The sequence below is a fragment of the Lithobates pipiens genome, unplaced genomic scaffold (assembly GCF_037356315.1).
Source record: "Lithobates pipiens isolate NorthernLeopardFrog02 unplaced genomic scaffold, aLitPip1_a1.2 Scaffold_8, whole genome shotgun sequence".
NCBI classification, from domain to species: Eukaryota; Metazoa; Chordata; class Amphibia; order Anura; family Ranidae; genus Lithobates; species Lithobates pipiens.
Genome location: NW_027507903.1, coordinates 136,655,615 through 136,799,793, shown reverse-complemented (window position 1 = coordinate 136,799,793; position 144,179 = coordinate 136,655,615). Strand labels below are relative to the sequence as shown.

Sequence of the window (144,179 nt, the reverse complement as noted above, 5' to 3'; positions counted from 1 at the left end):
CTGAGTCCGGCGGACTATCCGCTCGTGTGTGGGCTGCAACGGACTTTAGCGAAGCTAAAGTCTGACGGACTTTAGAAATGAAGCATGCTTTAAATTTTCCCGACGGAACTCCGCCGGACCCGGTCCCCTTCGAAAAATCCGCTCGTGTGTGTGCTACTCCGACGGACTAAAACCGACGCTAGGGCAGCTATTGGCTACTGTCTAGGAACTTCCTACGTCGAATCCAGTCGTACGTCATCACGTTCGACTCCGTCGGAGTTTGGTGTGATGGTGTGTGGTCAAGTCCGTTCGGTCGAAAAGTCCGCCAGAACTCCGTCGGAACTCCGTCGGAACTCCGGCGGAACTCCTTTGGAGGTCTGTCAGACTTAATCCCTCTCGTGTGTACGGGGCATAAGTCTACATTTTGAGAGCCTCCATATTAGAGGTAGTTGCATTATAATGGATAGGCTGAGGGACCATTACTGAGTGTTATATTACAGTTGTATAAACCTGCAACACTATTGTAGCGCTGGCTCCTGACGAGCATGCGCTATGGTTTTTTGAAAAGTTAATTTTCCTGAAATCACAGTTGGGTTTCAGGACTATTTTTCTAAATTTCTGGTTTCAGTACCAGTCCAGCTGGGTTGCACTGGGTTCTCCTTGACCGCAGATGTCACTGTCACCGCTGGCAAGAGTAGAAACGCACAGGGGCGAACTGACCATTGGGCCACTAGGGCACTGCCCGAGGGCCCCATGCCACTAGGGGGCCCCATCAGGGTTGCCAGCCTCAGTAAAACCAGGGACAGTATGTAAAAATCTGTGTTTTTTTTTTACATCTGTCTCTGAAATGTCCCTTACCGACATCCTTTTGGTCTAAAAATCCTGAGATTATAGCTGTCCCACCTCTCCAGTACCTTCTCAGCCAATAGAAACATGTCTGTGTATACTGTGTGATTGTATACTGTGTGTGTGTGTGTGTTTGTGTCTACTGTGTGGCCCCATAATCTCTGTTTGCCCGGGGGCCCCATAATCTCCTATTGCCCGGGGGCCCCATGAGTTGTCAGTCCGCCCCTGGAAACGCAGTCTAGCTGGGTGCATTGAATGCCACTAGTTCTCTCGGAACCACCCCAGTGGGAGTGTTTTCCTGTTGTGCATTCTGGGGGGTGGTATTTAAGGTACCGACGCCATGTGAAGGGAGAGCTTTTTATTTTCTGTCTGTTCGGTTCTGGTGGTCCTCCTGACTCAGCCCCATGGCCCTTCTGGTCTGGGGTGCGGAACCATGCATCCTGAGTTTTAACGCGACGCAACTGTAGGGACAGGCCTGACTGGATTTCGGGGCCTACTGATCCAAGGGTGGTCTGGTGCTATCTCATTTGAAGGGAGAGGCCCAGCAACTAAAGAACCCCAGGGGAGGACTCTTCAGGAGAAGGCCGTGCACAAGGCTGGCTTCTCTGAAGGAGCCTGGAGGCTTAGTTGAAGGACGCAACCTGGATCAACACACATATGGTATCGCCAGATCGGCTGAGAGAACCTGGTACCGTATGTTAGCTCTTTAAATTTATCTACGTCCCTCAATCAAGTGTACATCACAAGTCTGTGGCAGAGACTTTGTCGAGCACCATACTGGCTGCTAGGCTTAGTGAGAGAAGGTCTATCCGGTGGTTGTTAAATCCAGTTGTGAAACGGTCTTTATGCCCTGGATTTTCTCTAAGGACTTCCATTATTTTTGCAATCTAAGTACCTGAACTCACTCCTAACCCTCTACACTTTATTGAAAGCCTCTGTTTCTGTTACAAATAAATAACCCAAAAGAAGATTCAGTGTCAGTTTCCACATTCTTTGGGCCATCTACCACGGGAACCCCTAGACGGAGAAGTAAACAAGAAGGTAACGGTAAGCCCGATAAAACCAGCAGCTCCTTCGGGGGTCAGTGCTACACTATAGTACTTGAATACCAGTGCCTGAAGCAACTATATGCATTACCTCTGTTAACCTTACTATATTATACAGGATATGATACAGCATTCCGGACTATGTGTGTTTTCACTCTTTCAGTTAGGTTATCTCAGCCCCAGGCCCAGCCTACACTCCATTGGTTCCAGCTGTGTCATTTAACACTCCTCATTAGTCTTTGATTTTGTTTCTCTTACTAGGTGATCCTAGGAGTTTTATGGCTTCCAGTCCTAGGGTGACAACCTTCCCTGCGTGGCTTCCTCAGTAGGAGCAAATATGTCACCCCAACATACAGCAGGGCAGGATATCTGCATGAAGAGCAAGGCATCATGGGATGTCCACATCATCAAGGGGCTAAGAGGATTGAGGCGGATGGATACAATGCTTGGGCTTCTAAAGCCACAAATCAAATTGGTGTATATTGGAGAAACAAAAATCCACAGGCCTACTAGGGACATTGACTATTAGAAAAAGGAATGTCTATGCAAGGGTTTATTTCTACGTAAACATGAGCCCTATAGAAACAACCTAGCCTCAATTAAAGAAGAATTCCAGATATGAATATTTCATACATAGTTACATTGGTCCAGCTTGGACCAATATAACTATGTAGGTACTATGCCTGGCTGATGCCCGTGGAAGTTAGAGACCACTGAAGTAGACACCGCAGCTCCAGTGATTTCCACTATCTTCCAGGTCCCATGCCAAGCAGCTGTCTGACTGCATTCTGAACACAGGAGTTTGGCTGCTCAGCACAGGTGTTATACATGAAATAGGAAGGGAGGGGAAGAAAGCGCCAAACCAGCATTGTGTAGCACAATTTATTAAGTAAAATACTATATAAAACAAATATAACTCAATAGAAGTGGATTGTGATGAGCTGAGAGCCGTGTGGTAGTCCTTGGTGAAAAAGAAAGTTGGCTGTGGTGGGGAGCAAGATGAGCCTGGAGTCAGTGCAGGGAGACTGGCATTAGGCTGCCCTGTGTGACCGTGATGGTATATCCAGAAATCAGCTGTCCGCCCAAAGACGATGTGTTCAACTGTAGTAGTGAGAGGAGCTCTCAGTCCAACCACTGTGTAAGCCAATTGGGATGCATCCTGCTAGATCACCTCAATCTGGCCCCTTTTGCAGGTATAGCTATGTAAAACATTAAAAATAGGTGTCTATACTGTTTAAAATCCAGTAATGTGTGGTCTCAACCTGCTCTGCACATTCTCAGTTGCTCTCTATTTTTAGGCACTGTGCCAAATTTGTAAAGGATGAGCTGCTGACAGCCTAAATATTTACTGCTGTTCGGGGGGTCTGTGCTTCAGCAAAATGGCAACCTTCAGCAAGAAGGAACAGGAGCAATGCTGGAGGCAATTTTACAGCACACATACATTTTTGTGGCATAAATATTAATGTGGAATGTATGTTCCTTGCTAAAGAACATTATTTTTATCAAGCTGTTATGAGTAAAGTTCCAATTGAATCCTTATCTTTCCTCCATGATAGAGGGCAAAGATCAGCCACACTTAAAGAGAGATTTCTCAAAAAAAGTATAACACTATCAGTCATGTGCAATAACTTTCTAGGAGGTCAGAAACAGCAAGAACCTTGACCCTTATCATCTGATACACAACACGTTTTTTTCAGTTCTGAGCACTGCATGTGATGACCGGCCAATGTAGTTGACAAACCAGAAATAATATTTGTTACTGACAGAAATCTTTGCTGATGGAATCAGAACATTCCCACGAGCTGGAAAGTTTTTCAGGAGTAAAATCATCTTGACAATATAACATTTGGCTAAGTAAAGTAAATTATCCTATGTATGAATTTGATTTCAAATAAAATGTAAAATAAGAACTCCTTTCTATGACCCTCCCTAGGAGGTAATAAATGCTTGTGACCATTAAAATCATTTGTGAGTATTTCACTGCACATGCGTTAAGCTGGCTGTATACACTTGTAGATTCTCTAAGGAATGGTTCTAGGCAGGGCTTTTTTCAGTGGGAACGTGGGGGAACGCAGTTCCGGCACCTCCAGCACTGAATGTATATAATAACATGGGGTGCGCTGGAGGGTCTATTGATGTGGGCTGCTGGAGGATCTATTGATGCTGGCTGCTGGGAAATCTGTTGTTGCTGCTTGGGGGGGGGGGGGGGGGGGTCTAATGTTGCTTGGGTGGATATTTTGTTACTCGGTGTGATATTTGTTGTGGGTAGTTCACTGTTGCTGCAGGGAATCTATTGTTATTGGGGTGGAGTCCATTGTTGCTGGGGGAGTCTATTGTTGTGTGTTGATCTATTTCTGGGATTCTATTGTCGCTGGCTGCAGGGGATCTAATTTACTTTTTTTGTCATAAACATGTTCCATGCAAATGATTTAGCACCACAAAATGATACTTGGTTCTGTATTCTCTAAACCGGGCAGTACTGATAGGTGGGTAGGGGGTGGAATCAAGGGACGGTGGTCAGAGGTGGGTATTGGGCAGAGACAAGGGGTGACTCAGACGGGGGGAGTTCCTATTCTCTGAGAACAAAAGCCCTGATTCTAGGAGTATTCGTATGAACATTCATATGAAAATTCTTTGTGCATTCGATGACTGGACAAATGTTGTTTAAAAGTACTTCAAAATTCTGTTTGATTTTAATATTTGATTTTGGAATGAATGTCATTTCCCAAATGAAAACCACATTCCGTGTCAGAAAATCGTTCACTCAAATTTCCATCCCGATGATCAGCCAGTAACACAACTTCTATCTTAGGGTGGCTACAATCACATCTACACTGTATCTGTGGAGGAACAATATAGCCACTATTGGAGAGCAGCATTGTCAATCGGTGGAGAGGGTGGTGTTAGATGGAGTAGTAGGTTTCGATGGGCTTTAAATAAGTTACCAACAATTCAAAGCCAAACTACAGCTAACACTAATTTAAGCGGAGTTCCACCCAAAAGTGGAGGTTCCACTTTAAGCACTCCTTACGTGCTACATTTTGCATGTAATTTTTTTTTGGGGGGGGGGGGGGAGCAGGTACCTAGTTTTGACAGGTACCTGCTCCCACTTCCGCTCGGGCTACCCAGGCGACTCAAGTGGAAGTTCTCTTCTCCTCCGCGCTCCCTGCAATATTCTGGGACACGTCACAGGTCCCAGAAGATTGCCCGGCCATTGAGGAGGTGCAGTGCACACCCGTCTGTGGAGCCGTAAGCTGTCAGAGGGTGGGGTGCCCACGCAATACTGGCACCAGTGAGAGGAGAGGGAGAGAGCTGCATCGCTGGACCATGGGACAGGTGAGTGTGTGTTTATTAAAAGTCAGCAGCTACACTTTTTGTAGCTGCCGACTTTTATTAAACACAAAAATGTCTGGAACTCCGCTTTAAGATGTTACAGCAACAGTTTTTTTCTTTTGAGATAATCTTTTTGCCATCAATTAATAAAAGATGACCATTGTAAGTACCATTGTCAGTGTAAAATGGTTTGTCTGAACCCTCTATTTTTTTCTGAACAGCTCAATCTGTTAAAGTAAGTTGAAAAACAACAGACTTACTAGCTGAATTGTCAGGTACTAAGCTAGAGTATGTTACAGGGGGCCTGCTGTGTTAAAGCTAGTGTACTTTTTTTCATTTGGCCCTAGGTATACTTTAAGGCTGCTATACATGACATGGGTCGAATGTCAGCCGGTTTCTATTGAACCAGCCGATGACGATTTTGACTCATAGCTTAGTAATACATCTAAAGTGTTTAACTTAGCAATTGTTTCAGAATCGCGTTAACAGTTCTGTTTCCTGATTTGGAAGCATTTGATAATCAAGGTTTTGTTTACCCCTAACCTGCATATCCTAATCAAAGAGCTAACAAAGATAAGGTGTGATATAGGTTTTGTGTACAGTATTTGAGAAATCCTTTGGGTAATTGGAAGGTACACTGAGCGCAGACTCTCACCGAAAGTTAAGAAGGGGGCGGAAGAAATACTTTATGGCAACCACAGACATTAGATGGTTATCGCTCCCTCCTGCATTATCAGGTGATAAGCAGGATATCTATGTCTTTTAGAGATTGTAACACAAATTATAGGAAGTTAGCACTTTCAGCTTGTAAAAACTGGTGTATTTGTTTATGGTGTGGGAGTTTTGGTTCTTGAAATGTTAGCACACAATTTTTTGGCAAATATTGCTTTCATTGCATGTGTTATACATATACCACACATGAAAAAAAAATGTTTAACCCCTGAACCTAACCTGTAAAGCACTAAGTTGTCAGCACTGCATGTAATAATAATAATACTAAACTTAAAGTGGTGCTCCACCCAAAAGGGATGCTCCGCTTGTTCACACCCTCCCCCCCCTCCACTGCCACATTTGGCACTTTTTTTGGGGGGGGGCAGGTACCTCTCTTTGACTTCCTGGTAAGATCGCCTCATGGCGATCTACGTCATTTCGGGCCCCCCCCCCCACACACTGTCTTCAGAGACATGAAGAGGTCCCAGAAGACTTCAGCACTGTTCAGAAAAAGCAGGGCGACTCGCACATGCGCAGTCGGAAACAGCCTGTTTTCCTTACTACAGATGCTGGCGCCTGTACCCGAAACAGCTTGACTGATTGACGAATCAGCTAAGGGCGCTGACATTGTGGGATCCCTGGAGCGGTGTCCTTATATTAAAAGTTAGCAACTACAGTATATTTTTTTTTTACCGACTGCAACTCCTCTTTAACCTTGACCTCTCCTCTAAACTGTATTATTTAGAAATATTATGTATTGATATTTATTTTTTTTGCACATACAAGTTCTGTCTGGAAAATATCCAGCCTTTGTTAACCCCTTGGTGACGGCTGCACACAAATATGTGGCCTCTCCCCGCCTGGTCCTTGGCACAGAGGGTCCGCATATTTGGGTGAATTGCTGTCCATACAGCTGTGCCGAGAGCGCGCTCCCAACACAGTAACTGAAGCCTAACCAAAAGCTCCAGATCACTGCTTGCGATCGGGAATTTTTGAATCACATGACTGCTGTAACAGCCAATCAGGGCGGTCACATGTGCTTAAGCTCCGCCACGCCTCCCAGCATTATAAACCTCTTAAAGAGTGAGGAGGCGCCAGCACGAAGAGGTTAATATAACGAGAACGGTTTGCGCAATGTAGATGTAACCTGGCAGCTATGGACTGGAATGCGCACGCTTGAACAATGACGACTTCACTGTATTAGTCAGTGGGAGCGCTGGACGCTGTTGAATGAGCATGTGTACTGTGTGGCTGTCGCATTCAAAATGACTGAGCGGGTAAAGCAACAGATCTGCATCAAAGTTTGCGTTAGGCTTGAACAATCCTATGTGCAAACTATTTGGATGATTCAGAAGGCTTTCGGGGCCATGCAGTGCAAATAAAAGTGTGGTACAAACACTTCAAAGAAGTTTGATAATATCTTGAAAGTGAACTTTCTTGTAGGCCTGCAACTAGCAGAACACCTGAGAATGTTGAACTAGTACAGGCTGCAATCAACAAAGATCAGCAAGAACTAAAAGGTGATCTGGGAATTCCAAAACGACCGTGTCTAAGATTTTGATGCAGGATCTTGGCATGAAACGTGTCGTGGCAAAATGAGTTCCGCAACTTCTGCTACCTATGTCCTATGTACAGTGTTTCTTATATCTTCTTGAGTAAATGTCTCTTTTTCATGGCTGGATACTTTCTGGACAGACCTCTTATAAGACATTTAATTGATTTATGTATATTTATGTATAGGTTTTAGAACGAATGCCTCTGAATTACTGCTGAAGAAGTTGAATTGAACAGTTCAACAAAATGTGTTGAGTTCTGGGTACAAATAATTAAAGGGTTGAGAAGATGACAACATGTTACACATGGTTGGAGGTTAGCCAGGAGGTGGCAATATATTAAAGTGGTTCTAAAGCTTAAACATCTTTACCTCTAACTATTTAACTATTGCATTGCTTGCATTAAGGTGCCATTTTTTTAGATAAAAATACCACTCCCCAATATACTTACTTGAGTCCTCACTCGATCCAGCACTGTGTCCATTTGCAGCGGCTCACTTCTCTCACTTCCTAGTTTTGCAGGCTTTGCAGAGGCAGCAGAAGACATGGGATCCCATTGCTGTCAATCAAATCCTATGAAGAGGGGGCAGGGTTGAGCCACACTGTCTGTGTCTATGGAGGCAACAGGCCTACGGGTGTGCCATGATACAAAGTCACTTCCTATGCTGGCACACCGAGAAGAGGAGGGGCCAGGTGCACTTGCAGGGGACACCAGAAGAGGAGGTGTGGGACCGCTCTTTGCAATAGCATTGCACAGTGAAGGTAAGTATAAACCTGTTTGTTATTTAGAAAAGAAGTTTAAGAAAAAAAGAGTTTACCATCGCTTTAAGATTTTTATTGGATGTTTGTAACCTTTTAACAATGCTTTTTGCAATAGATTAAGATTTTTTTTAAATAAATGTGTGGATTGGTACCATTAAAATTTCAGTATTTTTATAAATTTTCTTTTTGCAATTATCTGTTCTATGGGGATGAAGGTACCCTCAGTAACAATGTAAGATCTGGCCCTTATACACATTACTGTGTTTATTCATTAACACTTTAATAACACACAAAAAGGAAAAGTTATACCATATTCTGCCTTTAACATCCTGCCTAAAAGCAGACCTCAAGATTCCCGCTATTACTTTTATTAACTGCCCCTCTCTAATTTTATTTTTATTTTGCTATTATGGCCTGAGCTTCTCTGACTTGAAGGCTACGCTCCTCCAATTGTTGTCAATCTGTCCAGCAAGAATACCTTTACTGGTCACTAAGGTGTTCTCAATGGACAGTGGAATGGTAGTTGGCTGTAGAGATGGGCCGAACACCCCATGGTAGGGTTCCCCTGGGAACTCTCTAACATCGCAAAAGTATGGACCCGAACCGTGAATCCTATTAAAGTGACCCGAACTTGAAAAATCAAAAGCCCCCATTTTGAAGGCTTATATGCAAAATGTTGGCCATAAAAAGAGTATGGAGGCCTAGGTACTGCCCTGGGGGAACATGTACAAATGCAGAATTTTTTTCCTAAAAAATATAGTTTTTAAAGGAGCAGTGATTTTAAAGAGGCTTAAAGTGAACGAGTAAAAATCTAAAATTCCTTTAAATATAGTGCCTAGGGTCCCCCTTAGTCTGCCTGTAAAGTGGCACATTTGTACCGTGTATAGAACCTGCTGCAACAAAACTGACACATAAAGAAAAATAAATAAAAGATATTTAAACTGATTTTCCCCGCAAGCTTTATTTCTTTAGTAAACAGCAGCTTGGGGGCACAATTTAGTGCACTCAGAACAAAATTAGAGATTCTTTGTATAAATTCTGGTGTCTCTTTGGCAGACTTTGGATGGAAATAACAAAGTTTTCTTTATTGTGAAAAATAAAAAAAAAGTTTTGCACCACAACGAGCAAGCCTTATGTGAAGAAGCCAAATTATAGTACACTCTGGCCAAGATTAACAATTTTGTTTTAGATAAAGTTTTGTGTCTCTTTCGCAGACTTTGTATAGAAGTAACAGGTGCGGAAAAAGTGGGCTTTGGATGTTGGTGGTGCCTTCACACCATAACCCTATAGAGGTACACTTGATGAAAGCAAGAATTGGCCTTGCTATTAAAAAATTGAAATTTGATTCCCCTGTCACACAGTTGCAGAAAAATTGGTCTTTCGGTGTTAGTGGTGCCTTCACCCTGTAACCATCTAGAGGTACTCTTGATAAAAGCAAGAATTGGCCTTGCTGTAAAAAATTTAAATGCGATGCCCCTGTTACACAGTTGCGGAAAAATTGGTCTTTGGGTGATGGTGGTGTCCTCACCTTATAACATTCAAAAGGCAGAATAAGCCACTCTCACAGCTGCGGTGAACTGCACACTAGTGCCAGCTTGGGTCATAGAGGATGAGGAGGATGAGGACGGTTTAGTAAACCAGTCCACCACTTCTTCTGCATGCTGTGGTTGGATAGCACGGATAACATCATAAACAGAAACAAATGTGCCCCTCCTAAGGACAGACTACGTCCACCTTTGCCGGTGGACACAGACACTGCTGGCCCCCTTATAGTGACATGACAACATCTGCCTCTCCTTGTTGGCCTCCCAGATTTGATGGGGGGGGGGGGCTTATTATCCAAATTTACTATAAACTGGGAAATTGGATGCACTTTATTGAATGAAAAGTTGTGTTTGGTGCACTTTAAATTGAGGACTGACAGAAATGTTAAAACGATAAATTTTTTTTAAAAGGGTTAACACCAGCTTTGCAGCCAGAAAAAAACTGTGGCTCCCAATATAAAATAAAGGGGGTCAGGCAGGGGACAAAAAAAAGACAAAAAAAACCCCACGCAGCAACCAAAAAAAAGAGGTATGCAGCACTAAATGTTATGTAATGCTGTGTTAAAAAATGCACTGCACTGACACACTACAGTTATACTACACTATACGGAAACACTATACTTACACTACACTATACTGACTCACTATAATAACACTATACTAAAACTCTACACTCAGAGTCACAATAAGTGAACACACTAACTCTTTCTATTTCCACGCCAAAAGCACACTGCAAAAGCTTCCCGAGGGAAGAAACCTTTTATAGTGTGGGGTGGGACTAGGAGCATTGAGCTGTGATTGGACAAAGTCATCATCACTGTCCAGTCAGGGCTCTGACAATGCACTGTGCCCTAATTGGCAAAGCCTTGCAATGCTTCATCCAATAAGGGCCCTAGAAAGCACTGTGCAGCGAGCAGTGCATTGTGGAGCGCTCGGCCGGTGAACTACGCAAATTTGGATATTTGCCAAACAGGTGAACAGGCAATGTTCGGGCAGAACTTTTGCTCGGCCCGAACCATTCACCAAACACTAGTTAGCAGGTCTGAGCTATAAAGTCAGATGAAGTCAGGCCCCAGCAACAAAGTTAAACTGATTCATAGAGGCGACCAAAAAAACTTTTACGGATAATAAAAGATAATATTACCTTAAAACAGAGCATAGGTTCACTTTTAACCTTAGATGATGCTTACTTTTAAAACCTCAAAAAAAGCTATAAATACTTTATTTTCGCAGTCAAACTGCTATTATAACAATACTATCTGCGAAAATTCAACTGCTCCCTTCCAGATCATAGATTTTGCTTGCCCACAGTGGCAGTGGATTCCACCAAGAGAGGTCGGTTATAGTCTAGATCAGAGGTCTCCAGACTTTCTAAACAAAGAGCTTGTTTACTTTCCTTCGGCTTTAGAGGGTCCAAACTGTGGCCAATGGGCATAAACAATGCAGCATCTTTGCTTTTAATGGGCAGAATAGTGCCCCATTGTTGGTATTGTAGCAAAATCTCTAACCTCTTCCAGTCTAATGGGAACCTTTGAGGTCACAGACCTCTAACATCCTTAAATATGTAGTGGGTTGTGATGTGTAGTGGGTGCAAAGATGGTGAAAGTCATTGGATGCAAAAGAAGTTTTATTTCTTTTAAGATTCCTTTTTATAATTTATAATAAAAAGGTCATATTTTGTAAGGGAAAGAGGGTTATGGTCAGGACACCCTTAAGTGGTTGCAATTTCAATAGGCAGACTCCAAGACTTCAATAGTAAGACAGCCGGACAGGGAAAGGCCCCAGCAAGTGCCACTTCTGCATGTGCAGGTTTGCTGTCTCCTGTGGCAACACTATTTAAAGCGGGAGTCCGCCGGGAGTCCGCCGGGACTCCGGGTTTTTTTTTTTTTTTAAAAGCCAGCAGCTACAAATACTGCAGCTGCTGACTTTTAAAATAGTGACACTTACCTGTCCAGCGCGCCCGCGATGTCGGCACCCGAAGCCGATCTGTAGATCGTCTGTCGGGTGCTGCCGCCGCCATCTTGGGTATGGGAATCAGGAAATGGAGCCTTTCGGCTTCATTTCCCGGTTCCCTACTGCGCATGCGCGAATCGCGCTGCGCAATAAGGACGGTCCCCGCTGCCTCTGTGATCTGTGTGTTTCCCAGCAGGCAGCGGGGCACTTGCGGAAAAGGGGCGTAATCTACGCCCCTTTCCGCAGAGAGCTATCCCGGAAGTGGGTGCAGAATACCTGTACTGTACAGGTATCTGCACCCCCCTCCCCCCTGAAAGGTGCCAATTGTGGCGCCGGAGGGGGGGAGGGTTCCGATGAGCGGAGGTCCACTTTAGGGTGGACCTCCGCTTTAACAGTTTCTAATGCAAAGTTCAACAGTTCTCTCAGCTTCACTACAATGTCCATTTGTAGCTCTTCAGCCCCTTGAGATCCTAGTCTCTCACTGGACTCTCTGATTCACTGACTCCAAATTCCATGAGCTCCTCAAGGCTTTTGTGGTGGTATCTCCCCCAAGCGTCACCCACGCTTCCCCGCTAGGTCACTAGCTTTTCACTCCAGATACCTTTCAAGCTTCACCCCTGCTGACTGGCTTGGTCCCTGGCTTGACACACAAGGCTGCTCTGAAAACGTCACCTCCGCTGGTTGGGTCCCTGACTTGATCACCACCTGAAGTTTCCCAATTCTCCACCGTGCCCGTTCTGTGAGAATGTTACTCCGGTACTTGCTTTAGCTACTCACTGTGGTCCCTAGTAAAGGTGGTTGGTCCCTTAGTGGCGATAGCTTCCCCTCTACCCCCAACCATGACAGGTTCTCCTGCAGAACCGTCACTTTTGGTTAGACTGCAAGCCACAGTCCCAAGCCTGCGCTGCCTTGGATAGGCCCTCACATAGCCTGGCAGCCTGATGCCCCCAGGACAGGCCCAATCTCAGGCCTAGCAGCCTAGGGTAGACGACACGCGTCTACCCAGACGGCAGTCCGGGTGACACAGAACATAGATCACCTGACTTCACCCGAATATATAGGTTCTCCCAGTAGGCTAAGGAATTCAAGAAAACCCCTGCCCATTGGGTGAGATATCCCATATACCCATACCTTGACCTTGAAATATCCTTCTCACATCTAATGCCACCAAGTGCCTGACCATCTAGTGGCAGAAGAGAAAAGTACAACAAGGCCAAACTTAGGGAAAAATCAATGGATCTCTAACAACTGTCTACAGTAGCTACTCCTGACAAGGAGTTTGGTGAAAGCTCCCCAACAAAACCATAGGGCACTACAGCATCAATGGGAGGGATAGTGCCCCATCACTGGTGTCAGTAGGAGAAAGAGTGCCACATTGTTGGTGTCAGTGGAAGGAATAGTGCCCCAAGGGCAAGAGAAAGGCAAGCAAAGGGCCTTATCTGATCTCCAGGTTTAGAGATCACTGGCCTAGATCAGCGTTTTTAACCTTTTTTTTACCACAGTGGAACCCTTAAAAAAGTTTTTAGATCTCGGGGGAGCCCATGCTAAAAATGTATTGCTGATTATTTTTAAAAATGCACCATATGTTGATGGTGGAAAGAATGTTGTGGTCAGAATATCACTCTTATATGTAGATAAAAAGATGGTTGCTGTCATGTTGATTTCTCTGCCAAGTGGTGCTGGCCCTAGAACTCTGCAGGCATCATCAGATGGGAGGACAGTCAACTCAAGGAACCTCTAGAAACCTTTGGTTGAGAATGGATTTTTTATGTCTCTAGAAATATAAACTTCTTCTTTGATTTCTCTTAAAAAAAAAAAAACAAATCCCACTCCCTCACCTGTCAGATTCCCACACCTGCCCCCTGCAAAGTCACTGGCAATTGTTGGCAATACTTGGTATTGCTGACAAATGCACAATCAATAGCTTGCCACTGGCAATCGGCTGCTCAGGCCCCCAAGTACCGCATTGTGGGAGGTTGGTGGCATGTCATATGATTTTTTCATATTCAAAAGTATTGGGAGTTTACCAGGGTGATGGGTGGATTGGTGGATCTTTTCTTTGACAGCAGACTTGCTTTAAATGTACCTGTACTCTAGAAAAAAATATATAAAGTAAAGTTGTTGCCACTTAGCCAGCACCATAACTTTACAGATACAATAAGAATGCACAAATTGCTGCCACAACTCTGTTAAAGCAGGGCCCTCTGATCCCTCCTGTATTGATCTGTATTGTAAGTGTACTGTCTGCCCTCATATTGTAAAGCGCTGCGCAAACTGTTGGCGCTATATAAATCCTGAATAATAATAATAATAAAGAAGCCCAATTGTATGGTTAGAGTAGGCACAGCCCCTCTGACATTCCACAATGCAATGTCCAGTCACCCAAAGACCTATTAGAGTACTAATATCAGGCTAGACTATAGAGGGTACTAACTTTAGGAAAGGAACTATAGAGGCCTATGGCTCTCTGGGGCTTGCTATCCAGAAGCACCTTTAATTGACATGTTTTTCTCCGAACACAGCTCTACTTTTAAGGAAGTCAGCAAGAAAATACTGCAGCTACGCTGGCATATAAATTAATGACCATGTAATGTAACGTAAGCTGTCCACACAGAAACATAATGGGGAAACCAAGGGTTGCCATAGTTTCCTAAGGGGCAGCTCTGCTATTTCCTCCGCTGTTTTCTGTGCTTGCATCCTGTTTGGATACAACGTTTATAAAAGCTTTTCAGGGGCAATGAGCTGGAAGGCAAAAAACAACTTTATGTGACCAATACACAATAATCTTTCATTTGTTTGGCTGGTATAAAATGGTAAAAGGTGAAACGTGATGGGTAGTTATGGTTTACAGCGCCAAGTACACCGTTAATGCCCTTTGTACTGTCTTAAAATATGCCATTTATTGTGTAATTGTATCTGCCTGCAAGATAAATGTTAGTGTTTTAAGAAAATAAGATAACCATAGACATTAGAAGAATGTTATCATTGTGAATTATTAGAGCTACTTTATCCACTATAGATAAGGATATATAACGCTATCTTATATTGGATAGTATAATATACTCATTTATTATTTTTTGGATGTACCTCGAAAAATTGTATGTTAGTGCAAATAAAAAAAGTATCACGGACAGTACTCAATTTTCTCTGTCACAATTGCACTAATACGGCTACAATCACATTAAGTTGGATGTACCTCGATACTTTTTTTTGGCATATAAGTGGCATGTTAGAAATATAGCAAAATGTGCACTAAAACACAGATAAGCACAGTAAATAATGTGTAAAAAATGTATGCTAAAACATTGGGTTTTTAGAATCATACTATATATTTGGCTTTTACACATTTGTCCATCTTCCTGCATTTACTACATACAAATTCTTGTCATGTAGATATCCAGTTATTTCATTGTGGCTATTTCACATCTAAGCAATGCAGCCAATTTCATTTGTAAACTGTAATATGTGCTGCAGTTTTCTGCAATTACACGTTAAAGCGGAACTTCAGGCATTTTTTCATCTTTTCATCTTCTGCCCTTGTTTTTTTAACTTTGGATAGTAAAACTGTTTTTTTCTGGCAGTAAATACCGTATACAGCCCACTTTCTGTTTCTTGCCTGGTAATAAGCCTAGGCTTATGTCATTATGCACAGCTCTCTCTTTCTCTCTCTCGTGAGAGTTTGCCAGGGAGAGGGGATGAGTCATAAGAGGGCCAATGAGAGCTGCAGAGCTGGAGGTGTGTGTCTGTGTAAATCCAGGAAGTGAACAGGCAGCAGCTTCGGCTGCCCACAGTTAAAATGGTTGCAGTCAGACTCAGTGGAGGGAGATTTCTGAAGCATATTTGGCAAGTACAGAATCACAGTATATGTAAAATAATATGCAAAGTAGGGATGAGCTTCGTGTTCGAGTCGAACGCATGTTCGACTCGAACATCGGTCGTTCGTGCGTTCGCCGAATTCCGAACGTTTGGGCCGTTCGCGGCAAAATTCGTGTGGCCCACAATGCATTGCGATGGCGCAATGCATTGCTGTCTCACGATTGGCCAAGCATGCACTGTGACCCCGCATGCTTGGCCAATCGCAGCGCCAGTAGCGAGGAGAGCAATGGTTGGCCACAGGCATCCTGCCTGTGGCCAATCATAGCTCAGGCTGTGTAGTGCACGCCCCACACTATATAAAGCTGCCTTTCAGGCGGCCTCGTGTAGTGTTTGTTAGCATCTGAAGCAGTGGGTGTTCTGTGTACCTTCAACACAGTTACACACCAATCGTTTTTGGCTGATTTACTATTTTGCTCTTGTGTAGTGGTTACTGTCTGTGCCCTGACCGCAGTATACACCACTATATTCACCTCACCTATATAGCTAGTGATCTAGCTTTAATAATAGAGCTTGCAGTCAGTAGTGTTAGTGCGTGCTGTCTGCGTGCTCTGTACCCAGTACATACCACTATATACACCTACATAGCTGTTCTCTATTTGAGCCCGATTGTCATTTGCTGGAGTTATTGGAAGTTGTGTGTGCCTCCAGCACAGCACAGTATACATCTGTATATACCCCTTTAACTCTGCTGTTTTCTGGTTATTGTCTGCGTGCCCTGACCGCAGTATACACCGTGATATTCACCTCACCTATATAGCTAGTGGTCCATCTTTAACAATAGAGCTTGCAGTCAGTAGTGTCACTCAGGAGATAGTGCGTGCTGTGTGCCTGCTCTGTACCCAGTACATACCGCTATTATCCACCTACATAGCTGTTCTCTATTTGGGCCCGATTGGCATCTGCGGGAGTTATTGGAAGTTGTGTGTGCCTCCAGCACAGCACAGTATACATCTGTATATACCCCTTTAACTCTGCTGTTTTCTTGTTATTGTCTGCGTGCCCTGACCGCAGTATACACCGTGATATTCACCTCACCTATATAGCTAGTGGTCCATCTTTAACAATAGAGCTTGCAGTCAGTAGTGTCACTCAGGAGATAGTGCGTGCTGTGTGCCTGCTCTGTACCCAGTACATACCGCTATTATCCACCTACATAGCTGTTCTCTATTTGGGCCCGATTGGCATCTGCGGGAGTTATTGGAAGTTGTGTGCGCCTCCAGCACAGCACAGTATACATCTGTATATACCCCTTTAACTCTGCTGTTTTCTGGTTATTGTCTGCGTGCCCTGACCGCAGTATACACCGTGATATTCACCTCACCTATATAGCTAGTGGTCCATCTTTAACAATAGAGCTTGCAGTCAGTAGTGTCACTCAGGAGATAGTGCGTGCTGTGTGCCTGCTCTGTACCCAGTACATACCGCTATTATCCACCTACATAGCTGTTCTCTATTTGGGCCCGATTGGCATCTGCGGGAGTTATTGGAAGTTGTGTGTGCCTCCAGCACAGCACAGTATACATCTGTATATACCCCTTTAACTCTGCTGTTTTCTTGTTATTGTCTGCGTGCCCTGACCGCAGTATACACCGTGATATTCACCTCACCTATATAGCTAGTGGTCCATCTTTAACAATAGAGCTTGCAGTCAGTAGTGTCACTCAGGAGATAGTGCGTGCTGTGTGCCTGCTCTGTACCCAGTACATACCGCTATTATCCACCTACATAGCTGTTCTCTATTTGGGCCCGATTGGCATCTGCGGGAGTTATTGGAAGTTGTGTGTGCTTCCAGCACAGCACAGTATACATCTGTATATACCCCTTTAACTCTGCTGTTTTCTTGTTATTGTCTGCGTGCCCTGACCGCAGTATACACCGTGATATTCACCTCACCTATATAGCTAGTGGTCCATCTTTAACAATAGAGCTTGCAGTCAGTAGTGTCACTCAGGAGATAGTGCGTGCTGTGTGCCTGCTCTGTACCCAGTACATACCGCTATTATCCACCTACATAGCTGTTCTCTATTTGGGCCCGATTGGCATCTGCGGGAGTTATTGGAAGTTGTGTGTGCCTCCAGCACAGCACAGTATACATCTGTATATACCCCTTTAACTCTGCTGTTCTATAAAAAAGGCATCTGCAGGAGTTAGTGGGTGTTGTGTGCCTCCAGCACAATATAAACTACCCAACTACTGTTTTACCCAACTCCCTTCAGGCCATTACCATGTCTGGAAGGCCAGCAAGGAGAGGCAGACAGGCGCGAGCCGATAAAAGAGGGCAAGCAGGCTCTGTGTCTAGAGACAACAGTGCTGGTCGTGGACGCGGTGCATTGTCATCAGCACGTGGCCATGGGACATGCTTGTCCTTCTTTTCTGCAGCTGGACATGTTGAACCGCAACATGCCAACGACTTGGTAGAGTGGATGACCAAGCCCTCTTCATCCTCCTCATCCTCTCTCACCCAGTCTCAGGGTAGTAGAAAAGCAGCTGCCAACACATCGTCGTCCCTCCTCTCAATGTCATCATCAGTGACTCCTTCCCTAGACCCACCACGTCCTCCTGAGGAGTCTCCTGAACTCTTTGAGCACAGTGTTGGGTACATGCTCCAGGAGGATGCCCAGTGTTTGGTGGGCTCTGATGATGACACTCAGCTAGAGGAAGGCAGTAGCGTGAGCACAGAGAGAGGGGATGCTCAAGAAGGACAGCAATCTGGCAGTCATGTTCCACAAGCTGCAGCATACTGCCAGGTTTGCTACAGCGATGAAGAGGGAGGGGATGATGAGGGCACTGACTCCACGTGGGTGCCTGGAAGGAGGGAGGAGGAGGAGGAGGAGGCACATGTCCAACGAGGCAGGATGCCCTCCGGGGGCCAGCTTAGGGGCAGCACACCGACTGAATCACACCGCAGAGCTCCGCCTGCGCAGAGCGCTTCCTCTGCGCAGAGCGCTTCCTCTGCACGTTATTCTAAAATTTCTTTGGTGTGGGCCTTTTTTGAGACGAGTGCATCAGATCGCACCGCTGCTATTTGCAACATATGTCTCAAGCGTATCTCACGTGGCCAAAACATCAGCCGCTTGGGCACCACATGCTTGACCAGACATATGTTGACCTGCCATGCAGCTCGTTGGCAAGCATACCTCAAAGACCCACACCAAAGAACAAAGCGGACCTCTCCTTGCTCCTCATCAGCTGGCATCTCCAACCCCACTAGACCTTCAGTCCTCTCTGAAACCTGCTCTGAGAGGAATGAAGGTGTAGAATTAGGTGTGTCACAGCCAAGTGCTTCCGGGAACTCTGCTAGTGGTACATCCACGTCCGATTATAGCAGACAAATGTCCCTGCCCCAGCTGCTGGACCGGCGGAAGAAATTTACTCCCAGCCATCCACATGCCCAGCGGTTGAATGCTAGCTTGGCTAAATTGCTAGCACTTCAACTGCTGCCTTTTCAGTTGGTAGACTCGGCCCCCTTCCGTGAGTTTGTACAATGTGCGGTTCCTCAGTGGCAGGTCCCCAAACGCCACTTTTTCTCACGGAAGGCGATTCCGGCTCTCTACCGGCATGTGGAAGGCAATGTCCTTGCCTCGCTGGACAGGGCGGTCAGCGGTAAGGTGCATATTACCGCTGACTCATGGTCCAGCAGGCATGGACAGGGACGTTACCTGTCTTTCACGGCCCATTGGGTCACTCTCCTGGCTGCTGGGAAGGATGCAGGACAAGGTGCAGTAGTGTTGGAGGTTGTTCCGCCACCACGCCTCCAAAATGCTACTATTGGTTGTGACACACCTCTCTCCTCCACCCCCTCCTCTTCTTCTTCCTCCATGGCCTCTTCCAGTGCTCTGTCCTCAGAACCAGCGGTGCTCCGTAGGCGTTGCAGGGGCTACGCAAGTACGCAGGCAAAACGATGCCATGCCGTGCTTGCGCTGGTTTGTTTGGGGGACAGGAGCCACACTGGGGCGGATGTTTTGTCAGCTCTGCAGGGGCAGGCCGAGAGGTGGTTGACACCACGCCAGCTTAAGCCAGGAATGGTGGTTTGCGACAATGGCACCAACCTCCTCTCCGCCCTCCGACAGGGACAACTGACCCATGTGCCCTGTGTAGCTCACGTCCTTAACCTGGTGGTGCAGCGGTTCTTGGGCAGGTACCCCGGCTTACAGGATGTCCTGAAACAGGCCAGGAGAGTCTGTGTGCATTTCCGCCGATCATTTAATGCCTGTGCTCGGCTGGCTGAGCTCCAAAAGGAGTTGAACCTGCCCAAGAACCGCCTTATATGTGACATGCCCACCAGATGGAACTCAACATTGGCCATGCTGCAGCGGCTGCACACGCAGCAGAGGGCCATCAATGAGTACCTGTGCGACTACGGCACCAGGACAGGGTCAGGGGAGCTTGGTTTTTTCTCACCACGCCAGTGGGGCATGATCAGGGATGCATGCACTGTCCTGTCACCGTTTGAGGAGGCCACAAGGATGGTGAGCAGTGACAGTGCATGCATCAGTGACACTATACCTCTTGTCCACCTCTTGGAGCATACGCTGCGTGGAATAATGGACAGGGCACTTGAGGCAGAACAGAGGCAGGAAGAGGAGGACTTCCTTGCCTCTCAAGGCCCCCTTTATCCAGACAGTGTTCCTGCTGTGCCACCCATCACACAGGAAGAGGGTGAGGAGGAGGAAGAGGAGGAGGAGGATGATTGTGTCAGCATGGAGGTGGAGGCTGGCACTCAGCATCAGCAGCAGCAGTCTTATAGGGATGATTTACAGTCCCAAGAAACACGTGGACTTGTACGTGGCTGGGAGGAGGTAGCTGCGGATCATGTTGTCCTTAGTGACCCAGAGGACTCCGGACCGAATGCCTCAGCTAACCTATGCTGCATGGCCTCCCTGATCCTGCAAAGCCTGCGGAAGGATCCTCGTATTCTTCGGATCAAGGAGAGGGACCATTACTGGCTGGCCACTCTCCTTGATCCACGGTACAAGGGTAAGGTTGGAAAAAATTATTCCGCGCTAGGAAAGAAACATGAAAGCAAATAAAATGTGAAATAGGCAGCAGCAATAGATGTGATGTAACACCAAACAAATATGCAGAAATAAAAAACTGCGCCAACCCTATAATAAAAAATGTCTAAAAGTAATATCAAAATAAATAGATATTAACTTTAAATAATTATCACAATGAAAAAAACACCTTAAGTGCATAAAAAACAAAGCAATATGTAAAGTGAAAAAACAATATAAAAAATAATATAAATCAAAGTCCATTCAAAGAAAGTTCATGTGTGAATCCAAATAAGAGTCGGTGACACCGCGGTGATTTAAACACGATCCAAAAACTCTTAAAAGTGCCCGTCACCATACAATGAATGTGCTTACCAGAAAAATAAGCAATTTGAGCGTTTGTAAATAATAGATGGATCCCGTCAAAAGATATCCTCCTTTTAAGTGGGTCAGATTTCCATCTCCCAATAATGCCCTCCAGATATTGATATGCCTCGTGGAGCTCAGTAATACCCGAAAAAGAAAGGGGCTAACATGGCATGATATCGTTTGAACAATTTATTAAAAAAAGATAAGGTAGCACACTTACATGTGGATGAATAAAATACAGCATATACGAACAATAATAAGAAACCGGCCGGTAAAACAGGAGCCCGTCCTCCTCTCAAACAGCGTGGTGGCGTCACTACGTGCCCTCCCAGACGCGTTTCGTCACACCTGACGTTGTCAATGGGGAACGGGCAACGCAGTGACGCTCCACCTTATAAAGATACTGCAGCGTACCAAGCCTCATTCTGAGATGCAGGGCTGGGTACTTACACGCCATTATGGTTAATGGCAAATGGCCCTAAAGATTCAATCTATCTACTGCTGATGATACAAAAAGACTATAGTATACTATAGAACGCTGACTCAACAGACATCATACAGATGCAGCGGATATTCAGAAAATAAATAAAATAAAAATAAAAATAAAATAGATAAAAAGGCTTGCACATACTGAAAATAACATTCAGTACAGGCTCATGAGTGTTAGTGCGCCGCCAAGTGCAAAGTAAGTGTTACACCTGCAACACACCACATCCCACTTTCTAAAAACAGAAAGAATCTGAAAGTAAAAAAAGGGGAAATTACCCCAATGGTGGGATAAATAACATTCAATCATGTAAGGGGATCAGTACAGAAAAAACGTGCCGAACAGCATTTAACACATCCAACATGTCTGACCCCTATACATGAATGGTGACAAAAAATATAAAAATAGCCAAAAGAGATCACATTGATCAGAGAGTCTGTTGGTTATATAATGACCAGGGAAAATAGTTATAAAGATAATCCATACACATGGGTTCGTCAAAATAATCACAAGAAATTGTTCATACATCAAAGTGAAACCCTTTAATTGCATAGGAACAATAGCCTGAATAGTGACGAAGAATGTGTACGAAAGAAAAGACACAAATCCAAAATGAAAAGGATATAATGAAATATAGCAAAGAATAAAAAGTTTAAATGTGTAATGCACAAAAACTGTGCAAAAACAAATTCAAACACATATAATGAAACTGTCCTATATCATAGCCCAGTCCAGCATCCCAGAAATGGCGAGGCCGCAACGACTATCATAGTGCATATAAAAAATAAAAATAAAATTGACATAATACATAAAAGATGTATGTGTATCTTACATAAAGCCATCAACCCTAGTAATGAGAATAAATCAGGAATTGTCAATGAAGGCATTGACATCAGTGTCAATATTAAGACCAAAAGGGACATAAGTTTTGAGGCGATGGACCCAAGACATCTCAAGTTTTGAAATTTCCCTCACTAAAGAGCTGCCCCGCCAATGAGGCTTATATTTATCAATCCCTAAGAAAAAAGTCTTGGAAGGGTCTTTGTTGTGAAATCTCAAGTAGTGCTTAGACACAGAATGATTTGGGAAACCTGTAATGATGTTAGTTATGTGTTCATTAAGTCTGACCTGTAGGGGGCGTTTTGTGCGTCCCACATATTGCAGCCCACAAGGGCATTGCAACATATAGACCACTCCCGTGGTGACACATGTAATACATGGTTTAATGATATGATCTAATCCAGTGGCCGTACTCCGAAAAGTGGTGGTCCGTCTCTGGTTACAAGAATTCAGAGAACAGACCCTACACTTTCCGCATTTGTAAAATCCAGTAAGCTGGTCGAAAAAACCCCTACTCCTGGCGGGAGGGTCAACAACATTGGGTGCTAAACGATTACGTAATGACGAAGCACCTCTGAATACCACTTGAGGTTTCTCACTGATCACATTTTTCAAAGTGGCATCACTACTAACGATGTGCCAGTGTTTATTTATAAGTTTTTTTATGCTCTTCTGTTGAAGAGAATAAGTAGTTATAAAAGGGACTTTTCCATGGAAATCATTTATACGTGGGCCCCTTTCAACTAATAAGTCATCACGGTTAGTGTCGGTCACTTCCTTGAGGGTTTTGATCAAAAAATCCTGTTGGTATCCCTTTTCCAGAAATCTGGAAGTAAGTATTTCTGCCTGTACATGGAATTCCTCTATTCTAGAGCAATTACGTCTAAGTCTAATATATTGACTTTTAGGGACTGCTTTAAGCCAGGGAATGTGGTGACAACTATCGATAGGGATAAATGAGTTCCTATCTGTGTCTTTAAAGAATGTCGAAGTGACAAAACGATCATCTACCACTGAAATGTTCAAATCCAAAAAATTAATTCTTACCTGGCTCAACTCATAACTAAGACTTATGCCTCTTTCATTGTCGTTCAGAGACTCCAAAAAGTTCCTCAACTCACTCTCTTGGCCATTCCAAAGGAGGAGGATGTCATCTATATACCTGGCCCACAATCCTATCTGAGGTATATTGCGGGCATAGATGACATCCTCCTCCCACTTGGCCATAAAGAGATTGGCCAAGCTGGGGGCATATTTAGCCCCCATAGCTACGCCCATGGTCTGTCTATAAAACTGGCTCCCAAACCAAAAATAGTTATGGGAAGCAGCAAATTCCAAGAGAGACATGAGGAAAGATACCTGCTGGACAGAGAGCCTAGGGTCTCTATCTAAATAGGAATGAACTGCAGCAAAACCTAAGTTATGCGGAATGCTGGTATACAAGGAGGCCACATCTGCCGTGACCATCCATGTATCAGGACCAGCCGACCTTATCTTGCCATCGCAGAGGGAGCAGAGGATGAGACATCTCCGGGAGGCCTTGCAGAAAGCTCTGTGCAACGCGTTCCCAGAGACTGGGAGGTCACAAACTCCTGGTCCTGGACAACGTGTTGCTGAGGCATCAGTCAGAAGGAGCGGTGGAGAAGGTGGCCGTCTGACTGATGCTTTCAGACAATTTTTTAGTCCGCAGCCCCAAGGTATGATTGGTTCCAGCACCCATCGCCAGCGTCTAATTTACATGGTGCAGGAATACCTAGGGGCAAGGTCAGACTTGGACACCTTTCCCACTGAAAATCCTCTGGCTTACTGGGTCTTGAGGATGGATCACTGGCCAGAGCTTGCACAGTATGCAATTGAGCTACTGGCCTGTCCTGCATCCAGCGTTCTTTCGGAACGCACCTTCAGTGCTGCTGGTGGCTTCGTTACCGATCACAGGGTGCGCCTGTCCACTGAATCAGTTGATCGACTGACCTTCATCAAGATGAATCAGTCTTGGATCACCCACAGCTACCAAGCACCTGAAGCTGATGTAACCGAATAATTTTTTTTGAAATACCACATCCCTTCAAGACTGCCTATGCTGATGCTGAGTGACTGTCCTGTTATGTTGATTGTCTATCCTCCTTCTCCTCCGCTGATATGTTGGAAGAACATTTTTGGTTCTGGGTGATGCCAGCAGCCCAATTTTTCTGCCCCTGTTTAACAGGGGCGTTTAAGTACAATTTTTGATGCAATGCTTTGCAGCAGGGCTAATTCCTGCAATAAAACTAGAGTATATGGCAGAGGTTGCAGTGTGATGGCACCAGTGCCTAAGGCCCAATTTTTCTGCCCCTATTTAACAGGGGCGTTTAAGTACAATTTTTGATGCAATGCTTTGCAGCAGGGCTAATTCCTGCAATAAAACTAGAGTGTATGGCAGAGGTTGCAGTGTGATGGCACCAGTGCCTAAGGCCCAATTTTTCTGCCCCTGTTTAACAGGGGCGTTTAAGTACAATTTTTGATGCAATGCTTTGCAGCAGGGCTAATTCCTGCAATAAAACTAGAGTATATGGCAGAGGTTGCAGTGTGATGGCACCAGTGCCTAAGGCCCAATTTTTCTGCCCCTGTTTAACAGGGGCGTTTAAGTACAATTTTTGATGCAATGCTTTGCAGCAGGGCTAATTCCTGCAATAAAACTAGAGTATATGGCAGAGGTTGCAGTGTGATGGCACCAGTGCCTAAGGCCCAATTTTTCTGCCCCTGTTTAACAGGGACATGTAATTACAATTCTTGATATAATATTTCACAGGAGGGCCCCTTCCTGTGCCCACCCAGAGTAACTGTGAGGACTTATAGTGTTGTGGCACCAGCACCACAACCACCAAAGGTCAATTTTTCTACCACTGTTCAACAATGGCATGTAATTACAATTCTTGATATAATCGTTCACAGCAGGGCGCTCCAGCGCCCACCAAGAGTCACTTTGAGGGCTTACAATGTTGTTGCAAAACCAACACCTTGTTCTGCCATTTCTGCAGAGCATATAGGGCAGGCCCCTACTTTCAAACATCCAATTTACAAACATCTCCTACTTGCAAACGGAAGGAGACAACAGCAAGTGAGATGAAAAAAGATGGACGACAAAACAAATTATACAGGGGTGATAACCCTTCCCTATGTTTTCCAAAAAGCTTAAAAATATTTTTTTTGACTGGAGCTACACTTTAAAAATGTACCGGTTGAAAATGACAAACAGATTCAACTTAACACAACAAACCTACACAGTCCCTGTCTTGTTTGCACCGCCTGTATACTTCTGTTCTGAGTATATAGGGCCTGGGGGCCACACGCATTTCCTTTTTTTAATATGGGTACAGGGTTCCCCTTAATATGCGTACAAGACCCAAATAGGCTGGTAATGGGCAGGGAGGGCTACCCATGCCATTTTTCTGAATGATTTTCAACCATATTGCAGGAACCAGATATAACATTAAAACCGCAAGCAGTTTTAAATGGTGTTATTTCCGCTTAATGTCATTTTGTGCAGGGACTGTTCTAAACACGAGAAACACGTGGCACTTCACAGGCATACTACAGACACCCACCAGGCACCATATTTAAAGGAATATTTCACTTTTTTTTTTTCACTTTAATCGTCATTAAAATCAGTGCTCCCGCCAAAACGGTAGTTTTTAAAACTTTTTTTTGCAGTGACCCATGTCCCCTGAGGCAGGAGGCAGGTCGCCAAACCCTTTTTAGGACACTATCTTGCATATTAGCCATTAAAATTAGCACTTTCCAATTCGAACGTTCGAGTCCCATAGACTTCAATGGGGTTCTAACGTTCGTACCGAACGCGGGGGTCGTTCGCAAGTTCTGGTGCGAACCGAACCGGGGGGTGTTCGGCTCATCCCTAATGCAAAGTGGTTGGATGGAAGCTTCAGAATAGCAAAGATGTTTTTATTACAAATTATGTGAGCAGTCCCTCTTTAAGTGGATCAATTAAAATGAGAGGTAAATGCATAAAACAAATATGCATGTGGGCAGCACAGTGGTGCAGTGGTTAGCACTCTCACCTAGCAGTAAGAAGGTCGCTGGTTCAAATCCCAACCACAACACTACCTGCCTGGAGTTTGCATGTTCTCCATGTGCCTGCGTGGGTTTCCTCCCACGATCCAAAGACATGCAGGTAGGTTAATTGGCTTCTGTCCAACATTGGCCCTAGTATATGAATGGCGACCTTGGATTGGGGGCTCCTTGAGGGTAGGGACCAATGTGAGTGTGCAATGTACAGGGATAGGGACAATTGTAGACACTCACTCAGGTTGAACTGGATGGACTGGTGTCTTTATTCAACCTAACTAACTATGAAATACTGTACATTATGCGGTGTTGTGCTTTTTTTATATATATATATATATATATATATCAACATTTTAAAAGAAAAGTATGTTGATTGTTTCTTCCTCACTTTGCTTAATAAATAATAGTAAAACAAAAAAAAAATGCACAGAAAGCACATAGATGTGAGTAAAATGCACGTAAGGTAAACAGGTGCATGGGTCAACTTGTGCATTACTTCATGTGCATAGGTATGTGTTGTGAATTCAAACTTAATGTCATAGGTGCAATAGTCTTCTGATTCAAACATTTTTGATAGAGTTGGTTGTTGGTTTATTTAACCACTTGCTTACTGGGCACTTAAACCCCCCTTCTGCCCAGACCAATTTTCAGCTTTCAGCGCTGATGCACTTTGAATGACAATTGCGCGATCATACACTGTACCCAAATAAAATTTTTATAATTTTTTTTCCCACAAATAGAGCTTTCTTTTGGTGGTATTTAATTACAGCTGGGAGTTTTATTTTTTGCTAAACAAACAAAAAAAGATGCAAAATAAAAAATAAATAAAAAAATCATGTTTAATAGTTTGTTATAAAATTTTGCAAACAGGTAATTTTTCTCCTTCATTGAAATGCGCTGATGAGGCGGCGCTGGTGGGCACTGATAGGCTGCACTGGTGGGCACTGATAGGCTGCACTGATAGGCACAGTTAAGGCCACACTAATAGGCACAGATAAAGTGGAAACGGTAGGCACAGATAAGGCAGTACTGATGGGCACAGATAAGGCGGCACTGATGGGCAAAGATGGGCACAGATAAGATGGCACTGATGGGTGGCACGGATGGGCACTGATAGGTACCACTGATAGATGGGACTGATGGGCACTGATAGGTGGCACTGATAAGTGGCTCTGATAGGTGGCACTGATGGGCACTGGTAGATGACACTGATGGGCACGGATATGTGGCACTGAGGTGCAGCACTGTTGTTGAGGCAGATTGTGGGCACTGATCGGTGGCACTGTGGGCACTGATGGGTGGCACTGATGGGTGACACTATGGGCACTGATGGGTGGCATTGAGGGGCACACTTTTATCCAATCTTTAGGTGGCACTGGCAGGGGGCAGGTGGGCACTGATGCGCTGGCCCCAGCTCGCCGTGATCGGGACTGAAGTCCCTTTCATGGCCGCCGGTGATCGGCTGACAGCGCGAGGAGGAAAAATAGCCGATTACCGGCTCAGTTGTTATCACATGATCAGCTGTCATTGGCTGACAGCGGATCACGTGGTAAGGGGTCGGGATCGACCCCTTGCTCCGATCTGCGATCAGGCGAGTCTCATAGACTCGCTGATCACAGAGCGTGCCGCGTACGCCCCTCAGCAGGTCGGCGATGTAGCCGTCATTCGGCTATAGCGCGGATCTCAAGCGGTTAAAAAAGGGGGTTATGGCTTGATACAGGTATACAAAAGCTGAGCAAATGGCACAAAGCCGAAAAGTCAATAAAAAACAGCCGTATATGGACCGTGGATAAACACAAAGAAGGACTGCGGGTCACGTCCACAAAAGATAGCTCCTCCCCCCGTACACACGTTACATCCTGTACGGACTTCGTCAGCGGTTGGTGGAGCTATAGCGTCACCCGAGAACATAATATAGCGGTTACCATGGAGAGCGCAGAGTAAACAGGGAAAGTCGTGACCGGAATTGGAAGCTGTGCTCCCCTGTATAAACAATACGCCACCTCCTCCTATGGAGACACAGGCCTAACCCAACATAGTGCAAATTTAAAACACATCTAAAAGTTACTAATGGAATAACATATTGGTACATCTCGTTAAAAGTGCATGAAGTGAAAAATAGAGGTGAAGATCCCCATGAAAACACCATAAATAAAAAATGCATACAAAATACATTGAAAGTACACTAATGCAATAAAATAGGGACATGTACCTGCAATCATCTGTGATATACTAAGCTAATATATAAAATAAATTTACAAATGCTACTAATAAAAAACCTATTTGTCTGAATGGTTTTTTTTGTTTAATATTTGTTTATTAATCAAACACAAAAGGAGTACACAAAAATGTGTAGCAACAATATATGCATGCAAGTATAACAATTATATTGTCCGAAGACACACAGGGAGGGTGTGAAATAGGTAAATGCATACTATACAGTAAGGTAACTGAACAATTGGTAGACAATTTTATGGGAGGTAAGGGAGAGAGGAAAGAGAAAGAGATAAGAGGTTGGGGGAGAGGAGGAGATGAGTGAAAAAACAAGAGGGGTGGTAAGGAGGGGGAAAGAGGGTTAAGGTGGAGAAATGCTGGTAGGCGATGCACCACATAAGATAACATAACGCCGGCTGCATAATATAGCATAACATTAGGCCAAAGCCACCTCACAAGTCCATGCATCACTTAGTAGTTTGTTTTGTGGATCCAGGAGACACATACATGATCAGGTTCTTGTAGACAGTGGAACTTTTAAATTCTATCCATTGGGCCCAAGTTGCGGTATGACAATTACGTTTATCTCTGGCTATAAGGGTGAGTTCATCCATAAGACATGTATTATCTACTGCCTTTATCCAATTTTCCAAAGAAGGTGCAACTGATTGACCCCAAATAGCTGGGATGAGCGCTTTAGCAGCGTTCAGTAGGTGTGGCGTAAGGGAATGTTTGTAAGAGCCAGCCATAGTGTTATGCAAAAGTATAGTCCATGGATCCATGGGTAGAGATGAGCCCATTATTTGGTTTACAAGTTGGATGATGTTTGACCATAAAGGTTGGATTACTGGGCACGACCACCAGATGTGGGCGTGAGATTCTATGTTCCCGCAGTCCCTCCAACACACTGGGGAATTGGAGGGGAACATACAGTGTAACTTAACTGGGGTGTAGTGCAACCTTGTCAACAGTTTGTAGTTCATTTCAGCTATTTTTGAGGAAGTGGAAGAGACATGAGCCAGCTGTAGGATTTTTGTCTCTCTGGTCATCAGTAACATAAGAATGCAAATCGGACTGCCATTTGTTGAGGAATTCCGGGTACGAAGGGTTATGAAGTTATATGATGGCTTTATAAAATTGTGAAATACATTGAAGGGGTGGATCCTTATGCAAGAACATGTATTCAATTGGTATAAGCTCCTGTATATTCCGTATAGGGCGAGGGAGAGAGAGGACAAATTGCTATATTTGTTTGTATCTCCATTTGTACATGAAGGTGACCTCATTTAGAGGTCTGAGGTTGTCCGATTGGATGAGATGGTGAAGGAGAAGAGGGCCTTCCGTTGACCAGGATTTAAAACCACTGTCCATGCGGCCAGGGAAAAAGAAGTCATGGTTCAAGATTGATAATAGAGGAGAGTTATAATCCCAGGAAAAAATGTTGTGCATAGAATCCCAGACTGCAAGCGTGGAGGTAGTTAGTGGTGAGGTATTGGGTAAGAGGAATCTGGAAGAGTGGGGGATCCACGGTGCAATAGACAGATCAGCATCGCTCAGATCTCGTTCCAGTTGTACCCATAGTGTAGAATTATTTGCATACTTCCAGTCAGCTATCCTAGATAATGTAATGGCTTGGTAGTATGCCTTAAAGTTTGGGAGGGGAAGACCTCCTGTACTTTTGGAATGGAAAAAGATATTTCAGGAAATTCTAGGGTGTCTGCCCTTCCAAACGAAGCGGGATACCATGGTTTGTATGATGGAGAAGAACCCCACAGGCACACCCAGCAGTAACATTTGAAAGATGAAAAGCACTCGGGGAAGAATGTTGATTTTGATTTTGATTTTTTGAACTTGATATTGTTGAGTAGAAGAATATAGTTGCACCTAAAAAGGGAGTGGAGATTGGGTTTAAGATGGATACCCAGGTATTTTAGAGTATTTGATTTCCATTGGAAGGGGAATTGTGGTTTTAATCGCATGGCGGTAGAGTTAGGGATATTAATATTTAGAATTACTGATTTGTATATGTTTATTTTGAAATTAGACAATATTTGGAAAGTTTGGAAGGCTGACATAATATTCGGTGGGGAGATATGCGGTTGTTGGATAAAGAATAGTATATCATCTGCATATGCTGCATACTTGTGTATTTTTGTGCCCCATGAATACTACTGTTGTGTCTGATATGAACTAAGAATGGTTCAAGGGAAATAGCGAACAACAGGGGGGACAGAGGGCATCCCTGCCTAGTTCCGTTGTGTAGTGTGAAAGGGTCGCTCAACATACCGTTGATTTGGATTTGGGCAGTTGGGTGAGAATATAAGGAGGAAATGCAAAAGGCCAATGTATCTGAGTGTTGTTTTAAGTAAGTCCCAGTCCACCCTGTCAAAAGCTTTTTCAGCATCAGTAGATAATAGAAGGGTGGACTGGGAGCACCTCCGGACGTGGTGAATGAGTGAGAGGGCGCGTAAAGCATTATCCCTGGCCTCCCTAGCTGGGATGAATCTGGTTTGATCTACTAAGATACAATTAGGAAGAAGGGGTAAGAGTCTGGTAGCCATAACTTTAGCAATAAGTTTGATGTCTAGATTCAATAGGGATATGGAGCGATAGCTGCCACAGAGTGTAGGGTCTTTGCCAGGTTTGGGGATAATAGTGATATGGGCAGACAGGGATTCTGGTTGGTATCCAGAGGTTTTGTAAATAGAGTTAGCGTAAGATGTTAGTCTGGGTAGAAGGATGTCACTAAAGGTCTTATAATACTTTGCAGTATAACCATCCGGGCCAGGTGGTTTACCCGATGGGGTGTTTTTTAGCGCTGTTTGGAACTCTTCTGTTGTGAAGTCAGACTCCAACTGTTTGAGAGTTTTGTGGGATAGTTTAGGTACATTAGCTTGTTTCAGGTAGGTTAGAATACGTGAACGTTTCTCTGATGGGGTGAGTGTATTTAAGGCCCCTTTGACATTGTAAAGGTCAGTGTAAAATTCCTTAAACACTTTGGCAATTTGGGGGATGAGTGAGCTATTTCTCCTGAGGAGAATTTGGAGATGAAAGAAGTGAATTTCTTTGCTCGAATGGATCGTGCCAACTGTTTACCCGGTTTGTCACCCCATTCATATAGTTTTTGGGAAAAAATTTGAAAGTGCCTTTTAGTTTGAGAGTCTAGTAATGTTTTTAGTTCTTTTATCTTCTGCATTAGGGCTTCTAGATGTGATTTATGTAGGGACAGGTTGTGTTGTCTGTCGAGGTTTGCTATTTGCAGTATTAAGTCATTAAGTTGTTGACCCTGTTCCCTTTTCTTCTAGCTCCCAACTTAATAAGTTTACCCCTCATTGTGGCTTTATGGGCCTCCCAAAGCAGAGAGGGAGCTGTGCTTGTTACCCCATTCTCTAAAAAGTATTGTTTCATAGCGGTGGCCAAATGTATGCATCGACTGGGTTAGACAGGAGAGAGTTGTTCTCGGGCCTTTTGGCTAAGATCAAGTGCAGTATCTGTTCTTATCAGTTGCCAGGAGGTGGCGCTTGCTTCCGTTCCTGCTCTACGGTGAGGTGGAGCAGGGGTGGTGGTTGCTATGCAAAACCTGCTGGTGGGAAGGTAACCTGGAGTGGTTCGTAGCCGAAAGGGAAGCCTTCTGATGGGGATGGAGAACCACTGGTCGGCGCCGAAGGGAGGGGACCCTGGCCTTCTGGCCTGGATTGGGGCAGCTCTAGCTCTGGTCAGTTTTTCGGGAGGGAACGCTGGTTCCCCTTTCTCCCACCGGGGGAACGGCCAGTACTTCCCGAATGTAATTAGGTAGGAGTGTAAGGTGCATTTCTTGGAGAAAAGCAATGGAGAAGGAAGCAATGGTGTAGTTTAGTTGCATGGTTTAAACCCCTAACATTGTATGAGATGATGTTTAAAGTAGTCATTGGGAGATTGGAATGTGTGCTTTTAGCCTGTGGTGCCATCTGTACCATAAAAAGTTAGGAGAAGGCAGAGAAGGGGGAGGAAAGGAAGAGAAAAGTAAAGGAGGAGGGGGGAGACATGTAAATAAGTCACTGAAAGTAAGACATTTAAACCATTGGGAAACAATTTAAAGTCACGCAAAATATTACGGTGTTCCCGTAAGGGTCTGTGGGGGCAAGTGACCCAGGCGACCCCAAAAAGGGGGCCGCTAGTAGAATCACAGGGACCACCTGCCTCCACCAACCCCAAAAGGAAAAGTGGGGGTGCGTTGGTTATGTCATTTGAGTATAGACTACTCATGATTTGGGAGCCTGGGGAACTCGTCCAGGCCTGCCCATAAAAATAAAAAACTAATTAAACATAAACTTATAAACATCTGGCATTGGATAAACTATGCAGAAAAGGACTTAAATGGGTGTCTGCAATCCATGGATAGTGGGACAATTGCATTTAAACCTTGGTATCATTGTGTTGGACATAACACAGTAAGGCTGCTTTCACACTGGGGCGGTATTCAGGCGTTACAGCGCTAAAAATAGCGCCTGTGTAACGCCTGAAAAAAACCGGCCCCTTTAACGCCCCTTTAACTCCAGTGTGAAAGCCGGAGGGCTTTCACACTGGAGCGATGCGCTGGCAGGCCGGTGAAAAAAGTCCTGCTAGCCGCATCTTTGCAGCGGTGAAGGAGCGGTGTATTCACCGCTCCTATACCGCTCCTACCCATTGAAATCAATGGGACACCACAGCAATACCGCCGGCAAAGCGCCGCTGCAGACATTAGGGGGGGGGGGTTTGAGTGGCATGCAGTACAGATGTCTTCAAAAGAACAGCCTCATATGATACCATCAAGTTGAGTATAAAAATGAAGAAAACCGCGCTAAACAATGGTGGGGGTTGGAAATCAAAAAAGGATAGTGATAACAATGGCTACAGACAAATACTAATTGTATCACTAGGTTGCTGCCACCCACAAGGAGAGAAACTCCAATTGGGGTTTCCTCAAAAAAATAGAACAATATGGTAACCGGGGTAGTTGGCGCTACCTACAAATAAAACTCCTTACAAATAGAGTGAAGAAAAATCCTTCTACCGGGATTCCTCAAATCCTATAAGGTCCTAATTGTTTCTATTAGGATCAAGAAAAACGGCAACAGAAACAGTTCCTACTAGAATCTATTACAATCATAAAGATGGTCTAATGTGTATCAGCCACACCCTACAGAGTAAGGTCGGTATATATAAAAAATATATAATCCCGAATAGATCATGTGTTCGTCCTAAAAAATATATATATAATAAAAAAGGGGTATATGCCAAAAAAATGCTGCTATTATGCGATTTTCCAAGTTACAAGCTACTCAAATGTCCCAAAAAACAGCAATATTCCTACTGGAAATTAATTCCTGAGATTGACAGATAGATCCAATAAACGAAGGAGAAAGGAGAGAACTAAAAACCAAACAACAACAAACAAAAGACAAAAAATTGTATATGTGTATCTGTTGCTAAGTGAAATATTGCCTAAAATCGCATTAACGCCAAGATATATTTAAATAAGCAAATTCCCAGTAAGAGGCGTATATAAATGTGCTTGTGAAATTATAGTCAAAACTTAAATATACAAGCTATAAGTGCAAAATGCTAGTATAAACATATATATAAAAAATATATTATATATATATGAAAAGTGCATCAAAAAGTGCGGGTGAAGAAGCAAAAAATCAAACTAGCCAACAAATTAAATAAACAATCCATAATGAAAAAATATAAATATAAAAATAAAAAATATATAAAAAGCAAACAAAAATAAAAATAAAAAAATTAAAAATGCAAATAAAAATAAAAATACAAAAATAGTGTCCAATTATCCAAAAAAATCTTCAATAGTGCAAAAAAAGTTCAAAAGTAACTTTAGTGCTTCTTGTGCAATCTTGAACGTGACTTCTGTGTTCCCCCACAAGGTACCCCACTCACCAGAAGAATGCACCCCTGCAGGGGTAATTCGCCTTGAGATCAAAGTCTGCCGATATCCAGCTCCTCAATCGCATCCGGAGAGAGATTTCTCAATCCCTGCCGATATCCAGCTCCTCAATCGCAACCAAGGGGAGATTTCATATGTCCTCATAAGAAAAAAATTGTAGCCTCCATAGTGTGATTTGTATAAAAAATCAATTTATTGCCACAAAAATATAAAACAATAAAAACATAAAAATAAAAATAAAAAATGGAAAAAACAAATCTCATATGTTGAGACAAGATATGGAAACACAGTCCACTAAAAAATCACTCAGCCCCCATATATAAATAAATGGTAACGTTCCAGGAAAACAGATAGTAAATCCTAGAACCAAGCTGGGAGAAAGATAATAAACCACACGCTAATGGCACTATATCCCAAAAAAAACAAAGGACTAAGAGTGCAAAAACCACTTAAAAACAATGTACCAGGATATACCCTGTTGCATATGGTCACTCCAGTTTATGTAAGTCCCCCAGGGATAGAGCCCTTCTAGCGTAAAAATCAATCCGAACGTGGAAGCCGCTCGGTAGATACGCAGCTGCGGCTTGCACTCCAACTGCGTTCCAGCGAACGGAACTGACGTAATAGGCGTAACTCCGTCGAACGCGTTTCGTCATTGACGTCTTCAGCGGCTTCATATGATACCATCAAGTTGTTCGCCCACTATGGGGGGGTTTACGATGCAGAGACCTTTATCGCTATACAAAGTCAAGCTTTAAATGCAAAAAATAGCATTTCACCTGTTTCCACTTGCACAGCCCGAAGTAACAAATAGGGGGGGGGGGGGAATGGGCACATCAAAGGTTAATCTCTTGGTGTAACAGTAATAGGTTTGGGTAATCAACCAGTATCGGGATCCTTGGGGCAATAGAGTAGTTTAGTCTCAGCCTAATCACTCACACATGGCCTATTGAACTATTTGCGTCTGGACGGCTACAGGTGCTATATGAGTTATGGAAGATGTATAATGTAGCCAAGTGGCCCAAATAGCATAGAATTTATCATACCTGTCCCTGCATTTTGCCATCCACTCCTCTGCCGCCATTATAGAATTGAGCAAACGCACCCATTCGGAGCGACATGGGACCTGGGTTGACTTCCAGTGCATAGGGACCAACCGGGCAGCGTTCAGAAGGTGTGGAAGAACTGATTTACTGTAGGCACGTAGAGGAGTGGGCGGCACATGCAGCAGGAACACCATGGGTGAGTCTGGCAGGTCTACATCTGTAATGGTCTTAATCTGTTGCCTAATACCTTGCCAGAAAGGCTGCAGCAGCGGGCACTCCCACCAAATATGTAGGAACATGCCTCGGAGCCCACAGCCTCTCCAGCATACAGCCAAGGCTGTAGGGAACATCCTAGCTAGAGTTGTGGGAACTCTGTACCATCTTGTCAGCAGCTTAAAGCTATTTTCTTGCATTTTAGTATCCACTGAGCTCTTGTGGGTCAGCCGATATAGGTGGTCCAGTTGGGCCTCTGTAAACGTATTCTGCAGGTCTCTCTCCCACTCTTGAATATATGTTGGTTTATTTTGGAACTCTGCACTCTGCAACATGTCATAAAGTACTGAAATAGAATGAGGGACGGTGTCAGCGGATTTACACAGCTTTTCAAACGGGGTCATAAAGGAGGGAGGTCTGATACCGTGTGGCAGACTACTAATAAAGTGTCACAGTTGTCTATAGCGCCACTTGTCCAGCGGGAAGCAGCCAAATTGGGAGCGAAGCCAGTCCAAAGAGACTAAGCCTTGTTCATGTAGGAACCTCCCACATCGTGTCTCTCCATCCCGTGCCCACATGATGAAATAGGGGAGATGTTCCCCCGGACTAAACAAGGGGAAGCCTCCAAGAGGAGCGAGTGGGGATGTCGGTTGCGACAGTTGCTCCCACATATTCAATTTGTCCCATATGAAATAAAGAATTTGAGATCAAAGTCAACCTTTAACACTCCTGGCACCAAAACTTGGGTTTTGTGGTTCCAGAAGGATTCACGTTGACTAAGTTGACAAATAAAATTACTCCCTCTCCAATGTTTGTTGACCCTCTCCAAACCCCAAAACTTGAGACATCGGGGGTCTCTGTTATGAAAGTTTCTAAAGTGCTTTGAGACATTATGGGTCCTTAAACCTTTTTTTGATGTTATTAACGTGCTCAGTGATGTGGATGCTTAAGGGTCTCGATGTTCTCCCTATATATTGCAACATCTGTAATGGTCTTAATCTTAATACCAGTAGTAGGTGCAGTGAATTCTTTACGTCTGTTTATATTATGTTTGCACTGTCTGCACGGGGGGCATTTACCACATGCAGAGAAACCAGTAAGAAAGAAGAATATTCTATTCTCCTTAATGACTGGGGGGTCCACCACACTAGGGGCTAGAACATCTCTCAAAGTGGGTGCTCTTTTATAAATGAACCTTGGGCGTGGCGGTAATACTATACCTAAAATTCGATCCTTCATTAAAATATCCCAATGCTTCATGATGATTTTCTCAATTTTTTATATTGTATGTTGTAGTCGAGAATAAATCTGTATTCATTATCTCGCTTGGTTTTTTATTGTTAGAATCTGCCACTAAAGCGGCTCTGTCCAATTTCCCAATATTTTGGACTTTGCTGACGATTACTTCTTTTTTATACCCTTTCTGTAAGAATAATTCAGCTAATATATTTGACTGTGCATAATAGTGTGCTTCCTGAGTACAGTTAGGCCTTAAGCGTATGCACTGGCCTCTAGGTATGTTACATAACCAAGACTGATGGTGGCAGCTGTCTAAAGGTATGTGACCGTTTCTATCAGTCGGTTTAAAAAATTTTTTTTTTAAAAGGTTGGCCTTCTTTAAAAACGGGCACCCGTGGCAACCCCAAGGATCTGTAAAAAGAATTTATGGTTGTACCTAAAACAATTCTTACGGCTACAGCCTCTGAAGGGTTTGGCAGTGCCCCTATGATCCTGGAAATACCCTTGTTCCTGAGGGGTTAGATATGTATATGAATTACCTCTTTTGCTTTCCCACCTCTTGCCAGATTACCTCTATTTTTAGGATGCCCCCAACCTCTGATGGGAGGACCCTGAACAGAGGGGGCTCCCGAGGCAACAGGAATAGACACAGGAGGGGGAAGAGGAGTACGAATGGAATTAGATGACACTGGTTCTGGATTTTGAACCTTTGATTGCCATTTAAATATCTCTCCTCGTGAAAAGTCTCCAGAATCTCTAATATATTTAGATTTCTTCTTTTCCTGTATTTCCCTATTGCATGCTATTCAAATTATTGAATAAACACATGCCAGTGACAACAGTCTTTTGGTCTCGGCAGATGTTGGCTCATTGTATACCATAATTGGTCATCAGGATGCCATTAAGTCGGTCAAATAGGCCCTTGATGGATCTGACCTTTCTGATTTACACAAGAATTTTCTTTTGTATGCACTAGAATTTTGCTTGGCCAAGAATTATTTTTGGTACAACCATAAATCCTTTTTACAAATCCTTGGGGTTGCCATGGGTGCCCGTTTTGCACCGAGTGTAGCAAATCTTTTTATGGCATTGTGGGAGGAGGAGACTATTTTTAATAACAGGCCCATACAATTGAAGTGCTACCATAGGTACATAGACAACCTGATTATTATCTGGGAGGGTGACATGGTCAGCCTTCAGATGTTCATGTCCAAACTCAATGGGAATACTAAAAATATTAAGCTAACCTGGAATGCCGATGACACATAAGGCATGACACATAAGGCACCCCAGGGTTGTTCTGTTTTATCTAGGCAAAAAACACACTTACTTTTTTATCCCTTTTATCTTCAGATGTGTGTAAATATAGACTGTACCAATAAAATAGAGATTTTTTTCCCGTTTTTAACATTACTTGGCTATTTTATGCTAGGATAATTTTTTTGATTTCTATAGCATTACACTGGAGTAGATTTGGGCACACCCATCTCTTATACGGCACTGCTTGGGCCTGACAATGGTTCTCTAGGAAGGGTTTGGCCTGGCCATAAACGGTTCAAATCCCAGCTGGTTTAGCAGGAACCAGCTGAGACTCAAACCGTGTATGGGCAGGCTGAATGTTCCAAGTTGATCGATCAACTTGGGTATAACCAGCCTGCTGGATTTACTCACAATTATCGCTAGTGGCTGCTATAGCCATTGGCAATAATCATGGTCTTCTCCTGGCTGGGACGGCTTCAACCCTTGGTTGCATGAAAATAAATTTGCACTGCTTATGGCCTGCCTAACTCTTCTGTTTTCCTTAAAGTGGAAGTCCACTCTAACACTTAAATTCTCACCCTGCAATCATTAATGTGAGCTAAGTTCAGCCTTATGCCTCAAAATGAAAAAGTCCCAGTTTTTCTACCTTTTATTTGAAGAATCCAGTGCCTGTCACATGACTTCAATTCTACTTCCTTCTGAGTGGAAAATCAGCCAGTGGGTGTGGTTCCTGAAAGCCAGAGACACCACTTCCTGGGAGGGATATTGTTCCCCTGTAGCCAGTGGGTGTATATATAGGATGAAGGGGCTGATCATAGGTTTTCGCCCGGTGTTCTCTCATCAGTAAGCATGCATTGTACATCCTAATTCATGAGAGAATGAAAAGCCTCATTCAAACAGGACCGGGGGGGGGGGGGGGGGATTGTTACGGAAGGGAGGTGCAGGGCACATACAGTGCCTTGCGAAAGTATTCGGCCCCCTTGAACTTTTCAACCTTTTGCCACATTTCAGGCTTCAAACATAAAGATATAAAATTTTAATTTTTTGTGAAGAATCACCAACAAGTGGGACACAATTGCGAAGTGGAACGAAATCTATTGGATAATTTAAACTTTTTTAGCAAATAAAAAACTGAAAAGTGGTGCGTGCAAAATTATTCGGCCCCTTTACTTTCAGTGCAGCAAACTCACTCCAGAAGTTCAGCGAGGATCTCTGAATGATCCAATGTTGTCCTAAATTTCTGATGGTGATAAATAGAATCCAACTGTGTGTAATCAAGTCTCTGTATAAATGCACCTGCTCTGTGATAGTCTCAGGGTTCTGTTGAAAGCACAGAGAGCATCATGAAGACCAAGGAACACACCAGGCAGGTCCGTAATACTGTTGTGGAGAAGTTTAAAGCCGGATTTGGATACAAAAAGATTTCCCAAGCTTTAAACATCCCAAGGAGCACTGTGCAAGCGATCATTTTGAAATGGAAGGAGTATTAGACCACTGAAAATCTACCAAGACCTGGCCGTTCCTCTAAACTTTCAGCTCAGACAAGGAGAAGACTGATCAGAGATGCAGCCAAGAGGCCCATGATCACTCTGGATGAACTGCAGAGAACTACAGCTGAGGTGGGAGAGTCTGTCCATAGGACAACAATCAGTCGTACACTGCACAAATCTGGCCTTTATGGAAGAGTGGCAAGAAGAAAGCCATTTCTCATAGATATCCATAAAAGTCTTGTCTAAAATTTGCCACAAGCCACCTGGGAGACACACCAAACATGTGGAAGAAGGTGCTCTGGTCAGATGAAACCAAAATCAAACTTTTTGCCTACAATGCAAAACGATATGTTTGGCGTAAAAGCAACACAGCTCATCACCCTCAACACACCATCCCCACTGTCAAACATGGTGGTGGCAGCATCATGGTTTGGGCCTGCTTTTCTTCAGCAGGGACAGGGAAGATGGTTAAAATTGAGGGGAAGATGGATGCAGCCAAATACAGGACCATTCTGGATGAAAACCTGTTGGAGTCTGCAAAAGAACTGAAACTGGGACGGAGATTTATCTTCCAACAAGACAATGATCCCAAACATACAGCAAAATCTACAAAGGAATGGTTCACAAATAAACGTATCCAGGTGTTAGAATGGCCAAGTCAAAGTCCAGACCTGCATCCAATCGAGAATCTGTGGAAAGAGCTGAAAACTGCTGTTCACAAACGCTCTCCATCCAACCTCACTGAGCTCGAGCTGTTTTGCAAGGAAGAATGGGCAAGAATTTCAGTCTCTCGATGTGCAAAACTGATAGAGACATACCCCAAGCGACTTGCAGCTGTAATCGCAGCAAAAGGTGGCTCTACAAAGTATTAACGCAAGGGGGCCGAATAATTTTGCACGCCCCACTTTTCATTTTTTTATTAGTTAAAAAAGTTTCAAAAACCCAATAGATTTTGTTCCACTTCACAATTGTGTCCCACTTGTTGGTGATTCTTCACAAAAAATAAAAATGTTATATCTTTATGTTTGAAGCCTGAAATGTGGCAAAAGGTTGAAAAGTTCAAGGGGGCCGAATACTTTCGCAAGGCACTGTATATAGTATAGCTGTGCACAGGAGAAGGGAGATGGACACGGGGGTGGGGGGGGAGTTCGGGGGTGGTGGAACTGTCAGTGTAGCTGGAAGTGCTTTGGGGTCTCAGCTCACAGTCTATAATGATCATAGTACAAGCAATCACACTAATGCCCTGCACACACACTTTCTGACTACAAAATCCGCCTGTTTTTTTCCAATGGATTTTGCCCCAAACTTGTTTAGCATACACACGGTCGCACAAAGTTGTTGGAAAATCTGATCGTTCTGAAGGCGGTGACGTAGACCATGTACGACGGGACTATAAATGGGCCAGTAGCCAATAGCTTTCGTCTCGTAATTTATTCTGAACATGCGTGGCATTTTGTCTGTCAGAATTGTTTACACTTGATCGGAATTTAAACGATCGGCTTTTGTTGTCAGAAAATTTTAGATCCTGCTCTCAAACTTTGTGTGTCGGAAATTCCGACAGAAAAAGTCTGATGGAGCCCACACATGATTGGATTTTCCGACAACACGATCTGATCGCACATTTTCTGTCAGAAAGTCCGACTGTGTGTACAGGGCATAAGGCTCTGTTTCCACTAGAGCAAATTGTCATGCGACTTTGGACACATAACGTTGCATGACAAGTCACAGCCCATTGACACCCGTTCCCATCTATCTTATAGTTTCTAACAATTAGAACATACTTCCAAAGCCCCCCCCCCTTCCCCTTCTCTTGCAGGAGAAACTGCTCCAAAAGAGGCTATGAAGACGGGAGATCTGAGAAGTAGGGATGGGAATGGGGCTCTGTGGGTCTAGGCATGTCTGTCTAAAAATGCGAGGAGGGATGGGGGCAGGGGCGTGTAGAAGAGAAAGGACAGCATTTTCAGGAAGTGAGAGGCCCCCGTGCAGAATTCAGAAATAAGGAAGTAAGGTTGTCCCTGAAGAACTGGAAGAAGCTGATTGTCTAGCTTTGATTAGACTTTCTAAGGGGGCCCTTCATGTTTTTTTTCTCTGGGGCCCCGAAGAGGACCCTAAGATGGCAGAAAGGTGGCCCACTGTGGCACTGTAATGAAGGGTCCCACAATGGAAGTAAAGGACACTGGGAGCAATGGGAAATACCCTGACAGGGGGCCCTTCATGCTTTCTTGCACCGGGACTCTATAGGTTCTAGTTACAACTCTGATCTAAATCCTTGTGTCAAGCAGAAGCATCTTAGCCCTATTGTTATTATCTCACATGCACAGTGCCAGAGAGCTAGATCTGTGTTACTGTATGTGTGTAGTGGTCAACTTCCAGTGTATTAGTAGGCACACTTGTTTGTTGCAATAGAGTTTATATGCACCTCCTGTTATTTTAATTAATCCTGTCCTTTCTGGTCTGGAATTCTATAGCTAGTTGTAGCTTAGGGCTCGATAGCCAGCATATGCTTGAGCCAGGTAAGGCATCCCACAGTCACTTCAGACAGTTATGCATAGTACACACACGATCAGAAAATTGGAAAAAAAATATCGATTTTGAAGATGATCACGGCAGTTCGTGCGAAATTATTTAAAGGGACAAATAGGAAAATATTTCTTGTACGATACAGAATGAATGATTTTTGGTTAATCAGTACAGTATTTGTCTGAAGAAAATCAGGAGACCAAGACCACGCATGCTCAGAAACAATACAATACATGACATCACTTCCAAAGTTGTATTCTGTCGTATGAGAATTTTCGTAACTCTTTTGATATAAGACTTGCATGCAAAAAAAAAATGGATGATCATTAGTCCAATGTTCTCATTGTGTGTAGGAGGCTTTAGATGCCTGGTTGTATGTCAGAATAGAAACCATTAGGGGGGGGACTAAAGCACAGAGTAGCTTGGCTGCCTCTGAGTTCCACTGCCACACCATGGCTTCTGCTGGTGAAAAGCTGCATTCCAAATTTGAGGATCTTCCCATCCCTGCAGATCTTGTCTTCAGGTCTCCGCCACCAAGTGATAGTAATCGCACCACCAACTCCCGAACAGGAAAAAAGTTCTGGCCCGAGCTGCAAACTTATTAAAATCTATGGGAACTGATTATAAAAAAACAAAAGTCCCAATTTTGAAGGCTTAGATGCAAGTTATTAGCCATACAAAGGGTATGGGGGCCTGGGTACTGCCCTGGGGGACATGTATCAATGCAATTTTTTTTTTAAAGATTGTTTTTAGAGGAGCAATGATGATGCAGCAAACTGACATTTCTAAATAAAAAAACATAATAAAAAACATTTAAATTGACTTTCAGTTGCAAGCCATTTCCGGCAATACAAAAAAAAAAAAAACAGCATGGCCCCCCCCCCCCCCCCCCCTCCATGCATACCAAGCCCTTTGGGTAAATCCATACCAGACCCAAAGGGCTTGGTATGCATGGAGGGGGGGGGGGGGGGCATGCTGTTTTTTTTTTTTTGTATTGCCGGAAATGGCTTGCAACTGAAAGTCAATTTAAATGTTTTTTATTATGTTTTTTTATTTAGAAATGTCAGTTTGCTGCATCATCATTGCTCCTCTAAAAACAATCTTTAAAAAAAAACCCTATGCCAACAAAACAAAAACAACATGGTGTTCTATCAAAAATCCATACCAGGCACTTGACCGAGCATGCAGCCTGGCAGGCAAGGAAAGGAGGGGGGAGGGAGGACAAGGAGCATGTCCCCACCTTAACCATACTAGGCCACATGAAGACACGAGCCAGTTTTTGACAATTCTGGTACCGCCCTCCTGTGACATTATGGACCGGTGCATGCTGGGCCGCCAGTATGTGGCCTGGTATGATTCAGGAGGGGGCGCTCGCTCATCCCCTCCCTTTCCTGAGCTGCCAGGCTGCATGCTCTGATAAAAGTCCGTTATGAATTTTGGGGGGGACCCCATGGCATTTAAAAAAAGAAAAAAAAAATTGGCCATGGGGTTCCTTCCAAATCAGGCCTGGTATGGATATGGGGGGACCCCCACAACTTTTTTTTTTTTCCAGTTATTTTTTTTTTTTTACATTCAGTTGTCAGCGGGGAACCCTACTGACAGCTGATGACTTGTTGTTGAGGATGTGGCAGCCGGCTTCCCAGCCCACTTCTTAGCAACCAGCTACTGTATATACAGTTTAAAGAGGAAAAAAATGCAAAATGCATGAAAACTGCATGCAAAAGGTGGTTTCAAAAACACAAAACGCATCTGAAAATTGCATCAACCGCAACTGCATAGATGTGAACCTAGACTCAAGTCTTTTTTTGGCAGACTGTTTTGTTCTCAGCCTACCTAGAATTCTGTTCCTGCTTTTAAATTGGATGTTATTAATATTTTCTTATATAAAGCTTGTAATATTTCCATACTCATGTGCATCTATAATACGTATGGTTAATTGTATATGCTGGTTGCAATAGTTTTGCTCCCAATTACTTTGAATAGATTAGTGGTTAAAGCGGAGGTCCACCCTAAAGTGGACCTTCCGCTCATTGGAACCCTCCCCCCTCCGGCGCCTCAATTGGCACCTTTCAGGGGGGAGGGGGGTGCAGGTACCTGTACAGTACAGGTATCTGCACCCACTTCTGGCGTAGATTCTGCAGAAGGTACGCCCCTTTCTGCAGAATCTACGCCCCTTTCCGAAGGTCCCCCGCTGCCTGCTGGGAAACACACGGATCCCAGAGACAGCGGGGACCATCCTTATTGCGCAGCGCGACTAGCGCATGCGCAGTAGGGAACCGGGAAATGAAGCCGAAAGGCTCCACTTCCTGATTCCCATACCCAAGATGGCGGCGGCAGCACCCGAGAGACGATCGAGAGATCGGCTTCGGGTGCCGACATCACGGGCGCGCTGGGCGGGTAAGTGTCATTATTATTATTATTATTATTATTATTATCAGCAGCTGCAGTATTTGTAGCTGCTGGCTTTAAAAAAAAAAAAAAAAAACGGCGGACTCCCGCTTTAATTTCCCAGGAAGGGAATCCTGTCTGTTCAGAGTTTTTTTTTCAAACCCACTCTTCCACTTAGTGAAGGTTCTGGTTCTCTACTTTATTTGTAGGTTTAGTGCAATATCCTGTTTGGGAAGGGCCATTCCTCATAACCCCACCAGGGCTACACCAGCATCACTGTAAGTCTGCTAATTGTGAATGTAAACTGTTGGATTCAGAAGTCTTCATTCAGTATTAAAAATGCTTACTCTAGTACAGGCATGTCCAAAGTCCGGCCCGCGGGCCAATCGCGGCCCGCGGCCCGGTTTTGAACGGCCCGCCTCGTAATCTAAACATATATATCTTTTGTGGCCCCCGGCGATCTCCCAGCGCCGGGGCCACAAAAGATATATAGTCTGGTTGCATTGGAGATAGGAGGCTGTACGAGCGCCGTGCACACAGGTGTATTTCCTGTTTACACGGCAGCCTCTGTAATAGGAAGTCCCATCTCCACTATTGGACGACTGTTCTGTCCATCAAAGGAGGCGGGACTTTCTCTTAAAGAAGCCGCTGTGTAAACAGGAGATTCTCCTGTTCTTTGGCGCTCGTTCAGCCCCCTCCATGTCCCCTCCAAGGCTGCACTGATGGCAATGGTAAGTACATTCCTGGCTAATGGTGGCTGCATTCCTGGCTAATAGTGAGTGAAATCTTGGCAATGGTGGCTGCATTCCTGGCAATAGTATGTGAAATCCTGGCTAATGGTGGCTGCATTCCTGGCTAATAGTGAGTGAAATCCTGGCTAATGGTGGCTGCATTCCTGGCTAATGGTGGCTGCATTCCTGGCTAATGGTGGCTGCATTCCTGGCTAATATTGGCTGCATTCCTGGCAATGGTGGGTGCATTCCTGGCAATAGTAAGTGAAATCCTGGCTAATGATGGCTGCATTCCTGGCTAATGGTGGCTGCATTCCTGGCAATAGTATGTGAAATTCTGGCTAATGGTGGCTGCATTCCTGGTTAATGGTGAGTGAAATCCTGGCTAATGGTGGCTGCATTCCTGGCTAATGGTGAGTGAAATCCTGGCAATGGTGGCTGCATTCCTGGCTAATGGTGAGTGAAATCCTGGCTAATGGTGAGTACATTCCTGGCTAATGGTGGCTGCATTCCTGGCTAATGGTGAGTGAAATCCTGGCTAATGGTGGCTGCATTCCTGGCTAATGGTGAGTGAAATCCTGGCTAATGGTGGCTGCATTCCTGGCTAATGGTGAGTGAAATCCTGGCTAATGGTGGCTGCATTCCTGGCTAATGGTGGCTGCATTCCTGGCAATAGTATGTGAAATCCTGGCTAATGGTGGCTGCATTCCTGGCTAATGGTGAGTGAAATCCTGGCTAATGGTGGCTGCATTCCTGGCTAATGGTGAGTGAAATCCTGGCAATGGTGGCTGCATTCCTGGCTAATAGTGAGTGAAATCCTGGCAATGGTGGCTGCATTCCTGGCTAATGGTGGCTGCATTCCTGGCTAATGGTGGCTGCATTCCTGGCTAATGGTGGCTGCATTCCTGGTAATGGTGGCTGCATTCCTGGTAATGGTGGCTGCATTCCTGGCAATGGTGGGGGCTGCATTCCCAGCAATGGTGGGCGCGCAGGTGGGCACTGACCCTTATTTTGCTTTACAGTTTTTTATTTAAAATTTTAAGGTTTTTTCCTGAAACTTCCCTCTTATTCGCCAATAAATACGGTATATCCAAATAACACGCCCGAGCTCATCTCTTTAACACACACAGCCACAAAGGCAAGAGAATTCTTGTTGGGCCGTGTATTAGTGTTCGAACTAACACACTTAGACCGAATTTTAATGGTTCAAAGAATGTCAGAAAAATGGTCGGCCCTCGTGCATGTTCACTTCATCAAATCTGGCCCTCTTTGAAAAAAGTTTGGACACCCCTGCTCTAGTATGTGGTTTTTCTCTTCTTTTTCTATACTACAAGTGCCCTCTGGTGTCTATTCTTTTAAACTACACTGCCTAACATATTCAGAAGGATGTCAGCCAGTGTTTTTCTCTGACGGTAGGTTTCCAATACATCAGCTCTTTTTGGTGAAATGTAGAAAGGCTTCTATGTCTGTATTAGTGACAGTGGGGTTGATTTACTAAATCTAGAGAGTGCAAAATCTGGTGCAGCTCTGCAAAGAAACCAATCAGCTTCCAGTTTATTTGTGTCAAAACTTAATTGAACAAGTTGACGTTAGAAGTTGATTGGCTAACATGCACAGCTGCAACAGATTTTGCACTCTTCAGTTTTAGTAAATCAATCTCAGTGTTTTTTAATCTAGGCACTCTGTATTGGTGATGTTAAATACTTAAAGAGGGACTCCACTCAAAATGAAAAGCTCCACTTGTTTGCCTCCTCCCCCCCTCTGCTGCCACATTTGGCACCTTTCAGGGGAGGAGGGAGCAGGTACCCTGTTTTGACAGGAACACGCTCCTGCTTCTGGCTGATCTTGCCGTGGTGAACTCATCCAGAAATTCTGCCCCCCTCCTCCTTCCCCTGCCGCTCCATTATTCAAGTGCAGCGTGCTTCCCCATGCGCAGTAGGGAACTGGAAGTGAAGCCACAAGGCTTCACTGTCTGTTTCCCTTAGCCGTGATGGGGCGGCAGCACCCGAGAGCCGATTGATAAATCGGCTTGGGTGAGGACACCTCTGGATTCATGGACAGGTGAGTGTTCTAATATTAACAGCTTCCCGACTATCCGCCGTCATTATACTGCAGCAAGGTGGCTTGTTCCCGCAAATCACCGTAGCTGTACGTCGGCGCAGGAACTCGCTTTTGTGGAGGCGTACTCCCATTGGCCAGCATGGAAGCCAATTAGCGGGTCTGGCAGACTTAATGTTCGCCGACCACCAACGATCGTTCCCCGCAGTGACAGAAATCTCCACTTGTGACGAATGCTGCTGCAGTCTGCCTGCTCCGCTATGTGACATTTCTTAAATAGCTAAGGGGCCGGACATCATCGCCAGGGCATGCTGGGCGGCCAGTATGTGGCCTGGTATGGTTCGGGGGGGGGGGTGCTCACTCGTCCCCTCCCATTCCTGACCTGCTGGGCTGCATGCTTGGATAAGGGTCTGGTATGAATTTTGGGGGGGGGGAACCCACGCCATTTAAAAAAAAATTTGGGCATGGGGTTCCCTTCAAAATCAGTTGTGGTATAGAAAAGTGGGGGGCGACCCCACGTGTTTTTTTTTCACGGTTTTTATTTTTTTTGCTGGTGTTCAAATATTGTCCCCCTTCAGATAGTGTCCGTTGTGTACTACCAATGACAAGCAGATTCCGAAAATAGCTGAAGATGAATTTTGCCTGCGCCGTGAGTCCAGGTTTAAGCCCCACCATCCAAGTGGACATAGCGTTAGAATATAAAAGAGCCAAGCGAAGCGAGGCAGTACGCGAAGCGTGGCGAGCGAAGCAAGCCCACGAGGGACCCTCTAACTATGTGCAGCTCTATATCCACTTTGATGGTGGGGCTTGCACCTTGACTCACGGCGCAGGCGCTGTTCCTCTTCAGAGATTTTCCGAATCTCCTCATGCTCCGTACTGCACAAGCTCTGCGCCTGCGCAGTACACAGTGGACATTATTCGATAGGTGGACATTTTTTGACAGAACACCGACAATTTTTTTTTTTACATTCAGACTTCAGCGACACTGACAGCTGATGACTCATCAGTTGTTACGGATGCAGCGGGCGGCTTCCTTTCCCGCTCCTTAGCAACCAGCTATATAACGGAAAATTGTATACTCACCTTTCTATAATTTTCCTTTCCAGACACATCTCATGGCAGCACACACATTGGGTTGTGACTCCACCCCACAACTTGATAGGACTGGTTAACTATAAGTGTTGAAGAGGATGGGTGGGTATCTGTGTGCTGTGTCAGAAAAGACGGATAGGCGAGTATACAATTTTCCATTTTCCTGACGCATCATGGCAGCACACACACTGGAAAATAACTCGCTACATGGGTGGGTGCTTTTCAAAAGATTTTTATCCACAGGATATGGAAGAATTAGCTTTAGTGATCGATCTTCCAAATTCAACCGTTGTTAACCAAGCCGGGTCTATTCTGTAATGAGACATGAACGTGGTTCTAGAAGACCAAGTTGCTGCCTTGCATATAATTTCCGATGAGACTCTACAATATGCTGCCCAAGATGTCACCACTGCCCTGGTTGAATGAGCCTTCAGGTCGTTGGGTGTTGGAAAAAATGGATTGCATACACCCTCTTAATGATCTTTATTAGCTTAGAGGCTATTGTCTGGAAGAAGCTGCCTGACCTTTCTTAGCGCCGTGTGGTATAATTAGCAAGTTTTCTGCTTTCCTGAATGGGATAGTAACCTCCAGATATTAAGAAATAATTGATTTGACATCCAATGGATGTGGATGCCCTTGGCTAGTGTAAATTGATCTCTGGATTGAAGTGGAAAGCAGATGCCAAATTAGGTATGAATTGCTCAGACGGTCTTAGAACGACTATCAGGATAGAAAACTAAATGAGGTTCTTTCATTGATAGTGCTTGCAGCTTGGAAACATCTCTTTACGGAGGTTATTGCAACTAAAAAGGCTAACTTGAGCGTTAAGTCCATTAAGGATATCGACTCCAAAGGAAAAAAGGGTTCTTTTGATAAGGCCTCTACAACTATTGAAGGTCGGCTTTCTAGGTGGTCTTATTTTCAAACATGCTTTTTGAAATTGAATTATGAAGGGATTGAAGGCCCATTTGATTCCCAGATATTTGAACCTTTAGGGTACTCAAACTTAGACCTCTTTCCAGGCCTAGTTGTAAAAATTCGAGAATTTGTGACACTGTAGGAGAAAGTGAGTCCCAGGACTGTTGTTGTACTAATGTAGTGAATTTTTCCCAAATTCTGTTATAAGTGCTGTTAGTTGACTTCTTCCTGGCCTGTTGCAAGGTAGCCACCACCCTTAGAGAGCAACCTTGATCTAGTAGCCTCTCCAGTTCAATTTCCAAGCCATTAGGTGTAGTCTTTCTGGTGCTGGATGCAGGAACTTGCCCTGTGAGAGTAAACCCGGAAGGGTCGTGGTCGTGAACCACGGCACTATCACCATGGATGTCAAATTCCTCTGTCTGGCAAGGAATCTGGCTATTAAGGGGATTGGAGGAAATATATAACCCAGACGGAACCTCCACGGGTGATGGAGACAGTCGACCCCTAATGCCGTTGGATAGGCAGCCCTTGCCAGGAACTTGGCAAACTTGTTGTTCATTGGGGTTGCTGCCAGGTTGATATCGGGAATGCCCCACTTGTGTGTTAGAAGGAAGAAGGTTTGGTGACTCAGCGATCATTCGTTGTTTGAGATGAATATCCTGGTTAGATCGTCCGCAAGTTGGTTCTGTACTGCAGTGACGTACACTGCTTTCAGGTCTTCCAGATGGATTTGGGCACAGCCAAGGATAGGACCTCCTGCATGAGAGAGCTGCTCCAGGTGCCACCCTGCCTCCGAAAGTAATTTACTGCCACTGTATTGTCCATGCGCAACAAAACACTCTTCCCTGCGATGAATGGTCCGAACGCTAGGAGAGTCTGAAAGGCAGCCCTGCGCTCCAAGATGTTCGAGACTACACCCTAGGGGCAAAAAAAAGAACGGCCCTGTACTTCCAAATCCTGGTAATGTGCTCCCCATCCCTGGAGACTGGAATCTGATGTAATTATTTCCGCTTGAGGAGGCACAATGTGACGATAGTTTTAGGTTGCCGACTCTCGTCCACCACCATGCAGATTGTTTTACCGATTTGCCGATGGAGATTCGTTGACTCACTGATGTTCCATTACATCGTTTCAGGAACGAGATCTGGAATGTCTTTGTATGCCACTGGGACCACTGGACCATAGGGAAGGTGGCAGACGTGGATCCCAATATGCTTAGACATGTCCTGGCAGGTAAGTGTGATGCTGCCATTAGTCTTCTTATTTTCTGGACTAATGGTCCCATTTTTTCTTGAGAAAGAATATTTTTTCCAGATTGGATGAAGCAAGATCACCGCATGGATCAGTTTGCCATGGCGTTACATGGTGGCTGCTCTGGTACAACCTGAGTTGCATGCCGTCCCTGCTGCTGCACCAGTCTCTGTGCAGGCACCCGCCTCGAGTATTACCTCTATAAGTGGTATGTCTGGTTCCCCAGCGATTTGGGGGTGATCCAGTTCAATGCAGAGGGTTTCTCAATCAGGGAACCACCCATGCCTCCCTCACCTCCTGGGCTTCACGCGTCTCTCTGCGGATGAGAGAGCCTTTAGGAGGAGGGAGAGATTGTGCCTTTATTGTGGCCAAGCAGGCCAATTTTTTAAGTCTTGTCCTACCCGTCCAGGGAATGCCCGAACCTTGAGATCCTGTCATGGACAGACCTTAGGTGGTGTTGTTTCGTCCCCAGTTATCCAGAAGGATAAGCCCCTGGTTTCGGTTACCCTTTCTTGGGCTGAGTCCTCCATCGAGATACAGGCTCTAATTGACTCTGGGGCTGCAGGCCTGTTCATTAATGCTACATTTGTTTTGCAGCACTCGATTCCACTGCAGCTGCGTGACACTCCACTTGCCATTGAGGCTCCTGATGGGAGACCTTTACAGCCTGCCCATGTGACTCATGAGATGGTTCTGTTGTCCATGGCCATAGGGGCTCTTCACCATGATATAATCCATTTCCAAGTTATTTCCTCACCCAGGTTTCCGCTGGTTATTGGTTATACTTGGTTACAGAGGCACAACCCCTCTTTTGATTGGCTCCGTACTGAGGTTCTCTCCTGGTCACCACAATGCAGTGAGACATGCTTCCTGAAGGTATCCAAGGTCTCGTGTACCTCTTCACTCCCCTCCCTGCCAGAGGAGTACTGCGATTTTAGCAATGTCTTCGATAAAGGTCCAGCCGGTAGTTTGCCTCCACACCGGTCTTATAATTGCGCAATTGACTTTCAACCTGGTGCCATATCCCCTCGTGACCGGGTTTACCCTTTGTCGGTCTTGGAGGATAAGGCCATGGAGGAGTATGTTGCTGACGCACTTTCTCGAGGTTTCATCCGCAAATCCTTGTCTCCTGCTGGTGCTGGTTTCTTCTTTGTGAAGAAGAAGAGCGGTGAACTGAGACCTTGTATAAATTATAGGGGTCTCAATCGCGTCACGATTAAGAATGCCTACCCGATTCCATTGATTACAGAGTTACGGTTTTCACGAAGCTTGACTTGAGAGGGGAATACAATCTTGTGCGCATTAAGGAGGGCGACGAGTGGAAAACTGCGTTTAATACCAGAATAGGCCATTATGAATACCTGGTAATGCCTTTTGGCCTTTGTAATTCCCTGGCAGTTTTTCAGGAATTTATTAACAATGTCCACCGACATTTATTGCAGTTGTGTGGTGGTTTATCTCAATGATATCCTCAAGTTCCTGGAGAGCCACCACACAGATGTCTGTCGTGTGCTTCAGAAACTAAGAGAGAGCAACCTCTATTGTAAACTGGAGAAGTGCGAGTTCCATCGTGAACAGGTTACATTCCTGGGCTATGTAATTTCCCCTGCTGGTTTTTCGATGGACTCAGAGAAACTTTCGGCAGTCCTACAGTGGCCTCGACCCATGGGTTTACGTCCTCTGCAGCATTTCCTGGGTTTTGCCAACTACTATTGGAAGTTTGTTTGTAACTTCTCTTCTCTGGTCAAGCCCCTGACTGATATGACCAGAAAGGATGGTAACTCACAGAGTTGGTCTCCGGAGTCCATTAAGGCCTTTGAGACTCTCAAGGCTGCCTTTGTTTCTGCTCCTGTGTTGGCACATCCTGATCCTACATTGCCTTTTATCCTAGAAGCTGATGCTTCTGAGACTGGAGTTAGCACCCTTCTGTCTCAACATCCTAACTCTGAGAGCGTTATGCATCCGTGTGGCTACTTTTCCAAGAAATTTTCACCTGCTGAGTGCAATTATGAGATTGGTGACAGAGAGCTGTTGGCGATCATTTTAGCCCTGAAAGAATGGAGACATCGCCTTGAAGGTACCACTGTGCCTGTTCTTATTCTGACTGACCATAAGAATCTTACATTCTTGTCTGAGGCTAAGCGACTCTCACCCAGAAGGGCATGATGGGCTCTTTTCTTGTCGAGTTTTAATTACATTGTCTCAATCTTACCCGGTACTAAGAATGTAAGGGCTGATGCCTTGTCACGACAATTTTCCTCTGGGAATCCAGCTTGCATTCTCTTCTGCATATCACCCGCAGCTAATAGGGCCGCAGGGCGAGCCAATCAGTCCTTGGAGCAATTCCTACGATGCTATATTTCTGACCACCATAACAACTGGTCAGACCTATTACCATGGGCAGAGTTTGCTCACAACAGTGCCTTGAATTCTGCCTCCTGATTGTCTCCATTTATGGCAAATTATTGTTTCCAACCTTCCATGTTGCCTGACTCGTTTGTTCCGCAGAGTATTCCTGCGGTAGAGGAGCATCTCCGTGGTCTTCATTCCACTTGGGTACAAGTCCAGGAGGCTTTGCGTCATGCTAATAATAGGTACAGACTCCATGCTGACCACAGACACCTGCCTGCGCCTTCCTACCAGGTTGGGGACAGGGTCTGGCTGTCATCTCGCAACCTCCGGCTTCTTGTTCCCTCACTGAAGTTTGCACCTCGGTTTATTGGGCCTTTCCGTATCCTTTGCAGGATTAACCCAGTGGCTTACGTGTTGGACCTTCCTCCTAGTATGCGCATCTCAAATGTGTTTCATGTCTCCTTATTGAAACCGTTGTTCTGTAACCGATTTACCACCTCGGTGCCACGCCCTCACCCTATTCAGGTTGAGAACCATGAGGAGTATGAGGTACAATCCATTGTTGACTCCCGCAGGTTCCGTCGGCACATACAGTACCTGATGTATTGGAAGGGGTACGGTCCGGAGGAATGCTCCTGGGTTTCATTCTCGGACGTACATGCCCCTGTCTTCCTCCGCGAGTTCCATAGACAGTTTCCCCTCAAGCCCCTCATGCCAGCTCTCATCTCTCTCCACAGGTACCAGCTGTTCCTGATCATGCTTGTCTGACCTGCCTACTTAAAGCTGTCCAGCTCACTTCACCTCTGCCTTTGCCTTGGTCACATCATCAAGAAACCATCTCCTGCGGTTCTGTTTAATGACTGGCTTGCTAACATCCCTTCTGGCTCCTTATCCTGCTTGCTGTTGCTCTACTTGGATCCCTGACTTCTGGCCTGGCTGATTACCCGATCTGGTTATTGAACTCTGGACTGGCTGACTACTCAATCTGGTTATGGCTATGCTTTGAGTACGCTTTTTCTATTTACCTTTTTATTTTTATTTAATAAACAAGTGTGATTTAATTGTACTTCTATCTCGGTCTGATTCATGGTTTCTGACAGATCTTGCTTTTCGGTATCTTTCCAGAAGATTGCATCTAAAAGGTGAGGCCTTTTGCTGCTTCGGCACTCTGTCAGAGGGGATAAGGCCCGATTTTCCACCTGCGACCTTTGAGATAGCCAGGTCTAACTTGGGACTGAACAGGTTGGTACCGTCGTAGGGGATCTTGCACCAGTTTGATTTGGAAGCCGTGCCCACAACCCACGGCTTTAGCCATAGGGCTCTTCTGGACATGGCTCTTCTGCGACCTTTGAGATAGCCAGGTCTAACTTGGGACTGAACAGGTTGGTACCGTCGTAGGGGATCTTGCACCAGTTTGATTTGGAAGCCGTGCCCACAACCCACGGCTTTAGCCATAGGGCTCTTCTGGACATGGTCGACGCCAACATTGCCCTTGCTGCTGATCTTATTATGTCTACCATTGCTTCGGCTACAAAGTCTCCTGCTAGTCTTGCAAGTTCTTGTAGTGCAGATACGATTATGTCCTGGTCCGCTGCCTCCGATAGTAGTTTCTCAACATTGGTGGTCCAGCTGGTAATTGCTCTGCCAACCGCTGCTAGGGTAATAATTTCCCGGTATAAAACATCTCTGAAGGTCACTGCATCCTCTAGCGGCAGGGTCACGTGTCTAGCGAGCCGCATGAGCGAAGCGTCTACTACGGGTGCCGAGATGAGAAGATTTACTGCAGGTTCCTTTAATGGATATAGCTTCGCTATCCTATTGTTAAAACTAGACTTTTTGTCAGGTTTTTGCCATTCATCTTTTATTAAATCTTCAAGTTCATCGATAAAGGGGAAGGTCTCTGTGTCCCTTTTTAAATTAGGGAAGTATTTCCTAAGCTTGCGAGGTGTTTCCTTTGGTTCCACCCAGCCAATCGCCTCCTTTTCCGACCTTGCGAAGGGATCTATTAAAGAGACATCGAAACCGACTGACACTGGATAATCTTCTTCACCTGTTGATTCCTCTGATCCTTGCGGAGCGCAAGAGATTGTCGCTGATGTGCTTTGAGCTGGTCTAATTCTAATTCTAACTGATTCTCTGGCTGAAACCTGCAGAATTGACTCCTTTACAGATTCTCTAATTATATTTGATATGTCGAATGCATCCGTCTCTTTTTCCCTGGTTGCTTCGTCAGCGCATGTCTGGCAAGCTAATTTATTAGGGAGGGCTTGTGCACCGCACACCCAGCAGGCATTAGCCGCAGGTCGAGTATGGTGACTATCCTGCGCTCGGTGAGAGGATGATGATTTACTGTGGGGATGGGGGGAGGTTCTTGACCGGCTTCTTCTGGACTGTGAGTGCCTTGAATGAGAACGTTCCCTGAATTTGGAGTAAGATGATCTTGATGACCTGCCAGGGCTATCAGAATAAAGTGATATTAGTGGCTCTTTTTTTCTCCTCTTCACTACTTACCAAAACATGATTCCTCATACCTTACTGGCTGTGGATGGTCTGCTGGGGCAGCGGCCTCCATGAGCCACAGATAGAGTGTATCTGGAAAGAGAAGGGTTAATCCTGGTGAAGCTCAGTGACAGGATAGGCACACATCCATAAGAGAAACAAAAAGGGGGAAAGTAGCATCTTACCAGGTCAGAAGCCTTAGTAGTACTAGTGGTAGCAGTAAGCAGATGCAGAAATGCAGAGGGCAAGCATGCGTAACAATCTATAAGGCTGTACAGCATAAAGGTGCCATTTTTAAATAGCCCGCCATCGAGGCGGAAGTGACGTAGGTACCGTGGCAATCCATGGCACCTGACGCCATCTTTGAAAGTGGTGAAAAGAGAAGACAATTGCGCCACTTCCGGTTGTACCGCCGAGCCAATCACAGCCGCCATGTTGGGAAGGGCAAGAAGCCCAGAGGACTAGAAGGCTAAGCAGGATAGGGGAAAAAAAAAGAGAAGATGATGAAAGAAAAATGGAGAGTGGCCTAAGAGAAGGCAGGTAATAGGTAAAGTGGAGGAAAAAAATGGAGGTCGTTGCAGAGTGGTCTAAGCCTGTTTAAGGCTCGTGAAAAAGATAATACAACTCCCCTGAGGCCATCAGAGTGGGGTCCCCGCTTATAGCTCATTTAGAGACCGTACAGTCCGAGCTTCCAACTAGGAGAGGCTAAACCTAGCTGGGGCGAAGCGGTAAGAGATCCGTGTGTTATCCAGTCAATCCTAACAGGTAAGGAAAAAAAAAGGAGAATGCAGCGGTGGACTCCTCTTCAACAATTATAGCTAGGAGGGAAAGAAATTAGGATGGGCAGCCAAACACACATAAAAGTGATAATTACAGCAGGGTGCAGCAGCACAGATGACGATGACACCTCAACAGCATGACACTCTGAGTCACAGTGACTCTCTTTCCACACCAGGTGGTCCCTTCAGTCCACTCCAGTCCAAACAGCACTAACAGTCCTGCTCCCGGCTTGCCTTGCCCGTCCCGCAGACCTGCACACAAGGTTCCGACTGCTCTGCTCCCTTTCACTATTACATCACACGACACACTCAGGCACCGCCTCCGCCAGACCTGCCCCCACCAGCACTGCAGGAAAACCCTGCAGTGGGAACTTGGATGGTTTGGCCAAGCGCCATAGCCATATTTTTTTTATTGGCAACCTTTTCCTGTCATTGGCATTTACTGGCAGGAGAAAAAAGTGCATGTTTTTTTTTACTGGCTGCTAGTAAAAATACTGATGGTTGGCAACACTTCTCATGGTCCCTAGTGAGTTGAGTAAAAATGCCCCAGCATTGGTCAGTGGCAAGAAAAATGTCCTAGCGCCAGTACTTATTAGAAGAAAAAGTGTCCTGGCATCAGTGGTTGGGAGAGCAGGCAAAATGCCCTGTGTTGGTGGACAGTGAAAGCATAAAAATAAATAGTGTTCAAGTGCTTTGCTAAAAAGCTGTCAGCCAGGGGTGTAACTATAGGGGGTGCAGCAGTTGCGACCGCAACTGGGCCCTGTGATGCAGGGGGCCCATGCAGCCCCCTCTACATATGGCCGGCAGCAGCATAGGTAGCTAGGGGTACCAGTGCACCATGCACATGGGTGGCTGGAGCTGGAGGGTGACTAGCAGAGCTCCATGCTCGACTATCGCACTGGCTGCTCTTTAGTTGTGCATTCCCCGCATGACCTGTGTCCTCGGCCGGCTCCTCAGAGTACCCCTCTCCTGCTCCATGCATTGCCGCTCAGTCCGATGTCTGTTCTCCCCAGCCAGAGTCCCGCCCCCCCTGAGTCTGGCCCACACTGCACTGCATACTTCTCCCGGGTAAACAAACTTTAAGCACACAAATGAAGTGCAGCCCTATGAGAGCTCCCCGGAGGACACTGCAGGCTTGTCTGCCAGCCCCCCTCCTCCCCCGTCATACACAGATGATGAAAGGTCTTTCTGGGAGATATGCTGATCGCCCGTCCAGCACACTGGATGGAGCCCAGGTCAACATGGATGAGTGCACGGTCTACAGCTTGGTCATGGTGAGTGAGAGGACCCCATCCCCCACACACCATTACATACCCCCTCCATCTCCCGCTGGGGACAGGGAGCCCTTCTCACGTGGGGACAGGGACCCCCACCTCCCCTGGGGACAGGGACCCCTTCTCACCTGGGGGCAGTAACTTCATCTGCCCTGGAGAAAAGGACCTCATCTCTTCTGGGGACAGGAAACCCCATCCTGCCTAGGGACAGTCCCCCAATGGGGCACCTAAAAATAAAAAATAAAATAATAAAAACAAACTACTGATACCTGTGACCACACCCTGGAGTTCCACCGCCAGACTTGGAGGGAAGGGCCCTGGCTGGGGTTCAGGGGGGCCCTTCATGGTTTCTTGCATCGGGGCCCTGAAGGTTCTAGTTACGCCACTGCTGTCAGCTGTACTGTACTGAGTAATCTAAATTTATACGATCTGATATCATAGGAGGAAAATTTTCATGCTTGTACCATCGAATAATAAATAGGCGGAACTGTCGAGATCAGCTATCGAAAGCTGTGTACCAATGATCAGATTATCATACGATCACTTCGAGAGCTGTATTTTTCGCATGATTTTCGAATCATGTGTACAGGCCATTAGGGCTGGATTACAACTGCCACTGACAATTGGCAATTCTAACATTAAATATTGCCAAGATCCATTTTTAAAATGTTTAATTCTTTGGCGCTCTTGTGTTTTGCATGAATAACAAAATGCATCCTCCAAAGCCTAGTCAGAGTGCAAAGGCATAAATATACCCTCAGGCACTACACATATATAGTAATGTTTTTGCATGTGCTTATGTGCATTTATGAATTTTAATGGATATTTTTGTCCATTTTAACAGCACCTTTCCACGAGTTACTCATGCAGGCAGGTTAAGGAGCTTCAGTGAATTTGTGTCATTCAGAGGAAACTGACTTTTCAGTTTCCTCGTGAGTTGGATAAAACCTGGTTTGGGATCTGGAGCCCGAGGATTTTGTAGTGATCTGGGAGGGATGAATGGGTCCATGTTTTGAGAACTGCCATCACACTAATTGGGCAGACCCATGCTGGACTTTTAGGATAAACCTGTCTGGGGTTCTGTGCTCTATCCTGGCAGACAGAGGCTTCTGCCAAGGAGTCAGTAGGGCTCCACCTAGGTGAGACAAGTGTAAGTCAGAGCAGCAAGGGGTTGCTAGGTATGAGGACAGAGTTCTGTATGAAGATAGTTTGTAGGAGACAAAAGGGCCTAAAGGTTAAGGCTAGAGCTGGAGTACTGCATGTATAAGCCAGGAGGCGGAATGTGGATTTCTTTGAATGGAAATGCAGGTTCCTTTTGTTTTAACTCATACACGCCAAGGCTGTGTGTCTGATTAGCTAAAGGCGAATAGGCTATTCACTTTGCAAGGTAAGTTTCCTTTAGCTTAGTGGATATGGTAAGTATTTTCTTTTGGAAATACCTAATCACATGCAAGGAAAATATATATATATTTTGCTTGCACATGATTGGATAATGGAAGTCAACAGAGCTTCACTCCATTCACTAAACTAAGGGAAAACAGCCTTTTTGCCTTTAGTAAATCAACTCCTGTGTGCATTGAGAAAAAAAAAAAAGGGTGCACGTGCAACATAACTTGCACTGTGGCGTGCCAAACGCAATTAGAATTAATGCACAAACAAGGAATACCCAAGCTCAACTGTCAAAGTAGTAGAAATGTATGCCAACATCCAGTGCTCTGGCTGGGGTGTCCAACTCCCCTGGTAGAAATTCAAAGCAAAAATTGAAGCTAGCCACTCTAACTCCTTTAAATGTTCTTTATTGGCTACATCATGTAAAACTAGATCAGATGCTAAGGTGTTTAAACTATTACAGCCTTTCTCATAGCATTGAGGAGGCATCTAATAGCCGAAACATGTTAGCATTGTTCTTGCTTTAGGCCTGATTCACAATGCATTTTTTGTGCATTTTGCAGATTTGCACTACAGTCCACATAACATGTTTTCAGATGGAACACGTTCTGTAGTGCAAATCTGCAAAATGCAAAAAGCACTAAAACTGCATAGATGTGAATCCAGCCTTACATGATGTAGCCAATAAAGAACATTTATAGGAGTTACCGGGGGGCCGAGTTAAATTTTTGATATGAATGAATGCACATCAGGAGTGTGAATCCAACCAAAGCGTTTGTACAAGGTCTGGAAAAAAAAGATCAAACACTCTAGCAAATATGTAAAAGAGAACACATTTTATTCATATTTACAAATAAGAAATACAAAAATACAAAATCATTTTGGTAACAGCTTTTCCTCCACGTTTGAGGTTTACAAGTTTTTGCTGCAAACATGTATTCTGTCTGCACAAATGACAAGCCTACCAAAACTTGTTCTGTGTATTTGTTGCAAGGCACTGGTTCAGAATGCCCAAGCTTCACTGATCCCCCACTGTTTCAGTGGAAACCTTTTCACCTTGTACTATATTATCCCATTTTTTTTTAGAAAAAATAAACAAAAGTATTACAAGTAAATTCTTCAGCAACAAGGAACTAAATAAGCCGAGCGTGACTATGATATGTTAAAGAAAAAAAATACATCAGGCACGCAGGGCCGTCTTTAACATAGGGCAAAAGGGGCAGCTGCCTCAGGCCCAGTCACTGTTGTGGGGCCCAAAGCAGATGCCCCTTGAGCCCGCACAGCCCTCAAATAGTTGATAAGAGGATTCAAGAGGGCCCAAGAAAATGTTTGCCCAGGGTTCAATCAATATTCAAAGACGGCCCTGCAGCCAAGTACATGAGACAGGAAAATTGCAAACCTCCAAACATTTCAAATCAATTCAGTAAAATGACTGTGAAACACAAAATTTTCATACATCCAAATCATCATCATCACGCTTTTGACACAGTCATTTCCACAACTCTAAACACGATTATAAAGACTACAAAACACTGATATGTAATAAAATGAGTCAATGTGATTAGACATTTAAAAGCCAAGTCACTTGTTAGTCAGTATAAGATTCTGACAATGCAGATCTGTCAAACAGCCAATGTAAACAACATGAAAGAAGAAATGTCAAGATGCTTTTTTTATGCTGTATGAAGAGTGTGACAATTTTTTTACATCCAAATATGGTGGTGTTTGAAGGCGCATTCATGGAAGTCTTTTGGTTGGTTTCTTATTGACTATTGACTTGTTAGTAGAATGTAATAGAAAATAAAAAAATGTTTAGGAATTTCAGGGGTAGTTTTTTTAAGTATTATAAAGGCAAGATCACCCAAAACTAAACTGTATGCTTGGGTCAATACTTGGGATCTGGGAATCTTTACAGTAAGATTCTTCAGTAGATCCCCAGCTTAGCAATTATTTCCTTGCCTGTGCCGTGTACCATATCTTTTGTGAGTGCAGCTGTTGCAACACTATGGTCTATTCTGTACAGTCTACATTGTGAATAGGCTGATGGCAGATGGTGCTGTCAGTATAAACAGTACTTTAGGGAAGTTTTGGATTCATTAAGTCTGCATTTCAAACTTGTATTCAATTTGATTATTTCTAATAAAAAAATATTGGAAAAAAAAAACAGTACTGTAGGTAAACTTTAACATGCTACCTAGGATGAGGCTGATTTACTAAAGGATTTGAGAATGTTCAAAACAATAAAAGGAGTTAGGATTCACTTCAAATATTCAATCATGTGAAAATAAAATCTCATAATTGCTTAATTAAAAGTGAATATTCAAACAATTTATCGTGTAATCATTCTTCGGGTGCTATGGTATTAGTTCTGTAAATAAAATAGTAACCACATGTTCATAACCACAATTTTAATTTACTTAAATACAGTATATTCATGAAGACTTGTCTGATCTGTGGAGAATCATAGATCTGAATAAAAAATTGTGGAATCAGCCAATAAATTGTAAAATTGATGTACAGACAATCATACAATTCAGGAATTCAGACGCAATGGGGGAGATTTACTAAAGCTGATGCACACAGAATCTGGTGCAGCTGTGCATAGTAACCAGCTTCTAATTTTTTATCTTGTTCAGTTAAACTATCGTGTTCAGTGGTTCTAAAGGCATAAGGTTTTTTATCTTAATGCATTCTATGTAGTAGCCCCTAATACTTACCTGAGCCCCATCTCTATCCAGCGATGTTGATCGGCTGTCTGGGACTCTCGCTTCTGATTGGCTGAGACACAGCAGTGGGCACCACTGGCACTTACTGCTGTAAAATCAAAGTCAGTGAGCCAATGAGGAGAGAGAAAGGTCAGAATGGACACTCAGAGCAGCCACTCAGCTTGGGTGCCCCCATAAGAAGCTGCTTGCTGTGGGGCCACTCGGCAGGAGGGAAAGACCAGGAGCGGAGATGAGGGACCCGAGAAGAGGAGGATCTGGGCTGCTCTGTGCAAAATCACTGCACAAGTAAGAGCAAGTAAGTATGACGTTTATTTTAAGCACTTGCCGTCCGCTGCACTGCGACATACGTTGGCACAATGGCAGTGGTAGCCAAATGGGCATACCTATACATCCCCTTTAATTGGCAGGGCTAGCATGTGCATGCCTACTGCATACGGCTGGACTGTGGCGTGGGACCCACAGACTTGATGTCCACCGGTCTCCAGAAGATCGTGTCACGGAGCCACAGAACGGGGAAGTGCCTATGTAAGTAAACAAGGCATTTCCCCATTCTGCCTTGTGACATGACGGAGATCACTGCTCCCTGTCACCGAGCGCAGTGATCGCCGTCATGTGAGTTGAAGCCCACCCCCCCCCACAGTTAGAATCATTCCCTAGGACACCCTTAACCCCTTGATCACCCCCTAGTGGATAACATCTTCCCTGCCAGTGTCATTTACACAGTAATCCGTGCATTTTTAGAGCACTGATCGCTGTATAAATGACAATGGTCCCAAGATATTGTCAGAAGTGTCTGATGTGTCCGCCATAATGTCGCAGTCATGATTAAAAAAAAAAAAAAAAAAAAAAAAAAAAAAAAAAAAAAAAAAAAAAAAATCGCAGCTCGCCGCAATTACTAGTAAAAAAAAAAATAAGAATGCCATAAAACTATCCCCTATTTTGTAGACGCTATAACTTTTGCGCAAACCAATCAATATACTCTTATTGCAATTTTTTTTCCCCAAAAATATGTAGAACAATACATATCGGCCTAAACTGAGGAAAGAATAATTTTATATATTTTTGGGGGATATTTATTATAGCAAAAAGTAAAAAATTGTTTTTTTTTCAAAATTGTCATTTTTTTGTTTGTAGCGCAAAAAATAAAAAACGCAGAGGTGATCAAATACCGCCAAAAGAAAGCTTTATTTGTGGGGGAAAAAAATTGTGCCAAATCGCAAAAAATGCTAAGGTTAGGGAGGGGGTAAAATCTTCCAGGGCTGAAGCGGTTAAACAAAAAAACACAAGACTTTATTATCACTTTGACAATACAACCTGCACCTGATTCTGTGTGCTCCAGTTTTAGTAAATCTCCCCCTTGTAGTCAATAAATTGTATGATTCTCTGCAGACTGGACAAGTGTACCTCAATATCCTTGGGTCAATTGAAAAAGTTTGAGGTTTGTCTTATGTGTAAATCAGTATACTTATTCCTGGTCCCTTGTGTCCCATTGTGGAATCAGTGAGCTTTGTGCTCAGCAGCCAAGATGTCACTGCAAATTCTTTACATATTCTGAGTAATCACAGGGGGTGCTGACACTATACTGATGAGTACAAAGACGGGGATTATGGCTTCTGGGATCCCTAATGGTCCAATGGATGATCTAACACTATGCAAAACCTGGTCTGGTGACTTGGCATTAAAATTACATTTAATAAAAATATTTACACAATAAGGGTAAATTTACAAAGGAAAAAAACTGCATAGCAATTCACTCAGTCCACGTGCATGTACAATAGCTCTGTGCAAATGTGAGAAAAAAAAGTTAATAGCCCCAGAAGACATCACCTATGACGAAACACGTAGGGTGTAGCTATGTGTTGACATCATCACGCAAGCGGAAGTTGGGCATTTGCCGGCTGGAATACAATTTTTACTGCACAGTTAGATCTGTTGCACACGGGACTAAAAAAATGCTGAGTTTTTTTTTTTACTGATCTGAATTGAGTATTGTTGTCTATGGGAAATTGAACACAGCTGAGTAAAGATCAGTAATACAGCGTTGAGTAAAGCAGTAAAAACAAAAATAGTACATTTTTTTACGTTCAAGTACAATAATTTACTTGGTTGTTTACTCGCTTAAGGTTTACGTGAATATATTACAATAGTGGCAATGGAGAAAAATTCTACTCGTCTATACACTTGCACACTTTACTCGCCTATGCTCAACATTACTCAGGTTTTTACATACATTTTTTGGCCTCTTGCACATGGGCGTCACAAGTTCCTGCGAAAACATCAGTAAATTATGACGCCCGTGTGCAAGAGGCCTAAAGCCTCTTGCAAATGGTGCTGATGTTTGAGCATCTGATTTTTTGTACGTAATTTCAGGCGTTTGTTTTGCGCATTTTCTCATATATGCGCAGCCGTGCGTTTGCATATATTCTTAAGGAAAATTCATTAAGATTTATGTTCATTTACGTGTAGCGGTACAAAATACTGACAGGGAGCAAAGATTGTCTATTTTTTTTTCTACTCCAGAATATGCAGCGCTTGTTACATGCCTGTGTGTACAGGCACATTGTAAACAATGGGCTGCATTTTGGATCAAGAAAAAAAGAAAAAAAAACCCACTGTACTTAGCTTTATCAAGCTGCAGTGTGCAAGAGGCCTTACTGTGAGTTGTAGGTGCAATGTTTTAATAATTTGAATATTTCAGATTTCACACTATGTGGAGCTTGTGGTCTCCTGTTCTTTCCTGAGCGCATTTTAAGTTGGGCAAGTGGACACGTTTCTGTTTGAACTGGTCACAGTGCCGATTTTCTCCACTAGTTGATGGGACTTGAGCACAAATTTTTTTTTTTTTTGATTTGATAATTTTTGTTTAAATTTAAACAACACAATGGGGTCATTTACTAAAACTGGGAACTGCAAAATCTGGTGCAACTGTTCATGGTGGTATCAACGTCTTACTTCAGCTTATTTAATTAAGATAAGACAAAATAAAAAAAAATTAAAAAATGGAAGCCGATTGGTTTCTATGCAGACCTGCAGCACATTTTTCACTCTCTAGTTTTAGTAAATTAACCCAATGCGTATTTTATTTGGCTGTTTCCTGTACTGAACAGTGTTTTTCATTGATTTAAAAACAGAAAATGCATTTGGACACTAGATGGCATTACATACCACAGAAAATGTCTCTGATAGCTTACTCCATCTAGTGGCTAAATGTGTTATTTTCTGTTTGAAATAAATGAGAAACATTTGTCCAGCACAGGAAAAAGCCTAATAACATTTTTTTTTTTTTGCCCTATTGGCACAGAACAAACGTGCATGCACTTTCACTGGGCAAACTGCTTTGCATTTTTTTAAATGATCTCCTAGATAAAAGTACAAGTAATGGAAAGTACTTTGTAGAAATGATAATACCTATAGTCACCTACTTAAAAGGATACTGTGATTTGTTCTTCTGCTAGCAAGTGCAAGTATGATTCATCTATGGACTTCATCAGAACATTATCATTGACTCTTATCAAAAAAGACAATAAAACACACAAAATATAAAAATAACTACTGACTGGATGGGCAAAGAAAAAAAGAATACATTTTTACACAACAATAAATTCTTTTGTACAGTATGAAAAAAAAAACTAACATGCACATAATAAAGGATAATTTAGGAGCAGCATCAAATGCTTTATGCTCTGTATATGAAGAACAAGGGTGTGCTAAACTGAAAAATTCATATATACAATTCTATTAAGGTAATATTTCCATAGGAAAAAAAAATAGTACTATTTCAGTTAAATAAAACATCAAAAACTGAAAATAAAGATACAGTTTATCAGAAATCATGTACAAATAATGGTCCATATTTGGCCATTTGTAATTATTTAATGGCCATCCAGATAATTACTGTTCCATTGCCAGGATCTTATATGTATTAACTAACTGGGGCCACATCAGCTACTCAAAAACAGCAATCCAAGGAAAAAAAGTAGATACCAAAATGAGTAGCAGGCAATATATAGGAGGTCTGGTCCTGTGACATGGTTGTTCCATGAAGGCTTTATTAGGTGTGTGGTGTTTCTTTGGGTAACTGTTTGATACTGCCACAGACTCCAGCATGATAAATTAATGTCGACCTAGGCACAGATGTGATGAGTTTATGCTCCAACTGAGTTTCTTTTTATATTTGTCTTTTGCAAATCTACGTGAAGCTGAAGATCTCTAGACAGATATAACAACCCTTGAGTATAATAGGTGTGAAAAGCACATTTAGGATGCACTCATTGTGCAGGGAATTGTAACTGTAGCAATTTCCCTGCAAGTTTAGATTCCTGATTGATTGTGAATGGTCACATTTCATGTTTTAACATAGAGAATATCCATATCTGAGATTTAAACAGCATACAGGCTTTTTCACATGGGTGGCCGGTGGATGGTAAGAACAGTAGGCTAAGCTGTAGTTTCCCCACCCACCCATACTGTAACAATACAGCTGGATACGGCTGCACATATGCCATGGTCAGGATCAGGGGCGCTTTCTCCTCTCCTTTCTTTGCCATGTGCAGACTGACTGGGGAGCTGGGAGGAAGTGATGTTGCATGTAGCACGGCTTGCATGGCACTTCATTGCCTGGATATCTCTTCTTCATGGATTGCCTGAAGTTTGCAGGAGACGGCTCCATCTCCAGCTAACATCATTCAATCCTGCAGCGGTATGAGGAATGTCGGCGCAGTGTGTGGGGAACAGAGCAGCCATTAGACATTTTGGGACCCCTTACACAGCTTTAGGCCATGGGCCCCCCAGACTTGACCCCTTTCATTAGGGTCCCCAAAGCCCCCCCCTTACATGAGGGTCCCAAGAGTCCCCTCTCCTTAAATCAGGATCCTCAGAGTCCCCCCCCACATCAGAGTCACCCTTACAACAGAGACCCCACTTTCATTAGGATCTCCAAAGTCTTCCCTTACATCAGGGTCCACATAGTCCCCCTTACATCAGGGTCCCCATAGTTCCCCCTTACATCAGGGACTCCAGAGTCCCCCTGCTGCGCCATAAGCGTCTGCCTAGTTTGCCTAGTGGTAGCACCGGCCCTGTTCAGGCTACTTTGCTTCATGGCAGCGGCATTTTTAACTCAGGCTGCACAGTTTGACAGGTTAAAGTCGGCAATTGAGTTAAATTTGGCCACTCTGCAACAGCAAGCCAATTAGTTGGTTCTCAGTTATGGCGTTCAGTAAAATAGGCAATTAAAAAAATTAAGTAAAAATAAGAAACAGGCAAACAGGAAGCAGCAGTAGTGCCTTCTGAATGCCTGTCAGCCGCTACTATACTGCCCGCTGAAAATCAACCACTGGTCGGTTTTCAGAGGGTGGCCAGCTTACCGCAAATGTTAAAATGTTCCATACCGCATTCAAATTGCACTGCCCTTGCAATCTGCAGCTGGTGCAAATGACACCCCAAACACAGGTTGCAAATGCAGTGCGTTTTCCGGATGGCATGGTACAAAATGACAATGCGATCTGATTGTGGTGCATTCGCCAAATTGATCACCGCCATCTGTCTCTCACAGGGGTACTGATTGCAGGAGGGGTGGGGCCACTGATTGCTGCTGTTCGTCTTCTCCCACGGGGGGGGGTTCAGGTTTGTTTGCCACCCTCCCCAAAATATTGAACACCAGCCACCACTGATACCCATTAGAGTTCTAATATTATGTTATTATATACCAAGTCCTATATTTATTACAGCTACTCCTTTCTTTGAATCTTGTTTTCTCTTCTAATCTGACATAAATTACAATAAAATACAGAGTAAGAAGATGATATGGTGGGTTGTAGATAGTGTCTTAGTTTTAAAGGTCCTTCAAAGAAATGCTGCATTTCCTGACTCTAAAGATATTAAGCCTGCTTACAAATGTTGTTAAAGATGCCCCAAAGTTACAGCTTTCCTGCAAAAAAAAAAATAACGTAAGCATTCTTTTTGCTGTACTGCATTTCTACACTAAGGATAAGCTAAAATCTTATGCAGTATGATCTCAAGGCAAGTGAAAGTTCCACCAGTATAGCACTGATCACATGTGTAAAAGGAATGTATATGCCTAAACATAAAATTCAAAGACCAGGACCTGATTAGATTAGCCAATTGAACATATGACGCATCCTTAAGGTTTAATAAAACCATGAAAGCCAGCTTCAACAGCCAGCTATGTGTAAGGCACATTGCTAAAGATTTATACAAAGCATTGCGTTGTGTGTTCATTTTCTAAATAGTACCAAAATACAGCTGATCAGACAAAATGTAGCTTGGCCCAGGTAAACATTTCCATGTATGTATGCCATCTTCACAGAGATCCCTAATTAGTTGCCATATACACAATACATAGCCAAATAAAGAATAACTCCCATCAAATAAAGCAAAAAAGACCCAATATGGAAACTCTGCATTGTATAGTTGTATTGTGAATGAACAATAAATCAAATTCTTTTTTGTCTCGGTTTTTATCCATTTTGAGAAATCGTTGCAAATAAATCCCACCATCTTCTGCACATTCATTCACCCAGATCCCAGGGCTCTGTATATGTCTCCATATTAAGAACCTTTGTTAATCAATGCAAAAGGGTAAATGCATTCTATTAGAGATAATTCTTCAAGTGTCTGTTGTAGAGTTAAAAATCAGAATCTGTATCCATGAGTTCGGCATCCATGAGGTTTGCTCTGGAATGCATGGGGGGATTCTCTGTTCTTCTAGTTTGAGTCCTGTCATTGCAGGGACCATGTCTTGTTGAATATGATGGAAGATTCCCATTGGAGTACTGGAATACACCATCACGCCTTGGATGAGGGATAGGAAGTTCATCAGTGGAGAAAGGGTGAGAAATATAATTGGCATGAGTGTATTGTTTGTATCCAAGATGGTCATCCATATTCTCCGCATGATATAACCCTCCATTAAGAGGTGGCCATCCCCTATATTCTCTATATGATCCTGGAAGAGCCTCTTCAAATTCCTGAGGTTTCACTGTTCTGGTCACTAGACCAGGCTTAACAGGCAGCTTTGGAAGACGAGGTACTGCTGTTGAAGCTCTTTTATTATAGTTTTCAGTTCCTTTATTTTCATTTACTGGTCTGACCTCTTTCTTCTTTCTCTTTCTCTTTTTCTTCGTTTTCTTTTCCAGCCCGTAAGGATTATCAGCATCTACCAGCCATAACCTTTCTCTCTCTTCAGGAGGCACTGCAAGGGAAAGTGATACAAACAGCATGTTTTTCAAAGTTTTCAAATCTATTGGCTCTTAGCTCATAAAAACAGTAATTTAATCACTGTTTACATAAAATGATATGAATTAATAGACCTACAGTACATTATGTTTACATCTAAAAAGGCAAATGAGTGTGCTTACCTGGAGTTGCTACTGGAGTTACAGAAACATCTTGAGGCAAAATGGCTCCTCTCCTGGCAACCATCTTTGTGACATGCTGTGCCCATGCCGAGGACATGTCAGCTGATGGCTCATTAATGTCAAAGTTAAGGCCCGCTGAGGATAAAATGAAACAAACGTAGTGACTTCAACTAAATGGATTAATGAAACTCCACAAGACATTATATGTGCGTTCATTTTTTTCTTTATAAGCTCTGGGGTAGAACTCCAAAATTTACGTCTGTAAAAAAATATATTTTGTTGTACACCCATCATATGTTGGATACATCATTTTTTTTATTTTTGATTAGAGGTCAAGACAGATTATTATTATCAAAACAATGTGACAGCGTGCTGTCCCTTTAAATAATAATAAAACAATCACTAAAATCAGTTCATAACATCAAAGTGCAAAAAAAGTTGTGCAAATTACTTCTGTATATGGACCTTAAGTGCCCCACATATGCAATTGAAAGCAGTGATAACACAACATATACAAAACAAAATATAATAAGAACAATCAATGAAAGACTCTTGTTATTAAAAGTCCACATATGAGTGAAGGTGATGAAAGTGCTCAGTGTGCAATGATTTCTCAAAAAGTGCTCAAAAGGTATCTCCTGTAAGGAATATGGCCACTTACCAAACGATGTTGATCCTGAATTACAGGCATCATAAATGCATGATATCCATCTCCTGATAGGAGGTTCCCATATCACACTGAATCCTAGCAATATACTCCACAATGGAATTGACGAATCACAAAGGATCAGCCCTCATGGCCTCATTGAATCACTCTCGAAAAGAGTCTTGCTTATGCCGCATACACACGGGCGGACTGTATGGCGTACTTAGTCCGTCGAAACACATTTCAGCGGACAATCCGCTCGTGTGTGGGCTTCAGCAGACTTTTTCAGCGTGCAGTCCGGCGTACTAAGAATTTTGGATTTTTCGAAATTCTGTCCGTCGTACTTTGGTTTCAGCGGACAATCCGCTCGTCAGTATGCTAGTTCGACGGACTAAGAATGGCGCATGCCCAGAAAGGATTTACACGGCGGAAGGGTGCTTTGCTGTGTCTTGGACTGTGTCTTGGACTTCCTATTTCTAGTCCCGTCTTACGTGCTGTACACGTCATCGCGCAAGCTTTCGACGGACTGTTTGTGCATCCGTGTGTGGTCAAGTCCGTTCAGTCGAAAGTACAACGGACTGTCCGTCGGATTGTATGACGAACTAAGTACGCCATACAGTCCGCCCGTGTGTACGCGGCATTAGGAAGCATGGAACATGACCCTTTTGGAGAAACATGGTGGTGGCAGCATCAGGTTGTGGGGATGCTTTTCTTCAGCAGGGACAGGGAAGCTGGTCAGAGTTGATGGGAAGATGAATGTCGCCAAATACAGGGCAATCTCAGAAGAAAGCCTGTTAGTGTCTGCAAAAGACTTGAGATTGGGGAGGAGGTTCACCTTCCAGAAGCACGACGACCCTAAACATACAGCCAGAGCTTCAATGGAATGGTTTAGATCAGTGGTCTCCAAACTGTGGCTCTTTGCTTGCCTTTATCAGGCCCTTGGGACCTTTCCTTTCACTGATACAAGGCACTATTCCTTCTACAACAAAAATAGGGCACAATTCCTGTCACTGATACCAACAATAGGGCACTGTTTCTACCACTGACCCCAAAAACGGGGCACTATTCTTCCCTCGGACACCAATGATAGAAAATTATTCCCCCCGCTGAAGGGGCCTATTCTTCCCACTGATAATAATGATGGGGCACTATTCCTCCCACTGACAACAATGATGGGGTACCATTTCTCCCACTGACACCAATGATGGGGCAATATTCCTCCTACTGACAATGATGGGGCACTATTCCTCCCCCTGACAACGATGGGGCACTATTCCTCACACTGTCATCAATGATGAGGCAGTATTCCTCCCATTGACACCAATGATGGGGCACTATTCCATGTCCCGATACCAACAATGCAGCACTATTCTTCCCACTGACACCAAAGATGTGGCATTATTAGTCTAGACCTAAATCCAATTGAGAATCTGTGGGAAGACTTGAAAATTGCTGTTCACAAACGCTCTCTATCCAATCTGACAGAACTTGAGCAATTTTGCAAAGAATGGGCAAAAATGTCACTCTCTAGATGTGCAAAGCAGGTAGAGACATACACAAAAAGACTTGTAGCTGTAATTGCAGCAAAAGGTGGTTCTACAAAGTAGGGCTGCACAGATACCGATACTAGTATCAGTATCAGTGCGGATATCGAGTATTTGCAGGCGTACTTGTACTTGTGAAAATGTTCCTGTGATGCCTAATCTGCTACCTGGACACTCAGGGATGATCGGTGCAGTGGCAGGTGAAGTTATAATCACCGATCACCCTGTGTGGCTTTCAATAAAGCAGCTGACAGACGCTTCTCCTCCTCTCCCCTCCGCAGCTTTTAGCTGCTTTATTGAAAGCCACACAGGGCGATCGGTGATTATAACTTCCCCTGCCGTCACACCGATCATTCCTGAGTGTCCCATTTATCCTCCTCCGGCTCCACTCTGTGTCCTCTGGTCCCGCCCTGTCCTCCCCTGGTCCCCCTCTGTGTGCTCCTCCTCTGTTTAGACCCCTGACATCTCACCAAAGCTCCCCTACCCCACAACAGGGTTGATTAACCACTTAACAACCGCCCTATAGCCGAATGACGGCTACAGGGCGGTTTGTTAACTCTGGGAGGCCGTCATATGACGTCCTCCCAGAATTCCGCTCTCGCGCGCCCCCTGGGGCGCGCACTCGAGAGCATCCGTGACCGCCGGGTCCACAGGACCCGGCGCATCACGGATCGCGGTAAACGGCCGCTCGTAGCGGCCGTTTACCACGTGATCGCTCCGTCAAATGACGGAGTGATCACTTGTAAACAAACCGGCGTCATGTTATGACGCCGGTTCCTCCCTCCCCCTCTCTGTACCGATCGGAACAGCGGAGGGGGAAGAGATCGGTGTCAGCAGCGATGTGGGCTGCATCTGCAGTGCCCACATCGCTGCTCACCGAAAATTAACCCTGCCAACACTCTGCAACACTCTGCAACACTCTGCAACACTCTGCAACACTCTGCAACACTCTGCAACACCCTGCAACACCCTGCAACACTCTGCAACACCCTGCAACACTCTGCAACACCCGCCAATACCCTGCAACACTCTGCAATGCTCTGCAACACTCTGCAATGCTCTGCAACACTCTGCAATGCTCTGCAACACCCTCCAATATCCTGCAATGCTCTGCAACGCAATACTCTGCAACGCCATACTCTGAGATACCCAGCCATACTCTGAGATACCCAGCCATACCCAGCCATAGTCGGTGATACCCTGCAATACCCAGCCATAGACACCCCCCCTCCCGCCGCCCTCCGGTGCTTCTACCGACTCGCCAATACGATCAAATCCAGAATCTTATTTATTTTATTTTTTTCAGGCTTCCCAGCTTAGAGGTGAGATGCAGGGTCTTATTGACCCCATATCTCACTGTAAAGAGGACCTGTCATGCCATATTCCCATTACAAGGGATGTTTACATTCCTTGTAATAGGAATAAAAGTGATCAAAAAATGTATTTTTGGGGAAAAAAAATGTCAAACTAAAATAAAGTAAAATGAACAATACAATTATTATTTTTTTTTTAAAGCGCCCCTGTCCCCATGTGCTCGCATGCAGAAGCGAACACATACATAAGTCCCGCCCACATATGAAAACGGTGTTCAAACCACACATGTGAGTTATCGCTGCGAACGTTAGAGCGAGAGCAATAATTCTAGCCCTATACCTCCTCTGTAACTCAAAACATATAACCAGTAAAAAAAAAAAAAAATTGTCGCCTATGGGGATTTTTAAGTAGCGACGTTTGGCGCCATTCCACGAGCCTGTACAATTTTAAAGAGTGACATGTTAGGTATCGATTTACTCGGTGTAACTTCATCTTTCACATTATGCAAAAATTGGGCTAACTTTACTGTTTTTTTTTTTTTTAAGCACAAAACTTTTTTTTCCCAAAAAAAAAGCATTCGAAAAATTGCTGCGCAAATACCGTGCGAGATAAAAAGTTGCAACGACCACCATTGTATTCTCCAGGGTGTTTGCTAAAAAAACATATATAATGTTTTGGGATTCGATGTAATTTTCTAGCAAATAAATGATGATTTTTACATGTAGGAGAGAAATGTCAGAATTGTCCTGGTTGCTCCAGAACGCCTGATGGCGCTCCATGCATGTTGGGCCTCTGTATGTGGCCACACTGTGTAAAAGTCTCACACATGTGGTATCGCCGTACTCGGGAGTAATAGCAGAATGTGTTTTGGGGTGTAATTTGTGGTATGCATATGCTGTGTGAGAAATAAACTGATAATATGACAATTTTGTGAAAAAAAAAAAAAAAGTTAAAAAAAATCTTGATTTTGCAAAGAATTGTGGGAAAAAATGACAACTTCAAAAAACTCATCATGCCTCTTACTAAATACCTTGGAATGTCTTCTTTCCAAAAAGGGGTCATTTGGGGGGTATTTGTACTTTTCTGGCATGTTAGGGTCTCAAGAATTCAAATAGGCCGTCAGTACTTCAGGTGTGATCAATTTTCAGATATTGGCGCCATAGCTTGTGGACTCTATAACTTTCACAAAAACCAAATAATATCCACCAATTTGTACTTATTTTTACCAAAGATATGTAGTAGTATAAATTTTGGCCAAAATTTATGAAGAAAAAATTACTAATCTGCTAAATTTTATAACAGAAACAAAGAAAAATTCATTTTATTACAGAATTTTCTGTATTTTTTCTTTTATAGCACAAAAAATAAAAAACCCAGCGGTGATTAAATACCACCAAAAGAAAGCTCCATCTGTGTGAAAAAAAGGACAAAAATTTCATATAGGTCCAGTGTTGCATGACTGAGTAATTGTCATTCAAAATGTGAGAGCACTGAAAGCTGAAAATTGGTCTGGTTATTAAGGGTGTTTAAGTGCCCAGTGGTCAAGTGGTTAATGAAAATAAAGTAAAAAAAAAAAAAAAAAAAAAAAAAGGAAACATTGTAATAAATAAATATTTTAAAGTAAAATTGTAAAAATAATAAAAAACAAAATAAAGAAAACACTGATTGTCCACCCCCCCCAAAAAAAAGAAAGCATTTTAATATTCAGTTATTATTATTATTACTACTAAATTCAAGAGACTATGCTCTGAAAAATATGCATAATGCCAGATCCTCTACGCCACTGCAGCAGTATTGAAAACTGTTCAAAAATACACCTACAGCCTGCTTAGTGGACATTGGTGGAAAAATGGCACCCATTAATTTCTCCATATACAATATATGTATATATATATTGTAAAAAAAAAAAAAAAAAAAAAAAAACTACCGACACAGTCCACGCCTCATCAGTGCCCATCAGTGCTGCATATTAGTGCCACTGTTACATGACATTAAAAGAAGTATCGTACTCTGAATCGGCGAGTACTTGGAAAAAAAAGTACCGGCACTTGTACTCTGTCTTAAAAAAAATGGTATTGGTGCAACCCTTCTACAAAGTGTTGACTCAGGGGGGCTGAATACAAATGCATGCCACACTTTTCACATACTTATTTGTAAAAACAATTCTAAACCATTTTTCATTTTCCTTCCACATCACAATTATGTGCCACTTTGTGTTGGTCTATCACATAAAATCCCAATAAAATACATTTACGTTTTTGTTTGTAACATGACAAAATGTGGAAAATTTCAAGGGGTATGAATACTTTTTCAAGGTACTGTATACTGCAGTAATTTGCACAACCTTTTTGACATTTTTGCGCTTTGATGTTATGAACTGATTTTAGTGAATGATTTATTATTATTTAACGGGACAGTGCACTATTTTTGCTTTGGTTTTGATATTGGCCCAGTGTCTGGATTATATAGACTGCAGCAGTCCATTAAATAAATAACCTTTTATTCAGTTTTCTTTCGTGTTTGAGCTTAGTACAAAAGTCCCTTTTATATTAAGATTAGTATTATTATTACTACTAAATTCAAGAGACTATGCTCTGAAAAATATGCATAATGCCAGATCCTCTACGCCACTGCAGCAGTATTGCAAACTGTTCAAAAATATACCTATAGCCTGCTTAGTGGACATTGGTGGAAAAATGGCCCCTTAATCAGTTAATTTCTCCATTCCATAAGCTCTCTTCTCCTTTCACATTGTTTGCTGTCGGCACATGTGCATGCAACAGATCCCGATTTACTGCACCTCCTGTCTCAGTGTTGCTGTACAGAGTTATGGAGGGAAATAGCAAGACAAATTCAAATACTAACACAAGTTGCATTTAAAGTGGGGTGCCCCCTAAAAAAAAAAAAAAAAAAAAAAAAAAAAAAAAAAAGTCAGCAGCTACAAATGCTGCAGCTACTGACTTTTAATAATCGGACACTTACCTGTCCCAGGGTCCAGCGATGCGGGGGAACGAAGCCCCCCTTGTTCTCTGCTCCACTCGCAGCGCCATCATTTTTTACTGTGGGCACCCAGCTGTGGCTTCACAGCCGGGCACCCACTGCACATGCGCTTGTGGCGCAGGGCGCCGTGATACGCCGCACAGTCATCTGGGACACGTGACAGGTCCCAGATGACTGTGCGGCGCGAGGGGAAGTGATGTCACCAGCCCGGGCAATGAAGAAGGCAGACTACGAGGGTCCCCCTAGCAACAGGCATTTAGAGGTGAGTACATTTTTTTTTTAAGAATTTTAAACAATTTTTTATTTTTTGGTGGCAATCACTTTAAGCATACATTTTGAGGGCTCTTTATAAGGGCTCAGTTAGCGGTGTATGGAAATTTTGGTGAGCTTTATTTTAATGCATTTCAATGACCAGTTCAATGTTTTCCAGTGTGCCAGTCAGTTTTTATAATTATTGATTTTATAGAACAGGGATGTGCCTTGGTGTGGCTATTGGATCTGAAGTCTGACTTGAGGACTTACTATATTTTTCCTATGCATGATTTTATTAAAACACAATGACAGTTGGCAATTCTTTTTATACATACCAACTGGTCCTTCATGCGAAACTGTATGGAGACTGAAGGACAGTTCCTTTTCAGGATTATTAAGCAACTCTTTCCTCTTGGAAAATGCCTTTGCAATCATTTTACTTTTCTTGATTCTTTTTGGTTCATCATCACTGCGACCTAAAATTCTGTTCAATATAGGCATAAAATAAAATACTGATGAAGTTACAGTATAGTATATACTTCTTAACCAAATAAAAGCCAATATAATCTTTAAAAAGCAAACTCCTGCCAACACTTGGTTATAGCGCTGTTAAAGAGGAGTTTCCATAAAAAAAAAAAAAAAAAAAAAAAAAAAAAATTAAAAGGCAGCAGCTACAAACACTGCAGCTGCTGACTTTTAATAATCGGACACTTACCTGTTTCAGGGTCCAGCGATGCGGGAGATCGAAGCCCTGCTCATTCCCCCACCCCCCCCCCCTGCTCGGCGACGCCGGCATTGTAACTGTGGGCACCCGGCTGTGGCTTCACAGCCGGGCACCCACTGCGCATTCGCAAGCGGTGCCGTGCGCCGTGATTGTCCGCGCAATCATCTGGGACACGTGACAGTTCCCAGATGACTGACGGGAGGGGCCAGAGCTGAGCCCTTCCTGCCCTGAGAGGAAGTGATGTCACCAGCCCAGGCACTGAAGAAGGCAGACTACGAAGGATCCCCTAGCAACAGGCATTTAGAGGGGAGTTAAAAAAAAAAAAAATTCCAAATGTTTTATTTTTTTATTTTTCTAGGAATTTTAATGATTTTTTTTTGTGTGCAACACCACTTTAAGTGAAAAACTACATTCCTGTATCTGCTTTTTTGTTTTCAGATACATAATTTGGTGGAAATTTAATAAATCATACAGCTTTTAGCATCTATCCAATATTTAAGCCTGTCATAGAAAATCTAGTGTTTTGATGATCCTGGACAGTTCAGCACCCATTAGACTCAGGATAGATCCATCTAATAATAAATAGACCATCCACGTCTTTGGTTCCTTTGAGTAGGAGAAGCTACTCACAGTCAATGTAACAATCCAGCGATTGTTCTCTCCCTTCTCTGCCATTGGCTCCCACTGCCATGAATCACAGGCAGTGTGGGGAAGGGGCTGAGCCGCATTCTGTGTGTCAATGGACATACAAAGCATGGCCCGGGACTGAGACCACATGAGTGCCCCCATAGCAAGTGGCTTGCTATGGTGGACACTCAGCAGGAGAGAGGTGCCAGGAGCATCAGTGGGGGACCCGAGAAGAGAAGGATCAGGGCTTCAGGTAAGTATGACATGTTTGTTACTTTAGAAGAAAAATATGGGTTTACGTTCCCTTGAAATCTGAAGGTATGTGATAGAGCTGCCTTCTCTGAATGGGTTATGTTAGTCTAACATTTTATTTTCTTGTATGCTCAGTTTTAAGTCCCACAATGCACTGCTCTAGTAGCAGTTGCAAGATAAAGCTTGTAAAGAATGGTCGAAGAATGTGATCAAACGGTTTGCTGACCACAGAGAAAACGTGTTAACGAACATCTGTCTGTAGTTTATTTTAAAACACAGGTTCCTAAGTGACAGAGATTATTTTTTATGTGCAAAAAATAGTACATTTGGAAATATAGCCGTGACAACAACAAAAAAAGAAATCTATTAAAATTGATGAAAAATGTAGAGTGATTGTGTTGGACCAAACTGAAAACTGAACTGAAAACTCACACAAAAGGTGATTATACCCTTTAATAAAAGGACTGTATTTATTTTCTCCAAACTTTCACCGTTCAGCTATCAATTTCATGGGTCTTCAACCTGCTTTGATTATTTACTGCGAGCCAACAAATTATTTTCATATTAAACCTACATGGATAATCATGGCCATTGCTGCTGTAAAGATTTCTATTTTCAGACATGACAGGATGATTGCTGTTGTCTTACCTGCACCAGGCTCTCTTCCAGATGATAATGGTTGCTTTGGTCCAAACCCATGTACTCATGACTATGCCAGTGCCAAACATGGCAAAGAGGTTAATCTTTTCTACCAGGAGACTGGGCCTGTTCTTTATTTCACATTCTGGAATTGGCTTATTAGTTTGAGCTGCAATAGTCACATTGGCTTCGCACCTTAAGGACAACAAAAGTGAAAAGTACAAGATTTATAACCCACAGACCAGAAGGAAAAATCTACCACACACCGGTTCCTGTATCTCTCTGAGACTCTTACGTGGTAATCTCCCAAGATACCTCAAAAAGTTGTTTCACCCAACTGCTGTAGTCATTAGAAATCTTAGCAAATATACACGTGGCACCGGTACTGAAACAGATCCTATAGTACTGAAGTCCATGTGGCCAGTTGGCTGCTATGCAGCCTAAAAATAGTCTATTGATTCAGGGCCAGCCTTAGCAGGGAAGCAGAAGCGGTCTAATCTAAAGTGGTACAAATCTTAGCAATGGGGGGTTATTTACTAAAGGAAAATCCACTTTGCACTGCAAATGCACTTGGAAGTCCAGCCGCTGTAGATCCGAGGGGGACATGCAAGTAAAATAAAAAACAACATTTTAGCTTGCACATGATTGGATGATAAAATCAGCAGAGCTTCCCCTCATTTCAGATCTACCCCTTAGATTTAGAGTGACTGCATTTCCAAGTGCACTTGCAGTGCAAAGTGGATTTGCCTTTCGTAAATAACCCCCATGGTGTCACACTTTCCACAGCAATTCTCCTAATGTAGAGTAAACAAACGATAAAAGTATTCGCCACAAAACTATAGACTGGAGTAGGTCACTTTTTGTAAACCCCCGCTTTAAGGCTGGGTTCACAGCTCCGGATGCGGCTTGCAGCAGGGGTCTGGTGCGTACGTTTTCCGTTTCAGGGACAAATCAGGGCAAAATGTTTGCCTGAATTCGGCCTTTAAGCTAAGCCAAAGACACACAGGACCCCTGTGCACGTCGCTCCGCAGCCACAAAGGAACTGTCTCTATAGAGAGCCAGTCACACTCTGCGAACTGGATGCTGAGAAACCTGCATCCAGTTTGCATAGGTGTGAGCCCAGTCTTAAACTTACTTGTAAAAGAAACATGACATGATAAGTTTGTGCCAACAACAATAATCAATGCTGGCTTTTAGTATTAAAGTGATTGCAAATGATCACCTTATAAAACAACCTATTCAGTTTAAATTGAAATGAAAGGCAAAATATTTGTGTAGAGATATAAAAAAAAAGAAAACATGATAAATACCTTTTACATAGCTAGAGAAATGACCACAGTGTGCTCTCCTGCTTAGTGTGGTTAGTTTTTCATAGGAAAGCAAGGGGAATTGCAGGAACACGAGGGGTTTCACACAAAGGAAGCAACAGAAAGAGAACCCGATTCTTTCTCATACAAGTATGGTACAGCAGCCACATTTCAGGAATATGAAATGTTGGGGTAACAAACGCTTTAACTATGGATGTCATATTAGAAAATGATGCATATTACAAGAAACGATTTTGTTAATTACTGTTACCATGTTACAATAGCCTGAAACTGCTGCTGTGTTCCAACTGAACATATGCAAACAGCAAACTTATTGTACATGATAAGTAAGCAGAAACCAAGTACCAATCCCGAGCCTGGGATGTGTTACTGTACTACAAACCAACCAGCCACTTAATTTAACTTACTTTGTCTAGTCTAATGCCTGCTCCGCATTGTGTACAACCCTTGTGTACCCAGCACTCTAAATAGCTCCACATTGGATTCCCTGAGAAATATCAAGAGATGATTTACCCACCTTTGCCCACCTAACAATGAAAGATCACTTTTTGCTTGAGTTGATGTTAAAAGATCAAAGCAGTTGCATTCGGCACCAACGATGCACTGAAATTGCGGGCACCAAAAATGCCTGCGATTATGCCACGATTGTGCTGTTATTTTGCTGCGATTGTACTGTGTTTATGGTGTGTTTTTTTATAGGTCATGGGACTCACAAATACATCAAAAGCTAAACACGGTGCATGTTTGATGCATTCTTGCTGCGTTTTCAATGCATTTCAATGGGGAGGTGCATTTTTGGTGTGTTTTTTTAACTGCCCAAATATGCACCAAAAATGTAGCAAGCAGGGTTTTTAAAATTAACATCATGAATGAATATAAATTTATTGTCGGACATTATCGGTACCTTTTTGAAGCGGTGTTAAAAAGTGGAATATAATACAATTATTTATAAATAATAATATATATTTTTAAATATGTCAATTTCGGTTTTGGCCAAGTACATCTTGAATTTTTGAGTTTAGGCACCAGAATTTTCATTTTGAAGTACCACTGTTCAGCACTGAGTGCTTCCTGAAATTCTTCATGAAATAGCAGTATACTTCCTGACGTGACATACCTATGCACTCCTGTTTTATAGCTAATAATTGTATATCTACAGTATGAGAGCATGTTGCCTCTCTGATTCCTAGTCTCCAAGATTTTAGGGTGAAATGTGGTAATGTCTCTACTAGGGATGAGCTCCGGCGTGTTCGCATATGCCACGTGCAGAGCCCACCAGGAAGTCGGCAGTGCCCGATCTCTGCAGGCACGCATCGGAGCAATGTCTCACTGCCTGTGATTAGCGCAGCGCTGCGCCAACTTCCTCGCGGGCTCTGAATGTGGTGTATGCGAACACACCTGAGCTCATCCTTAGTCTCTACTATGAGGTAGCAAAGCTCTGTTCCTCTACCATGATGGTTGCCTCCACTCAGAGACAAAGAGTGGAACAAGGTATGGCTAGTAATGGTTGAATGCTATCATTCTTAGGTTCTCAGTGCTGAAACCTTATATACTATTAAAGACGTGTAAAGTATTTACCGGTAAGCTGTCAATGTAGGTCCACAATGTTGTTTCTGAAGCTTGAACAGGCTTTCTGAGTGTTAGCTAAAGCTGGATACACAATATACAATTTTCTTTAGATTTTCTCCTTTAGATTTACCAAAACCATATAAAATTAGGTCAAACCTAAACACTTTCAGTTTGTATACACTACATAGTTGAAGGTAAATCTAAAGGAAATCGAACAACAAAAGTTGTATAGTGTGTATCCAGCTTAAGTAGTAATACCACCCAGAAGTGTAACTTCCCTCCATTAACCCCCCTGACGGTATTCCCGAGTCTGGCTCGGGGTGGAATTTTCATACCAAAAGCGGTATCCCCGAGCCAGACTCGGGACCGCATCGCTGGATCCAGGAGGATGTTTACTTACCTTCTCTCTCAGATCCAGCGTTGTCTCCCCGCTGTACGAGCGAGCCGTGTCTCGCTCGATCTATCACATCGCCGATCTCCGTGCCCTGCGAGCGTTGCGACGCACGGGGACGGAGATCGGCGCCAAATTCAAAAAGTGAAACAAACAGTAAACATACAGTATAATGTAATCTTACAGATTACATTGCTGTATGTAAATATTTCACCTCCCCTTTGTCCCTAGTGGTCTGCCCAGTGTCCTGCATGCAGTTTTATGTAATAAAAACTGTTCTTTATGCCTGGAAACTGGAGATTGTCCATAGCAACCAAAACTGTCCTTTTACATCAAAAATGGTTTTAGACCAGCTAGAAAACAGCGATAATAAATTAGAATCACTTGCAGAATTGAGCGATAGCGATTTGTGGGGAGATCCGTCCTCAAATACTGAAAAGTAATGACAGTGACAATTCTGCAACTGAGCAAATTTCAGTGTTTTTGATTTGATTACATTATTGAATAATTTTTATTATTGTTATATTATTATTTGGTACAATTATTTATAATTATTTATTATATTATAATTTATGATTTCATTTTTCAAACTTTATTATACCCGGGATGTCTGCTAGACTCTGGTTTGGACAAATTTAAGTGAGTTATTCCTAAGAATTGCAAGACTACAATATAAAACGCCAAATTTTCATGCAAAATAATGGTACCGCTTTTAGCACCTAAAATCTGAAATAATCGTACCGCCAGGGAGGTTAACACACCCTCGCCAAAACATTTCAAACCACATCTTCCAATAGTCAATTTGCAACCACTTTTGGCCCTTCTGAATGCTATATAACTCTTAAATAAAAATAACTAATAGTCAGCCACAACATTCTCTATTGAATTGGAATATTACATCCCCAGTCCTATCTGCACGCAGTGTCCCATCCTTACCTCTGGTGATTACAATTCTCTGAGAAGAAGAGAATATAAAACACATCACTGAGCAAGGAAGATGTAAGTAGTCAGCAAGAATAATCCTTTTTTTTCTCTACCTTTAAAAACCATATGGCTGAACAATTCTTAGCAACCCATTTTCACAGAATAGATACCTTTAGAATATGAAGCAGGATATTGCCTGATCGGTAATACTCACAAGACATATTCACGGAAACTTCTCTCCCACTCTGCCTGGTTAAAGAAGTCATAGAAATGACAGGTGAAGGTGAGAAGTACAAATCCAAAGGCTAAGAATCCAAAAATTCCTGTATCAGAACAAAGCGCAAATTTATTTCAACAAAAAAAGCAAACAAACAGTCATATATTTAGTTTTATAGTCTAAAACTACACATATACAACAGTATATATTCAGATTTGATCACTAAGGCCGCGTACACACGGGCGGACTGTTCGCCCAACTAAGTTCGTCAAACAATCCGACAAACAGTCCGTTCAAAATTTGCATGAACGGACTTGACCACACACGATGAGCAGACAGTCCGCTGAAAGCGTGCGCGATGACGTGTACAGCACGTACGACGGGACTAGAAAAACTACGTCCTATACACTGCAATGCAACCTTCGGCCGTGTAAACCCTTTCTAAGCATGCGCCATACTTAGTCCGTCCAACTTGCCTACACACGAGCGGACTGTCCGCTGAAACCAAGTTTGGACGGACAAAACCAAGTTTGAACGGACTGTCTTACGGAAATTCCGTAAGACTTTGTTCGTCAGACTGTCCGCTGAAACAGTCCGCTGAAGCCCACACATGAGCGGATTGTCCGCTGAAACACTGTTCAGCGGACTAAGTTGGGCGAACAGTGTGTACGTGGCCTTAGGCTGGCCATACATTATACAATTTTCCTTTAGATTTACCAAAACCATATAATATGAGGTAAAACCTAAACACTTTTAAATTTGTAAGCAGTCAGGGAGGCCCTTGTACTACATAGTTTAAGGTAAATCTAAAGAAAATTTAACAAGAAAACTGTATAATGTGTGACCAGCTTAACCAATGTGCTTAATATCCTATTTCACGCTAAACATATATTTGTACCAGATTTTCCGGCATATAAGACGACCTTTTACACTTAAAAAAACTGGGCAAAAAGGAGGGGTCGTCTTATACGCCGGGTCAGCTGCTGGGATGCCTTCTGGATGTGCGGTAATACTGTATGTAGCTTCGGCTACATACAGTATATACCGCTGAGCCAATCCCAGTGAGCGATGTATTTAAATGAATACAGAGTCTGCTCGGATTGGAGTAACAATCTCTGCCAATCCGAGCAGGCTACACACAGTAGCCTACTCGGATTGGCTTTGAGAGTCAGAGAGGCGCGGGCTGATGATGTTACAGCCTCTGCCAATCCAAGCAGGCTTTGTATTCATTAATAGAATACATTGCTCTCCGTGATTGGCTTCAGCACCAGCAAGAAGGAAGAAGGAAATGGCTCCAGCAAGAACAAAGAAGAGGGATATGAAGCGTCGGAAGCCTCGGAATGGCGGGTCGTCTTAAACGGTGAGTACAGGCAAAGCATTTTAAAAACATGTACAATTAGGGGGTCGTCTTATATGCTGGGTCGTCTTATACACTGGCAAATACGGTATGCTAAAGTGATCTCTTCCAAATGTGTTTCATTCACACAAGTGCAACTTGTCATGCAACTTTGGACATTAAAGTTGCACTACAAGTCTCCTCCATGTTTTCCAATATTAATCATTCATATATGAGCAACTTAAAAGTTGCAGCAACTTTAAAGTAGTTCATGCACTACTTTGGTTCTACTTTTATGCAACTTGAGGGCCACAGACTTCAATGTTAATCCTCAGAAGTTGCATGAAAGTCGTACCTGAATGTTATACAATGTAACTTGTGTGCAACAATTGTTCATTATCACTGTTCAAAACCAAAGTCGTAACCAAGTTGCACCCATCCAAAGTTGCATCTAAGTTTGGAGTCGTACAAGTGTGAATGGAGCCTAATTGAGATTACATGCCATTAGGTTTGTGTAGCTCAGATACACAGCCAATATTGGCCACTAATTTCAGATGATTGAAGAGTGTGTCTGGCCACATGGATATTTCCCCAAGCTTTATTCCTTTAAAAGCACTGCATGTAAAGAAAAATATATGTGGATATGCCAGAAATCGATTCCACTGAAATTCCAAGCAGTATTATCAGCCCTGACAAGTTGTTCCTTCTGGACTACAGAAAGCCTTCAAACACATGCAAGGAAATTTACAGGCTCAAACTTACCAACCAGCGAATGACCAACCAAATTGACCTGTCTAACAATATGCCTTAAGAACAGGGGTTTAGTCTGCACACATTTGCAAATACATGTGTAAAAACTACAGGCCCCCGTCAAGGCAGCCTGTTTTCTGTAGTCCTGTAGTAACCCCGACTTCTGGGTCTCCACAATAGGAGCACATACATTTTTATGGATAAGTGAGGATAAGTGGCCTTGAAGGAGCCCACCCCTTCCTTAAGGTAGAGGGGTACACTGAACACCCAGCACATAGTACTATGGCAGCAAAGTGCGTTACCTGACCAATATAGATAAAATACAAACAAGTGGACACTGCCCCCACCTATAACTGGTCTATTGCAGCAAGGAGCACTGGAAGGGTGACGCATATCAAACACATATAAGGAGATTTCCAAGCTCAAACTTAACAACCAACCAACCAGTGACCAACCAAACTGACCTGTCTAACAATATGCGTTATGACAGGGCATGTAGTTTACACATGTATTTGCAAATTTGTGCAGATTAAGACCCCATACACACTATACAACTTTTGTTGTCCGATTTCCTTTAGATTGACCAAAACCATGTAGTACAAGGGCCTGCCTGATTGCATACAAATTGAAACTCAAATGGTTTTGGTAAATCTAAAGGAAAAAATCTAAAGAAAATGGTATAGTGTGTATTCAGCTTAAACCTCTGTTCTTAAAGAGTAAGTAAACCCTCCTATCGTTTTCAGCCAAGGAAGCTGACATCTTTGCCTCTGTTTAATCTACAGCTGCCATGATGCTGCACATGTGATCAGTTATGACACCAGCCTGTTTGACAGTTTTGGTTGAGCGCACAACCAATGGGAGTGTTACATTTCTGGCATGTGAAGAAAATCAAACCGTTTTATGGATGGGTTTACTTGCACTTTAACGCATATTGTTAGACAGGTCAATTCAGTTGGTCACTGGTTGGTTGGTTTGTTGGCAAGTTTGAGCTTGAAAATCTCCTTGTATTTGTTTCGACATGCATTGCCCTACCAGTGCTCCTTGCTGCAATAGACCAGTTATAGGTGGGGGGGCAGTGACTACTTGTTTCTACAGAATTCCTCCCCCTCTTAATTTCCATAAGATAGAGGAATCTGTTCTGTAGTCCAGCACAGGAGAAATGGGCAGTGATGACAACACTGCTTGATATTTCAGTTTACCATAACAAGCGTTGTCATCTTAAACAGGAAGTTAGGAGCTCAATGAATTTATGGCATGAGAAAAAGGCATTTTTCTGTACTTGCAGACAAAACATTGAGAAATGTGCACTGCAGAGATGTACAACATTTGTCTTTTTTATTTGTCTATATTATTACTTGTCTTTATTATAGGAATCTCCTGCATAGAGGCAAAGATTCGCACTGGAATTCTGCACAGATCTGGAACAAATGGACAAAGCACAAAAAGATTCAAGAAAGAATACACATGGCTCCTGTATTTGGACAATATTTGCTTATCCTGGAGCTTAGCTGTAAATTACTCAGTGATTGGAATAGGTGAATAGGAACTGACTTACCTAGCCGCAGCATGGTCTCATTAATTTTACTGGCTGCTTTCTCACTCAGAAGTCCAGGATGATTGCTTTTGATAGAAAATAACGTCATTACGCCTATAAGAAAAAAAAAAATGTAAAAAGAGAAAATTTTTTTTAAAACAAATTACACAATTTGAAAAAAAAAAAAGTGTTTAGGTAATTTGCATTTAGGATGTATTAAAATAATTATAATAATAACAACAACAACCATGTAACAATCCTAAAAGATGAGGCGTAGATTCAGTTATATTACTCAATCACCCAGGACCAATAGTACGTTTTCTATATTTTATGCTGTAAGGACATAATTCAGATTTTCCGCTTTATACACAAGCACAAGTGCTAAGGGTCATGAAATACCAGTGATATGGCAAGACTATGTAGAACTCTATCCAAGTCCTGGGAATCTGACAATTTTGTTTGGATTCGTATGTCTGGCAACATTTGATCCCATAGGGCAGTGATGGCGAACCTTGGCACCCCAGATGTTATGGAACTACATTTCCCATGATGCTCATGCTCTCTGCAGTGTAGTGGAGCATCATGGGAAATGTAGTTCCAAAACATCTGGGGTGCCAAGGTTCGCCATCACTGCCATAGGGGCTTCACAGCCTAAATTTGTTCTAGATAATGCAGCTACCAAGGCTTTTTTGTACCAATCAGATTTAGCAGTTGTGACAATTCTTTAAGAAGTGGCTTCATTAGACAGTTAGGAGTAAGTGTTTATTGTTGCACGGCCCTGCGTGGTCAGTTCATGGCGAATTCTATTGTAGTCGCCAAATATTATGCTTAAAGCTGTAAAACTCAATAAAAATAATAAAAAAAAAAAAAAAAGAAAAAAAAAGGAGGACCTGTAGTTGTTTTACATTTTTGTACACATATACACACACACATACATACATATATACACACATATACACACACACACACACACACACACACACACACACACACACACATATATATTTTCAAAATACATACAATGGATGTTTTATTCCAGGCAAGAAAATGGTATGTAATTATTCTACTAAAATATAATGTTATTTTTTTCATTAGTGGTATGTGGTTTATGGATTCATACGAAGCATCATTTTGTAATCACTTAAGGACATGGCTCAGGTCGCGTACACACGGGCGGATTGTCTGCCCAACTAAGTTCGTCAGACAATCCGACAGACAGTCCGTTCAACTTTTGAATGAACGGACTTGACCACACACGATGAACAGACAGTCCGCTGAAAACGTGCGCGATGACGTGTACAGCACGTACGACGGGACTAGAAAAACGACGTCCAATACACTGCAATGCAACCTTCGGCCGCGTAAACCCTTTCTGAGCATGCGCCATACTTAGTCCGTCCAACTTGCCTACACACGAGCGGACTGTCCGCTGAAACCAAGTTTGGACGGACAAAACCAAGTTTCAGCGGACAAAATTACGGAAATTCCGAAAGACAAAGCTCGTCGGACTGTCCGCTGAAAAAGTCCGCTGAAGCCCACACACGAGCGGATTGTCCGCTGAAACACGGTTCAGTGGACTAAGTTGGACAGACAATCCGCCCGTGTGTACGCGGCCTCATACTGTACATCCTAGATCTGTAAAGCACAGCTGCTGTCAGCGATTTAACCCCCTAAATAGCCCCTTGTTAATCTTACCTAGCCCTAATTAACGTCTTCTTCTCCCTGCCCTCAATAGCTCATTTTTCTGCTTGATTAAACATTATTTATATAGTATCTTAAAAAAACAGCTTTTGCTTATTTTTCTTATTTTTATCCACTTGCTGACAGCCTTTCACATATTTACTACAGCAGGTTGGCTCTATTGCGCGAAATCACGTACCTGTACATTTTCTCATGCGATAGCCACTGGGTGGCGCACGCACAACACCGGAGGTGCGATTGGACACAGGGGATGCCAATCAGTAGGTCCGACAGACCCCATGCCCACCGGCCACCCGCTATTGTTCCCGGGATTGGCAGAACGGTGATCTGCCTATGTAAACAAGGCAAATCGCCGTTCTGACAGGAAAGAAGACGGAAATCTTGTGTTCCTGCTAAGCAGGAACACAGATCTCTGTCTTCATCCAGTCAGAGCAACCCCCACACTTTTAGCAAGCACCCCCTAGGGCAGGGGTAGGCAACCTTGGCCCTTCAGCTGTGGTGAAGCTACAAATCTCATCATGCCTCTGCCTCCAGGAGTCAGGCCTGCGATTGTCAGGGTCTTGCAATGTCTTATGGGACTTGTAGTTTCAAAACAGCTGGAGGGCCGAGGTTGCCTACCCCTGCCTTAGGGACACACTTAACCCTTTGATCACCCCTGATGTTAAGTCCTTCTCTGCCAGTGTCATTAGTACAGTAACAGTGCATATTTTTAGCACTGATCACTGTATCTGGTCCCAAAAAAAGTGTCAAAAGTGTCAGTTGTCCAATTTGTCAATTTTGCCGCAATTTTGCAGTCCCACTAAAAATCACTGATCGCTGCCATTACTAGTAAAAAAAATAATAATTCCATAAAAATATCCCATCATCTGTAGACGCTATAACTTTTGCGCAAACCAATCTATATATACGCTTTGTGGGATTTTTTTTTTACCAAAAATATGTAACAGAATGCATATTGGCCTAAATTGTTGAATAAATTCGATTTTTCTTAAAAATATATACATATTCTTTTTAAGATTGTTGCTTTTTTTTTTATTTATAATCGCAAAAAATAAAAACCGCAGAGGTGATTAAATACCACCAAAAGAAAGCACTATTTGTGGGGAAAAAAAAGGACATCTATTTTATTTGGGCACAATGTTGCAAGACCGTGCAATTGTCAGTTAAAGTAACAGTGCCGTATCGCAAAAAATGCCCTGGTTATTAAGGGGGTAAAACCTTCCAGAGCTGAAGTGGTTAATTTTGTGTGTGCGCCTAAAAAAATAAAATAAATAAAAATAAAGCAAAATGTATAAACTGCCTTAATTCAAAGTAAAATCATTCATTTTACTTGCAGATTTTATTTAAAATCAGAAACACGTTACTGTCACGATTGACTGGATGCATATCACAGAAATAATTTCTCATTAAAATGTAGAGTAATTTATTCGCAAGCATTGATCCCACCTCCTCACTCATCCTCCAAAAAAAAAATATGTCTTAGTAAATGAGGTAAAGCTTCACTTTGCAAAGAGTACCCAATCAAATGCAAGTGAAGAAAAAACAGCAGCATTTTTGCTTATATCTTGTTAGATGATAGAAGGCAGCAGCATTTCTGATCATTTACTAAGCTCTGGAGCAACTGCTCTTTGCAAAGTGCACAGTCTATTTGCCTTTAGTAAATTAACCTCTGTCTCACCCTGCTCTTCACATTCTCAGTTGTTCTCTATTTTTTGTCACTGTGCGGAAAATCAGAGCAACTAGAGGCCGATCTGCTTTCAGTCTAAAGATTTACTGCTGCTTAGGGGCTCTGGGCTTTGGCAAAATGGCAGCCTCTGGCAAGAAGAAACAGGAGCAATTCTGGAGGCAATATAGAACATGCACTAGTTTTGGTAGCATAAATTATTAGTGTGGGATGTATGTTCTTTGCTAAAGAACATTCTTTTTTATTGTTATGGTAAAGTTCCACTTTAAGTGCAAGAATAAAAATTGCATACAATGTAGCTTACCAGTCCTTAACAACATCAATATCGGGCACTTATACCCACCTTCCTGTCTAGGCCAATTTTAAGCTTTCAGAGCTGTCACACTTTGAATGACAATTGCGCAGTCATGCAACCCTATACCCATATAAAATTTTTATAATTTTTTTTTTTTTTTTTTTTACACAAATTGGGCTTTCTTTTGGTGGTATTTAATCACCAATGGGTTTTTTATTTTTTGCTAAATAAACTAAAAAAGACTGAAAAAAAACCCTTTTCATAGTTTGTTAAAATTTTTTGCAAACAGGTAATTTTTCTCTTTCACAGATGTTCGCTGATGAGGCTGCACTGATGAGGAGGCACTGATAGGCGGCACTGATTGGCAGTACTGGTGGGATCTGTTGGGACACTGACACACGGTCATCAGCATGAGGATAGGAATGCAGATAACTGGCTTGTGTTTACATCCTGGTCAGCTGCGATTGGACACAGCTGATCACGTGGTAAAGAGCCACTAATTGACTCTTTATCTCGTACTGAGATCAGCTGTGTCAGTGATCGTAGAGAATGCTGCCTGGGCACTGCAGCGGAGCTTGATCTCGGGAGGACGTCATATGCCGCCCTCCCAGAACTGGCCTGCCATGCTGTAGTCATCATTCAGCTATAGAGCGGTTGGCAAAGAGTTGAACGTGGTGGCTGCACTAAATTTAATTTTTCAGGCTAAGGACATTTTTAGTAAGTTGAGAAAAAAAACAATTTTATCTTTCTTCTATAGACTACTAACCTCCCTATTCCCAATGTAATGAAGACGGAGAAAGAAAGACATGTTGAAATCCAGCTTGGGTGACAACCTTGGCTCTCTCAATAGATACAATGGGGAGGTACTCACCCAGGGACAGGAAGTGTGTTATCCACATGATTAGCAAGAGAAAATAAAGTAAGCTGCAATATATTAATTTTTGTTCTTGGACTTGGATAAACTTACAATAGCGGGTCCAGCTGCCTAACTGTGCATGACAAAATGGCTACCGTATATACTCGAGTATAGGCCGACCCGAATATAAGCCGAGGCCCCCAATTTACCCCAAAAAAACTGGGAAACTTATTGACTCGTGTATAAGCCGAGGGTGAGACATGCCTGTCCATCCCTGTGTGTCCGTCCATCCCTGTGTGTCCGTCCATCCCTGTGTGTGTGTCCATCCATCCCTGTGTGTGTGTCCATCCATCCCTGTGTGTGTGTCCATCCATCCCTGTGTGTGTGTCCATCCATCCCTGTGTGTGTGTCCATCCATCCCTGTGTGTGTGTCCATCCATGCCTGTGTGTGTGTCCATCCATCCCTGTGTGTGTGTCCATCCATGCCTGTGTGTGTGTCCATCCATCCCTGTGTGTGTGTCCGTGCAGCCTTGTGTGTCCAGCCTACCTGTGTCCCGAGCCTCCGTCCCGAGCCGAGCCTCCGTCCTTCTGCCATGCCAGGATCGCCGCTCTTCGTCGGCGCCTCGGCGGCCATTCCACTGTTCAAAAGCTGCGCCTCCGTCTGTGATAGGCGGAACACTCAATTTCCCAGCAGTCTGTGTTCCGCCTATCACGGACATCCTCTCATCCTCGTCCATAGTATGAGGATGAGTGGATGTCCGTGATAGACGGACCACTGACTGCTGGGAAATTGAGTGTTCCGCCTATCACAGACGGAGGCGCGGCTTTTGAATAGTAGAATGGCCGCCGTCTGTCTGCTCGACACGCTGATGACTCGAGTATAAGCCGAGGGGGGCACTTTCAGCCTCAAAAAAGAGGCTGAAAATCTCGGCTTATACTCGAGTATATACGGTATTATATGATTTTAAGTCTGACAGCTTTAATCTTTTTCCCGATCATTAAACATGACACCAATTCCTACATTTAATAATCTCACCTCTGATTAAAAAATAACCTCCAACAATTAGTACAATTCCAATTGGAGCCAAGACAAAGCCGGCTCTGTAGCGGTAGTTCTTGTATCCCACAAAGCAGATCCCACTCACAGAGTCTCCATCAACCTGTTGGAACACAACAAGCAACACATTAATCTTCCAATCAGAGTACTTTTATGAATGAAGGGCTATTCTGTCATGCTACTATAGCTTGTGTTTTTGCATTTCTATAATAAATATGATAAATATTATCATAAAAAATATCATGATTTGTTGTAGGGGTTAACGCCTTACTATCTAATAGACTAGTGCACATGACAAAAATATATTTACGTTTGATTATTTAAATAGTTGCAATGTATAAAGTATATCAGTACATGCATTTCACGCGGTATTGCTTCTTAGGCCTGGTTAAAACCTATGCCTTTTTTTGGTGCGTTTTGCATAAACACACTACACCTATACAGTTCTAAAAACTTTTTGCAGGTCTAGCTATGTAAAACATTATAAATAAGTGCCTATGCGGTTTAAAATTCAGTAATACACTGTCTCACCCTGTCTCTGTACAGCCTCAGATGCCCTGTAATCAGTGAGTCCCTAGAGGCAGATCTGCCGAGAGCCTCAAAAGTTACTGCTGCAGAGGGGAGGGGGTGAAACAGGAAAAACACAGACTGAGGAATTTAGGGAGAGAGAAAGGAAAAGAAGGGAAGGTGACAGGACAAACTCTGCTGCCAGGGAGACACAAAAAAAATGTAAACTTACAAGGATAGTGTCTTATTTTATCTCTCTGATATTCTCTCCTTTCTCCCTTAGCAGCAGAACCCTGTAAACTTCAGCAATGCAAAGCTTCTGTTAGCCTTCTCTTCTAGCTGAGCCAAGACATACAATCAATGCTTATATTGCACATGTTTTGTTTACAGGATGTGAAAAAATAGTTGAGACCAAGGAGGGGTGGGGGTTCCCACGGCTCTGGGCACCTACTAAAAAAAAAAAGCTTTTGGCAAGAAGAAACAGGAGCAATGCTGGAGGCAATTTACAGCACACACTAATTTTGGTAGCAGAGTTAAGTGTCATCTAGCTGTTATGGGTGAAGTTCCACTCCAACTTTAAACTGTAGGTTTTTAGCAACTTATATAAATCAAATTAGAGGGAATTAATATAACATGTTGTAAGCATCTTTGTTATATTTGTAATCCTCCCCTTGATCTCTGAACTAAACTCCTATCTTCAGCAGCAAGATGTTAAAGTAATACTAAAGCTTCATTTTTTATTTTTATTTTTCAAATTAACAAACATGTCATACTTACCTGCTCTGTACCGTGGCTTTGCACACAGCAGCCCTGATCCTCCATTTTTAGGGTCCCTTGCTGGTGCTCCTGGCTACTGCCCCTCGAGCAGTGCCCCCAGAGAAAGCTGCTTGCCCTGGGAGCACTGCTGCATGCTGGATCCCGAGCCGCTGCTCTATGCATCCAGAAGACATAGAGCCGCGGCTCCCCTCTCTCCTCATTGGCTCACTGGCTGTGATTGACAAACAGTAGGGAACTTTATACATGCTATTTTAAAACCATAATTTTTATAATGCAAGTTGCTGAAAAACGTGGTTTTATCCTCCATTCACACCTGTGCTTCTGTATTTTCATTTCTTTAGCAAGATTTTGTAGCGTATTGATGCTCATTTTTGATTAATTAGGTTCCATCTTTCTTGTATCTGGTTCCTGTGTGTCCTGTGTTGTGTTATGTACTTGTGCTATCTGAGCAGTCATCTCCACTATGCACAGAAAGAGGAGGAGAGAAGTCTGTATCCCATTCTGCATAAACATGGGCAATGTCCTCTAGGCTCTCTTATGCTTGCAACAATCCTTGTAATTGTTGCTGGGATCATACAACAATATTCTTGACCTTACCAGAAAAATTAGTTATTCAGTATCAAGCATGGTGTGGCCTACTTTCTCCATCTTTCTATGCAGACTCTTTAAGGAGATTATGCATAAACAAAACGCACAAAAAAATGCATTAAAACACATGTACATGCGTGTTTCACGTCCTTCTATTAAAATCTATGGGACTAAAAGCATGCTCTGACACACCATAAGACATGTCTGCACCTTTTTCCCAACTTGCATTGAAGTGCATTGCATAGGTGCGAAAGGGCTCTTAGGCAATAATGTGATTCCCATTGCAGCACATTGTTGCACAACAATTCGCACAGGTGTGAACGGGGACAAGAATAATGCACTTTTTTTTTTCATTCTGTGCAGAAGAGTACCACTTTTTTTCCTGATGATCTGAAGGTAAACTTTTATGTGTTCTGTAATACTAATGCCACATAATGTGACAGAGCGATTTAAGATACCTACTACTTCAAAGCTTAATTGAACAAGCTGAACTTAGAAGCTGATTGGCTACCATGCACAGCTGCACCAGAGTTTGCACTCTCCAGTTTTAGTAAATCAACACAATAGTGTGAATGTATACTAAGTCATGTTACCTGAGCCACTGCAAGGATGGCCACCGTGAGGACAAATGGAATAGACCACGTGACCAGGTGGAAGTACGAAGTCTTGCCGGAAAGGGGTTGGTGAGTGGTACCCAGGGCTTTAAAGGAGGTATGCCAAGCATATGTCAGCATAACAAACCAGATCACTCCTGACATCATGGAGTAGTAAACAATGATAAATATAATAACACATGAGAGAGTTTCATTTGATCTGAAAAAGCAAAAGAACAGAAAAATATCAACATTTACTGCCATATTTATTAATTACAAGTGCTTATATAGCACCGTCCATTTACACAGTGCTTTACACATATATATTGTACATTCACATTAGTCCCTGAACCCAAAGGGCTTACAATCTAAAGCCGCGTACACACGGGCGGACTGTATGGCCAACTTAGTCTGTCAGACAATCCGACGGACAGTCCGTCCTACTTTCGAATGAACGGACTTGACCACACACGATGCACAAACAGTCCGTTGAAAGCTTGCGCGATGACGTGTACAGCACGTACGACGGGACTAGAAATAGGACATCCAATACACAGCAATGCAACCTTCGGCCGTGTAAATCCTTTCTGAGCATGCGCCATACTTAGTCCGCCCAACTAGCCTACTCACGAGCGGATTGTCCGCTGAAACCAAAGTCTGACGGACAATATTACGGAAATTCCGAAATACTTAGTCCGCCAGACTGCACGCTGAAAAAGTCCGCTGAAGCCCACACACGAGCGGACTGTCCGCTGAAATGTGTTTCGACGGACTAAGTTGGACAGACAGTCCGCCCGTGTGTACGCGGCTTAAGGTCTCCAAATCACATCAATACACATACTAGGGGCAATTTAACTACCAATGTGTCTTTGGAATGTGGGAGGAAACCAAACACAGACCATGCAAACTTCAGGCAGGTAGTGCCGTGGTTGGGATGCGAACTGACATGCCTAGTGCTGCTAAGCGGGAGTGCTAACTACTTAGCCACTGTGCTGCCCCATATGACGTTCAAAGGGACCCTGAAAATTAGTTTTAAAACCGCTTCACCAGTTGTAATGATCAGAGAGGAGTTCGCCCTTATGGTCACCAGAAAAGGTATTTACTGGCTTCCTCTACAGGTAAGGGGACATAAAAAAAAAAAAAAAAAAAAAAACTTGCCGAGAAGCCTTTTCACAGGTTGGACTGGTATTTCCTACAGGAGACACTTACATTTGTGTGTATGCCAGACCCCATCCTGTCATGGAGATTGACCATCTATAATAATCCCACTGTGACAGTTTGGGTAAATGGCTACGACTCCAGCCCTTTCTCCATTTGGAATGGCACCAGACAGGGCTGCCCCCTGTCTCCTATGCTATTCATCTTCTCTCTGGAACCTTTCTTGCACCATGTATCAAAAAATTTACCAAGGCTCCATCTCAGGATGGCACTGTGGGGGTCCTAGTGCCAGAGCAGGGCCACATCCTATAAGTCAATTTTAACCACTTGCCGACCGACAGAATGGCACGGGCAGGCATATGGGCGTACATGTACGTCCCTGCCTTCCCGCGGGTGGGGGGCCCGATCGGGCCCCCCCCCCCCCCCGGTGCCAGCGGCGGTCGGTTTTCGTTCAGAAGCGATCCGGGATGAGGGGGCGGCCATTCATTCATGGCCACCCCCTCTCGATCGCTCCTGACGAATGGACGTGAGGCGTGACATCACTTCCTCTCCTGTAATGTAAACACAGGAGAGGAAGTGATGTAATCTCTCCTCCGTGTCGGTATTTTTCGTTCCGGCACCGAGGAGAGAGGATCGGTGAGTTGCACCAACACGACACTTCACAGTAGAACATGCCAGGCACACTCACACCCCCCCTTCACCCCCCCAATCACCCCTGCCCCCCCAGTCACAGTGACACCAATAGCATTTTTTTTTTGCATTGGTGTCATTTGTGACTGTAATAACTGTTAGGGCAGTTAGGGTTAGCCCCCTTTAGCTCTAGGGTACCCCCCTAACCCCCCTAATAAAGGTTTAACCCCGTGATCACCCCCCGTCGCCAGTGTCACTAAGGCTGGGTTCACATTGCAGCGGTTTATGAGAACGGATGTGATTCGCACCGCACTGCAGTGCAAATCACATCCGATCTCTGTGCGATTCGAGTTCAGCCATACAGATAGTATGGCTGAATTCGCGCCGCACATTCGCACGGGACCCTTTTTTTGGTCCGCAGCAGAATCGGATCGCATGGGTGTTCACACCATGCGATCCGAGTTTGCAGATCGCACTGCGATATGCGAACTGATCTGGGGGTGTCATTAACATTTCACTGACACTCCCAGCAGTTCGCATAGGGCAGTGTGAACTGCCGCCGGGAGGCATGCGATGCGGGAACCCGCCGCGGATTCGTGGCGTTCCCGCATCGCTCCAGTGTGAACCCAGCCTAATAAGCGATCGTTTTTCTGATCGCTGTATTAGTGTCACAGGTGACGCTAGTTAGGCAGGTAGGTATTTAGGTTCGCCGCAGCTTTTTATAGCGCCAGGGACCCCCATATACTACCGCATAAAGCCCCCTGATTGCCCCCTAGTTAACCCTTTCACCAGTGATCACCATATAACTGTTACAGGTGACGCTGGTTGGTTAGTTATTTTTTTATAGTTTCAGGGCACCCACCATTTATTACCTAGTCTCACTAGTGTACCCCTAAATTTAGGCGTGTCTACTTTCCAAAATGGGGTCATTTGGGGGGGGGTTTGTGCCATCTTGGCATTTTATGGCCTTCAAAACATTGGCATTTTATGGCCCTTAGAAAGCCTGAAGGCGGTGCTTGGTTTTCGGGGCCCCGTACGCGGCTAGGCTCCCAAAAAGTCCCACATATGTGGTATCCCCGTACTCAGGAGAAGCAGCAGAATTTATTTTGGGGTGTCATTTCACATATGCCCATGGCATGCATGAGCAATATATCATTTAGTGACAACTTTGTGAAAAAATAAAATAAAAATAAAAAGTTTGTAATTTTCCCGCAACTTGTGGCAAAATATAAAATATTCCATGGACTGAACATGCCTCTCAGCAAATAGCTTGGGGTGTCTACTTTCTAAAATGGGGTCATTTGTGGGGGTTTTGTGCCATCTTGGCATTTTATGGCCTTCAAAACTGTAATAGGTAGTGAGGAGTAAAGTCAAATATTTACGCCCTTAGAAAACCTGAAGGCGGTTCTTGGCTTTCGGGGCCCCGTACGCGGCTAGGCTCCCAAAAAGTCCCACATATGTGGTATCCCCATACTCAGGAGAAGCAGCAGAATTTATTTTGGGGTGTCATTTCACATATGCCCATAGCATGTGTGAGCAATATATCATTTAGTGACAACTTTGTGTTAAAAAAAAAAAAAAAAAAATTTTTTTGTCATTATTCAATTGCTTGAGGCAAAAAAATAAAAAATATTCAATGGGCTCAACATGCCACTTATCAATTTCCTTAGGGGGTCTACTTTCCAAAATGGGGTCATTTGGGGGGGTTTTGTACTGCCCTGCCATTTTAGCACCTCAAGAAATGAGATAGGCAGTCGTAAACTAAAAGCTGCGTAAATTCCAGAAAACGTACCTTAGTTTGTAGATGTGACAACTTTTGCGCAAACCAATAAATATACAGTTATTTACTTTTTTTTTTACCAAAGACATGTGGCTGAATACATTTTGGCCTAAATGTATGACTAAAATTGAGTTTATTGGATTTTTCTAATAACAAAAAGTAGAAAATATCATTTTTTTTCAAAATTTGCGGTCTTTTTACGTTTATATCGCAAAAAATAAAAATCGCAGAGGCAATCAAATACCATCAAAAGAAAGCTCTATTTGTGGGAAGAAAAGGACGCAAATTTTGTTTGGGTACAACATTGCATGACCAGTATTGCATGACCAGACCACGCGCAATTACCAGTTAAAGCAGCGCAGTGCCAAATTGTAAAAAGACCTCTGGTCATTGAACAGCAAAATGGTCCGGTCTGAAAGTGGTTAAATCAAGATAAAGTGCAGAAAAAATTGACTTTGTAGACACCAATTATAAAAAATTACATAATAGTTTATTAAACACATAATGGTACAAACAATCACATTTAAAAACTTTTTTGAAAAAAAAAAAATGCAAAACTGACTTTAGTTTATTTTTTAGTTGTTAAACTGACAGTCATTCCTGACATCTTTATATTCCTTACTTTAGGCTTTGTTGCTGATTGGTTACACTCTCTCAGTTTAACACTGTGTCTAATATTATATCAGGACCTGGGTCCTATTAAGACATACTCCATCATTATTTTCAAGGTAGGCTGACTGTTTACTTTTGGACTATGGGGATATCGTCTCTGTTTCTATGCATGCTTGCTTTGCTGATACTTAACCCTTTATTGGATGGATACCATTAGCGCTGATGGCGCACACCTGTCTGGGGTGTGTATATAGGGTGGTGTTCTCTGGCCCTATACTATGACATCCTTTCCCTGGTGAGGGTCTGTTTCCTGACCTTCCTATCAGCGCTATCTCAATATTCAGCTGTTAAAGGTTTGTACATCTTTTTTTATGAGAGTAACTCTCTTACTATTGCATGAGACTCTGAACACTATCCCCATACTCAGTGATTTTTTTCTGTCTTTTTTCTGATTTTTAGATATACTGAATTAATTTGTTATTTTTTCAATTTTTCTTGCATACTACATCAGGTTTGCAGGATTACAATGATGTATAATGTCATGCATTTTTTGTCTTAGAGAGATGTCAGTTTTGCATTTTTTTTATTGCAAAAAAAGTTTTTTAAAATGTGATTATGTGTATCATTATGTGTTTAATAAACGATTATGTAATTTTTTATAATTGGTGCCTACAAAGTCAATTTTTTCTGCACTTTATCTTGATTTAAAATGAACTTTCTTGCACCATGTCAGAGAGAATCAGTCCATTAGAGGCATCCAGTGAGGCCAATGTCAACACAAAGTTGCAGCCTATGCAGATGACCTTTTACATTGCTAAACCGCTTACCTCTTTACCCTCCCTGTTACAGGAGCTGAAGCGTTATGGCACCCTGTCTAATTTTAAGGTTAATCTACAAAAATCTGAGGCCCTGAGCATCTCCTAACCTACGCCCCTTCTTCCCGTTCAAATGGGCTGCTCGCTCAGTTCAATACCTGGGAACAAAAATTCCTGCAAACTTGAACGACATTATCACACTCAACTATCAAACCCTCTTATCCACGCTCACGGCTGATCTCAAAAAGTGGGACTCCCTGGCCCTTTCTTGGTTTGGCCATTGCAATATACTTAAAATGAATGCAATGCCCAGACTGCTGTACTTAATGCAGGCATTGCCCGTCAAGATACCTCAGACGTTCTTTCACACCGTGCGCTCAATATTTATCAGATTCATCTGGCGTGGTAACCACAACTCTCTGCAGAGAGCTACTACTATGGCCAAAGACTAAGGGCAGTTTCGGATTTCCAGATCCAGCCCTATACCCTTCTGTGGCACATATGACCAGGGTCGTGGACTGATGTCGTCATGGGGATTAAAAACTATGGGTGTCGCTGGAACAGGAGGCTGCCCAGGCGCCACTAGCGGGTCTACCTTGGGCAGGGAAAACTCCTGCCACTCACTTGACTACTCACCCACTGATTGGACCAACTCTCATGGAAATTAAAAGTTTTTTTTCCGTCTAGCATCACTAAGTAATTTTCCATCCCCAATGACGCCACTCGTTGGCCAACCAGACTTTATACCTGGCCTGACTGACCCATCCTTTTCTCACAGACTCCTCAGGGATTCATGAGGGCCTCCTTGTTCTTGCATTCCTCCGGTTGGCTAACTACGGAGACTTGCTCTCAGGCCGGGCTCCACTCTCTTTAGCCTGCTGGAGGGTCAATCAATGATTTCATTTTCTTGGCTTGTTGCCCAAACCAACCCACATTGTCAGAAAGCTCCACTCTTTTGAGGAACTTTGCTTGGGAGAGGGATTGACCCGGAGGTCCTTGTCAACCTCCTACAAGTCCCTGCTAGACATTCACGCCACTGGAGACCCTCCATTCTTAACAAAATTTACAAGTCACCTTCACAGAACGCAAACTCTTTTTCGCACAGAAATTGTAGCAAATATCAAGAGACCACATATAAAATAGTGATGTGCTGGTACAGAACCCCTTCTGTGCTGGCTAAGATATTTCTACTACAAACTGATAGTTGTTGGCATTGTGGCCTACACTCAGGCACCCACTTAGTCTTACACATTTTTTGGGATTGCCCGGTGCTCCAAACTTTTGGGCAGCTGGTGCTTAATCTCATACAGAAACTCACAGATATATCCCTACATGATAACCCAGTGGCAGTCCTCCTTAACCTTACCCCCTTATCGAGGAAACATTATCATAATTCCCTTCTCAAACATCTCCTTAATGCGGCACAAGCCTGCATTCCACCCCTTTAGAAACAACAATCTGCACCAACGATGGCCCAATGGTTCTCAAGAGTGAAGGACATTGAGCAAATGGAAGATCTGACCTCTGCTTTGCGAGATAAATTAGAGAAACATAAATCCAGATGGTTTAATTGGAATCCGTTTCGCTTCTCTGAAAAATTCCACCAATACACATTAGGATCCTTCGTCTAGGATCCCCATCATCTGTTCAGTGTTATCAACCTTGGCTTCCTGAGTGTAATAGCCCCTCCCCCCTTTTTTTTCTCCTCTTCTCTCTCGGCTCTCCCCTTCTTCTGCCTTCTCTTTTTTTTGTCTTTCCCTCCCTTTTTCCATTTCACTTTTTCAATTAAAAGACAAAAGTGATGGGCACAGAAGTTTTTGTTTACCCTGTATTAGACTTCAGCTAAAGGAGCGAGCTTGACTCACAAGCAATTGCTATGTATGATTGATGTATTTGATGCATTCGTAGCAATCTTTAAGCAATGCAAAGTTGTCTTTTTGTTTATATCTGTGTCACGTCTTTAAATAAAAAAAAACAAAAAAAAAACTTGCAATAGGATGCTTTAATGTGTATTTTATTACATTGCAATTAAGGCTTGAAACTAACAGGCAGATATGAGTGCTTCTTCAATAGAAAAGATTTGTATCTGCTTATGAATAGATTTTTGTGCCTATTACTGCTCTAGGGAAGACCTTGACCTTTGACCCTTCCCCTGGCCAACCATTGCAAGTGATGGTTGAACTGAGAGAGCTGCTTGTAAACATTTGGCTATGTAAGGTAACTCGAATGTTATCTGAATTACCCTATTCACAAGCAGTAGCACTTACTGGCATGGGACTCAAAATATACAGGAAAATGTCAGGCCATCCAATAATGGATTTTTTGTTATGTCCAAACTATGCTACAGTTCTGGATTGAGGCCAATGCCCCCAGATTCAATTCAAATAATTTGATGTAATAAAAGCTAATTTACACCTAAGGCAGTTCGTAGCTGATCCTCTGGCATAGCCAAGCACTATTCTGTCAGTGGGCTGTTGTAGTAGATAAGAATATTTTTAAAAATTAACTGGACTTACGTGGGCTCTCCAAGTCTCATGGTACCATCTCCCCGGCAAACAATTTCGTTACGGGCACCATCCATAAACTGAGCAAGCCATCCGATGCTTCCCATGAAAAAGCAGGCATTGACATAAAAAAGAATCACTGCAGGGTAGCGGTTAGAGTTTTTCCAATCTGAGAGAAATGTGGCCTGGAAAAAATGGAAGAGAGAAATACATAGTCACAAACAGGAACCGTAAACATAACAGGTCAATATGAGTTAAGGCACCTGCAGACTGAGGATCAGGACAGGAGGCATTTCCTGATGTGCTAGTCTGAATGTTTCTTTTTTGGTCAATTTAGTGATAATTAATTACTATAACTGCAAGTGCAGAATACACTACCCATAGCTAAACTGCACTAACCCACTTCTGATATCTCCTGATTAATGCAATTTGGCATTGGAAGTGTGTATTACACCACGGGAACAATGGTCAGTAATTATCTCTAAACTAAGTACATAAAGTGTGTTTATATATATATATATATACACATATATACACTGTGTAATTTTATATAATGAGTAAGCATTTCACAGCAATAGACATTGTTTGTCTAGGGCAACTTTATCAATCAGGATGCCGCAGAACCCTAGGGTACCTCCAGAGATTATTAGGGGTTCCTTAGATTGTGGCTGATTGACCATCCATTTACAGGGGCCTGTAGAGTTCCAGAGCCAATACTACTTGCCAAGCAAGCATCATAACACTAATGATCTATTTGGCTGTCTGTAAGGGTAGCACTCTAACATTGTAAGGGTTGCATTCTTCCCAGTGATCACCAATGTAAGGGCATTTTCCTCTCTGACCCCCAATGCACTGATTTTTTTAGGAGTTCCTCTGGGGTAAAAAGATCGAGATGGTCTAAAGCAACATTAGAGCATATTAGGAAAATTCTGATGTTTGAATGCACATCTGTTCATAGAAACACAATTTGGAAGGAGAATACTTCAAGTCATTACTTGTGTAATGGACAATGTAATGGACAATGGATCCCATCTATTCATAGACCAAATTTAGTGCTTGTTGATCTGCACATCCTTCACATGACCGTGGTTCATTTAATAAGCAAAGATGAATCGAGCTGTAGAAAACGGCTCCATTTATTCATAAAGTAGCTGATTTATTCTTTAAATTGTAAATATCTGTAAGAATAACTTACCAGTGTGAAAAATGTACAAAATATGGTGACTGAACTGAATATGGCAATGTAGACATGCATTTCTCGGTGCTCTTTCTTGGTAAATAGCGGATTCTCACACTGAATGCCACAGCCTTCCACATCCTCGTACCAGCTCTTAGGATTATCTGTGCGGACCAAGGGAGCCTCACATTGCCCAGAGCTGTTAAACTTGATGTTTTGCACCTCATTCTGTAAAAAGTACAACAATTCATTACCTGAGAAAACCCCTATGGCCTTAAGTAGAGGACAGAGAGGCAGAAGGATAATTAATTCACCTTGTGTTTAAAGGTCAGCCTGAGCTACTGAGCTCTGTAAACAAAAAGCTTTTATAGGAAAAGCAGGAAAGACATCCTAGAAACTTCCTGAACTTGTTAGCAATTCCTTGCTAGTCTTTACAGGACCTCTGCTCATTATGCAAATAAACCAAAGGTTTGTATTGCCTGCTGCATTTTGATGGGTCTTAGATTAGCTGTTCATTATGCTGACCATACTAAAGGTTTTGGGAACCTATTCTGCTATGATTAGAGAGCCATTAGTCATTATGGCAGGACCATCTGCTCCCACTGTACAAGAAAAATCATAAGATAGTCATCTGCCCAAAAGAAGCCACCAGAGGCTGATGGCATTACTGGTGATAAAAGTATGGCATTATTACAGAGCAGTCCATTAGGTATTTTTTCTTTAAAGCTTGTATCCTAAAGAGTTAAATGAAGCATGTGACTTTCTTTTGTAAATTTGCAGTGTTCTTATTTCTCCAGATTGGTTTCATTTTTAGAGACTGACATATTGCTACATAATGAAAAATCTAATGCTAGCCATACACATCTTGCATTTTGTTTGATTACTGCTGGCTCCGACAGCATCACCCAGCTTAAGAAACTTTGATTAAAATGTTGAAGAAGCTGGTTGGAAATCTGTTAAACAGTGACTGCATCCAATCAGATGCAGTCACTTGAGTATTCAGACAGCCGGTGTTCTGTCCACAAATGTCCGCCTATCAGATAGTGTCCGCCCCGTACTGCGCAAGGGGCAGCGCTTACGCAGTACTGAGCACAAAGAGATTCGGAAAATCTCTGAAGATTAACAGCGCCTGCGCCGTGAGTCCAGGTGCAAGCCCCACCATCCAAGTGGACATAGGGCTGCACATAGTTAGAGAGCCTCTCGCGGACTCGCTTCGCTCGCCATGCTCCGGGCACGGCCTCGCTTCGCTCGGCTCTTTTTATTCTAACTCTATGTCCACTTGGATGGTGGGGCTTAAACCTGGACTCACGGCGCAGGCGCCGTTCATCTTCGGAATCTGCTTGTCATGTGTACTGTGCATGCGCAGTACACAGTGGAAACTATCCAACGGGGGACAGTATTTGACAGGACACCGGCACCCATGGAGGAGGGGGACAGGGGAGATTCCTCGCTCTACGCTGCTTAGCATGGATCAAGAAATCTATTGATAGGGATAAAAAGTGTATGGCTAGCCTAAGTTTAAGAAGCATAGCAAGTCTGCACTGCCTATTGAGTAACACAATCTGTGGGTTCCGGAAGTATAAGTTTCTATAGCACGCGTTCTTAACCTGGGGCCCATGGACCCCTAAGTGATCAATGGATGGGTTTCCGGGGTCCATGAAGGTCAGATAAAAAATAACATTTTCATTCACTATACAGCCCCTCCCCTTGTCCCAATCAATGGTTTCACATTGATTGAGAAATAAAAGAAAACGCACTCTGCCACTGCTTATAGCGCCTACTGCTAAGCGTCTCTTGACTCGTTGGGCCATGTTTACTATTTAAATTTGTATCAACATTTTCTGAACAACTGCCATCTTATGTGTGGCCATTACTTTTTGCATAAAAAGGAGTGAGTTTTTTTGCTAAGATTTTTTACTTTATTCAAACTTTGTGAATGCCTTATATGTATGAGGCAATCAATTTTCTATTTTAAAAAGTACATATATTTATTGCATGCAAAGTTTTGTTTATGTGAATATTTATGGGGAGGGGGTCCATATCTTTCATCAGATTCCTAAAAGGGTCAGTGACTCAAAAAAGGTGTTATAAAAGCAAAAGAGCAACTGTTAGTATGGGAATTTAGTCCAGAGGCTGAGTTTCAGGTTGAGTTCACAACTATTTGTATGCATAAAGTAAAGAAAATGCATAAGACAGCAATGAATGCTCAGCCAGCATATTTCCATCCTATTACTACCACAATGAAACACAAAACAATTTGTGCAGACATGCTATCAAGGCATGCTCTAAAGCCCCATATGCACGGTCAGAATATCATACAAAAAATACTGCTTTCCAAGTGATCATACGTTACTCTGATCGTTAGTACACAGCTGTCATCCAAAATTTTCCAAAGGGACAAACATGAAAATCTTTCTCGTACGATTTCCGTTTAATCAATACAGTTTTCATTTGAAAATACAATATGAATACACTAAAACACATAACATCACTTCTGAATTTTTATTCTGTCATATGAGAATTTTTATGGTTTAGTAAACCATTTGTTTTCGATATGGAAGTTGGCATCAAAAATAAAATGGACGATCATTCATCCGATAATCTCATTGTGTGTACTAGGCTTAACAGTTGCTCTGTTGGCTCAGTTAGCTATGTTTATCTCCCCTCTGAAAGATGGTTCGTGATGGATCACTTTTAAAATGCATTTGACAGGCAGCTCAGAGACGCTATGTAGCCTTCTCACTGTCTGTATTACCTGTACATTACATGTATGGGTCACATTTAGTGGTGGTTCTGCCTGCCAAGTGGGACGTGAAGTATAATTTTTACCACTACATGCCTCAATCACGGCAATGTGTACTAACATTGCCAACTTTCAGCTCGGCCATCCATGTAAACAAGGAATAAAAGTGTTGTTATAGCCAGTTCTTAGCAGAGTTACCTTATGCAAAAAATATACTAATAGCAAGGAGCACTCCTGTATTCTGGTAACAAAGATCATCATCATGTCTTTCACCTTGTAGCTGCATGTATACTGTAGTGTAGTATATCACACACAGCCAGCCATTCTGTATAAACAATAGGTGTCTTAGGGCATACTATTTTAGAACCCCTTCATCTTTTTTTCTCCTAAACACCACAAGAGCATCTGAACAGACTAAATATTTTACAGGGACAAGTTCAAAAAAATCCTATTTTTGACAATCACTCCACAAACAAATTATATTTTAATAATTTAAATGGCTTAAAAAAATGGAATACAATTTTTACAAGCGATTCTTCTCAACATCTTGAAAGATATTTCCGAACATAATTATGACTGGTAATTTACCTGACAGCCATCTGGGAACCGATCTGTGGTGCACTTTAGAAAGTCTGGCCAGCCCCTCTCGCGCTCTACAATGGCGCAGGGCCCACGCGTAGCCTGACAGAGACTTTGACTTGGAAGTTCTACTTTGCCCCCTTCACACTTTGGCATGTACACGGCACATAGGAGCGGTTGTATGGACTCCCAGCAGCGCGGAGCATTCCGTAAACCTAACAGAGGAAAAAAGATTAGTCGTGGTGAAACTGAAAGAACACATTGATCCACAGATGCTATACTTTACTATATATATATAGCTGGAACAGATGGTGATCTCTTAACAAAGTACATATGTCTCTATCCAGTGAAAAACAACATCTGAAATGTGGTGAGATTTAAATTTTTATCAATTTTTTGTACAAGAGACAGAACCATGTAGTACCATGACTTGAAACTTTGTGTTTTAATTCTGCCATTGAATATCAGGGCCAATGCTTTTTTGAGCCACGATTAAGGCCTGATGGCCAAAACTGCCAATGTTTTAACTGACTTCCATGGCACCAGCCTTTCTCCCTTTTCAGCATGGATCGTACATAGAGGTTTGCAGAGACTTCCCATTACTTCTGAGTGCTGTGTTCTTGAGACTCCCCGGTCATTACACAGTATGTAGTAGCTCGGATGCACCTGTTCCAAAGCTCTTTTGGCCCTACTGAATCAAAGGAGTGCAGTTCATTTTGCACCCCTGTGACCTGTTTTTAGCCTACAGGTGGCTAAAGCCCACTGTTGGCTGATGTCGCTCAGTTGGTCCAGGCATCTGGGTGGACCATGTGATATTTCACTTTTTATTTTTTAATAAATCTGCAAAAATGCCAAAAATTCTGTGTTTTTCTGTCAATATGGTGTGCTGTGTGTACATTAATGAGGGAAAAAAATGAACTTAAATGATTTTAGCAAATGGCTGCAATATAACAAAGAGTGAAAAAGGTACACCCTTCACATTTCTGTAAATCTTTTCATGTGGCAACACTGAAGAAATTACACTTTATTACAATGTAAAGTAGTGAGTGTACAGCTTGTATAACAGTGTAAATTTGTTGTCCCCTCAAAATAACTCAACACACAGCCATTATTGTCTAAACCACTAGCAACAAAAGTGAGTACATCCCTAAGTGAAAATGTTCACATTGGGCCCAAATTAGCCATTTTCCCTCCCCAGTGTTTTGTGACTCATTAAGCCCCATACACACTATCAGATTTTTTACTGATTTTTTTTTTCCTTCAAGTTTACCAAAACCATATAATATCAGGTCAAACATTAGGAGTTTCAATTTGTATGCAATCAGGCAGGCCCTTGCACTACATGGTTTTGGTAAATCTGAAGACGGAAATCAGCAGAAAATCTGATATTGTGTATGGGGCTTTTGTTACAAGGTCTCAGGTGTGAATGGGAAGCAGGTGTGTTAAATTTGGTATTATTGGTCTCACTCTCTCATACTGGTCACTGGAAGTTCAACATGGTACCACACGGCAAGGAACTCTCTGAAGATGTGAAAAAAAGAATTGTTGCTCTACATAAAGATGGCCTAGGCTATAAGAAGATTGCCAAGACCCTGAAACTGAGCTGCAGCAAGGTAGCCAAGACCATACAGTGGTTTAACAGGACAGGTTCCACTCAGAACAGGTCTCACCATGGTCATCCAAAGAATTTGAGTGCACATGCTCGGCTTCATATCCAGAGGTTGTCTTTTGGGAAATAGACCTATGAGTGCTGCCAGCACTGCTGCAGAGGTTGAAGGGGTGTGGGGTCAGTCTGTCAGTGCTCAGACCATATGCCGCACACTGCATCAAATTAGACTGCATGGTTGTCACCCCGGAAGGAAGCCTCTTCTAAAGATGATGCACAAGAGAGCCTGCAAACCATTTGCTGAAGACCAGCAGACTAAGGACATGGATTACTGGAACCATGTCCTGTGGTCTGATGAAATATAAAAAAAGAAGGTAAAACACTGTGCTTACTTAACCACTTCAGCCCCGGACCAATTGTCAGCCTAAGGACCAGAGGTCTTTTTACAATTTCGCACTGCACTGCTTTAACTGGTAATTGCGCGGTCATGCAATGTTGTATCCAAACGAAAAATTTGCATCCTTTTCTTCCCACAAATAGAGCTTTCTTTTGATAGTATTTGATTGCCTCTGCGATATTTATTTTTTACGATATAAAAGGAAAAAGACTAAAATTTTTTAAAAAAATATATATATTTTCTACTTTTTGTTATAAGAAAAATCGAATGAACTAAAATTTTAGTCATACATTTAGGCCAAAATTTATTCAGCCACAGATCTTTAGTAAAAAAAATGTCAATAAGCGTATATTTATTGGTTTGTGCAAAAGTTATAGCGTCTACAAACTAGAGTACATTTTCTGGAATTTACACAGCTTTTAATTTATGACTGCCTATCTCATTTCTTAAGGTGCTAAAATGGCAGGGCAGTACAAACCCCCCCAAATGACCCCATTTTGGAAAGTAGACACTCCAAGGACATTGCTGAGGGGCATGTTGAGCCCATTGAATATTTTTTTTTGTCCCAAGTGATTGAATAATGACACAAAAAAAAAAAAAAAAAAAAGTTTACAAAAAGTTGTCACTAAATGATATATTGCTCACACATGCCATAGTTATATGTGGAATTGCACCCCAAAATATATTCTGCTGCTTCTCCTGAGTACGGGGATTACACATATGTGGGACTTTTTGGGAGTCTAGCCGCGTACGGCACCCCGAAAACCAATCACTGCCTTCAGGATTTCTAAGGGTGCAAATTTTTGATTTCACTCCTCACTACCTATCACAGTTTCGAAGGCCATAAAATGCCAAAATAGCACAAAACTCCCCCAAATGACCCCATTTTGGAAAGTAGACACCCCAAGCTATTTACTGAGAGGCATGTTGAGTCCATGAAATATTTTATATTTTGCCACAAGTTGTAAGAATATTACAATTTTTTTTTTTTTTTGCACAAAGTTGTCACTAAATGATATATTGCTCACACATGCTATGGGCATAAGTCAAATTACACCCCAAAATAAATTTTGCTGCTTCTCCCGAGTACGGGGATACCACATGTGGGGGACTTTTTGGGAGCCTAGCCACGTACGGGACCCCGAAAACCAAGCACTGCCTTCAGGATTTAAATATAAAACTCTACCAAAAAAAACTGTTAGCGGGGATCAGGCCTGACTCTGCAAACGCTGCAGTTATGCGTTTAGTGTTTTGTAAGTGACAGTGATCGATCAATACTGCACTTGGGTGGGCTGGGCGGAGGGGCAAAACGCAGGCGCTAGCAGGTATCTGGGCTGATCCCGCTAACAATGCGTTTTTTTGGAACCCTAAACTGCTGGGGACGCTAGTATAGATCTGATCAGATCAGATATTGATCTGTTCAGATACTATACCACTACTGGAGGTTTATGCTTTGCGCGTGGGTGTTAGTGGTACTGGCACTAACCTAGCGCTGCCTGGGGCGACGCAGACCCTGACCCTAAAACCTAATTGATATCACCCGCCGGGTGATCAGGGGGTTAAACCTTTATTGGGCAATAAATGGTGGGTGTCCTGATGCTATAAAAAGCAAACTAACCAGAGTCACTCGTAACACTTATACGGTGATCACTGGTGAAAGGGTTAACTAGGGGCAATCAGGGGGTTAAAATCTTTATTAGGTAGTATATGGGGGTCCCTGGCGCCATATAAAAACCTGACGGGGAACCTAAATAACTAACTGGCTAACCAGACACTAATGCAGCGATCAGAAAAACGATTGCTTAGTGATACTGGCAAAAGGGGGTGAAAAGGTTAACTCTAGAGGCAATCAGGGGGTTAAATCTTTATTGGGGGGGGGGGGGTCGGGGGCTACCCTGGACCTAACACTAACTACCCTGACAGTTTTTACTGTCACAACTGACACTAAATACAGTGATCAGTAAATAAATGATCACTGAAATCAGTGACACTGTGACTGGGGGGGGGGGGGGGGGGGAATTTGTGTGCCTATGTGTACCTACATGTCAGTGTAGTGTTTGGTGCACTTACTTTCTGTGTTCCCCCTGCAGTCCGGTCAAAAAGACCGCCCCGAGGAGAATGACATCACTTCCTCCCTGCCTGTGTTTACAATACACAGCGGGGGAAGCTTCTCATTCGCCAGGAGTGATCAAGAGGGGATGGCCATCCCAATGGCCATCCCCTCATCCCGGATGGCTCCTGAAGCGAAACGGACCGCCGCATCCAACGGGAAGGGGTCCGATCGGACCCCCCACCCACTGGAAGGCAAGCACGTATTAGACCCATTGACACTTTGGGTCTAATTTGGACATTTTCAGTTAGGGGTGTACTCACTTTTGTTGCCAGCGGTTTAGACATTAATGGCTGTGTGTTGAGTTATTTTGAGGGGACAGCTCATTTACACTGTTATACAAGTTGTACACTCACTACTTTACATTGTAGCAAAGTGTAATTTCTTCAGTGTTGTCACATGAAAAGATATAATAAAATATTTACAAAAATGTGCGGGGTGTACTCATTTTTGGGAGATATTGTATACACACACACACACACACACGCACAGCTTCACACTGCCTCTGTCAACATACCCTCTTATACCGCATTCTAGTGCCATATCTATGTATTGTGTGTGTGTGTGTGTATACTGTGTGGCCCCATAATCTCCTATTGCCCGGGGCCCCCATAATCTTCTCCTATTGGCCGGGGGCCCCATGAGTTGTCAGTCCACCCCTGTCATATTTGCGATAGCACGTTTCAGTTAGATTTATATCGAAGCGATCCTCGTAGTCATGTTTTAACTCTGCTGACGTTTATCAGTTCCAAAAAAGTGATGTGGAACAACTCATACCTATTCCTTAATGCCATCCTAAATTCTGAATAGACATTTTTTCCCCCAAATATGACATCATCATTTAACTATAAATTTTATAAACTAGTGATATCATTTTATGCTGTAAACTTAGTGCTCAGTGATATCACCCAAATTTGGGAAATGGCAGTATAATTTGCCATATGAGTAATCCTGAATGTTTTCCATGATATACTTCACAGCTGTGATTGTAACTACATCTGGTTATTACAACAATCTTATCTATTTGATATTGATGCATGAAACATTGGAAACAGCTTAGTGGCCATCATGGATGGTGTGAGCAGGGAGGCCTTTAGCTGTATATTCCCATCATTTACAGTATGGGTACATCACCCTCTTCCCCTATAAACACACCAACATACACACACACACACACACACACTGAAAACAGTTTGTTATAACAACTTTAAAGACCTTCGGTACATGTGTGCCTCTCTTTCCTGTGGAATTCATTGTTCTATATAGAAGCTATGTTTTATTTTAGTTTGGTGTTTCTGCCGAGGTGTGTGTTGGCGTCTGAGCACATAGCCGGAATGCAAACAAGAAGCCGTCTGCAAACATATCCGAGGTGTAACTCTTTGGATACACATAGCGTTACACAAGCTGCTAATACTGGGCCAGTTACACAGAATTTCAGGACTCTTGAAACAAATGGCATAGATGTGGCCTTGTGTCAAAAAATACAACTGTCTGTTCCCAGATTCTTCATTTCATGATACAAAAGTAACAATATAAAGACTGATTGGTAGCTATGTCTTACATGGGTTTTCATTTAGGACACTTTTGACAGACAGGTGTTAATTTACATTAGGTTCACATTGCTGCAGTACAATTTTGACTCGATTTTTAGTACAATTAGTAGTGTGACTTTGCTGCCACTCTGGATATACTATTGAGGATAAATCACACTGTATATTGCACCAAAGTAGCATAGAAACCTTGTCCAAAGTCACACCTTGCATCATCGAAATGATGAGAATAGGTATCTTTCAGTGGCGGCTGGTGCTGGAGGATTTTGTGAGGGCATGGAAGAAGCAGAAGCAGGAGAGGGAGAGCGTTACCTGTCAGCTGCGGTACATGTTTCCGTGTCTCTTGTGGCAGCCATCTTGGATTTCGTGTCAGCTGTGACATAGTCCTGCAGCCAGCGGGGGAGAGACTGGGAGCAGGTCCTGTTTCTGGCCACAAATTGCTCCATCAATAGAGAGTGTCGGCAGGCAGCAGGCTTGGCTAGAACCGGATCACCTGGACTACGCACTCAACCTACGGACAGAGTCCTCCAGCAGTCACGGCTCCCCTGGTGCTCGGTGCTGCAGCTTCTGCAATTATATTTTCTTCACCCTCCTGTCCTGATTGGCCCGGGGCAGAAAGCCGATGCCGATTCGCTTGTATCGCAGGGTGGGAGGGCTTGGGGCGCAGTTCTCTGCACCCCAAGGACAACATAAAACTGGCCAATTGGGGCCTCAGGCTGTGGTTGTGAGGGGGGTGACGAAACCAGGTAGAGACCTGTTGGTCTGGTCCCCGCACAGTGCATGGCCTCACAGATTTTGCGGGCTCGGGGGCCAGCGCCCCTTGTGGACTGGTGGCTACTGGTGGGGAGGAATTCACTAATGCTGCTGTGCCACTTTTCTGGTGTTAACCTCCCTGGCGGTTTTCCCGAGTGTGGCTCAGGGTTAATTTTCAGTACTATTAGCGGTAACCCGGAGCCACACTCGGGATTGCATCGCAGTATCCAGGAACATGAAGTTACCTTGTCCCTAGGATCCCACGATTTACTCCCGTTGTCATCAACCAATGTGACCAGAAATGTGTGGACTATACTAGGGAAGACCAAATGCATTTAAAGTAATACTAGTATGATAAGTCATAAACAATAAAGCAAACAACCACAGTGACACACAATGATAATGCTAAACCAAATGTGTATGCAGGAGTAAGATATAATCATAAACGTAATCAAGCCAGGGTCATATACGGGAGATCAATCAGACAGAAGAGGGAGCAGGACGGGACAGGGAGAGGACAACAGGAGGAAGGGATCAGTCTGAAAGACAGGACTCCAGGGATGGATGCAGGGTTCAGGAACACAGGATATAGAGTACAGGGTACAGGTTCAGGATTCAGGAACACAGGTCTCAGGATAGCAAACACAGGTCAGGGCTCAAGGAGCAATACCAAGGCAAATATGTGAGCATCTGCCGGGTATATATACACACCTCCTGCAATCGGTCTCAGGTGACGCCCGATTGCAGAAGTTGTCGGCTCCAGACTGCCGGGAGACACCCGCTAGTGAAAACTAGTACTGTGGCCCAAAGATCTGCCAGCGCCACCAGCAAGTGAAACCTTTGACACCCGCTGTGTGCCCCGGCCGGGTCCTCCACTCGATGCTCTGTGTGTTCCGGGTTCAGTTACCTGCGAGCGTCGTGACGCATGGGGGCGTACAAATCACAGCACACACACACACACACAATGCATTGTAATCTTATAGGATTACATTACTGTATCAAATCATTTGACCTCAGTTTATCCCCAGTGCTTTGTGCAGTGCCCTGCCTGCATTTTTTCTGCTTGGAAACTTGAGAACATCCATGGCATCCAAAAAAGCGCGCCTCTCCGTCAAAAGCAGTTTATGACCGGCTTGAAAACAGTGATAGCGAATTATGCCCTGTACACACGACCGGTTTTCCCGGCGGAATAAACTCTGAAGGTTTTTCCGACGGAACACCGCTGAAACTGTCTTGCGTAGCGTACACATGATCACACCAAAGTCCGATCGTCGAGAACGTGGTGATGTACAACACATACGATGGGACTAGAAAAAGGAAGTTCAATAGCTTCTGTCTCGTACTTGCGTCAGAGCATGCCTTGTTTTTGGTCTGTCGGAACAGCATACAGACGAGCAGTTTTACCAATAGGAATTGATTCCGTCAGAAACATTTAGAACATGTTCTATTTCTAGGTCTGTCAGAATTTTGAAAAAAAAAAAGTCAGATGAGGCATACACACGATCGGAATATACGATGAAAAGCTTCCTGACTTTTTCTGTCGGACATTCTGCTCGTGTGTACGCGGCATTAGAATCACTTGCAGAATTGAGCAATAGTAATTCATGGGTAAATTCGTCATCAGACACTGATAGTGACAAATGCGACGGTTCTGAGACTGAGCTTAGTGATGTACGAACTTGGTGCTCTATTGACTGTGGTACGGATCACACAGAGCCCCCCAAGATTCACATTTTCTGGAGCACTTGGTATGAAAGTAGATGTTGAAGATGACAACCCGTTGGCATACTTACAACTATTTCTGACCAATGAGGTTATTGAAAAAATAGTTACGGGGACAAACTTGTACCAAGAGCAACAAGCTACTACGCATCGGAAGTTTCCAAGGAGCAGAAAGTGGGAACCAGTGACCTAAGATGACATTTGGAAATTTCTGGACCTAATAAAACTTCAGGGAGTGGTGGGGAAACCCCTGCAGAAGTGGTATTGGACAACTAACAAATTACTTGCCACTCCATTTTTTGGCATGGTCATTTCAGAGTACAGATTGTCCCTGATAATGAAATATTTCCACTTACAAAATAATTTCTCAAGAAGAATTTCATGAAACAACTCACCCTGCACAAAAACTCAAGAAAATGTGGGAAGTATCTCAAATGATTCTAAAGAATTTCCAACAGAGCTATGTGCCAGAAAGAGATATCAGCATAGATGAAAGTCTAATGGCATACAAGGGAAGGCTTAGCTGGATACAATACATTGCATCAAAGAGAGCATGATTTGGCGTAAAATCCTTCATGCTATGCGAATCGTCAACTGGCTACATTTGGGATTCAGTCCTATACACTGGGAAAGGAACAAAATTCAAGCCAAAATAGAGAAACTATGGAATGGCAACATCTTCCGTATTTCAATGATTGAGCCATTGTTAAATCAGGGCTATTGTGTAAAAACCGACAACTTTTACACGTCTCCTGAACTTTAAGTTTCTTCTGCAGAACAAAACAGATGCCTATGGAACTGCTAGGGCTAACCAGCACAACATGCCGCCAATGTTTGGCAATAAGAAGCTGAAGACTGGAGAAATGGTTGCTTGGCAGAAAGGCAAAATGATGGCACTGCAATGGCGTGACAAGAATGATGTGTGCCTAATGAGTACAGTTCATAATACCTCCACTGCTATGGTGTGCACGAAAGGAGGGAAAGAAATTATGAAGCCACAAGTAGTGATAGACTATATTAACACCTCCTACCTCCTGCTTTCTAGCTCCCTTGTCACCTCCTCCCATACTCGCCTCCAGGATTTCTCCAGAGCTTCTCCCATCCTTTGGAACGCCCTACCCCAATCTGTCCGACTGTCCCCTAATCTATCCATCTTTAGGCGATTCCTGAAAACCTTTTTCTTCAAAGAAGCCTATCCTGCTTCTAACTAACACTGTTTTACTTCCTCCATCAGCTCATCCCCCCCACAGCTATTACCTTTTGTATCAATTGACCCTTCCTTTTTAGATTGTAAGCTCTAACGAGCAGGGCCCTCTGATTCCTCTTGTACCAAATTGTAATGTAAATGTAATGTCTGCCCTTATGTTGTAAAGTGCTGCGCAAACTGTTGGCGCTATATAAAACCTATATAATAAATAATAATAATAATAATAATAATAATATCACCATGGGAGGTGTTAACAGAGCTAACCAAGCAATGCCATTCTAGCCAGCAATGAGGAAACAGCAAAGTAGTATTACAAGAAGATCTTCAGGCATCATCTTGAGCAAAGCTTGTGGAATGCCTACATTCTGTTAAAAAAAAAAAAAAAAAAAAAAAAAGAGTGACAGGCCTGTGATTCATTCTGACTTAATTTGGAAAATTACCGAACAGATCTTTGTGAACCACCAAACACCATCAATGGCTGTGAACAGAGCTAGACATTGTGCTGTTGGTGTTGTCAACCCGGAACACCCGACTGGTCATTACTTCATGGACTACATCCAACCAACCAAGAAAAAGACAGCACCTACAAGGATGTGCTTGGTTTGTTGCTCAAAGCGAGATGACAGTGGAGAGAAAATCCGAAAGAAATCCAGGTTCCACTGTCCTGATTGTGACATTGGATTTAAAATTTTTCATACCCGGGATGTTTACTAAACCAATATGCAGTGTAGTATTATAGCCACTAGTAATATTGCACCCTTGTTTGGACAAATTTCTGTGTTTTTGATTTGATTAAATTATTGAATAAAATGTATTATTATTATATAATTATTTGTTATAAATATTTATAGTTATTATATTATAATTCATGATTTCATGTTTCAAACTTTATCATACCCAGGATGTCTACTAGACTCTTGTTTGGACAGATTTAAGTGAGCTATTCCTAAGAATTACAGGCCTACAATATAAAACGCCAAAATTTCCATGCAAAACAATGTCCCGCTTTGAGATTCAAAAATCATACATAATCATACCGCCAGGGAGGTTAATCTCTCTTGCTAATGTATTGCGCAAAATTCATTAAGCATCTGCAACACTTTTGGTTGTGACCACAACAGGTACACCAAATTCAAATTGTTCTAAAATGCGCCACTTTTACATTGTGTTGCATCAAATGCGCTGAATGTAAAAGTGGAGCCAATTAAAGCGGTTGTAAACCTCTGAATAAAAAAACCTGTAAGGCAATGGTATACTGTGCTAGTATGCATACTTACTTTGGAACGAAGCCTATCCAGTGTTGGCCGTTGTCCTATCATATAAGGTCCCCCATCCGATAGTGTCCGCTGTGTACTGCGCATGCGCAGTACACAGCAACACAGATTCCGAAAATTGCCGAGGATGAAAGGCGCCTGCGCCGTGAGTCCAGGTTCAATCCCCACCATCCAAGTGGACATAGAGTAGGAATATAAAAGAGCCGAGCGCATCGAGGCCGAACCCAAAGCGTGGCGAGCGAAGCTCGCCCGGCGAGAGGCCCTCTAATATTCACAATCCTATGTCCACTTGGATGGTGGGGCTACCACCTCCACTCATGGCGCAGGCGCCGTTCAGCTTCGGAGATTTTCCGAAGATTTGTCTGCTCTGTACTGCGCATGCGCAGTACGGGGCGGACACTATATGATGGCAGGACACTATCTGCCAGAACACCGGTCACCGCCGAGAAGGCCGACATCTTCCCCTGGCCTCTCTTCCGGGTTTGCGGGCTTCGGCGCTGTGAGTGGCCGGAGCTGCGGTGGGGGAACCCTTGGTAATGGCAAGAGGCTCTGATGGTCCGGCGCGGTCTGCCGGACCTTCAGAGCGCATGCGTTGGTGACGTCAGTGGCTGCATGCAGGGTGAATATCTCCTAAACGGTGCATGTTTAGAAGATGTTAATTTTACCTACAGGTAAGCCTATAATAAAAATAACAAAGTGGGCGCTTTAAGACCAACTACCTTTTGGCATACAGAGAGAAAAACTGTCTCAGACAAACCTTGAAAAAGTGTCTTAAATGCATCTTACAAATAGCACAGCATCAGCCAAATTCAAGCACAAGTTCTAGACAGGTACATTAATTTGGCGCATTCGTTAACACTTTCAGAATGCATGAGAGACACTTTCACAAAATCTGCCTGCACCAGTCTTTATGAATCCTAGGGAATGTTTTTTTGACTCTGTACGACTCGAGTTGCATCAGAAGTCGCACTAGTGTGAACCAGCACTAAAGGTAAATAGGATGTTCAGTTTCCAAGGAAAGTTGCAGTTTGCAAGGGAATTTGTCCCAGAGCGTCGAAAATGTGAAATTTCACTTTTCAAAGAATCCCTAATCAAGTGCAAGGACACTAATAAAACAGTATTTTTGCTTGCAGATGACTGGATGATGGAAGTCAGCAGAATGTCACCTCATTCAATAAGCTCTGGGGAGAATTCCCTTATAAAGTAAATGGTCTATTTGCCTTCAGTATATCAACTCCACTTGTTAAAGTGGTTGTAAACCCTTACAGACCACTTTGACCTACAGATAAGCCTAGATTAAGGCTTACCTGTAGGTCCAAGAAATATCTCCTAAACCTATACGGTTTAGGAGATATTTTCAAAAAAAGTCAGGCACCGTTGTGTATGGCGCATGTGCCGTAGACAGCAGCGCGCAGGCGCAATGAGCGATATGCCGTTAGTGGCGGCTCCCGTGCACATGCGCAGGAGTGACGTCATCACGGCTCCGGACAATCACAGCGCCGGAGCCACAATACCCGGAAAGAAGATGGACGCTCCGTGGAAGAGGGGACAGCGGTGACATCGCTGGCTCCTGTGTCAGGTAAGTGACACATAATGGACTACTATACGATGCATAGTAGTCCATTATAGACATGGGCGCCGTCAATAAATTTGTTTCGTTCTGTTCCATTACGGTTCGTATTAAAATTAATTCGTACTTTATATTTCGTGTCCGAAATTCAATTTCAATTCATACGAAATACGAATTGTCGTTAGGTTCGTTAACTTGTACGAACGTTCGTTACGATGAATTTAAAGGCAAAAATATACCTCAATATGATAGTCGATGCTGATGCAAGTTTGGTTTTTATCCAAAATACGAAATTCCGTTGAAGAATTTCCTATCCGAAATACGAATTTTCGTTAGATGAGAGGCTCCCACCATCCCTGTGCTGTGCTGACTTCCTCCTGGGGATTCGTAAACAAAAGTTCGCATTTCGTACAAAATTCGGACGCATGGCAATTTGTATTTCGGATCCCCCCGAACATACGAATTTAGGGAAATTCGTACGAATTTGAGATAAATTATAGAGAATATTAAAGCAGCTTTGTAAAAACAGAAATATTTGACAAAGATTCTTATTGGCTGCTGTTATATATATATATATATATATATATACACATATACATACACAGACACACACACACACACACACACACACACTATATACCCCTACACACAGTAAATCTGTATGGTGCATGTATGCATTTTTATTTACAAAGCCAAAGTGACAAGGGTCTTCAGATGAAACAAATCCCAACAATGTCTACCCAAATTTAAACCATACAGTATGAAAAAGTATTCATACCCCTTGAAATTTTCTACATTTTGTCATGTTACAACCAAAAACGTGAATGTATTTTATTGGGAGTTTATGTGATAGACCAACACAAAGTGGCACCTAATCGTGAAGTGGAAGGAAAATGATAAATGGTTTTTAAACTTTTTTATATATTAATATCTGAAAAGTGTGGTGTGCATTTGTATTCAGCCCCCTAATTAAAATCCAGTGGAACCAATTGCCTTCAGAAGTCACCTAGTTAGTTAATAAGAGTCCACCTGTGTGTAATTTAATCTCAGTATAAATACAGCTGGTCTGTGAAGCCCTCAGAGGTTTGTCAGTGAACCTTGGCGAACTAACAGCATCATGAAGGCCAAGGAGCACACCAGACAGGTCAGGGATAAAGTTGTGGAGAAGTTTAAAGCAGTGTTAGGTTATATAAAAAAAATAATAATAACATATCCCAAGCTTTGAACATCTTACGGAGTATGGCACAACTGTAAACCTACAAAGAGACTCTGACACTTTGTGCATTTAGGGTAAATGGCAGGTTATTATAGTATTCAGGATTTATTTAGCGCCAGCAGATTGCACAGCACTTTACAAAATAAAGGGAGACAGTAGTTACAATCCAATTCAATACAAGATGGATCACATGACCTTGCTCATGACAGCTTACAATCTAAAAGGTTTTCTTGAAAATGCTGAGATTCACCTGCACTGAGCTCAACTGCCACCACTGGAGCCCTTGTATATGTCCAGTTTTCCCCAGTATAGGGGATCACGTGACCACCTTGTATAAACTCTGACACCATCAAACATTGAGTTTACACAGGTTGGGGCTACCAGTCCTGAGGGAGGAACAGGGTGTTGGGGGAATGCCAGCAAGGTTAGTATCAGTGGGGGGGGGGGGCAATGCACCTTCATGAGAACCTGCCATTTTGCCCATTTAGAGTCTCTTTATGGGAATTGCCATTGATGACTTATTTTTAACAAAGCTGTAAGTACTGCAGTCTGACAAAGTTGTAGGAAAGTAAGAAACTAAGGAATATGCGGGTCAGAGAGTTTTTGAAGAAATACTTATTTGACAGAAGCCTGAATTATAATCCAGCCATTGAGTTTAGGCCAGGGAAAAGGAGGAGTAGGGGGTGAATTCTGCCTAGGAAGGGCTGGTGATGTAGCATTACGAAAAGTACATCAAGGCACATTCCAGTCACATCACTTCGGCACTGGAACGCACTTCGATCTCACAGCGCAAGCTGAGCGGTGTGTGGCTCCCACCGGCATCCGTGCGGGTCATCCCCAGTGCCGGTGTTCTGTCAAAGCCATCAGATAGTGTCCACCCCGTACTGCGCAGGCTTGCGCAGTACGGAGGAGAAGGAGACTCCGAAAGTCTCAGAAGAAGAACGGCGCATGTGCACTGAGTCCAGGTGCAAGCCCCACCATCCAAGTGAACATACGGTAGCACATAGTAACAGGGCACCTCGCGGGGGTTGCCCTACCCACAGAGATGCGTTTTGCTTGCGGGCCGGGAACACGCATGATTTTTTAAGTACTCCCGACCCGCTAGCTGACACAGGAGAAATCACATGATCGGCACCCCCACTGGTTTACCTGCAACCTCAAATACATATTCTAGTAGTATTTTTGAACAATGCAAAATGTTTGGGCTGGGTTTTCATATAGATTTTCAGATTTCATACATGCAGTTTCACAAAGGCTAGTGGATTCCAAGAGAAATAAACAATAAAATTAATTACAAATATATTATGCTGGCCACAAATGTAGAATTTAATAAAGGAAAAGTATGGCTAAAGCTTTTTTGGCTATACTTCTCCTATGGATCACAGGAGTGCAGTTCGTTCTGCACTCCTGTTACCCAATTTCCACCATCGTCAGGCTAAAGCCTGTTTATATTTTACGTTCTGCGTCTCATTGGTGATAATGTTTTAACTTCCTGCCCTAGAGATGCAACCGGAAGTTAGAGAAAATCTTAGAAAGCTTAGTGAAATTCCTTTTTATACAATTGTCACCAGAACAGGTCCTGTTGGATTACCTCTTGTTCAGGTGACAAGTCAAAAATGTTGGATCCCATTTTCTGCAACGTGCCAGTGGTCCTCAGGACAAAGAGATAAAATAAAATCAAGTATTCAAGGCTATCATTGAAGAATTTTGTAAAAAAAAAAAAAAAAAATGCAATTAGTCGCAGTTTACTGCTTTGCAACTTTTTGGACATGCCTCAAAGTTCAGAGGAGGGATTAGAACCCATCAGGTTTTTTGTTATCTGTGCCTATTACAGAGGATCATCCTCTCTCTTTCCTTCCTGTTTACCATTATCATCAAAAGCGAAAGGAAAGAAAATCGAAAATTTTTGGGTTTTCACAGGACAGTAAGCCCTTGTACACAGGGTCGGAGATTCCGTCGGAATGTGTCCTATCGGACGGTTTTGTCGGATATTCCGACTGTGTGTGGTATGCATCGGACTGTTTCCGTCGGAATATCCGTCGGACCAAAATTTCCAACTTGCTGGAAATATTTTCCGACAAACTGCTCCAATCGGACATACTCCGATCATGTGTAGCCTACTACGACGGACAAAGTGCCACGCATGCTCAGATCAAATTCCTAGACCAAAGCTATTGGCTACTAGCCTGAACGTAGTCCCGTCGTAATGAAATAATGTCATCACGTTATGTACAATTGGATTTTCCGACAACTTGGTCTGACCGTGTGTATGCAACAGTTTTGGAAAAAATCCGTCGGACAAAATCCAACGGATTTGGTTATCAGAATGTCCGACCGTGAGTACAAGGGCTAATAGAGGGGAAATTTTCCAATTGAGACACTAGTTCTGGTGACAACCAGGGATTTCTGTCACTGTGGAGGGATTTCCGCTTACTTCCTGCTTTGGCTATGGGACAGGAAGTGAAAGCAGGCAGTAAAAGCTACATTTAAATGAAAAGGCTGGCACTTCTATCAACCTATCTTGTCTTTTGTTACCCCAAGCCTATATGCCGAGTTACAATGAAGTAACAAGAAAATTAAAGCTTAGTGCTTTGTAATGCTGGAACTATGCACTAGGCCTATAAAAGGGTTCTTCAATGAAATCAAGTAAATCAGACAAGTACTGTGGTGCACGAAACATATGAAACACTCCAGGACTGGCAATAGATCACTATTATTTCTCTACTCTAATAGGCCCCATTCACGCTTTGTTGTATTTCAGGCTTTTTTTTTTATGAGCAAGTGTTTTTGTGCATTTTGTCATAAGCGTCAAACTTGAGCGATTTTTTTTATTTATGGAAATCTAGTTATTGGTCAAGAAAAAACACTCCCACTGAAGCCTACTGGGACCAAAATATGCACCCTAAAAGAAGCTCATGTACTTTTTTAAGCAATGTTTGGTGCAAATGAGCACTATAATGGAAATCCCAATGTTCAACAATGAACTGCTTCTGATGAAATATGCCAAGTGGCAACCCTGCTGCATAGTAATCACAGGAGTTCACACACACAGGCGCAGTATCTCACAAAAGTTAGTACACCCCTCACATTTTTGTAAATATTTTATTATATCTTTTCATGTGACAACACTGAAGAAATGACAATTTGCTACAATGTAAAGTAGTGAGTGTACAGCTTGTATAACAGTGTAAATTTAACTCAACACACAGCCATAACTGTCTAAACCGCAGGCAACAAAAGTGAGTACACCCCTAAGTGAAAATTTCCAAATTGGGCCCAATTAGCCATTTTCCCTCCCCGATGTCATGTGACTCGTTAGTGTTACAAGGTCTCAGATGTGAATGGGGGGGGGGGGGGTGTGTAGATGTGTTAAATTTGGTGTTATCGCTCTCACTCTCTCATACTGGTCACTGGAAGTTCGACGTGGCACCTCATGGCAAAAAACTCTGTGGATCTGAAAAAAATGAATTGTTGCTCTACACAAAGATGGCCTAGGCTATAAGAAGATTGCCAAGGCCCTGAAACCGAGCTGCAGCACGGTGGCCAGGACCATACAGCAGTTCAACAGGACAGGTTTCACTCAGAACAGGCCTCATCATGGTGGACCAAAGAAGTTGAGTGTACATGCGCAGCGTCATATTCAGAGATTTCCTTCGGGAAACAGACGTATGAATGCTGCCAGCATTTCTGCAGAGGTTGAAGGGGTGGGGGGTCAGCCTGTCAGTGCTCAGATCATATGCCGCACACTGCATCAAATTGGTCTGCATGGCTGTCGTCCCAGAAGGAAGCCTCTTCTAAAGATGACGCACAAGAAAGCCCACAAACAATTTGCTGAAGACAAGCAGACTGAGGACATGGATTACTGGAACCATATCCTGTGGTATGATGAGACCAAGATAAACTTATTTGGTTAAGATGGTGTCAAGCGTGTGTGGCGGCAACCAAGTCTTGCCTACAGTCAAGCATGGTGGTGGAAGTGTCATGGTCTGGGGCTGTATGAGTGCTGCCGGCACTGGGGAGCTACAGTTAATTGAGGGAACCATGAATGCCAATATGTACTGTGACATACTGAAGCAGAGCATGATCCCCTCCCTTCGGAGATTGGGCCGCAGGGCAGTATTTCAACATAACCCCCCCAAACACACCTCCAAGACAACCACTGCCTTGCTAAAGAAGTTGAGGGTAAAGGTGATGGACTGGCCAAGCATTTCTCCAGACCTAAACCCTATTGAGCATCTGTGGAGCATCCACAAATGGAAGATGGAGGAGTGCAAAGTCTCTAACATCCACCAGTTCCGTGATGTCATGGAGGAGTGGAAGAGGACTCCAGTGACAACCTGTGAAGCTCTGGTGAACTCGAATGCCCAAGAGGGTTACGGCAGTACTGGAAAATAATGGTGGCCACACAAAATATTGACACTTTGGGCCAAATTTGGACATTTTCACTTAGGGGTGTACTCTCTTTTGTTGCCATTGGTTTAGACATTAACCCCTTACCCTCTGGACCATTTTTGCTGGCCACAGACTAGAGCACTTTTGCGATTTGGCACTGCGTCGCTTTAACTGATAATTGCACGGTCGTACAATGTGTCTCCCAAACAAAATTGACGTCCTTTTTTCCCCACAAATAGAGCTCTCTTTTGGTGGTATTTGATCACCCCTGCGGTTTTTATTTTTTGCGCTATAAACAAAAAAACGAGTGACAATTTTGAAAAAAATTAATTATTTTTTTACATTTTGCTATAATAAATATCCCCCAAAAATATATAACAAAAACTTTTTTTCCTCAGTTTAGGCTGATATGTATTCTTTTTTTTTTTTTTTTTTTTTTTTTTTACCAAAAATAACACAATAAGCGTTTATTGATTGGTTTGCGCAAAAGTTATAGCGTTTACAAAATAGGGGATAGTTTTATGGCATTTTTTTGTAATGGCGGCAAGCAGCAATTTTTAGCATGACTGCAACATTATGGCGGACACATCAGTAATATTTGACACATTTCTGGGACCACCGTCATTTATACAGCAATCGGTGCTATACAAATGCACTGATTCCTGTGTAAATTACACTGGCAGTGAAGAGGTTAACCACTAGGTGGCAATGTAGGGGTTAAGTATGTCCTGAGGAGTGATTCTATCTGTGGGGGGGGGGGGGGGGGTGGCGATGTGTGACACGTCACTGATCTCTGCTCCCGCTCACAGGGAGCAGAGATCAGTGAAACTGTCACTAGGCAGAACGGGGAGATGCTTGTTTACATTAGGATCTCCCCATTCTTCCTCTCCGTGAGGCAAATTTAAAGGGACGTACAGGTATGTACATTTGCCCAGCCGTGCCATTCTGCCGACGTACATCGGCGCGCGTCGGACGTAGCTGTGTGTTGAGTTATTTTGAGGGGACAGCAAGTTTACACTGTTATACAAGCTGTACACTCACTACTTTACATTGTAGCAAAGTGTCATTTCTTCAGTGTTGTCACATGAAAAGATATAATAAAATATTTACAAAAATGTGGAGGGGTGTACTCACTTTTGTGATACTGTGTATAATTATATATATATATATATATATATTCCCCCTTCTATTTGTTGAACTAGATGGACTTGTGTCTTTTTTCAGCCAGACTAACTATGTAACTATATGAAATCAGGGACCGGCTGGATTTGGATCCATGTATGGGCCGTTCCCACTTGACAGAAGTCGATCCAACAATTGACTTCTGTCAAATAGGAATGTTGGAAATCTTTTGTCGATCAACAGCTGCAGCCATTGATCTGTGTAGTGTGACAGTGCAGGCGTCCAGCTATTAGAATACAATGATACAGTGGAAAGGATTCCTCCATCACCTCGTTTCTGTGGATGGGGAATTTTTTTTTTCTCTGAACAGCCTGCTTGCTGATTGAGAAAAGAAGACACCTATTACTATGCAATAAAATGCATACCTGGAGTTCAGATTTAGATTTTATTCACAACCTATGCAGGTTGCAGTTTGCATTTTGCGTTTTTCAATACAGGTTGTAAGGGGTCAACAGCCAGCTCTGCCCTCTTCAATTAACCCCTTCTTAACCCTTCCCCAGGCTGACTCTCTAAAACGTTTTTGGAACCAAAAACCAGAATAAATAAAAACTCCCTGACCCTTTCCTTAAAATGCACAGATGTGAATGTGATCCATAGTAAACCATGTTAAGGCCTGGTTCACACCTATGCAGGTTGCAGTTTGCATATTCCAGGTGCATTTTGCATTTTTCAATACATGTTTTTGATCCATAGAACCAAAAACCAGAAACAAAAAAAAGTCCCTGGCCCTTTCCATAAAATGCACAGATGTGAACATGACACATAGGAAACCATGTTAAATGGACTATAGTGTATTTCTGCAAAACTGAAAACAAACAAAAAATTGCATAGGTGTGATCCAGGCCTTAGGCTTGATTCACACCTGTGCATTTTTTGTGCTTTTTACAGATTTGCACTATAGAACGTGTTCCATAGGAAACCATGTTAAATGGACTGTAGTTCAAATATGCAAAAAAGCACTAAAAATGCATAAGTGTGAATCCAGCCTTAGGCCTGATTCACACCTATGCATTTTTAGTGCTTTTTGCAGGTTTGCGCTACAGAACGTGTTCCATAGGAAACCCTGTTACATGGACTGTAGTGCAAATCTGCAAAAAGCACTAAAAATGCATAGGTGTGAATCCAGCCTAATAGCTTACATCAATATTCTATCAAAAAACATAAAAAAACATTTTCTTCCTCAAATAGATATTACAGTGAGTTTTTTTCCCCAGATCAAATATACAATTATTAATATAACTAATATCTAGATATAAATAGAAGAAGATTTCCTAATGGTAACCAAATTAAGAATCCCATGCAAATCAGCAAACGTCATGACCCCCCCTCTACTCCTCTGTGCATTGAACGTGACATTACTCCTAATATGGAAAATTTGATTGAAAAGCAAAACCAAAGTGACTTTTGGAACAGAAAGAAAATCTGGATCTTTGTCTTTATAATATAATTTGGAAGTTGTATTCGGATTTCCTTTGTGCTACATTCATTTTCCTCATTTTTCTGCTAGAAAGAACTTCCCTCTTTAGTAGGCCTTAAAAAAGGGTAGGCCAGGAACTGTGTGCTCACAACTACCTAAGGCCCCTTTCACACTAACGTCCCGTTCAGGCCCGCCTGTCAGTTTTTCAGGCGGACCTGAACGGGTGCTCCATAGAGCTCTATGGAGCGTCGGATGTCAGCGGTGACATGTCCGCTGACATCCGACCCGCTCCGATCCGAAAAAGTGTAACGGAGGAAAAAGCTATTTTTCCATCCGTCTGCGGATCGGATCGGATGACGACGGGCACTGCGGTCCGTCGTCATCCGATCTCCCATAGGGGAGAGCGGCGCTGTGACAGGTCCGTCCCTGCACAGTGTGCGGAGACAGACCTGTCATCTCCCTGCTCAGCGGGGATCGGCGGAGTGATCCCCGCTGAGCAAACGGACATCCACGGGGCGGATCAGAACTGATCCGCCCCGTGTGAAAGGACCCTAAGAGACTCTGATTCCGACAGTGTTGTAACATAGTAAAGGATCTCCTTATTGAACAACATACAATGTAACAAACACAGAAGAGACAATGTAGAAAATTCCATAACACTATTTTTATTGTTATTTGAAGACACACTACTAAACTCTGGTTCAAATCTATTCATATACATATTTCTAACTCAAAAAAGTACCTTCTATTGCTCTCAGCCTCCTCTAAATTCTTTTTTTTTTTGTTGCTATGATCTGACTTCTTGTTAGGCTTCTTTCACACTTATGCAACTTGGGATCCGACTTGTGAGACCCCAAATTGGCAAGGACATGCGTTTCTATGAGAGCCACTCCTACTGACACTACATAGGTCGCTACGACTTCAGAAAAAGGTTCCTGCACTACTTCGGTCCCACTTTTGAGGCCACTTTTGTTCAGAGAACGTAAAGTGAGATTAAAGTCACACCAAAAGTCACATCTAAGTCAAAGTCATTTGGAGACGCGCTAATGTAAAAAGGTGCCTTACAGGGTGGCTACTTTCATTCTCCGTGGTCCCACTGTAAGTAGGAATGTAGCCACCCTCTCTTGCTCGCTCCTGAGATGGTCTAGGTGCGGTGGGGTTTGTATTGTGTAAGGAGCAATGAACCTGACCCCAAATAACGTGTATTGTTTGTTTAAAAAAAAAAAAAAAAAAGAGGCAGAAAAAAGAAAAAAAAAGAAAAAACGATTACAGGGCCATTACATAGTGGATGTGTACAGGTTATTATCAGAGAATAAAGAAATGGTGTAGTGTCACTTTAACGCTTCTGGCCATATCTTATAAATCCAGCCTATTTTGGCAGGGAGCCACCAAGTGCTGCAAACAGCTTCCTATAGAAGTCAATGGCTATACACGCATATATGCCAGTATTTGAATAAACATACATACATATACATATATATATATATATATATATATATATATATATATTCTCTGTGTCCAAAGTGGTACACCAGGGCACATGTGCGTATTTTTGGGCAATTACTTTTTTATACAAACATATAGCTGTGTAAAGCCTCTGACAGCTGTATGCTAGTGGGGAAATATGCCAGAATTTACGTTATATGGCCAGATATGGCCATGTGTATGAGACCTTACTTCATTCCCTATGCTGAACCTTCACTTGGCACAGTGTACATTCTCTGCTCCTTTGGTGGTCAATCAGCCTCAGTGATGATAAAGGGCCTCACTTAGGGGGGGACACTTTTAGAGGTGTTTTGTGCTTTTTTTTCTGCCTCTAAACACCCCTTAATGTTAGTTTATGTGTCCGTGCACAGGCGTTTAGAGGCAGTAAAAAAACAGGTCAAGGATGTTAAAGAGAGGAATGCTCCAGCATCAAAAAATGCTTGACGTGCCTAAATGTGTGTATACGCCTCTAAATGCTATTTAGCACTAGGTGCGTCAAGTGCTTGGGAGTTAATTTATTCCAATTTTCCGAATTGTGCAGCGTGATTCGGATAGGAATCGCACTGCATCCCTATTCAAATCACATGCGATTCTTTGAAGTGCGATTCAAGACCATTCATTTTGTATGGCCTCAATAGGCACAGCACCGCAACAAAATCATGGCTGTTCACACTCACACGATCTGATTCTTGCAGTCGCATTGCAACCATTTTTGGGGTGTCATTCATTTGACACCGTTGGCAGATCGCATGAATGGAGTGTGATTTCACTGTGATGTGGGAAATGTTCAGGAATCGCTGCATTTAGGCTTGGTTCACACTGGTGTGAAGTGGGAAACCCTGTGATTCCTGTGCGGGTTCCTGTATCACACCTGAATCACAGGCGGTTCACACTGACATCTGCGAACCGCTGCGGGTGTCAATGTAAAGTTAATAACACCCAAATCGGTTTGTAGATTGCAGTGCTAACTGTGAAATGGTACAAGAATCAGATCGCATGGGTGTGGACCAAAAAAGGGTCCTTCACCATTTTGGTGCAAATGTGATGCGTTTTTAGCCATACAGTTTGTATGGCTGAAGTTGCACCGCACAGACTTCGCGTGTAAGGATGGATTCACACCTATGCAGTTTTAGTGCTTTTTGTATTTTGTAGATTTGCACTGCAGTCCATTTAACATGGTTTCCTATGGAACACGTTCTGTAGTGCAATTCTACAAAATGCAAAAAGCACTAAAACTGCATAGGTGTGAATCCAGCCTAATGTGCAAAGCAATGCGGTGCAAATCACATGCGATGTCTGGCATTGCACTAGTGTGAACTGAGCCTTACAGCACCACCTATATGTGAACCAGGCAAGTTTTTAGGCTGGATTTACACCTATGCCTTTTTAGTGCTTTTTGCATTTTGAAGATTTGCACTACAGTCCATTTAACATGGTTTCCTATGGAACACGTTCTGTAGTGCAAATCTGCAAAATGCATAGGTGTGAATCCAGCCTTAAAGTGGTTGTAAACCCTTACAAACACCTTTGACCTACAGGTAAGCCTAGATTAAGGCTTACCTGTAGGTCCAAGAAATATCTCCTAAACCTATACGGTTTAGGAGATATTTCCAAAAAGACAGGCACTGCTGTCTACATCGCATTCGCTGTAGACAGCTGCGCGCAGGCGCACTGGGCAGGCCGCAGCGATATGCCGCTCGTGTTGGCTCCCGTGCGCAGGAGTGACGTCATTGCGGCTCCGGCGAATCACAGCGCCGGAGCAGCGAGACCCGGAAGTCGCTCCGGGATACATGGCAGCGGCGAAGAGGAAGACGGAAGAGCGCTTTGGGGGTCTTCATTCTCAGGTAAGTTATTCATAATGAGCTAGTATGCTATGCATACTAGCTCATTATGCCTTTGCCTTACAGGGTGTGTTTTTTTTTTGTTTTGTTTTTTTGCCTTTACTTCCTTTTTAATGATTCTTTTACTTCCCCTGGAGCATAGGCCTTCCAGGGTAGGAAACAAACGTCTTGTGTGCATGGGCCAAATCATTAGGTCAAACTTTCTGCTCCAACTACAATAACAAAAACAAATAATAATAAAACAATATAACAAATTACAATTTTTCTTGTGTTTCTTTCACTATAACAAAAACACAACACATAGCACTTGGAAAGGAAAACACATGATTCAGTTCAGTGACCCCCCCCCCAGACCACCCATGTGCAAGTAGTGAATGAGCCCCAGAGGTGGGCTCACCATAGGACCCAGCTACATACCAGACCACAGCAGGAGCTTATCATGAACTTCATCCTGGGTGAAGGAGTCCTCAGCCAGGGCAATGGAGGTGAAGGCATAGGGCAAAGCAGATCCCAGGCAGATGTTGTATTTGAGGGATTCACAAGTGGTGCTCTTCTTGCACCTATCCATGTACAGGGATTCATTGAAGTGAATCTCTCCAGAGGCAGACATGAAGAAGCTAATCACCACCATCCAGAAGATCCTCAGCCCCATGGAGGAGGACATGTTTAGGAGGATGGGGGTGGGGTGGGGGGCAGGAAGACTATCCTCCAGAACAACACAAAGCAGGAATGGCCCCAAACTGCACACAGCTTTGTCTCAATGGGATGGGGACAATCTCCCTCCCTCCATCACAGTCCATCCAAGGACTCAGCATCCAGAGCAAAGTCCTGCTGTGTTCCCCGAGCTCCAGGCATGCAATGGCAGACAACAGGAGACTTTTCTCTCCCAGAAAACTTGCAGGAGAGGAGTGGAAGAATGTAATGTGATCCAGGCTCTGGGATGGCAGACTCCCCTCCTCCTCCTTCCCTCCTCTCCCAGCCCCAATCTGGCTTCGCACTTTAATTCACACTTCGGAAAGTGTCCCCTTTCACTCCTTAGACGCTCCAGTCTCCTCGGGGTCACCTCTTCCAAGACGGATCATGGAGAAGCTGCGATCCCCGCTGGCTGATGATCCTTCAATAGTCTCGATAAAGGCGCCCTATGCAGAGTCTGTGGATGGCAGGGGCTCTAAGCTCCCCCCTACACAAAGAAGGGTCATGTTCTCCCAGGTCCTGGAGTCCTACAAGTGGATCTCCTCTCTGTAGATCATCAGGGATCTGATGAGCTGGGATCCCCAGACTCTTGTTTTCTTCTTAAAGGAGCCGATGGAATGTGTCTGCTGGAAAGAGCAGACAAAAAAAAAAAGTTTCCCATTTGCCCTCCCCAAATTGTGAAACAAGGAGAAGGGTGGTGATTGGCAGGACAATGTGCTGATCACAGCATCATCACTGCAGTCCTCCTAGCTGGGGGAGTCATGCTGGGACATCTCCTGGCTGGGAAAGACTTTGGTCATCTGGAGTGAAAAGTATTCACAGCTCTTTATATATAGCACAAAGCCTTCCCCAGGTCTAAGAAAAGTGGAGAGGCTGCCATTGGTGACCCCTTCCTGAAAACGCTAGTTGTGTGTCTGTCCTTGCCCCAAAACACGCATGCATTTAGGCTCAGTTCCCATCTATGCATGTGCGGTTGATGCATTTTTATGGCACGTTTCAATTTTTTTCATGCGTTTTTTATTATTTTTTAAATGCATTTTTTAATGTGTTTCACTTTTTTGGCGAAGTCTTGACACTGATGTGTCTGTTGTCATGAAGGATAGCGCACCAAAAATGTATGTAAGGCTAGGTTCACATCTGTGCGTTTTTTGGTGCATTTTGCAGAAACGAACTACAGTCCATTTAGCATGGTTTCCTATGGGACACATTCACATCTATGCGTTTTTCAGCTGCTGCATTTTTGAAAGGTTCAGGGACTTTTTTTCCCACAGCAGGGTGCATTTTGCATGTAATAGACTTCAATATAAGCATAGGGGGAGATTTACTAACACTGGAGAGTTCAGAATCTGGTGCAGTTCTGCATGGGAGCCAATCAGCTTCTAACTTCAGCTTCTTCAATTAAGCTTTGGCAATAAAACCTGGAAGCTGACTGGCTCCCATGCAGAACTACACCCGATTCTGTACTCTCCAGTTAGTAAATTCCCCCCATATTCTCAGAAAGATTTCACGTTTTCAACCAATATAAACCTGCCCCCCAAAAATAAAATTCTTCCCTCTTCACTGCTAAGCAGACCTATTTTATCACTTTCATTAACAACTTATCATCCCATCCCCATCAACACTTCTCTACCTTTAACTATCTACTTCATCCTCCAATGCCTCTACCCACTGCCCAGGAGATCGCCAATCACTTCAAATATAAGATTGATACAATTCTTGAGCAGATCTCCATTGTACAGATCCCTTCTCCACTTAACACTCCATGTCCACTGGTACAATCATTACTTCCCTCATTCAACCCCACCACTATAGACAAGGTTGCTAAACTTCTTTCTAATGTCCATCTGCTCCCTGGAGCCTGTTCCCTCGCAAATGCTATGTTCACCCTCTGACTCTCAATAGCTTGGCTTTTATGTCCATGTATTTACTCAGGTTTTTAATAAACTATGTAACCATGTTTATTTCTACTTTTGTTGGCCCCCTTTGCTCGTCTCACTCAAAGTCCCATGGGCTATTTTTGTTTTGTTGACCATCTGGCTCTATTCTACACTCTGTAACTCATATCTCCAATATCTTCCTCCTTTCTGGCATCTTCCCCAACTCTCTAAACTTGCACCAGTCACCCCACACTTAAATAGCCCTCACTGAACCCCACCAATCTTAAAAACCTACGTCCCATCTCCTTGCTCCCCCTTTTATCCAAACTCCTTGAATGTCTGCTCTACAGCTGACTGAACAACCGCCTCACCGAGAATAACCTTCTTGATCCCCTTCAGTCTGGATTTCGCCCTCTACACCCACAGAAATTGCTCTTCTAAAACTCACAAACGATCTACTAATGGCCAAAACAAATGGACACTATTTTGTCCTCCTACTCCTGGACCTTTCTGCTGCCTTTGATATGGTTGACCATGTCCTCCTCCTCAAAAGACTCCATGCCTTTGTCTCCATGACTGTACTCTTTGCTGGTTCTCATCTTATCTATACCACTGCACCTTCAGTGTCAACTACAATTCTACTTCCTCTGCTCCTCTTCCTTTCTCTGTCAGGGTCCCGCAAGGATCTGTTCTTGGACCTTTCCTATTCTCCATCTACACCTCCTTACTGGGTCAGCTGATAGCATCCCATGGCTTCCAATACCATCTATACACCGACAACACCCACATTTATTTATCTACCCCTCAGCTCACCCCTGCAGTCTCCTCATGTATCCCTAATTTACTAACAGACATATCGGCCTGGATGTCACACCACTTCCTCAAACTTAAAGCGGAGGTCAAGGCTTTTTTTGTTTATTAAAAGTCAGCAGCTACAAAAAGTTTAGCTGCAGACTTTTAATAAACACTTACCTGTTCCACTGTACAGCAATGCGGCTGCACAGAGCCCCACTCCTCTCCCCCTCCTCTCTTCGGCGCCTCCATTGAAACTGTAGGCCCCCGGCCGTGACCGGCTTCATGGCATGTGTGAGTCGTACTGTGCGCTCCCAGTGGAAGGCCCCAAAAGATTGCCAAGAGTAAGGGGCCACCAAGGGGGAGAGGAGGAGTCGCCGAGGTGGCCCATAGGCGAAAGCAGGAAGTAGGACTGGAAGTCCCACTCAAAACTAAGCACCCACTCCCCCCCCCCCCCCCAAAAAAAATGACATGCCAAATTCGGCATGTAAGGGGGCAAGGAGTGCTTAAAGTGGAAGTTCCACTTTTGGATGGAACGCCGCTTTAATCTATCGAAAATGTAGCTCATCATTTTTTTTCTCCCCCACGTGCCCATTCCCCTTATTTCTCTGTCAAGATCCATGGCACAACTATTAGCCCATCCCCGCATGCCAAGGCTGTAGGTGTAATCCTGGACTCTGAACTATCCTTTTGGCCCCACGTCCAATCATTTCTTTCTCACCACAATCTCTGCAAAATCTCTGAAATATGCCCCCTTCTAACCAATGACATCACAAAGCTCCTAGTTCATTTCCTGGTCATCTCTAACCTTGATTACTGTCACTCCCTTCTCATTGGCTTACCTTTACATAGGCTATCCACCTTACCAACCGCTCAGTGTCTTCTACTCCTCTCTGCCAATCCCTCCATTGGCTGCCACTCACCCGATGATCTAAATTCAAAATACTAATAATAAATTACAAAGCCATCCACAACTTGGCCACCAGCTACATCACTAACCTAGTCTCAAAATACCAACCAAATCGTCTTCTTCATTCCTCTCAAGACATACTGCTCTCTAGATCCCTTGTCACCTCCTCCCATGCTCGCCTCCAGGACTTTTCCCAAGCCTCTCCCATCCTATGGAATTCCCTGCTCCAATCTGTCCGATTGTCTCCTCCTCTGTTTGCTTTTAGACAATCCCTAAAGAATCTCCTCTTCAGAGAAGCCTATTCTGCCCACACCTAACAACTGTATTTTTATTTTCTTCATCAGCTCATCCCCCACAGTTATTACCTTTTGTATCACTTGACCCTCCCTTCTAGATTGGAAGCTCTAACGAGCAGGGCCCTCTGATCCTCCTGTATTGAATTGTTTTGTAATGGTACTGTCTGTCCTCATGTTGTAAAGTGCTGCGCAAACTGTTGGCGCTATATAAATCCTGTATAATAATAATAATAACCTGCATAGGTGTGAACCTAGCTTAAATGCATTTTTCATGCGTTTTTCACGCAATTTTATTGAGGTCTATGGAGCTAAAATGTGCTGTGTGAAAAAAAAATCCCTTCACCTTTCCAAAAAAATGCATTGCAGAAAACTGCATAGATGTGAATGGGACCCATAGGAAATATGGTTAGATGAATTGTAGCTCATTTCTGAGGACCTACAAACACCTTAAAGAGGAAGTATACCCCGATGGGTTTACTTCCTCTTTGTTTCCTTACAAAGGTAAAGCATAATGGGCTACTATGCATCGCATTGTAGCCCATTATGTGTCACTTACCTGACACAGGAGCCAGCGATACCACCGCTGTCCCCTCTTCCGCGGAGCGTCCATCTTCTTTCCGGGTATCGTGGCTTCCGGTGCTGTGATTGGCCGGTGCCACGATGACGTCACTCTCGCAGTTTCGCACGGGAGCCGCTGCTAACAGCATATCGCCGTTAGCAACGGCATGCTCAGTGCGCTGTAGACAGCGGTGCGTGAATGCATAGATGTGAACCTAGCCTTAGGTCCCATTTACACTAGAATGCTGTGCAGGAAACGTTCTGTGTCGTTTTTCGCATCACATTCAAGTTGCACTACCCTTGCAATCTGCAGTGGGTGTCAGTGCAAAGTTAGCAACACTGCAAATGCAGGTTGCGAACACAGTGCATTTGCCCACATTGGATTGAATGGTACAAATGTACCATGCGATCCGGTTGCAGTGCGTTACGAAAAGTAGTGCCTGCACTACTTTTGGTGTGATTTTAGGCCCTTCAAAATGAATGGGAAATCACACTGCACAGAACTCCATGTGAATTGCACAGGAACACACAGCATGATCCTGTGCGATTCACATGCAGTTCCTAGTGTGAATGGGCCCTTAGGGCTCTCTCACACTTACGGTAGAGTGCGGTGCCCTTTATAGAGCGATCCACGTTCAGATCGCTTGTCAGAGGTCATTTTACACTCTGTGAGGAGGCGCTATATCACATTCTCACTGCATTATTTAACCCTATAATGCCGTACTACAGTTATGCCGCACGCAGTTGTGACACAGCTCCATTAAACTTAACGTCAATGGCAAATTCTGCACCAAAGTTATAAATTCTGTAGCCAGGGCATATGAGCAGCCCCATCGGGCTGGTATTTTACAGTTTGAGTGGACAGCTGGGGGGTGTAGCGGCAGTAACACTAAAGTCTCGTGCACACGATCGAATTGTTGGCCAACAAAACCGTGGAATTTTTTCCCGAAGGTTGTTGGCCCAAACTTGTCTTGCATACACACGGTCACAAAATTGTTGGCCAACAAATATGAACGAAGTGATGTACTACGTTGTTTTTCAGCTCTTTAACGCCACCCTTTGGGCTCCTTCTGCTAATTTCGTGTTAGTAGAAGTTTGGTGACTGTTGATTTGCGCTTTTCATTTCGCACTTTTCATTTCGAACTTTTCATTTTGTTTGTGAGCGGCCGTTCATCAACCAGCCATGTTGCAGAATCGGATGAGATAACATGTTATTTATTATTGGCCTTGGAGTTATTGCTTTGACATTATTTTTTTGGTTGAATAATGATTTGATTTGGTATATTTTCTATATTTTTGGATCCATAGAATGCACATTTTGGTTAAGTTCTTTTGGCAGATAGCATGTCTAATTTTATTTGTTTTCTTTTTTTAATGCACAATAAAAAAATTATGTAGAATAATACTTGGCTATGTGTTTTACTTCAAATGACAGTTTGGGAGAAGGCAGTTACATTTAAAAAAATACAATGTAAAATTGACAAGGGACACCAACATAGTTGTATCTTTGATATTAAAAACTACAGGATAATGGTGTTGTGGTAACTTGCCCAAATAAAAAATCAAAGCATAATAATATTATTCTTGATATCACAAAAAAAAAAAAGCCTTTGAAATTCGTTTGCAATAACTCCATCAGTTTCACCAGCAAAGCAGCTTCATTGTTATCCCATTAACCTCCCTAGCGGTAATCCCGGTAATCCCGAGTCTGGCTCGGGTTGGGATTTTACTGACAGGAGCGGTAACCCCGAGCCAGACTCGGGATCGCATCGCTGGATGCAGGGGAGGACACAGGGAGAGTTACTTACCTTGTCCCCTGGATCCAGCGATGTCCTCTGCGCTGTGTGATCGAGCTGTCCTCCGCTCGATTCACAGTGCCGAATGCCGCCGAGCTCCGTTCCCTGTTACGTTACGGCGCACGGGAGCGGAGAACGGCGGCAAATTCAAAAGTAAAAACACACAAAACACACATAGTACTGTAATCTTACAGATTACAGTACTGTATTAAAAAATACACACCCCCTTTGTCCCTAGTGGTCTGTGCAATGCCCTGCATGCGCTTTTATATTATAAATACAGTTTTTTTTTCTGCCTGGAATTTGGAGATTGTCCATAGCAACCAAAAAGTGTCCCTTTTTCAGTGTTTTAGGATTTGATTACATTATTGAATAATTTTTATTATTCTTTATTATATTATACATTTTATTATACCCGGGATGTCTGCTAGACTCTGGTTTGAACAGATTTAAGAGAGTTATTCCTAAGAATTACAGGACTACAATATAAAACGCCACATTTCCATGCAAAATAATTGTACTGCTTTCAGCACCTAAATCCAGACTGAATCATACCGCCAGGGAGGTTAAAGAAGAAGAGAATGTGCGCTGCATTTCGAGATTTCATAATTTGCCACATCACAAATGTTAATTCTCCATTACGAATGCTAGCTTACATGACCGACCGCTTCTGGCTCGTCCTTGCTTCTGAGCATACGTGTTTGTACTTTGGAATTTTGTCCGACGGACTTGTGTACACATGCTCGGAAAATCCAACAACGCACATTTGTCGACAGAAAATTTTAAAACCTGCTAGCCAACATTTGTCCGCAGAAAATCCGACAACAATTGTCCGATGGAGCATACACACGGTCGGATTTACCGGCAATAGCCTGACATTGAACATTTCCCGTCAGAAAGTCCGATCGTGTGGACGAGGCTTGAGCCTTTAGAACAGCATAAAATGTCCAAATACTTGGACCAAGAGGAATAAAAAGGCAGGATATCAGGAAATGGGCCACTGGAAAGGTAAGTATTTAACCTTTTCTATAAGGATACATTTTTAACCACCATTTAACCATGCTGCTCATCTCAGCGAAAGGAGTCATTGCACTGCACAGGCTTGGCAGCCGATGCAATCCACAACACAGCTGTCAATCCCAGCTGCAGGATCAGTAGATTCTTCCTGCTGAGATTCGCAGTGTGGCTAAATGCCAGTGTAAATGTAGATTAGGCTAGCCAAACATGGATGGAAATTCGTCCGGTTTAGCAAGGATCAGCTGAATTTTGATCCATGTATAGGCAGTGTGGTTGTAGAGAAGTCAAATTACCTATCGCCTTCTGTAAAACAGCCCTGCAGGAAAATTTCTGCTTGGTCAGCACCACCGGAAGCGCTGATCAGTGTATTCTGATGGCAGTGAAGCCTCTTTGGTGTCAGAATAAAAGTCACAGCGGGAGGATACCTCCACCCACATCGAATCCGATGGGGGAATCGGGTAATTATTTTTGTGTTTTTCCTTAACCACTTAAGTTCCGGAAGGTTTCAACCCCATCATGACCAGATCTTTTTTTGCTATTCAGCACTGTGCTACTTTAACTGGCAATTGCACGGTCATGCAACACGGTACACAATTTTTTTAAAATTAATTTTTACACACAAATAGAGCTTTCTTTTGGTGATATTTGACCACCACAGTTTTTTTTTTTTTTTTGCGATATAAATGAAAAGAGACTGAAATAGATATTTTCTGCTTTCTTTTATGAAGCGCACTGCTCCCTTGGGAGCTGCTAATAGTTCATACAGTATGGCTAGTTTAACCCCCGCTTCAGACGATTTAGAACAGTTCAAAACGTTAACTTTATTCCAGATTGTGGCACTACAATCACCTCGATGATGCACAGATACAAGTTGCCTCTGGATTGAGATGTATGAGTGATAGTCCCTCTCCTTTAATGAGCTGGCACACATGCCCCTCTGAAAAGCATGTAATACTTTGAAACGCAAGCAGTCCCAGGCCTCACCTGCCTTCTCCTCCTGCCCTTTTCTTCCCAGGCCAGCTCAGGAAAGGTCCAGGCCAACCCTGATTCACTCCAGTCGGTTTGCAGCTACTTCTTGCTTGATGGAAACCTTCCAGCTCTGGAGTCTCTGAACCTCCATCACCTTCCGGCGAAGATCCGTGGCTTTCCAGCTTTGCAATCGCTGCATTTCGAGGCCTTTCAGCCCTGGGTCTTAACGTCACATTTTTCTGCCTTTGTGGTGTAGCGGATGACATTTGGGATCAAATGTCACACACATTGTAAATTTAGTTTTTGACTTCAGGACTAGTGATGGACGAACGTTTCGCCCGGCGGTCGTTTCGCGGCGAATTTCCGACATTCGCGGTCCGCACGTTCGAACGCCTTTTTCCGTCGTTCGCCGCGGCGGACTTACGTGTTTAATGTATACAAGAACTTTAACCTTTGGTGACACGTTTATCATGTGATACAGGACAGCCAATTGAGACATGACAGCACATGGACACTTGGACATTCCCCCTAACCTATAAATACACCCGATCCGGTGGCCATTTTACATTCTTTCTTCTGTTACGATAGGGACAGGTTCCTGTGTGGAGTAGGGAGAGATAAACCACTAGCTATTTGGTACACAAAAGTTCTTTTCAGGACTGGTATAGGTGTTAGGTGTTGATAGGTTTGCTGTGCTGCTGATTCTTGCAGCAGCCTGAGTGTCTTTTGTTAGTTTAGAGAAAGGGAAAGGACGGTGTATGCTACAGGGACAGCCAGATTAGTCTTTCATCATCATCATCATCATCATCATCATTAGCTGTTACTATCAAGGTCCACAAAAGAGCTGTTCCAGTAACCACTAATCGTTCTCTTTTTTTGCCAATTTGTATAGGGACAGGAAGGAAGCAGTGTTGTCAGGCAGTGAGGGTAATTTTAAAGACTTGCTGTTATTATTAGTTCCACAAAGGTTCTTTTCAGGACTGGTATCAGTGGTACAGTAATAGGCTTGTACATGTATAATATTCTTTCTTCCAAATATAGAAAGGATATTATACTTGACTGCTGCCCTTCTGCTGCAGTCTGCTAAACATTCACAACTCACTTGTTCCACAAAAGTTCTTATAAGGACTGGTAACTTGGTATAGGGTGCTACGGTACATAGGCTTGAGTGCGGTACAGTCTGCTGTTCTGTAAGGACCGCTATCGGTCCACAATAGATAGGGTTGACGTGCACCACTGCTGACCGCTGCCCTATACTGCAGCAGTCCTTCAGCGGTATAGGGACTGACGTACAGTCTGCTAATCACTAACACACAACCTGCTTGTTCCACAAAAGTTCTTATAAGGACTGGTAACTTGGTATAGGGTGCTACGGTACATAGGCTTGAGTGCGGTACAGTCTGCTGTTCTGTAAGGACCGCTATCGGTCCACAATAGATAGGGTTGACGTGCACCACTGCTGACCGCTGCCCTATACTGCAGCAGTCCTTCAGCGGTATAGGGACTGACGTACAGTCTGCTAAACACTAATACACAACCTGCTTGGTCCACAAAAGTTCTTATAAGGACTGGTAACTTGGTATAGGGTGCTACGGTACATAGGCTTGAGTGCGGTACAGTCTGCTGTTCTGTAAGGACCGCTATCGGTCCACAATAGATAGGGTTGACGTGCACCACTGCTGACCGCTGCCCTATACTGCAGCAGTCCTTCAGCGGTATAGGGACTGACGTACAGTCTGCTAAACACTAATACACAACCTGCTTGGTCCACAAAAGTTCTTATAAGGACTGGTAACTTGGTATAGGGTGCTACGGTACATAGGCTTGAGTGCGGTACAGTCTGCTGTTCTGTAAGGACCGCTATCGGTCCACAATAGATAGGGTTGACGTGCACCACTGCTGACCGCTGCCCTATACTGCAGCAGTCCTTCAGCGGTATAGGGACTGACGTACAGTCTGCTAAACACTAATACACAACCTGCTTGGTCCACAAAAGTTCTTATAAGGACTGGTAACTTGGTATAGGGTGCTACGGTACATAGGCTTGAGTGCGGTACAGTCTGCTGTTCTGTAAGGACCGCTATCGGTCCACAATAGATAGGGTTGACGTGCACCACTGCTGACCGCTGCCCTATACTGCAGCAGTCCTTCAGCGGTATAGGGACTGACGTACAGTCTGCTAAACACTAATACACAACCTGCTTGGTCCACAAAAGTTCTTATAAGGACTGGTAACTTGGTATAGGGTGCTACGGTACATAGGCTTGAGTGCGGTACAGTCTGCTGTTCTGTAAGGACCGCTATCGGTCCACAATAGATAGGGTTGACGTGCACCACTGCTGACCGCTGCCCTATACTGCAGCAGTCCTTCAGCGGTATAGGGACTGACGTACAGTCTGCTAAACACTAATACACAACCTGCTTGGTCCACAAAAGTTCTTATAAGGACTGGTAACTTGGTATAGGGTGCTACGGTACATAGGCTTGAGTGCGGTACAGTCTGCTGTTCTGTAAGGACCGCTATAGGTCCACAATAGATAGGGTTGACGTGCACCACTGCTGACCGCTGCCCTATACTGCAGCAGTCCTTCAGCGGTATAGGGACTGACGTACAGTCTGCTCACTTCCTTGACCCAAAAAAGCACACCGTACTATATGCCCCTACCCTCCTCTTTGAAGAGGTTGAGCGGTGTCATATTTCTACTGGGGCTGCTTATGATATCCCTGTGCTGTGCTGACTTCCTCCTGGGGGTTCTTATTATGAAGGGATCACACTATCCCTGTGCTGTGCTGACTTCCTCCTGGGGGTTCTTATTATGAGGGGATCACACCATCCCTGTGCTGTGCTGACTTCCTCCTGGGGCTGCTTACGGTGCTGCTGTCAGTGCTGTATGTCACGGTGCTGCTGTCAGCGCTGTATGTCACGGTGCTGCTGTCAGCGCTGTATGTCACGGTGCTGCTGTCAGCGCTGTATGTCACGGTGCTGCTGTCAGCGCTGTATGTCACGGTGCTGCTGTCAGCGCTGTATGTCACGGTGCTGCTGTCAGCGCTGTATGTCACGGTGCTGCTGTCAGCGCTGTATGTCACGGTGCTGCTGTCAGTGCTCTGTATTACGGTGCTGCTGTCAGATGCCTCTATCACGGTGCATGTGTCATTCCGGTATGTCACGCTGCTGGTGATCATCTCCTGCACCCTCTTCTTTGCCTACCCTGGTCCCTGACCTTCCCTCTCCTCCATTGCCTTCATTAGCTCCATAGTCCTGAATTGTTAGAACAATTTCCCAAATAAAATAAAAATGCTTGTAGTTATCGATCCCAAATTCACCTCATACATGTATTATGTCATTGTCCAGATGGTGGGACTACGTTTTACCCCCTAATAATTACCACGTGGCCGCAAATTCGACATGAAGGTTTGCAAAGTTCGCCTCCCATTGAAGTCAATGGGGCCCGCGGCGAACGTTCGGTTTCGCGAACGTTTGGGTCCGTTCGCATTTCGCTTTCGCGAAACGTCCCGTCGGAAGTTCGTCCATCACTATTCAGGACAATAAAGGTTCTGAGGGTTAATTATTATAGGTAGGCCTAATAACAGTCTGTCCAGGCTGTGTTTAGAAGTTCTGCCTGGTCATGTGAGTGGTGAGGTGCACATGACAGGCTAGAACCAAGTCTGGTTGGAAGTTTTGGTATCGGCCCTCTCTGAGCCAATCAGCGGGAGTGCCGGGGCTGAGGAGTCTGGGAGGGGGTACTTAAGCAGGTGTGGGTCACGTGTTCGGGGTTCCGGAGTTGTTTGTGAGACCCGTGTGGTCTGTTCTGGTTCCAGGACTGGGGTAGCTCCGTGAGGGGTCCAGGTCACGGGTTGTTCGACATCCCGCAACATGTTCCTGGGAGTGCCGGGGCTGAGGAGTCTGGGAGGGGGTACTTAAGCAGGTGTGGGTCACGTGTTCTGGGTTCCGGAGTTGTTTGTGAGACCCGTGTGGTCTGTTCTGGTTCCAGGACTGGGGTAGCTCAGTGAGAGGTCCAGGTCACGGGGTGTTCGACATCCCGCAACATGTTCCTGTTAGTGGGCCCTGGTAGACCCGTCTGGTCTGGGGTAGGGATCCGTCCAATCCCGAGTCTCAATTCAAATTGTCGGGGTGTGCTCTCGGCTTGGAGGGACACCACAGCTCATGGAAGTGACCGGGGGAGGACCCTTCGGAGGAGGGCCGGCAAGTGGCATCCTGAGAAGTGCCTGGTTACTGAGTTGGGAAGGACATTGACAAGTTCACACTTTTCCAGTACCACAAAGGAAGCGGAAAACGTTCCATGTACGGTTGGAAAAAGGTTCCTGTATAGTCTCAGTTGATTGTTCAAGTTTTGAGTCAACGTGCTGAATGCCATGATCTCTGGCTAGAGATCTGTTCAGCCTTGAAGTGCCCAGCTGCGAATGGCTACTCTCTGGGTGGAAATAGAGACTGTGTTAAACCTGCAATTCAAGGTACCCGAGTTCTTCACCCGTGCCCTCTGTTCCCTAAGAGACTGTGTTTGTGAAAGTTCTACTGCAAAATAAACCTTTTAAAAAGGACTTCATCTATGTCAGTGTACAAGCCGTTGGGTATCAACCCTGGGAACCCCTAGACATGGAGGAGCAGGCCAGGAGGAGGTAACCGGTAAGCCCATTCAGTCAAGGCCGCCCTGCAACAGGTTATGGCCGCTACAGTGGATTAATCCTTTTCCCATCTCCAACTCCCCAGGGAACATGTGACCCCAGTGTATATGTATGGATCCCACCCCTGATAATGATTGGACAAGAGCCCATACACACTGCCTGTCCTTCAGAGCCTGACCCGCCTCCTTTCCAGAAGATTCCTCTGGAGAGCAAGGGAGTGTTTCCCCAGGGTGATGAACAGGTGGTCAAACCTCCCTCTAACCTATAACTCCCCCCTAACTCAAACAAACCTCTAGGTCTGTACAAAATATAGTAAGGCACTGGCAATTTAACCTCTAACCTCTCTTCTCTTCATAAATTTGAGCCAAAATCTATCCTGCTACATGTCTTTGGTAAAAAAAAAAAAAAATCCCAATAAGTATATATTAATTGGTTTGCGTGAAAGTTATAGCGTCTAGAAGTAGCACAGTATCTCACAAAAGTGAGTACACCCCTCACATTTTTGTAAATATTTTATAGTATCTTTTCATGGGAAAACACTGAAGAAATTACACTTTGCTACAATGTAAAGTAGTGAGTGTACATCTTGTATAATGGTGTAAATTTGCTGTCCCCTCAAAATAACTCAACACACAGCCATTAATGTCTAAGCCGCTGGCAACAAAAGTGAGTACACCCCTAAGTGCAAAAGTCCAAATTGGGCCCAAAG

General features: G+C 43.4%; 1 protein-coding gene across 1 annotated transcript; it reads right to left on the bottom strand.

Moving 5' to 3' along the window:
- Nucleotides 1-59,808: 59,808 nt before the first annotated feature.
- On the bottom strand, nucleotides 59,809-131,233 carry SMO (smoothened, frizzled class receptor). Its single transcript, XM_077472754.1, has 12 exons — nucleotides 130,336-131,233; nucleotides 106,206-106,411; nucleotides 102,893-103,102; nucleotides 101,710-101,882; nucleotides 94,199-94,418; nucleotides 91,713-91,836; nucleotides 86,162-86,254; nucleotides 82,518-82,626; nucleotides 78,101-78,286; nucleotides 76,185-76,333; nucleotides 69,094-69,228; nucleotides 59,809-68,927 (listed from the first exon to the last, which is right to left on the bottom strand). The coding sequence occupies exons 1-12, from the start codon at nucleotides 130,580-130,582 to the stop codon at nucleotides 68,362-68,364; spliced, it is 2,418 nt and encodes an 805-aa protein (XP_077328880.1). The 5' UTR covers nucleotides 130,583-131,233; the 3' UTR covers nucleotides 59,809-68,361.
- Nucleotides 131,234-144,179: the final 12,946 nt, after the last annotated feature.

Bases quoted from the DNA above. Each gene is read 5' to 3' on its own strand.
- SMO (XM_077472754.1), bottom strand. From the start codon at position 130,582: ATGTCCTCCTCCATGGGGCTGAGGATCTTCTGGATGGTGGTGATTAGC. The intron at 94,419-101,709 runs GTAAGTCCAGTT...TTGCTTTTTCAG, and splicing joins ATGAGACTTGGAGAGCCCAC to ATCAAATGAAACTCTCTCAT. The intron at 82,627-86,161 runs GTAAGTCAGTTC...GTTCTGATACAG, and splicing joins TGAGACCATGCTGCGGCTAG to GAATTTTTGGATTCTTAGCC.